Below are 144179 nucleotides of genomic sequence, written 5' to 3'. Positions count from 1 at the left end.
AGTCCCTAAGCTTACACACTACTTAACCTAAATTGTCCTAAGGGCAAACAAACACACCCATGCCCAAGGGAGGTCTCGAACCTCCGCTGGGCAATCTCCCCCTTCCCTCTCCAAGTTACCGTCACCCCCTCTCCAGTATTTCTCACCCTCACAGTATTTCTTTCCAAATGGTACGTAATGCATGTTTCAAATTTGACTAAAATCGATCCAGGGCTTTAGGACTAGCTCCTCATCTTAGACTTTGCCCCCGTATGCACATGTCACATATATTCCACATTTATTTAACATATTCATACATATTTGTACATATATCTCACCTGTATGTCTCGTGAACTTCACCCTACAGTCTCGTTTCCACGCAGCTCTATGTTTATGACGTCATATCTCCGGGACCACGTGTCGCACAGCGATATGATTCAGCAGGTACTTTCAGTGGTATATGTCTGCGAAGTGTGTTGCGAATAGAGTAAGTAATAAAGATGTAATAAAAGAAACGTCATGCACGATGTGGAAGTTCTTCATGCATTTCAGTGTTTATGACGTCATATCTCCTGGACTATGTGTCGTACAGAGATATTATTTCGCAAGTACATTCAGTGGGATATTTGAACACTGTTTGCAAAATGTGTCACTAATACACTTCGTAGTAAAGAAATAAACCAACAAAACGACATTTTTAATGCGGTAGTTTTGGTGCTTGAATACCGAAAACATAAAAGGTGTACAACTTTGCTTCTGCCATTTTTCCCCAAAATTTGAGGCTTTAATGAAAAAAATTGGTTACACATTTATCATTCGAAGTATTGTCCATCGGTGGCCACCACTTTCCCCCCATCTTTCGGGCCGAGTACGAATCCCGCGTCGAAGAAACTGATCATCTTTCGAAGCGATCCACGAATCGATCCAATTTGTGACTTCTTCATGAGATCGGAAGTGTTGGTCAGCCAGTTGGTCAGCACCTGTGATTGTTTCACTTGGTTTTAACAAGCCATAGTACACGACGCCGAGCTAGTCCCACCAAATGCAGAGCATGATCTTGGAGCCGTGAATATTCGGTTTGGCGGTCGACGTGGAAGCATGGCCGGGATATCCCCATTGCTATTTTGCGTTTACGGTTATCGTACTGAATCCATCTTTCTTCCCCGGTCACAATGCGATGCAGAAAACCCTTCCGTTTTTGCCTCTCAAGCAACTGTTCACAGACACGCAAAAGCCGTTTAACGTCTCTTAGTTTCAGGTCACACGGGACCCAAGGTCCTTCTTTCTGAGCCATGCCCATAGCGTTGAGACGTTTTGAAGTGGCTTGCTGTGTCACTCCCACTAACCGTGCCAATTATTGTTGAGTTTAACGCGAGTCTTCACTCAGCAATGTCTCCAATTCTGCATATTCGAAAACATTCTCTCTTTCATCACTATGCCGCTATACGCCATTAACATCACCGTTCTTGAAGAGCTGAAACCACTCGCGACACGTTCTTTCGCTAACAGCGTCCTTACCATACGAACTTGAGAGCATTCGATGAGACTCAGCCGCTGTTTTCTTCATACTGAAAGATAACAGTAACACCTCCCGCAAATGACGATAATTACGCTCGTGAACTGACATTTTCAATCAAAAACAACTTTATGATGCAGACACAAATCGACTAATGTTTGAATGAGGTTGTGTTGACCGAGGCCCAACTAACTGCCTGAAGTCTGTGATCTGTTTCTTTCGACCGCTACTTACCGCTGTCGCCACCTATCGACTAACTGCGGAAGCCAAGTTGTACACCTTTGCAGTACGGGTCAAAATTTTTCCTTTCATCCGTTTGCAGGGGTTGTCAGAGAGAAAAAGTTTAGTAAAGGTTTGAAATGATGTGTAAAGTTTGTTGCAAGTGACAAAGTGCTCTCATGGCCAAACAGTCTGGCTATGTGCGCGTCGTGAGCTACGTTACGTTTCCACCTCTACCTCCACTCCTTACCCTCAAGCGATTCTCTACGGCCTATAAGTAATTGTGTAGCAAGTTTGGTTCGGATCGGTGCTGTGTTTTAGGAGGATATGTGGAAAGGAAGTTATAAGTTGAAAACCGATAAAAAGAAAGCAAGGGTTCTGGAATGTAGGCGAATTAAATCAAGCGATTCTGAAGGAATTAGATTCGAAAATGAGACACTCAAAATTGTAGACGAGTTTTAGTATTTGGACCGTAAGATAACTAGCGATGGCCAGTATAGAGAGGATACAAAATGTAGACTGGCACTCGCAAGAACATCGTCTCTAAAGAAGAGAAATATGTTATCATCAGGTATAAATGTAAGTGTTGGATAATCGTTCCTGAAACTATTTGTCTGGAGTGTAGCCTTCTACGGAAATGAAACGTGAGGACAGGCAGCTGAGACAAGAACAGAATAGAAGCCTTTGAAATATCGTTATACAGAAGAATGGTGAAGATTAAATGAGTAGATTAAGTAACTAATGAGGAAGTGACAGAAAGGGAGAGACAAAAATTTTGTGGTATAATTTAAGCAAAATAAAGGATTCGTTGGTAGGACACTTCCTGAGACGTTATGGGATGTCAATTTGGTACTGTAGGGTAGTGTGGATTGTAAAAACTGTAGAAAGCGATCAAAAGATAAATACGGTATCCGGAGCCAAATGCATGTAGCTTGCAGTAGCTATTCGGAGATACAGAGGCTTGCACAGGTTGGGAAATGTGGAGAGCTGCATTAAACCAGGCTTTGTAATGAAGTGGACTTAACAACGACAAAAACAACAAAAAAACGGAAGAGTAAGGCTTTATGCCGCTTTCCACCGTAGTACAGGGTTATTACAAATGATTGAAGCGATTTCACAGCTCTACAATAACTTTATTATTTGAGATATTTTCACAATGCTTTGCACAGACATACAAAAACTCAAAAAGGTTTTTTAGGCATTCACAAATGTTTGATATGTACCCCTTTAGTGATTCAGCAGACATCAAGCCGATAATCAAGTTCCTCCCACACTCGGCGCAGCATGTCCCCATCAATGAGTTCGAAAGCATTGTTGATGCAAGCTCGCAGTTCTCGCACGTTTCTTGGTAGAGGAGGTTTAAACACTGAATCTTTCACATAACCCCACAGAAAGAAATCTTATGGGGTTAAGTCGGGAGAGCGTGGAGGTCATGACATGAATTGCTGATCATGATCTCCACCACGACCGATCCATTGGTTTTCCAATCTCCTGTTTAAGAAATGCCGAACATCATGATGGAAGTGCGGTGGAGCACCATCCTGTTGAAATATGAAAATAGCTCCCTGCTTGCTTTATTCGTCGACTTCCGCGGGCTACGCGTGAAACTTGCCCGCAAGCGTTCAACCATTTCTTCGCTCACTGCAGGCCGACCCGTTGATTTCCCCTTACAGAGGCATCCAGAAGCTTTAAACTGCGCATACCATCGCCGAATGGAGTTAGCAGTTGGTGGATCTTTGTTGAACTTCGTCCTGAAGTGTCGTTGCACTGTTATGACTGACTGATGTGAGTGCATTTCAAGCACGACATACGCTTTCTCGGCTCCTGTCGCCATTTTGTCTCACTGCGCTCTCGAGCGCTCTGGCGGCAGAAACCTGAAGTGCGGCTTCAGCCGAACAAAACTTTATGAGTTTTTCTACGTATCTGTAGTGTGTCGTGACCATATGTCAATGAATGGAGCTACAGTGAATTTATGAAATCGCTTCAATCATTTGTAATAGCCCTGTATATATTAACGGCTACTGTATACTGACAGAAAAAAAGAAAAGAAACAATATCACGTGAAAGCATTCTATTGTCACTGTTATTAGATCATGTGTGAGAGATACCGAATTAGTAATTTAAAATTTTGTTTATTACAATTTTCAGTTGGTGCGTAAAGATTCGCAATCAAAACAGTTAGCAGTGTTTCAAAAAAGATACATAAGCAGAATTTCTATAATAGGATAATGTTCATCTGCTCCACTCTCTCACCCCTTGTGTGAGTGCTTTTTTTAATTAATTTGTGTTCTTGTACATTTAGGTATCAAATTTTCAAAACACAATTATTGCTGAAACAGCAACAAAAAATGACTGATTAGCTTTAAGAGAAGACGTATTGAAGGAAGCAGAGATACAAGCAGGTAAAAAGTTATGGCCCAGCATAGTTCCTCGGATGCTACAGCAGATACTGAATTGATGAAAGAAGAAAATATAAAAATGCAGCACAGTAACTCTAAAAAAAATAAGATTTACAGAAAGTCAGACTGGCTAGACAGGAACGGCTAGAGGACAAATGGAAGAAGCACGTTTCACTAGGAGAAAGCTAGATACCGCCTGTAGGAAAATGAAAGAGGCAGAAGATTTATATGAATAAAAAAAGCACAAATGGGAAAGCATTGCTAAGCAAAGACGGGAAATCTGAAAGGTGGAAGAAGAGGGACTACACAGGGGAAAGGTACTTGAAGGTAGCATTATGGGAGAGTAAGAGGAGGGTGAAATGGGACATATGGTACTGCGAGAAAAATTTGACAGAGAATTGATAGATCTGAATCCACCTTATCTGCAAAATGTGTAGGGCAGGGGAAAAGCCATCAGACTTTACGAGAAACATAATAATTCTAATTCCAAAGAAGGCAGCTGCTGACAAGTGTGAATATTATCGAAATATATTTAATAAGTCAGGGTTGCATAATACAGACACGAATTCATTACAGAACAATTGAAAAATTGGTAGAAGTCGAGGTTGGGGAATATTGGTTTGGGTTTCGCAGAAATATCGGTGCCCCGAGACAGTACTAACCTTATTATCTATCTCTAAATATACATTAAAAAAAGGTACACATGTTTATAACAATTTACACTTGGAATTGGTGGTTGGAATATACTGTCAAATTATGAAGGCAGCAGCGGTACAGGGACATAAATGTTATATACAGCTTGTAAGGAAACCAGACGGTAGTTATAATAGTCGAAGGACACGTAAAGGGAAGCAGTGTTGAAAAGAGAGTGACAAATTGTTTGGGCTAATCTCAGATACTACTCAGTCTGTACACTGGGCAAGCAGTATAGGAAACTGAAGGAAGATCTGGACAGGGAACTGAAGTTCAAGGAGAAGAAATAATAAAAAAATGAGGTTTGCCGATATCATTATATTCTGTGGGATACAGAAAAAGGAATTCAAAGAGTGACTGAACGAAACAGATAGTTTCTTAAAAAGAGAATAGAAGATGAAAACAGGCAAAAGTAATATAAGGGTAATGAAATGTAGTCGAATTAAATCATTCTATTCTGATGGAATTAGATTAGAAAACGAGATACTAAAAGTACTAAAAACTTTTGCTATTTGGACAGTAAAATAATTGGCGATGGCGGACATAGTGAGTATATAAAATGTAGACTGGCATTGGCAACAACAGCGCTTCTGAAGGAGAGAAACTTATTAAAATCGAATATATACCTAAAGGTACTTGTCTGGAGTGTAGCCTTATACGGAAGCGAAACGTGGAAGAAATGTAGCTGAGCCAAAAGAGAAAAGAAGCCTTTGAAGTACCGTTCTATAGAAGCATGCTGAAGATTAGAGGGATAGATCACGTAACTAATGAGGAAGTAATAGAACTGGGGAGACAAAACGTTTGCGGCCTAATATGAATGAAATAAAGAATCCGTTGGTAGGACGCGTTCTGAGATATTATGTAATCGTCAGTTTTGTACTGTACGGTAGTATGAGAGGTAACACTTGTAGAGACAGACCAAGAGATGAATACAATAAGTAGGTTCAGATGGATGTCGGTTACAGCAATTTTTCGTAAATGGGGAGGTTTGCGTAGGGTAGGGAACTGTGGAGCGTTGCATTAAACCAGTCTTTGGATTGAATGCCACAGTAATACCAACTTCTTTCCTTTTGTTTTTTCACATCCAGAAACCAATCACAGTCTTTCAGTCCCTTGGACCACGTCCGGCGCTTTTTTCTTGTCCAGCTACAAACCTTCGAGGTTGTTTGTGAAAGGACTGTTTGGACAGGCCAGAAGGTGTTTCATGTCTTGCACCGCACACGAAATGCACTCGTCATCATCCACGTTACTATGACCTCACCTGATCATGTGTGCTTTTCACCGCGGCCACCTCTCTTCTTATGTCCTCATTTCTTCCAATTTGTTGTAGAGTCGCCATGCACTACCTGTGCCTATGGATAGTCAGGTGATAATTCTTCAGTGGCCGTGTTTAAGAACATTTTACGGGGTCTCAGTCGTCCAAGCTCGCATGCGACGCCAAAGAGAAGATAGCGATCACTGATGGTTTGTTTGAGCCTCTCTGTGAATTCATCAGGCGTTCTTCGTGAGCTGTAAATTACATTACCTGCAGCTCTGTAAAACTTTGGTAGAGACGTGGGTTTCATAAACCCAGTTGTTATTCGACATGTTTTATTAAGGATTATGTCCACCTTTTCCACGTGAGTTGATCAGTCCTAAACAGGCAGGCTTATTTTGCTGCAGAGAAGGATAGTGCTCAAGTGGTGGTTCTCAAGATAGTAGGTTTGCTCCTCATTTGCTGTTTACGAGTTTCCTTAAAATATTCCTTCTGACGGATCTTTTCCCTGTAGTGCCTATACGTCACAGATGAATCCAGAGTCACACATAGTTAGGTTGTGTGCTTAGTACGATTAGATTTTGGCGGGTCGTTAGTGTATAGGTGAAAAAGGGACGAAGCTAGAACGCTTCCCTGGACCACTCTATTTCTTTGGTTTGTGCATCGGCTCTTGTTTCCACCAACAAAGATGTAAAATTGTCTACTCCGCAAGAGAGGATCAATGACATTGACAAAATGGGAATCTCTCAGCTCGTCATAGGGCCTCTGGAAGAGCGATCTATGGTTGGCTGTATCGTATGCGGAGCCGATGTCGATAAATGCTAGCCCTGTAGTCACTTTATTTTCGTACACATAATCTAAACATTGTCTGGCACAGAATTAGGCTGGTGCATGATTGCGTCTAACACCAGCTTGTTGAGGGATACGTTTCAGATCGTTGGAGTTCGCCCAGCTTTTCCGAACGAGTCTCTCACACAATTTGTGTAGATGACGAAGAAATGATGTAGATCGGTAGTTCTTTGACACGACTCGTTCCTTCCCAGGCTTGAGTAGCGCAACTGTGGTTGCCTTTCTTGGGGATATTACAAGTTTTGCGGCAATGGCTAAAGAACCGCAAGATCCAAATTTTGGTTCATATCATCCACCGCAGCCGCCTTACCCTTTCTTATAGTACTGAGGCCCTGGATAAATATTATTATTGTGAAAGTAACTGAGTAAGTGTGGGTTTCCGATTGTAGTATCCTACTGATTTATGCTTTTTGATATTTTGCCTTGGATTTTCCATTCAAGAGGAGTTGGTGAACCACTTGGTTGAGTGTAGCCACAGCAGGCTGTCTGGAGCCTTTTGGATCACCACTGAGCTATTTGATAAGACTCCACACTATTTTGCTGCTATGTGTCATGCCCATACTCTGCAAAGTCTCGAACCATTTGTTTTGCCTCGCTTCATTTGGCATTTCCATCAGTGCTGTACCGCATATTACGATTCAGTAAAATGGTCTATCTCATATGGTTTCTCATATTTAGCAAGGAATTTCTTAGATCTATGTGAGAGCTCTGTAATGGTGTGCTGTCTGCAGCCTCGTGATAAGTGTTATCTCGAGATCCTTTTAATGTTTTTAAATATGCCTGGTTTCTAGCATTTGTAGACTTAGAGAAAGCTTTTGACAATGTTGACTGGAATACTCTCTTTCAAATTCTAAAGGTGGCAGAGGTAAAATACAGGGAGCGAAAGGATATTTACAATTTGTACAGAAAGCAGATGCCAGTTACAAGAGTCGAGGGGCATGAAAGGGAAGCAGTCGTTGGGAAGGGAGTGAGACAGGGTTGTAGCATATCCCCTATGTTATTCAATCTGTATATTGAGCAAGCAGTAAAGGAAACAAAAGAAAAATTCGGAGTAGGTATTAAAATCCATGGAGAAGAAATAAAAACTTTGAGATTCGCCGATGACATTGTAATTCTGTCAGAGACAGCAAAGGACTTTGAAGAGTAGTAGAACAGAATGGACAGTGTCTTGAATGGAGGGTGTAAGATGAACATCAACAAAAGCAAAACGAGGGTAATGGAATGTAGTCGAATTAAGTCGGGTGATGCTGAGGGAATTAGATTAGGAAATGAGACACTTAAAGTAGTAAAGGAGTTTTGTTTTTTTTAAAAAAAAAGATCGATAGAGCGTCCGCCATATAAACAGGAGATCCCGGGTTCGAGTCCTGGCTGGTTCAAATGGCTCTGAGCACTGTGGGACTTAACATCTGTGGTCATCAGTCCCCTAGAACTTAGAACTACTTAAACCTAACTAACCTAAGGACACCACACACATCCATGCCCGAGGCAGGATTCGAACCTGCGACCGTAGCAGTCGCGCGGCGAGTCCTGGTCGGGGCACACATTTTCATCTGTCCGCGTTGACGTATGTCAACGCCTGTAAGCAGCTAAGGGTGTTCATTTCATTGTAATTTCAGTTAATTAATTAAACTTACCATACATATTTAGCGAAACCAGATGTCCAAATACGAATGCGCTTTTCACTTGCGGGGTTCATTCCTTTCGACTGCTACCAGCACATGAGAGAACACTCAAAATTTCGTTTATTTTGTGACAAGTGAAAAATCATACGACAGCAGCGACGTAACTTTGTTCAAATGCCGCCTTAGTGATAGCACAAGGATCATAAACAGGAAATTGCCCGCATCTCGTGGTCGTGCGGTAGCGTTCTCGCTTCCCACGCCCGGGTTCCCGGGTTCGATTCCCGGCGGGGTCAGGGATTTTCTCTGCCTCGTGATGGCTGGGTGTTGTGTGCTGTCCTTAGGTTAGTTAGGTTTAAGTAGTTCTAAGTTCTAGGGGAATGATGACCATAGATGTTAAGTCCCATAGTGCTCAGAGCCATTTGAACCATTTTTGAACCAGGAAAACAATAAAGAAAACGCTACAGCCTACGGAGGTATGAGGCATTTACATAGGCTTTCTTATGAAAGTCATTTCTTGTGCTTCGACTAAGGCTTTGGAAAAGAAACTGCACACAAACTTCACTATAATGAAACACCGTAAAGTTCACAATGGGTTGTTATACGAGGGTATGTCGTAAAGTAAAGATACACCCTACGTCAGAGGAACAGAAGAGTTTTGGCGAGCAAGTTAGCAACACTGGTATTAACCTTGAACCGATAGCTTTCTCTTCGCGGTAGTTCGGCAGTTGAACGTTGCTTCTGGTTGGAGTATGTGGTGTTTAAAATGGCTGCGCCGATTCAGAATCCCGCCAAATGCGAAGTGCGTTCCGTCATACGTTTTCTTCATGCAAAAGGTCAGCGACCAGCGGATATTCACAAAGAAATTGTTTCTGTTTATGGGAACATTATGAATCGACAAAATGTAACGAAATGGTGTCGTCATTTCTCTGAAGGTAGGACCGATGTTCATGACGAACAAAGTAACAGGTCAGCCATCTCTTATCTCTGACGCCCTTCGTCGGAGAACGGAGGAAGCAATTCATGCAAACAGACGTCTCACATTGAAAGAATTGCATCAGATCATACCGGACATGTCAATGACAACTCTTTATGACGTTGTGACTGTCAGGTTAGGGTACAGTAAATTGTGTACGCGCTGGGATCCAAAACTGTTAACGGAAGAACACAAAAAGAAAAGGATGGGCTTTGCAACTCGACTTCCTCACAGGCTACGCTGAAGCAGGTGATGAGTTCCTTGATCACATTGTGACAGGTGACGAGACGTGGGTCTATCACCAAACACCTGAATCCAAGCAACAATCAATGCAATGGCATCATTCGAATTCACCAAAAGCCAAGAAATGCAAAACGTCGATTTCAGCGAAGAAAATCATTGCTTCTGTTCTTTGGGACACACAAGGCAGTGTTCTGTTGGACTTTATGCCTCCTGGAACGAAAATTAATGCTGCTGCATATTGACAGACTTTGAAACGTCTTCGAAGGGCAATTCAAAACAAACGCAGGGGTATGCTGAGAATAGGAGTCCGCTATCGGGCTCACACAGTGCTCGTAACCAAAGCACTACTCAAACAATTCAAATGGGACGTGTTGGACTATCCGCCATACAGTCCGGATCTTGCGCCCACCGACTTTCATGTCTTCTGTTACCTGAAGTCACATCTTGGTGGAAAATCATTCCACGACGATGAAGAGATCAGACATGAAGTTGAAATGTTGTTCCGACAACAGGCGGCAACCTTCTATGACTGTGGGATACAAAATCTTGTGCACCGACTTAACAAATGTTTGGATAACGGGGGTGATTACGTCGAAAAATAACAAATAATCCAGTTAATAAGATGTAACTGACGTTTTCTAAATAAATGTTGTATTTAAGGACTGCGAGCCATTGTATCTTTACTTTTCGAAATGCCCTCGTATATTTGAAATCAAGAACGTTCGTTACTGTGCATCTCATTGTGGTACCGGATAATGCTGTACACGACAACCGCTGAAGCTGACAGGAACTTGTTGTCCAACAGGTGGTCTCGGCTGTGCTGCTGACGCTGGCGCTGTGTTTCGCGATGCTGCAGGCGATCCCGGCAGCAGACCCGCATCATAACCATTGGTACTGGGATAATCCCCACCCGGACTATGGGTGGAACCACCCCTACGGGTGGTGACGGTCACTACGGAAACCGACACCGACACCACTGTGACTACTACTGAGACAAAGTTATTCTGCCTCCTATTTCTGAATAATACTGTTTCTGGGTAAAAAGTTTTGGTCATACGTAAAATCGGTAAGCGGATCTAAATCCCCTATTCAGTCACTCGTTGACCACGATGGCACCGAAATAGAGGACGACCGAAGAAAGGCAGAAATACTGAATTCAGTGTTCCGAAACTGTTTCACTGCGGAAAATCGTAACACGGTCCCTGACTTCAGCCGTCGCACGGACGCCAAAATGGAAAATATTGAAATAAACGATATCGGAATTGAAAAACAACTGCTATCACTTAGTAGCGGAAAAGCATCCGGACCAGACGAGATACCCTTAAGATTCTACAGTGATTATGCTAAAGAACTTGCCCCCTTTCTATCAGCAATTTATCGTAGATCGCTGGAAGAACGTAAAGTACCTAGCGACTGGAAGAAAGCGCAGGTCGTTCCCATTTTCAAGAAGGGTCATAAATCAGATGCGAATAATTATAGGCCTATTTCGCTTACGTCAATCTGTTGTAGAATAATGGAACATGTTTTGTGTTCTCGTATTATGACGTTCTTAGATAATACAAATCTCCTTCATCATAACCAACATGGATTCCGCAAACAGAGATCATGTGAAACTCAGCTCGCCCTATTTGCCCAAGAAATTCACAGTGCCGTAGACACTGGCGAGCAGACTGATGCCGTATTCCTGGACTTCAGGAAGGCATTTGATACGGTTCCGCACTTACGTTTAGTGAAAAAAATACGAGCTTACGGAATATCGGACCAGGTTTGTGATTGGATTCAGGATTTCCTAGAAGAAAGAACACAACATGTCATTCTTAACGGTTCAAAATCTGCAGATGTAGAGGTAATTTCGGGAGTACCGCAGGGAAGCGTGATAGGACCTTTATTGTTTACAATATACATAAATGACTTAGTTGACAACATCGGTAGCTCCGTGTGGCTATTTGCAGATGACACGGTTGTCTACAAGAAAGTAGCAACATCAGAAGACTCGTACGTACTCCAGGAGGACCTGCAGAGGATTAATGCATGGTGCGACAGCTGGCAGCTTTCCCTAAACGTAGATAAATGTAATATAATGCGCATACATAGGGGCAGAAATCCATTCCAGTACGATTATGCCATAGGTGGTAAATCATTGGAAGCGGTAACGACCGTAAAATACTTAGGAGTTACTATCCGGAGCGATCTGAAGTGGAATGATCACATAAAACAAATAGTGGGAAAAGCAGGCGCCAGGTTGAGATTCATAGGAAGAATTCTAAGAAAATGTGACTCATCGACGAAAGAAGTAGCTTACAAAACGCTTGTTCGTCCGATTCTTGAGTATTGCTCATCAGTATGGGACCCTTACCAGGTTGGATTAATAGAAGAGATACACATGATCCAGCGAAAAGCAGCGCGATTCGTCATGGGGACATTTAGTCAGCGCGAGAGCGTTACGGCGATGCTGAACAAGCTCCAGTGGCGGACACTTCAAGAAAGGCGTTACGCAATACGGAGAGGTTTATTATCGAAATTACGAGAGAGCACATTCCGGGAAGAGATGGGCAACATATTACTACCGCCCACATATATCTCGCGTAATGATCACAACGTAAAGATCCGAGAAATTAGAGCAAATACGGAGACTTACAAGCAGTCGTTCTTCCCACGCACAATTCGTGAATGGAACAGGGAAGGGGGGATCAGATAGTGGTACAATAAGTACCCTCCGCCACACACCGTAAGGTGGCTCGCGGAGTATAGATGTAGATGTAGACGATAACGACCATGCATGCATTTTCTTTGATTCTTTGCCCTGGTCGCCGCACGGGTATATTGTTCTACTTTCAATGTGTGTGTTCTTCGATGCGATATTAGTGTCACATTGCAAGAATTTCATAGAAACATTAGTGTGAAAAGAAATGAATTAATCTGAAACCACTGCTCACTTAGTTTTTGTTTCAGATCATGCACCCACTGATGAATCAATTGCTACATTTTACACAGATTAGCCAATGGAATTCATTTCTGTATGTTTATTCGGAAATCGATTGCCTTAAATTAACTAGTTTTTTTACGTTTATCAATTGAAGACATACTGTAAACGTCCAGTTTGGGTTAGACTATGTAAAAATATCTATGCAATAAATCTCATTTGCGAACTTGAACCTAACAGAAAAAAACATACTATCTTTTCTCTGTCAAAAATGCTTTACAATCAGTCTCGTTTATTATCATCTATGGTAACTTCTACACTCTACTGTGAAGTATGAACAGACAACAATTGCACCTGACTTTTCTCCTAGATCTCATTTAATTACATTTCAATTATTCCTGCAGCTTCAAGGATAACACCATAATGTAGCAATAATGAATGGTTGACTGATATAATTATCGCATATAGGAAAGAGTTATTTGTTCCAGTACAATTCCACAAAAATCATTTCCAGTTTTAAATTATTTTACATTCTGTTGTTATACCGGGTATCAAAAAGTCAGTATAAATTTTAAACCTTAATAAACCACGGAACAATGTAGATAGAGAGGAAAAAATTGACACACATGCTTTGAATGACACGGGGTTTTATTAGAACCAAAAAAAACAAAGTTCACAAAATGTCCGACAGATGGCGCTGGACAGCAAAACGTCAGTGACTGCGCATGACAATCGTGTATATAAGGAGCTGTAATGAGAGAGAATCAGATGCGCCTGCAGTCGCAGCATGTTGACGTTACCTGAAAAGGCGCTTTTAGTGAAGTTGTATTATCAGAATGGGAAATGTGCTAATTCAGCGTTACGATTCTATCGCCATAGGAAGGGGATTCGAACGGGTAAAGGTCCGTTGACAAATGCAGCTGCGGCGAGAATGATTTCGGAGTTCGAAGCCACGGGCTGTTTAGACGATAGACCCCGTAGTGGCCGACCGAGCACAAGGTGTAATGCTGCTGAGATAATTCAGGAAGAAACTGTAGCGGGTTCGTGTATGCACGGGGAAGTCAGCTCTCGTGCAGTCGCACGTCGCACCGGCATTCCATACACTACTGTTGGGTTGGCACTTAGGCGTACCCTCAGACGCTATCCGTACAAAATCCATCGGCATCAAGAACTGTTACCTGGCGATTTAGTGAAGCGGAGGGCATTTGCGGTATGGGCGTTTCAAAAGACGGCGGAAGATGACGATTGGTTGAGTAACGTGTTGTGGGCCGACGAAGCTCATTTCACGCTCATAGGGTCTGTAAACGCCCACAACTGCAGAGTTCGGGCTACCGAAAATCCTAAAACTGTCGTGGAAACTCCATTGCAAGACGAGAAAGTCACGGTATGGGTTGGATTTACCACATCTACCGTTATCGGGCCTTTTTTCTTCGAGGAAATGCGTGATTCTGGTTTTGTAACTGCCACCGTGACGGTTGAGAGGTACGCCGATATGTTACAGAATGCATCATCCCCAGCCTGGCTGATAAACACCTGCTGGAACATACGATGTTTGTGCAGGATGGCGCTGCACCCCATATTGCTAGACGCGTGAAAGATCTCTTGCGCCCATCGTTTGGTGATGATCGTGTGCTCAGCCGCCATTTTCGTCATGCTCGGCCTCCCAGGTCCCCAGACCTCAGTCCGTGCGATTATTGGCTTTGGGTTTACCTGAAGTCGCAAGTGTATCGTGATCGACCGACGTCTCTAGGGATGCTGAAAGACAACATCCGAGGCCAATGCCTCACCATAACTCCGGACATGCTTCACAGTGCTGTTTACAACATTATTCCTCGACTACAGCTAATGTTGAGGAATGATGGTGGATATGTTGAGCATTTCCTGCAAAGAACATCATCTTTGCTCTTACTTTGTTACGCTAATTTTTGCTATTCTGACCAGATGAAGCGCCATCTGTCGGACATTCTTTGAACTTTTGTATTTTTTTGGTTCTGATAAAACCCCATGTCATTCCAAGCATGTATGTCAATTTTTACCTCTCTATCTACATTATTCCGTGATTTATTTAGTTTTCAAATTTATGCCGACATTTTGGTCACCCGGTAATAATAATTTCCAGCTCCACTAAAATAATGCTTTTCATGGCCATGCTATGAAGATCAATGGTTTAAAGCCATTAATATTAAACAAAACGTGACAAATACTTGGAAATTCGTAATGTTTCTTGGAGTTGTCGTGTTTAGAAAGAACAATACTAAAACAGACACACAGATCAACAGTTTAAAAACGGCTGCGGAGGAGATCCACCTAATTGTAGTTGTCCAGTGACGTAAGTAAGAAATCTTTGATTTTTAGCGATTTGAATCAAGACCATTGTGCAAATTCATCATCAGGAAATATCATACATATCAATATGTTATAAATGTAGAGAGCTTCACATAATACGCGTAAATCAGAAAAATATGATATCATTTCTGTACCAGTACAGTGGCATTAAATCAATGTAACGAAAGTAAAATGCAGTGGAAAATGTGACCTACTGTGTTCTAAGGCAATCTAAAAAAACATTCACGTACCACAGTATTTCTTATATTTACAAGTAAGACAACAATTCTTCCTAATCTTGCACTGATGTTGTACTTACATTAAAGCACTGTGTACATCTGCACGCTACAGAGAAGACGGTAACAGTTGTAGGAATGACTGGAAATGGATAGCTTGTATTTCATGAGATACAACAATAAATTAGAGTTAAGTCACAACTCTTTACCTATACTAAGGCAATTGCACGTTTACTGCACTGCGCAATGAGTTGGAATAGAGGCAAAAACAATGACATACGACTGAACGCTCCTGCCATTTGTAGTCTTCTGGTCAGCGTTGTTGACTCTCGATCACGGAGACCCGGCTTCGGTTTCCTGCCTCGTCAGGGATCTTCACTGCTCGGGACTAGGTGTGTGTGTGTGTGTGTGTGTGTGTGTGTGTGTGTGTGTGTGTGTTGCACACCGAAGGAATCTGATTTTGGTTTCGATTTCCTGGCATTTTTTCTGCCGCCATTCCATCATGCATTTCCTGCACTTGCTATATAGCTCATTCCTAAGTAAGTTACATTGCTGTGTTCCTGTCCTTCCCTGAACATTTTGTAATTTACTTTGCGTTTTAGAAAACTTTGTTCTCTCTCCTACATCTACATCTACATGGATACTCTGCAAATCACATTTAAGTGAATGGCAGAGGGTTCATCGAACCACATTCACAATTCTCTATCATTCCAATCTCGTAAAGTGCGCTGAAAGAACGAACACCTATATTTTTCCGTACGAGCTCTGATTTCCCTTATTTTATAATAACAATCGTTTCTCCCTATGTAGGTTGGTGTCAACAAAATATTTTCACATTCGGTGAAAAAAGTTAGTGATTGGAATTTCATGAGAAAATTCCGCCGCAACGAAAAACGCCATTGTAATAATGAAGTCCACCCCAAATCCTGTATAATTTCAGTGACACTCTCTCCCCTATTTTGCAATAATAGAAAACATGCTGCCCTCTTTTGCACTTATTCGACGTTCTCCGTCAATCCTATCGGGTAAGGATCCCACACCGCGCAGCAGTATTCTAAAAGGGGGTGGACAAGCATAGTGCAGGCAGTCTCCTTAGCTGATCTGTTACATTTTCTAAGTGTCCTGCCAACAAAACGCAGTCTTTTGTTAGCCTTCACCGCAACATTTTCTGTGTGTACCTTCCAATTTAAGTTGTTCGTAATTGTAGTTCCTAGTTATTTAACTGAATTTGCCGCCTTTAGATTCGACTGATTTATCGTGTAACCGAAGTTTAACGAATTCCTTATAGGATTCATGTGGATAACGTCACACATATCGTTATTTAGGGTCAATTGCCAATTTTTGCACAATACGGATATCTTTACGGATGTCTTTTCTAAATCGTTTTGCAATTTGTTTTGATCTTCTGATGACTTTACTAGTCGATAAATGACAGTGTCGTCTGCAAACAACCTAAGACGGCTCCTCAGATTGTCTCCCAAATCATTTATATAGATGAGGAACTGCAAAGGGCATATAACACTACCTTGGGGAACGCCAGAAATCAGTCCTGTTTTACTCAATGACTTTCCATCAATTTGTACTAACTGTGAAATCTCTGACAGGAAATCATGAATCCAGCCGCATAACTTAGACGATATTCCATAATCATGAAATTTCATTACAAGCCGCTTGTGTGGTACAGTGTCAAAAGCCTTCTGGAAATCCAGAAATGCGGAATCAATTTGAAATCCCTTGTCAATAGCATTCAACACTTCATGTGAGTAAAGGGCTAGTTGTGTTTCACAAGAACGATGTTTTCTAACTCTATCTTGACTGAGTGTCAATAGACCATTTTCGTCGAGGTAATTCATAATGTTCGAACACAATGTATGTTACAAAATCCTGCTGCATATCGACGTTAATCATATGGGCCTGTAATCCAGTGGATTACTCCTACTACCTTTTTTGAATATAGACCTGTGGTGTCAGTCATTACAGCCAGTAAGTTTTGTTAATCTTTGTCCTGACGTAGATTACAAGATCCTTTACAGTGTCCCTTACTTTTCCAAGATTAGGCGACCGACTAATAATGCCTATGAACTGGTGTTTATCTAAGCTTGTTGTTCTGTGTGTGATTGCGTTATCGTTGTGCACAGTGGCCAAATTCAAAGACCATTTAAGAAATCGGAGAAAAGAATGAGTATTGCACCAGCTGGTCTTTACACTATTTGTTTTACAACGAGCGTTGCACTTACTCTCCTCGACTCCGATCCAGATAAGAACCCAAGTTTCACGTTAACGCTTTACCAGGATGTCGCTTTTGGTTTCTTTTGATATTCTGCAGTTAGGGCGGCACAGTAGCTGTCAAATTCGTGGTAACGATACTTTGTTCTGTAATAGATTCTGATTTCATTTGTTTTGTACATGGGTAGGGCTAGTCGAGCACGACCTAGAAAACCAAGCAATTCTTAGCCAGGGGAATTCAATGGAATTGGAGGAATTGACGTCTGCATTTTCTGTGACAGAGGTGTCAGCACAGGTGCATTACCTGGAACCAGGAAGATACATGGACAGACGAGAAGCGTGAAATTAACGAAGCTTGTGAAACAGTGTCGACCATTGCACAAAGCAACTCGAATCTCGGAAACGTGAGAGTTCCGTGCAAAACAAATGCTGGAAAATGCCGACTCAGATAGGAAAGAAACGCCAAAACGTAGATTGGGCAGTTTAAAGAAAGCCTGCCAAACTCTCGGCCATTTCAAAGGAACGTGTTGTTGATCAGCAGACGCCTGAACGGAGATGTAATTGAGAAAGAATTACCAGCCACAAGGCTCGGTACAACCTTCGCAAAGTTTGAATTGGAATCAAGAAATTATAATCGGCCTCTGCTGAGCATTATAAAAGCTCCGCTGCTGGCAGCAACTAGTTTTCAAATCTTCGTAGATCCATAGTTGAAATGGAGGACAGTGGGACGGCAGCTGGCATAAATTTGTACAGGGTGAAAAGTATTTTAACCGACAAACTGTGGGACATCAAAACAAATATTTTTCCCTAATGTCATTTTTTCCTGTGTGGAGTATTTAAACCGGTAGAGGAAGATTTCTCTGGCAACAAATTAATTGAACCAACAAACACATTTCCATTTTTTATGACCAAGGGACAATTCATTAACACAACCCAATTTCAGTTACAGTAGATTTTCAAAAATGCCTCCATTGACATGTAAACAAAGATTACACCGTCGAATCATGTTCTGTTTGACACGAGCAAAAACCCCAGGAGTATTCTGAATTGTTCCTGCTGCTGCTACTATCCGGGCAACCAGATCCTCTTCTGATGCAACAGGAGTTGCGTAAACAAGGCTCCGCATCTCTCTCTACACAAAAAAAAGTCCAGAAGGAACATATCTGGGGATTGAGCAGGCCATGGTACAGGACCACCTCTGCCAACCCATGTTCCTGGGAACCATCGGTCTAGGAGTCGACGCACACGACGACTGAAATGTGCTGGCGCCCCGTCGTGTTGGAACCGCATGTGTTGTCTTGTACGGAGCGGGACGTCTTCCAGCAATTCTGGCAATGTTCTTGCGAGAAAATTGTAATAGTGCCTGCCATTTAATGGTCTAGGTAGGAGATATGGTCCAATTAAACAGCCCCCAACAACACCGACCCACGCATTAACGAAGAACCGAACTTGACGAGCGCTAGTAACTGGCATGTGGGTTATCCTCACTCCAAACATGCGAATTGTGCATGTTGAAGACTCCATCACGCCCAAACGTTGCCTCATTGGTAAACAACACAGAGAAAGGGTGCAAAAAAGGGAAACTCGTTTGGTATTATCGCGTAATAGGGGAGAGAGTGTGGCAGATATGATACGCGAATTGGGGTGGAAGTCATTACAGCAAAGACCTTTTTCGTCGCGGCGAGATCTATTTACGAAATTTCAGTTACCAACTTTCTCTTCCGAATGCGAAAATATTTTTTTGAGCCCCACCTACATAGGTAGGAATGATCATCAAAATAAAATAAGATAAATCAGAGCTCGAACAGAAAGGTTTAGGTGTTCGTTTTTCCCGCGCGCTGTTCGGGAGTGGAATGGTAGAGAGATAGTATGATTGTGGTTCGATGAACCCTCTGCCAAGCACTTAAATGTGAATTGCAGAGTAGTCATGTAGATGTAGATGTAGATGTAGGATGGGAAGAACGATGCATTTCACACTGTTCCAGGTACCACTGCAAAAACTGCTCTGGGTGGATAATCGACTGGTTCCAGGTTGTGGACACGCTGTAAGTGAAATGGACGTAACAATTTCTCTTGAAGGACTGTTCTTACATTCGTCTGATTCATCCCCATGTTACGTACAATTGCACGAGTGCTGATTGAAGGATCCTGCTTCACATGCTGCAAGACAGCTTCCTCAAATTGCAGCGTTCTTACCGGGCGACGGCGTCCCTGTCCAAGTAATCCGCTAAATGACCCGGTCTCATGCAGACGTTGGTACACAGCAGCAAAGGTCGTATGATGCGGGATACGGCGATTAGGATATTGTTGTTGATAAACCCACTGTGCAGCTCGTTCGCTGTGATGCGCTACGTAGTATGCACCAACCATATCAGTGTTCTCACTCGGGGTGTACCGCTCCATTAGTAAGTAGAGACAATGCACTACTACATTGGTGGACGGCAGTTGCCTACAACTGAACAGTGTAATACGCCCTCTAACAACTGAAGATCTTAATACGGCCTCCACCGGTTTAAGTAATCCTCATAGGAAAAAATGACATTAGGGAAAAGTATTTGTTATGATGTCCCCTATACCCTCCCAGAGTTTATCGGTTTAAATACTTTTCACCCTGTATTAAATATGAAGAAATTCCTTCCAGCTGTATTTAAGGTGTCGATTTTATTTTGGCATCTAGTTTCAGGCCGATACACTTGTTGACGTCAACTGCGTGCGGCTGATACTAAACGTCAGTGGTGAGATACGGACGTGCACCGTGTGGAAGGTGGTTGAGTTACTAACCACCTTCCTCAGCTTTACTGTCTTGTGCCAGATGCTCTGCCCACTCGTGGTTGCAACTTCGTCTCCTTGCACAGTAGTCCATCACACGAGATAAATTCCTGTTGCTTGCAATACTGTTTCCACTGCTTGCTATACTGATCCACCCCTCATCGCAGTCTCGCGTCCGTCGGCCGTCGTAATTTAATGTATATATTATTATTGTTATTGTTATTTTTTGATTGTTGCCGACTTACGTGGCGGGCCTTCATGAAAATGATATTTAAGTTGAACAATGTAATAAACTTTTCATATAAATTTCCTCGGCTAGTCAGTTGACGTTAAAGCAAAAGATCTTTAGTTATTAATTACAATTGCGGCCCACACACGCGCGAGAGTATTTTCTTACCTCCGTTAACCATTGTATTGTAGTCAGAGTCCTGGCTCTGGGTCTCGGCTATGCTACTGAAAATAAGAATCTTAAAGCTAAGTATTTCTGCAACTTCGTGCGGCTGTGGAGAAAAATTAATATTATGCTAATAGCGGGCGAGTTTTCCGCTTCCGCTAATTTTTCATAAGTTAATATCGCCACGTAATGGCGTCGTTGGCTGCATCGGCCGCTGCGATTGTTGAGCTGTAAATTACTTGAATGCAGGTTAATTCAAGGAAGGCGGACATGAAATCGGGATCACCTCTTACAAATTAAAAGTGAACAATAATATTAAATCAGTATATTATATGCTTAACTCATACAAATATGCTTACATTCGTCAGCACACACAAGATGTCCCTCTAGACACATTCAAGACAAGCGAAGAAGTAAGGTCGACTAAAAAATTAACAAAAGAGTGTAACTGGGCGTCTCTTTAGATCATTCTGTCATAAATTATTTCTTTGCAATCTAAACCTACACAGAGAAATTATTATTTTAAGGCTACATGAGAAAAAAAAAATCTCTTACAAATTATGAATGTCTTCTTTATAAATATTGTCTTTTCGTAATATGGCACTGGGGACGCTATATTGCCCCCCGAAATGTTTATGTCATAAAAAATGTTCGTGTTTTTTGACATAAATATTTCCACTTTCATGTCCACAGTGTCCACACGCAGAGTTTTCTTTCATAGTCTATATATGTCACATCGTATGTTGTAATTACTGAGGTGCGTTGCACACAAAGTGTAGATGAGGTTCAAGGTATACAACCACGAGTTAGTCCGGAATATTTGAAGTCCCAGGGGTGTCAACTGTTCGCTCCCCATTTGGCGCGGCCGTAGGGAAACCTGGGGAAAACCTCGGCGGAGCGACAGACTAACTGCTTTGGTCACTTTCACTTAATTGTTTCTGGGATGTCATTGGAGTACAGGATGTGCAAATAATGTTTTGTTGCACTACGCAAATAAATGAGGTCATTAAAACAATTGATTGCGGTGTCGTTGATGATCTACGCCGCGACGTTTGGCTCGCGACGGCGTCGGTTGGTGTGTTCGGTGCTCGGCGTTCGCGGCGGCTGCGGAGAGGTCAACGCCCGCTCGACGCCAGCGTGTGTCTCGCCGTCGCGGAACGTCAGAATCAGCTGATCGGCTGCACAGTTGGCGATGCGCTTCTGTCTCGGCCAGGCGTGGCGGAGTGGGATGATATCCGCCCCCCGCTCTTGTTGGCAGGAGTCAGCTCTGCTACGCATCTCCGACGTAGTACATGAAACATACACACAACCAACGTAATATTTGTTTCCCGCCGCAGATGGTTACGCTAGTGGGAAAGAAGAATTTATTAGTGCGGCAGTTGTTGTTAAGTTTTCGCCAGTTTCCGAGTGTCAAGCTAGCACTGTCTTGCAGAATACATGACATGGATCTTCTCCCGTGAATGCAGTTTTGATGCAATACTGTTTCCATTACACGTCAGTTTTTGTCTTGATGAAATTATTTATGTTTTCGCCGCACTCGCAGGTACTGGTGAGTGTCCCAATACGAGCTTAGCACAAACATTCGCCGTTTCTGCGGTCGCTGTTTTGCAACAGTCCACGCATCGCATTCCAATCTCGCATTATTGTGCTCACTGAAACTTCAGTCTGTCCCAAAAATATTGACTGTGGGTTCACTTCACGTTAATAGTTCATATTTATAAGCAAATTCACAGTTTTTCGTGCGTAATATTGGCGTTTGGCGTTCTCACCGCTGTTGAACGTTCAATACTAGCACTTCACTGTCCATATCACAGTTTCACCTTCACAGTATTTCACACTGTTTAAAGTAACTGTTTCGATTAGTTCACAAACACTAATGTATTTCATTCAGTCTGAACTGGATTTTGGCTTGTGCTGGATTTTACCAGTCTCTCGCACTACTTGTCTCTTTTTCTTTTCCACTTAGAGTCGTACTTGCCTTCAGATTTTTTGACTATACAATTGTATTTCCGTCTCATCTGAGGTAAGTCCCCATGCCATGTCTGCCCACTCATTGCGTACTTGCCCTCCAGAGCCAGGCTCGACTTTACAAAACTTTGCCTCTCGCATTATTGTACACATTTTATAATCTAGGCCTAGCGTGCAAGTTCCTAGATTAGTGTTTGATTCGTGTAAATCTCTGCCTTAGCAGATGGCAATTTATTTTAACAGTGCTTAGCGGTAGTCGCGTTTACTGATTTGCTTTGTACCTTGTCCACAACACATGAGGTACCTTGGGTGATGTACACCCTGCACTCATGTTGCTTAGTAAATTATGATTGAGCATATTTCTAGATCGGTATAGACATAAATACATAGAACATATACACTATAATATTAAATTTCATAAGTTGCGTTACTACTACAGTTCAAAAATATTCATGACACACTAATGAAAAATTCTATCATCATTACATGCTATTGAATTTTCTCTTTTTTAAATATTTTTTTTTAGCATTTTTCAACATGCAATTTTTAACATATTCTTAAACCTACGTTCATTTTTTTTCTTCAAAATGCAATTGCTTATAAATACTATTATTCCTTAACAACTACAAAATTGAATCGCACTAATCTTGTGTGCCTCATTGTCTTTAAATATTACACTAAAATCGGAACATTTACACACAGAAAAAATACACTATAAACTTAACCTACTACACACAAATGTAAACGTTGCTCTACTGAGCGAACTTCTTTAAGTCTTTGTAAGTATTTTTTCTTATTTCCTTGGTAACTGCCTCCTTATTTGACCACGGAATGGTGTAGTTTGCGTGACAGAAAGTATCGTGAGGTACCACTTCGATGTTATAGGTGTAGCCCTCGATAACACCGGGTTTTTCCGAAAACACATTCTCATAATCTGTAAGTAGCTGAGTCAATTCGTTTTGTTGTGCTTCAGTCAAATGTTCTGACTCCCTAACTTTCATGGCTATCAGTTTCCTTTTTTCCTCTCTGTCTTCAGTAATAAACTCCTTATAACATGCTTGTCTTGTACTTAAGTCAGAACATAAATTCATTACCTGTATTCCTTCGAATCTCGACTGAAAGTTCCGGCAATATTTACCGTGCACTTCCCGTGTCCTCAACAATGGCAAAATTACACGTCTATCCTCATTCATAAGGCTTACTTCCCCGCACAAGAGGTCGATTTTTGCGTCCCTCTGGCGTAAAAATTCCATCCCCAGGATGCAAGCAACACCTAATCCCTTAACTACTAGGAACGAGCTTTTCATTGCTTCATTTCCTACCGTAAACTCGACTTGCACCTGGTGCTTTATGATATGAGATTGTGCATCTATTGCACCTGTAACACGACAATTCTTCACTGGCAATACTGGTATTCTATTATTTTGACTCAAGTACTTGTAAAAATTTGCGCTCATGACATTGGTTGACGCACCGGTATCGACTATTATGTGTATTGGTGCTCCATACATATCTGCTTGCAATATAGCCTGCACAACACTTTTGTCGGTTCGGTTACATGTCTGCGGTATGTCTACAAGTTCCTTTTCTATTTTTGTTCCTTCATTGTATCTCAGCATACAAAGTTTATGGCTGTCATCCGTGAATGTGCCCTCACTACACCATCCTGCAGCCAACAACGGAGAGCGTATTGTGGCTGTCTTTAGTTTAACGGATGAGCATTAGTGGGTTGACAGTTGTCTGTCACTTCCACTAACCTCACATTGTGGTTCTGGTTGTTGTTGTTGCTACTGTTGGGTTGGCCGCCCTGCCTCCCCGATGGTGTATTTTGATATTGTGTATGGCTCTGGTTTTGCGGTGGTCGGTTATAACTTCCTGACATGTTCTGTGATGGACCTGGGTTGGCGTTCCATTGTGGCGCTGTGTTTTGTTGCCACTGTGGTGTCGGTTCGTTACGACCACGCCACTGGTTTCGGTTGTTCCGCCATTGCGGATTGCCGTTACCATTATATCCATTGCTCATGCGTCCATCATGATGTCTCTTTCGATTTTCACGATTATAACCGTTGCCGTTATAACCATTGCCATTGTTTGTGCCTCGATTCTGTTGCCGGTGCTCTTGCCTATTCCCGTTACCATTTGGTACTAAGTTACTACCGTTACTGTGGCTGCTATTGTAATCGGCTTTTTGTTGATTACAGCCTGCATGGTTCCACTTGTTTTCGGTTTTCATATCTTCGATCAATAAGTCAACAGAATCCACTATTTCCATGAATTGTTCTATATCGTATTCCGGCACATTGATGAAATATCTTTTAATTTCACTGGGCAACTTCATTTTTATTAATCTGATTATGTCACGATCGGACATTGGCTCGTCCCAGTACCTGGTTTTGTTTCTATACTTTTCGAAATATTTGCGTAACGTTCCCATCTTAGGATTGTACATTTCTGGACTGTACAACTCCTTTCGTAGTCTTTCTTGGACGCTATCGGACCAGAATTTTTGCAAGAATGCACCTTCAAACTGTTGCATCGTTAGACATTTTTCGGACACGTCGGTGGCCCACAGTGCCGCGTCACCTTGAATAAAGGAGACCACGAACTGTATTCTTTGTCTTTCCGTCCATGTCCTGGGAAACACATTCCTGAAGCTCTTAATAAATACAACAGGGTGGACATTTCGTTTTTCGCTATTGAAGGGTTGGAATGTCCTGTGTTTTATTACATTGTCCTCTTTTTTGCACATCTGATTGCTACATTCTGGGACATTCATCACTTCGTGATGTGCGCTGCACGGTATCGCGTGTTGCTCGTGCTCATAATTCGCAATAGGTTGCGGTTGCGCACTCGCACCCTGGCTACCGTCAGCGTTATTATAATAATCAGTACGCGGAGTCTGATTCATGATCTGTCCGCCACTGTTTACAATTCTTTCCAACGCAGACAGTCTCCGCGCGACCTCCTGTTGCCAATTTGGCAACTCCGCAGTCACACGGGACTTAATCTGTGTTAATTCGGCATGTAGTGCGGCAGCGCTGGCGTCAATATTTACACTCGCGGCCGCAGTCGCTTGTTCTACAGCTGTTTTTACGTCGCTTTCAATCTTTGCAGATATCTCGCGATCCTTTACTTCTAGCCATTCATTCAATTCTTTTTCTACTTTTTGAGCTTGCACTTCCAAATATGCGTCAATACTTTTCCGTGCATCTATCTCCACATTATCCACGCGGTTGGTTAAAGTCTGGACATTGTCTTCAAGCCTAGCCTGCGATATCTGTAATTTTTGCATCTCTCCGGCTAAGCTTTGCTCAAGATCGGGGATCTCTTTGCACGCATCCCGCATCTCGGCTAGTTCGGTTTGGATCCTATCTAGTTTCGCTTCATTGCGCTGCTCTTGCTCACGTAGCATCTGAGCCAGTTTTTCGTCTCTTTGTTTTTCCCTCTTGTTCTGACATTCTTTCCTTTTCCCTTTCTTTCAGTTCTCTTTGTTGCTCTTGCTCATGGAGCAACTGAGCCAGTTTCTGATCTCTTTCCCTATCTCTTTCTTCTAACCTGCGCAGAAATTCTGCAAATGGGTCTGCAATCGGTGAGCATACTGGTGCCCCGCTTAATCTAGCACTCGATTGGCCCCCCTGCCCAGGCAGTGGAGTTGTTACTCTATTCCCATTCTGCTGTGGAGCGTCATTCACCGTCCACAGATCCTCGCCCCCCGCTCCGGAAATTATGTTATCCGAGGCGGTGGCTTGGGATTCGTTTACGTATTGCAAATGATCCTCACTTTCCATATTAACAGAATTTTGTTCTTCTGGTACGGATGCTTTAGGTTGTCCTATCTTACCCATACTAAATTCACTTTAAGCTACTGACAAATCTTTAACACTGATACACACACAAATAATTATCCCCTCCAAAAATAAACACACAAATACACGAAACGAATAATTATCCCCTCCAAAAATAAACACATAAACACACAAAACACCGAAGGTATCTCATGTGCACATGGGTTCGATATTCCGCACAGAGCTACACAGGATGCTTGCACAATAGGCCTTACCTTACTTATTTTTCTTTCTCGCAATCCTTTTTCTTTTCTACACTTTTTCCTCTCCAGATCTCCTCAGGGTGTGGTTTTGTTGTTGTACATGTAAAAGAATTCATACAAGCATTAATATTTTACAACAATTAGACACATACATAATTACATTCATTACAATAGAATCATATTAATCGGGCCCCAAAGTTGCGGCGCCAATCTCGCGTCCGTCGGCCGTCGTAATTTAATGTATATATTATTATTGTTATTGTTATTTTTTGATTGTTGCCGACTTACGTGGCGGGCCTTCATAAAAATGATATTTAAGTTGAACAATGTAATAAACTTTTCATATAAATTTCCTCGGCTAGTCAGTTGACGTTAAAGCAAAAGATCTTTAGTTATTAATTACAATTGCGGCCCACACACGCGCGAGAGTATTTTCTTACCTCCGTTAACCATTGTATTGTAGTCAGAGTCCTGGCTCTGGGTCTCGGCTATGCTACTGAAAATAAGAATCTTAAAGCTAAGTATTTCTGCAACTTCGTGCGGCTGTGGAGAAAAATTAATATTATGCTAATAGCGGGCGAGTTTTCCGCTTCCGCTAATTTTTCATAAGTTAATATCGCCACGTAATGGCGTCGTTGGCTGCATCGGCCGCTGCGATTGTTGAGCTGTAAATTACTTGAATGCAGGTTAATTCAAGGAAGGCGGACATGAAATCGAGATCACCTCTTACAAATTAAAAGTGAACAATAATATTAAATCAGTATATTATATGCTTAACTCATACAAATATGCTTACATTCGTCAGCACACACAAGATGTCCCTCTAGACACATTCAAGACAAGCGAAGAAGTAAGGTCGACTAAAAAATTAACAAAAGAGTGTAACTGGGCGTCTCTTTAGATCATTCTGTCATAAATTATTTCTTTGCAATCTAAACCTACACAGAGAAATTATTATTTTAAGGCTACATGAGAAAAAAAAATCTCTTACAAATTATGAATGTCTTCTTTATAAATATTGTCTTTTCGTAATATGGCACTGGGGACGCTATAGCAGTCTGTACTGTCTGCCACCCAGCTAGGTCTTCACCTATAGTTCGTTTAAAATTACTTGATAGTTGACGACTGTCACTTGGCGCTACATGCTTGCTGCATCGGTTACTGGTAGGTTAAAGGAGAGAAGGAAAGACGGCTGGTCACCTCACAAGTGCTGAAAGGCTGTTCGTGTACTGCGGGGCAGTGTTGGAAGCTGCTGGCTTTAGGTATGGCGAGGAAACGAGATGCTCTGTCCACAGCCGATTTTAAACGACCATTGACTAAACTGCAGCAGAAAATGCGTTTGGTAGCCCTGAATTCACATCGTGTTCTATCCTAACAACAATCTCTTGATGTGCAATGTAACCGAGAAAAGGGCGGTCAGCAACCTGCGGCAGGACTACCTGTTAATCACCCTCTCTTTGCTCACAGCGAATTGAAACAGACTTGTACGTGCAAACCCAAGGCAGAAAACGAATTCAGTTTCAGTGCAAAACGCGAACTGTAACTTGTCGCTTTTGCTACACGAGCTGACATGATACCGATCGATGAGCAGTCCTGTTTGGAACTCATTACAGGTTATAGGCGACACAAGGAGATTCCAAAAGAAAGAAGAATGATAGGAGGAAACGAGAAAAAAAAGTCAATACGATAATGAAAATGATGCAACAAAAGGTTAAAAATATAAAAGAAATTAGATTGACCCAAATTAATTGAAAATAGTAACTAGTTATTTGGTGAAGACTTCAATAAGAAAAAAAGTTGTTACCTGCCGATATTTGAACCCATCTCATATTACAGGGCAGATTGTGACGTTACTGCTGTGCTACCGAAATCATTCAGATTAGTTCATTATATTTATTGCGTCTTGTGTGCCTCAGCGATACAGATAGCCGTACCATAAGTGCAACCGCAACAGAGGGATATCTGTTGAGAGGCCAGACAAACGTGTGGTTCCTGAAGAGGGGTAGCAGCTTTTTCAGTAGTTGCAGGGGCTACAGTCTGGATGATTGACTGATCTGGCCTTGTAATATTAACAAAAACGGACTTGGTGTGCTGGTACTACGAACGCCTGAAACCAAGAGGAAACTACAGCCTTAATATTTCCCGAGGCCATGCAGCTTTACTGTATGGTTAAATGATGATGAGGTTCTCTAGGGTAAAATATTCCGGAGGTAAAATAGTCTCCCATTCGGATCTCCGGGCGGGCTCTACTCAGGAGGACGTCGTTATTAGGAGAAAGAAAACTGGCGTTCTACGGGTCGGAGCGTGGAATGTCAGATCCCTTAATCGGGTAGGTAGGTTAGAAAATTTAAAAAGAGAAATAGATAGCTTAAAGTTATGTATGGTGGGAATTAGTGAAGTCCGGTGGCAAGAGGAATAAGACTTTTGGTCAGATGAATACAGGGTGATAAATACAAAATCAAAATAGGGGTAATGCAGGAGTGGTTTAGTAATGAATAAAAAAATAGCAGCGCGGGTAAGCTACAACGAACGCATTATTGTAGCCAAAATAGAAACGAAGTCCACGGCTACCTCAGTGGTAGAAGTTCATATGACAACGAACTCCGCAGACGACGAAGAGATTGAAGATATGTATGATGAGATAAAATAAATTATTCAGACAGTAAGGGGGGACGAAAATTTGATAGTCATGGGGGACTGGAATTCGATAGTAGGAAAAGGGAGAGAAGGAAAAATTGTATGTGGATAAGGAATGGGGGTCAGGAATGAAAGAGAAAGCCGCCTGGTAGAATTTTCTGCAGAACATAACTGAATCATAGCTAACACTTGGTTTAAAAATCGTGAAAGAAAGTTGTATACATGGAAGAGGCCTAAAGACACTGGAAGATTTCAGATAGATTATATAATGATAAGACAGAGATTTAGGAACTAGGTTTTAGATTGTAAGACGTTTCCAAGGGCAAATGTGGACTCTGACCACAATCTATTGGTTACGAACTGTAGATTAAAACTGAAGAAACTGCGGAACTGTGGGAATTTAAGGAGATGGGGTCTGGATAAACTGAAAGAACCAGAGGCTGTAGAGAGTTTCAGAGAATTAAGTAACAATTGACAATAACTGGGGAAAGAAGTACAGTAGAAGAAGAATAGGTGGCTTTGAGAGATGAAATAGTAAAGGCAGCAGAGAATCAAGTAGATGAAAGACGAGGGCTATTAGAAATCCTTGGGTTACAGAAGATATATTTAACTTAATTGATGAAAGAATATGAAAATGCAGCAAATGAAGTAGGCAGAAAGGAATACAAATGTCTCAAAAATGTGAAACTTCCTGGCAGATTAAAACTGTGTGTCGGACCGAGACTCGAACTCGGAACCATTGCCTTTCGCGGGCAAGTGCTCTAGTTCTGCAAGGTTCGAAGAGAGTATCTGTAAAGTTTGGAAAGTAGGAGACGAGGTACTGGCAGAAGTAAAGCTGATAGGACGGGGCGTGAGTCGTGCTGGGGTAGCTCAGATGGTAGAGCACTTGCCCGCGAAAGGCCAAAGTCCCGAGTTCTAGTCTCGGTCCCACACACAGTTTTAATCTGCAGGAAGTTTCCTAACATCCCACACTCCGCTGAAGAGTGAAAATCTCATTCTGGTCTCAAACATGTGATCGACAGGAAGTGCGAAATGGCTAAGCAGGGATGGCTAGAGGACAAAAGTAAGGATGTAGAGGCATATATCACTAGGGATAAGAAGGATACTGCCTACAGGAAAATTAAAGAGATCTTTGGAGAAGAGAGAACCACTTGTATTAATATCAAGACCTCAGATGGAAAACCAGTTCTAAGCAAAGAAGGGAAAGCAGGAAGGTTGGTGGACTGTATAGATATTATGGAAATTGAAGAGAACGTAGATGAAGATGAAATGGGAGATATGATATTGCATGAAAAATTTGACAGAGCACTGTAAGACCTAAGTTGAAACAAAGCCCCGGGAGTAGACATCTCATTAGAACTAGTGATAGCCTTGGGAGAGCCAGCCCTGACAAAACTCTACCATCCGGTGGGAAAAATGTATGAGACAGGCGAAATACCCTCAGACTTCAAGAAGAATGTAATAACTAATAAATGAAAAGCACTAGTTTCCTTTCGTTCTGTAGTATTAGATTTATTGTTAACCGTTTTTCGGCTTACAAGGTCATCTTGAGACATTTACTGAGTATTGTCCCAAGAGAAGTTACAATGTTTGAAACCAACATTCGAAAAGAAATCACACGTCTGGATTGGAGCAGAAACATACAGCAAGTAACATCTTTGACGATTTGGTACTAATGCAACTAAAAAGTAAAAAACTGAACACTAAACAAAAAAAAACAGAGTAGACAGGAAAAACTTTAGCACAAAATAGGAACAGCATGCCTACATACGAGTAACAGTTTCTATCAATGAACAAAACTAATAAAATAAAATAAAATTAGTATCTCACAAAGCTACTTCAGGAGGTATAAAATATGAAGAGTGGTACACAAACAAATCAAAAGACGAAACAATTAACTGTGTAACCACAGAATATACGAGGAACTTAAGCAACATGAGTAAGACAAAGAGAAATGAATAAATGCAGGAAAGTGGAGGAGTGTGAGGGAACATACAGTAACGCATTCTTTGAGAGTGTGGTGGTGCTGCATTTTAAAAGGTATAAAGGCTGAACAATACACAAATACATAAGGAGCAAAAAGGAGAAACATTAACATTATACTCAAAACAGGACTATGTAACCTTTTGCATTAAATAAATGAGCCAAGCAAAATAAAAACAATATTTGATGAGTCAACTAGAAGAGGTATTCAACATGGAAAGTAGTACAAGTACCAGTTAAAAGAAGGCCTTAACAATTGAAACTACAGTCGTCCATATAGATTTTAGTTCAAAGCATCATGCACCTGTTGCTCGGCTGCCTGTAGCAACATCTTGTTCAAATTCTCCTTATGTCTTAACTCATACATGTGCTAATTAAATTTACTAAGCTTACCCTCAAAATCCTCTCTGGCTTCATTATGGCTTTTAGAAATTACGCTCAACTTCTGACGGAAAGCTATGCACTGTTCTGCTTCTTGTTCCGCTGTCCCAGTGCTTGCCGAAGTTGTCCAAAAGTCTCTGCCTTGTGCAGTGCCTCTGTGCAGTGTAGAAATGACTTTATCTCTCCTGACAGTTACAACCTCTTTTAACAACTGTTTATCTGACCAAATCCGAAAGCAGCCAATGATTAGAGATCCTGTATAAATGCTAACATATCCTCTGCCGATCTACCGGAAAATGGAGGACTCAGGTCACAACTGTTGGTTCTACTTCTAGTTGCTGGGACTTGAATAGTTCTGTCTTACCATTTTTCCCTGCTATCTTATTATTTGCAAACATATTCCCTGCTCTCAACTGAGATACCTAATTAACCAATGACTGCATAGCTTCGTCAGTGGGGCCACCTTGTGTCTCTAATTTTTCCACTGCAATACAATTCCTCACTTTTACGAAGCTAGTGCTAACAGGGTTTCGTCCTTGCTCTATTTGTCACTCCTGGCCATACCATTCATGTGCTCTATTCTCAATTCTTTCCACGACTGGTGGTTACATACCCATCTCCCAAATTTATTCGTTTCTTTTCCACTCTGTCCTGAATGTCCAGGCTGCTATCCATCTCTACTGCCTATACTCTGCTTCTCTGTCACTCCCCCCAAGTCCATCCTTCTGCATAGTACGTTAGTATACATTCCACTACTGTCTGAAGATCCTCTTCTTTATTTCTTTTGCTACTGCCTCCATCCCCAGAACTCCATTTAGAATTTTCATTACTCCTCTTGCCTGCTGGATCCTGCTTTTCACATCTGCTTCACAGTTTCCCGAGGAATGGATAGTCGATCCTAAGTACTTAAATTGCTTTACAACTCTAGTACTTCCTAGCGGCAGTACTATATTTCCTTTACATCTCCTGCCTCTACTAGATATTTTATTTTGCCATTTATTCTAAGCCCGCCTCGCTCAAATGCTTCCGTTAACTTCTTTATCATAAATTTCACATCCTTCCTTCTTTCAGTACCTGACAATTGACGAATAATAATGAATAGGTAGTAGCAAGTGTCAATGTAAACCAGCCATTACTGTGCTGCTGGCCCCGGCGGAGGTTCGAGTCCTCCCTCGGGCATGGGTGTGTGTGTTTGTCCTTAGGATAATTTAGGTTAAATAGTGTGTAAGCTTAGGGACTGATGACCTTAGCAGTGAAGTCCCATAAGATTTCACACATATTTGAACAAACCAGCCATTGGGGAGCTCTAAGCCACAGAGGTTGCCGTCCCTTTAGACGAGTAAATTTTTAAGAACGCTCTGTAAATGAAGCCCATGTGAAAACATTTCATTTTGTGGAAAATGAATCAATGTACAAACACAATAAATTAATTGTAAAAGGAAATCCCATATCTCTGCATGAATTATTCCACCATTCCAATACATACAGCATACACCGTGCCGGAAAGTAAATCCCATATCTCTGCATGACTGATTCCACCATTCCAATATACACTGTGTACATATTTTAAACGACATCAGTGATATACTGAAGCCCTGTCTAAGTACTATCAATGTTTGGAATGCCTCACTCAAATTCTTCCCTATTTTAACTGTTGCGTACGATTGCTAGTATATTCTTCGAATTAGGGATATCTGCTGTGCTTCTTCACCTATATGCTCCATCGCTTTCGACAGCCTTGTGATGGATACGGAGTCACACGCTTTCTCTAAATCCTGACACTTCAAATACACCTTCTCCTTTATTTGTGTAAAGTTGAAAAAGTGATCCATGCAGAATCGCCCAACTGTAAAACTTGCCTGTTCATTGCGCATCTTTCCCTCAATCTCATTCTCCAACCCCTTTTTCAGGAAATCCCTAAAAAGTGTGCTGATAGAAGCCATAATACTATTGCCCCTATAATAATTTGGGTGCTTCTTTATTTCTTTCTCGTACAGAGCAGAGATGTATGATACACACTACTCCCTTGGTATTTCCTCTCTCTCCACAATCTGACTCTAGGCGCTGTTTACACGGCACATATTACTCGCAAAAGCTCTCTCTAGCTTTACCCCCATGGTGCTTCTTTCCAGTTAGATATGTATACCAGGTTTGGGTGAAACCGACCAATTAGTTTAGGAAGAGATTTTGAATAGATATATATACAAACACACACAAACACATACATACATCCATTTTTATAAGATACAGCGATATATACTCATAATATAAATGTTTGCTATTATAGATCAATTAGAAAACACGTTTACTTTATGTACAGGTGACAGCCAACAGTTGTTTGGTATTTGTTCATGTTCTATAGTCCTGCCAGATCCAGTACCGTTGTTGGTGTCCTGTTGCTTGTACTTACACTAAGTGTGTTTCGTGCACCGACTTGATGGATTTTAAGTAGGGACTGGAGAACAGGATATTGTGTATTTATTGCTTTTAGAGCTCTCGATTATTTTACAGTTAGTAAAAAATACAGTTGTTCAGAGTGTATTCGAATGTCTTTTGGAATTTGACAGGGATCCGTTTTAGCTCAAAAAACAATGATGAAAGAGAATTCTAATATGTTGTTAACGACGTAAAGATATGGTTCTTCTTTTAGGTACCTTAATGACTGTGGACGTATGTTTTTTCAGTTTCCTCTTCATATCTTATTTTATGCTGATTTATGACAGTGGTGTAATATTAATATTGTGTGACTTGTCGCTTCTCAACCACTTTCTTGGCATTACTTGTTTCTATCATTTGATAAAATTTTTAGCTTTAACATCCGCTATTAGTCTGCCAACAGTATCTTTCACAAGGTAGGCACGTAAATTATATTTTAGACCTTTGCTGAGAAGTTTCATTTCTTTTTCAGTGAATTTTCCAGTACTGATTACGGGTACAAAAAATTGGCTAGGTGTGAGTAGCACTCGCGCGCTAAGGCTTTCGTACAAATTTAATTATGTACTTGGACAGTTCAGCGTCTCCGGAATCGAGAGCCTCGACCATTTTTGCGTGTTACTAATACTGGCAAGATGTCGCGGCCACGGCTTCCAAGATTTTTGAGAATATTTTAATTTCAATAATATAAAAGTGACAAAGTTATCAATGAGGCAGGCAATCATTCTATAATAATCAATATTTCTCTATTCAGGCTGACAGGGTCGCAATGGTAAAAGTCAAACATTAGGTAAACAATTACTTTATTTCTCATACGATTCGTTCCGGAATCTATCTCTTTCAGCCGACAAAAAGAGTAACAGTCAAATCTTTCTCATCCAACAGTTTCTCCGCTGCAGTAGATCGCTTTCGTTTTTATCTTATATATACCTCTTTGGAAACATCTAGCAAGTGCCCTTAGAGCTCCAATTTGTTGAGTCTGGTCTGTACGCTGAATAATAGCATCATGTAGCGTGTTTTGCGTGCTCAGAATTAATCAAGTGTAGTCGTTACTTTATATGCCAGAAGAAATTGATCACCTATGACGCGGCTACTGCGCTTCTTCGTTTACAATAGGGAAAATCGGGATTCAAATAACTGTCCAGCAGGCACCTAGCTTCAGGTCTTCTGTGGTTTAAACCAGATCACTCCTGGAAAATTCCCCTATTATGCTTTTGAAAATCCGTCGAAATCTGCAATGACGTCGTGTATTGGACACCGACCTGTACTCTCCCTTTTAGATGCGACGGAGGAAAGTCAAGAATCGTCTTCACTGTTGTCCGAACCAGGGGCTCTGCCACAGTGTTGACTAGCGAAGACAAGTTTACTTTACCTCAAGCTGATATAAACGCAGGTTACTATGACAGATCTATTCATAGTAATCTGTGTTTATACCAGCTTGAGGTTCATTCATACGTGGTTGAGTTACAGTACAGAGTGTCTGGAAACTATATCGTTCTCTTAAACAGTACAAAGTTTCTAGCAGTGAAAAAAATTAGGCAAATTCACTTAGCCCTCATACGGAGACATTAGGAATTGTGAAATAAATATTTCGTCAGTGTCTAAGCATGAAGGATACAGTACATTCGCAACGACCTGCTATCTCGCGAGACAGCGATCAGAAACCGCAGCTTCCGTGATAGCACTGCAGGATAACAAATGGTAAAAAGATCTTCTATAGCCCTATGCTGTCGTCAAATAATTGTCAAACTGCATCACAGATTTCACGAAGCGTTTTGTTTAGTAATAAAAAGTGATAGGGGAACAGACTTCCACTGAAACCATCTCGGCGACCGGTTTTTGGGCAGTGCGTCTGCAGTATTAAGGTCAGTTAATACGTACGTTTTGATCGGCGCGTGTGAATACCCGAGGTCGACACGTTCCGTGACCCGGCCCGATTTTGTATCGACTCAAAAGTGACATCGAAATGCGAGTGACCAAAACAAAACTTTGCTCCACATATAGGAGGCCCATTGACGTGAAAGCTACTTCCTTTTACTCGCTAAGCAAATCTGGTTTACCAGCAGTGCACAGATCGTATGAAATTAATCACACAGTCATCAGCAGCAAATCAGTAGACAATAAAACAACCAGGGTTCAATACCATTAGCGCCAAACTGTCAAATATATTTATTTGAAAACATTCATTTCCAAAACTAATCACATCTACATTCATACGATAAATATTATGCCAAGCCACCACAGAGCTTGATCACTTATATTGCGCTATGTAAATACAACATAACAGATTCTGCCATTATGTAAATTAAGTTTTGTACGGTTTTGTTTTCGACGTTACACACGATTTTGACATTAATACACTGAATTTGTCTATTTTTTACGTCATTTGTAGCTATGTAACATCTCAATATGTACTGAATAAGTACTGCATTTCAATTTCCATTGTATAGCAAAAGTGAGATATTACTGAAATTCCAATAAGGTAAGTTTTAGCGCCAAGAATACGCCTACGACTGTGAACGAAATAATACGCATGCTCATTTCAGCAGAAAGAATTCAGAAGAAAGTTTTAAGGCAATTTACTCTACGAAGTTTATGTAACCAGCTGCTGCATTTACGCTGCATCAATCTTGACGACATAAATTATTTCTTCAGTTCGACGTCTTGCATACTGAAGACTTTACACTACTGCTATTAATATATTTGTCCGCCGTTCAGGTTTGTATAAATTTTTTTCTATTTCCAGGAACTATGCTAGTTGCCATTTTCTTTTACAGATGTGCTTATTTATATTGCCAGGTTTTACAGCTTTGTATTGCTATTTACATATGTACATAATAATATGACGCAATACAGATCTTTTTACGTGATGTATTTCCCATACTCGTACAAATTCTGTTGGTACCTTGTTTTCACGTTTCCCTGATTATTCAGAATTTTATTAGGTGGCGACGTGCCCGGCAGGCAGAATCTTGCAGGTCGGTTCTTTTAAGTTTGGGCCTTGCACATTTTTCTGTTTTTATATGTACGTACAAGGAAACAACAACTGGAAGAGGCAACATTTACTTTGACATGTGTCCAGCTGATCACATCCCTTGGGTTGTCTGACCGCTGCAAACTGTAACTCAAACTTTTTTTCGTCATAAGAATTTATGTCTTTTGGAATATAGATTCTATGTATCTTATGTTCATTTATTTCTGATGCTATTTTGTCTTTACTGATACCAGGCAATGTGTTGTTTTTATGATACTATGCTGAAATATATGCCATTGTCTGATGAATTATTATTAGATTCCTTGTTAGACTGTCACTCTTTGCACTTCATATGTTGCCATGTTTCATCTATGCCCAGTCTTATACTCTAATTTGCTATATCTCTTGTACTTGCTGATGTCACTTGTTTACTTGATTTCATCTATGTTGCTTTAAGAAATCAATGTACCCTGTAACTCATGTCCATTACATATTCTCATCCATTTTGTATATTTTGCTGAACCAGTGTACCAAAGTCTCACTGAATTGAAACGAGACATTATGCTCATAAATAGAAGCACATGAAAGTGCAGGAAATGCAGTACACAGAAAGCATGACATAAGCAACTTATATGGAAACCTGAACACCATTGAAACACCGGTAACACTTCGCACACTGATTCCTGGCAGGCCTTTATGAACATTTTCCTATTGGTGTATTAGGTAAATTAGATTGTCTATACAGATTTACGATTTATGATGTTTTCTGTGCATTTTGTGTTACGTATAAGAGTACTGTTAGATTATTTACTGAGGGTTCATGCCATGTGCTGCACCAAATTTTATGAACTAATGATGGAATATTGACGTTTAATGAGTGATCATGCCATGAGCTGCACTTCAATGATGAGGATTATATTGATACAGTGATGATATTTCTTATTGGTATTCTATGGTGACATCATATTCGACTATTCCTTCTGGGTGTGTTGTAATTGCAATCCAGTTACACGATTTCGTATGGTTTGTGGCATGGATACCTTAGGTTCGTGTTTAGGGTACAGGAGTGAATCCAGCAACAACAAGCAAATTGAAAACATAAACGATATTTAATCACGGAAGTCAGCATCTACCCTAAATCCTGTACGTTCAGTGCTGGCCACAGAATTTGCAACACTATATAGGATGTGTCAAAGTGGCATGAAATGTGCGGTATGCTTGGAAACAAAAATGGTTATCAGTTAAGGGGAGTTGGAATGCCGGAAAATGGAAAAAATTCACATTTTCAGTTTTTAACCTTATAACTTAATTTGAAATTTTCTGCTTAAAATGGTGCAAAATTTGTTAAGAAATTCCAATTGGAAGTATTTTTATTTAATTTTTCAAAATTACATGTGCGCCCAGCAAAGTTACCCATCTTGTGATTTGTACACATTTAAATCTTCGCATTTCCGAAAACATTACATATAGAAGGCTGTGGATTTCACTCTTCAGTTGTAGAATCTTTGATCCTTCCATAGGTACCATTGTTTTTACGACTAGCTGTGTTTATTGTTCAGTTTTTGATCTGTGAGTGTTTGTTTTGAGCCTCGAGTTTAGTTTGTCGCTCATTTGGAGTTTGTTATCTGTCTTGTTTTGACTTTCAGTGGTGAGTGCGTAGTTTCTACGATGCCTAGGAGTGCATCATTATTTAAAAAGCGAAAGTTTCGCGGTAATAGATTTACAAATAACGTTTGTTCAAGTGATTCTGCTTCAGCACCTGTTGATGCTGGTGAAAGTTCTGACGTTTGTACAGCTGAGATGTGTGAAGGAGACACGCCCACCAGTGCATCAAAAAAGAAGTTATCAAACTGTGCAAGTGAAATTACAGATGAAGCTTCTAATGAACAATATGTTTTAGTCGACTTTCCTGTTTTTACTGAGTTTATGAAGAAATGTTTGTGTTGTAATCTTTGTGGAGGTTCTTTTGATATGAACATAACAAAATCTATAGGACTTTCCTGCAAAATTGCTATAGTTTGTGCCAGTTGTGAAAATGAGACCTGTTTTTGGAGCTCTAAAACATGCAGTAGCAATTTGTTTGAGAGTAATATCAGGCTAATGTATGCAATGAGAGCAATTGGTAAAGGACATACTGCTGCTCAAACATTTTGTGCCATAATGAATCTTCCACCTCCACCTGCTAAAATTGACAATTACACTGAAGTGATAGGAGATGCTGTTCAGTCTGTAGCAGATTTATCAATGAAAGCTGCTGCCAGTGAAGCAAAATATATAAATGAAGGAAACCCAGATATCCCTGTTGCTTTTGATGGAACCTGGCAGAAAAGGGGTCACACATCCAAAAATGCTGTTGCTACTGTTACTAGTGTGGACAGCGGTAAAGTTTTGGACTATGAAGTGCTCACTAAACATTGTTACCATTGTGCATCTGGTAAGATAGAAGCAGCTCACATATGTAGCAAGAATTATGAAGGTACGAGTGGAGGCATGGAGGCTGCCGCTGCTGTGAAAATGTTTAGCAGATCAGAAAAAGAAGGGGGAGTATTTTACACAAAATTCCTTGGAGATGGGGACTCCAAGGCATACAAAAGTGTTACAGAATCCATGCCATATGTCAATAAGACAATAACTAAACTAGAATGTGTCGGTCATGTTCAGAAACGAATGGGCACTCGTCTAAGGAAACTGAAACAGAATCTGAAGGACAAAATTTTGTCAGATGGTAAAACCATTAGAGGTCGCCTGTCAGATAAAATTATAAATGAATTACAACAATACTATGGTATGGCAATAAGAAATAATGCAAATAATTTGCAGGAAATGAGACAAGCTGTATGGGCCACATATTTACATCGATCATCAACTGATGATAATCCTCAACATTTTGCTTGTCCAGATGGTCCTCAGTCATGGTGCAATTATAGAAAATCTCAAGCTACTGGGGATCCTTATCACCATAAAAATTATATTCCATTGGCTGTTATGGAAGTAATTAAACCAATATATAGAGACTTGGGGCATCCTGATCTTCTGCGAAAATGTCTTCATGGTTGTACCCAGAATCAAAACGAGTCGTTCAACAACCTCATTTGGACTCGTGTACCTAAGAATGTATTTGTTGGGATAAAAACATTGAAATGGGGAGTCAGTGATGCTGTTATTTGATTCAATGATGGTCATATGGGTAGGCTAAAGGTCATGGCAAGGCTCGGCATTGCTCCTGGTATCAACACCATCAGAGGTCTTCAGCTTCTGGACAGCGTGCGAGTAAGGAAGGCTCAGTATGCAGCTGAATTTAATACAAAAAAAGCAAGGGCAGCAAGGAGAAGAAAGCTTCTAGGTGAAGAAGAAGAACTAGAAGATGACCCTGATTACTCTGCTGGACACTTTTGATAATAGAATAAAAGGTATTTGTGAATTTTCATAATAAATTACTTTAATCGCATTTTCTGGCATTTGACATTTTTAGTGTTACATGTACCTTTATCTCATAAACCACTCAACCAACAACATTCAAATTTTCAGAAATGCTGCAAAACAGTTCAAAGAGGCCACTGAACTAGAATCATGACAAGAACTGGCTTATTCTCTGAACTAGGGAAGTTTATGTTATACTTTTTCCAATAAAAAATGGCTTAATGGTAAAAAATTCATAAATACTATACCAACAAAAAGAAAACATTGGTTCTAGTTCAGTGGGCTCACAATATATGCTGAAAACCTCTGCCAGAATTTCAAAGTTCTGAAGATAATAGTTCCAAAGAAAAAGGTACACAAAGTTAGCAAATTTAACATTGGCGAGATAGGGCATTCCAACTCCCCTTAAGCGCAGCTACACTGAACATTAAAGAGTATCGCCGCCAGTATTCTGCATTCAAGGATATGCAGCACGTTTCGTTTTCAGAAATCATGGACTTCAGAACCTAAGGTGTATCGTTTCGCGACATCACTGCTTGCACCCTTACGCGAGCACGATTAACGGCCGATCGATGACTCCATTTAGAACTGTACAGCCTCATCGCCTATCTTGCGTCATGGCACGGGTTTGACTGCAGTAAGACAAATGACGCCAGGGAAAAAGTGACAACATCTGGAGCATCAACGTCAATTAGTACGGCGACCGTTGTTGTAGCATCCCTTGAAGCGGCAACAGAGTCGCACCGACGGGGGTGCTACCACCGACAATAATGTACACTGGAGTGACACGACGTTGTCTTTCCAGGTGAGGTCACGTATGTGCACAGGATCAGTTTGTGGATGCTCCGAGGAGCATGAACTATCATTGTCATACGGATCTGCCCCTATTACGATGGTGTGATGCCCCATTAGATACACAACACGAACATTTCTGTTTGACAGCAGATAACGTGGACATTCGACACTACTTTTCGGACGTGTAAACGCGGGTGAATGTATCCCGTCGCCGGGTGGAAACTCGTAACCTTTCGACAAGACATCGCAAGACAACGTGTTTCTCGTGCTTTCTTGTCCTTCCTCTTTACAGAAGGCTGACACGTTCTCTGGATCTCTCGCACAATGAAAAGATGTGTTCATAGGCTGCGAAGAGGCAAAGAAGCCACTGCTCCTCAGCTGCTACCATTTATGAATCTTGACATAGAGTTAAAGCAGCATGGCATGATGTATCCGTATCTGTCATCCAACTCGATGCTCAGCCATTTAGAGCCATTTTTGTTGCCATACGTTGCAGCTCTGCAGACTTAATTTCATACCTAGTATTCTCCCAAACCACCTGGAAATTCAATCACATTCTTTTCTACAATGCCGTACACACGCGTTTAGTAGAACTGCATAATTTGATAGCTTCACCGATCTTGCAATTCTGATGGCTAGCAGTGTATTACGAGGAACCTAACTACATCGTTAAAAATATGATAAAATTCATCATCAGACATTTTTGGTAGAAAAAACAGTGGTTTTATACTATAGTTCATGTAACATGAATATTGTGATTTGTTACTATTTTGCCAGAATAACGGTTATGACTTGGAATACAGTAGCTTCTGAGTTTACAAGAGATGAATATTGTGATTTGTTACTACATTCTAAGAGAAAAAGGAAGGAGCACCACGAACGAATTATCTGAATTGGACGGAATTCGGTAAATGTGATATTCCTGTGCATACAAACAAGTGATTACAACTACAAACAAATTGAATGATTTGTTCAATAAAAGAGCTTCACAAATTGAGCAAGTCATAATCGCTTTAGTCCACCTCTGGCCATTATGGAAGCGGTTATTCGGCTTAGAATCGATACATAGAGTACTTACACGTCCTCTTGATGGATATAGTCTCAAATTCTGCCAAACCAGCGGGTTAGGACGTAAAAATCCCGACATGGTTGGAGGACCCTGTCCATAATGCTGCAAATTTTCTCAATTGGGGACAGATCCGGTGACCTTGCTCAAAAGGGAACCTCCGCATCGCACGCCCCTCAGATTTAGTTATAAGTTGGCACAGTGGATAGGCCTTGAAAAACTGAACAGTCATCAATCGAGAAAACAGGAAGAAGTTGTGTGGAACTATGTAAAAATTAGCAAAATATATAAACTGAGTAGTCCATGGGGAAGATATGCAACATCAAGGATAGTACTAGCAACAGAGCGTCGTGGTCCCGTGGTTAGCGTGAGCAGCTGCGGAACGAGAGGTCTCTGGTTCAAGTCTTTCCTCGAGTGAAAAGTTTAGTTCTTTATTTTCAGTTTATGTGACAAACTATTATGTTTTCATCAGTTTTTTGGGAGTCATTATCACATTCACAAGAAAACCTAAATCGGGCAAGGTAGAAGAATCTTTTTACCCATTCGCCAAGTGTACAAGTTAGGTGGGTCGACAACAAATTCCTGTCATGTGACGCACATGCCGTCACCAGTGTCGTATAGAATATATTAGACGTGTCTTTCTGTGGAGGAATCGGTTGACCTATGACATTTCGATCAAATGTTTTCGGTTCCCATTGGAGAGGCACGTCCTTTCGTCTACTAATCGGACGATTTTGCGGTGCGGTCGCAAAATACAGACACTAAACTTATTACAGTGAATAGTAACGTCAATGAACGAACGGACAGATCATAACTTCGCGAAAATAAAGAAATTAAATTTTCACTCGAGGGAAGACTTGAACCAAGGACCTCTCACTCCGTAGCTGCTCACGCTAACCACGGGACCACGGCGATACTCAGCTTACGCTCTCCTTGATGTTACCCATTTTGCAAATGGACTACTCAGTTTCTATATTTTGCTTATTTTTTCGTAGTTCCACATAACTTCTTCCTGTTTTCTCGATTGATCTTTGTTCAGTTTTTCAAGGCCTATCCACTGTGCCAACTTATAACTAAATCTGAGGGGGGTGCGATGGGGAGGTTCCCTTGTCAGTACGAAGGAAAAGTGTATTATCGATTCTCATTGTTACCTATGGAACTCATCTCAGGGACAAAAGCACAAAATGTGAACACTGTTCGGGAGGATGAATGCTGTATTCTCTAATCGGCTACGCTGATTTTGGTTTTCTGTCGTTTTCTTGAACTGCTTCAGGCAAATACTGGGATGTCTCCTACCGTAAAATCACAATCAACAACTTTTCGCTTTCCTGACAAACTAGCTCTGTAAGTATGTGCATGCTTCCATATGTGAATTATCGTGTTCCTGGTCTTAAACTGTGAGACCATAACGCGTCCAGCATAGCTGAAAAAGTAATCCACAGACATATAAAACTACTGTTACTGCAGAATGAGCGAAGAAAGTAAGATAAGGGAGACACTGACGAGAAGAAGGAATAGGATTATAGAAGGTGTATTAAGGTGTAACTTCCGTGGTAATGGAGGGAGAGAGCTAAAAAAAAAGAGTGCTCGGAATTGTAGACAACGCTAGTCAGAGAAAAGTCAGTGTCGGAATGAATCTAAAAAGCATGAAAAGTCATATACCGAGCTAATGCTAGAGCTATGGCAGTGTCGAAACGGAAAGGAGACAACGGAGCAAAGCGATTACGTAGCTGGCCCATCGCGTATGCAGTGGCCAGCGAGAGTGTAAATTTATAATTTGTCTATTCTGTAACCATTACACTACACTGTGTACCATTGTATTGACGAGATCTGTAATTAAATTACAGATGAATACGAAACATTGTTCTGACTTTATCCTGACGTTTTCACGATAATCTACCGCTCGGATCCGAACTGCGAGCACAGAAAGTTCATGTTTTTCATTGATAAAGCATGCTTTTTTCCTTTGACTTCAATCCAGTGTATTATACATGTAGTTGACAAGGCTGTCACTGCAGCGGATTGTGCGCTGATAAGAAATTTCCTGGCAGATTAAAACTGTGTGCTGGACCGAGACTCGAAGTGGAAACCTTTGAAAAGGCAGAGGCGAACGTCCCGTGTTCGAGTCTCGGTCCGGCACACAGTTTTAATCTGTCAGGAAATTTCATCCGTTTCCTATTCCACTCGCAAATGGACCGAAGGGGAAACGACTGTCTGTATACCTCCACATGAGGCCTCATTTCTCTTGTCTTCGCGGTCCTTGCACAAAATGTAAGTTGGTGGCGGTAGAATAGTTTTGCATTGAGCCGCAAATGTCTGTTCTCCAAATTTTCTCAGAAGTATTCTGCTGAAAGAACTTTGTCTGCCTCCCAGATATTCGTATTTGAATTCTCGAAGCAAAGCAGTAATATTCGCGCGTTGATCGAACCTATTGTTAACAAATATAGCAGGATGCATCTGAATTTCTTCGATGGCTTCCTTTAATCCGACCTGTTGGGGTCCAAAAATCTCGAGCAATCCTCAATAATAGTCGCACTATCAAATTATACGTGACCTGTTTCCAACATTCTCACAATTCACTGAGGTCGACCATTTGGCTTCGCTGCTACCAAACTTACGTCCTTGTTTCATTACATATCACTTTACGACTTTATGCTTGGATATCGACGCCTCTGTCTCAAGCAGCACACTGCTATACTGTATTCGAATATTATAGGACTGTTTTCGATACTCATCTGCATTGACTTATATTTTTCTACTGCTAGAGCAAGCTGCAATTAATTATACCAAATACAAATTCTGTTCAAAGCATCCCATGTCCTCCTGTAATCACTCAACAACGACTCTTTCCTGTGCATGATAGCGTCATTGTCAACCATCGAAGATTGCTGCTCACTGTGTCCTTCAGTTCATTTGTGTACATCGAAAACAAGTCTGTCCTATCACACATCCCTGAGGCACTCCTGACTTGTCTCTGATGAACATTCCTCTTCCAGGACTACGTGCTGGGTTCTGTCACTTAAGAAGTCTTAGAGTCATTTCTCACGCTGGGAACATCGTCAACAGTCTGCAGTGGGGCCATGTAGCAAACGCTTTCAGGAAATCAAGGAACGTTGAACTTGCTCTTTACCCATGAGTCGCGTGTAAGAAAAGGGCAAGAGGTTTCGCACGAGAGACGCTTTCGCACAGGCGATGCTTTCTAAATGCACGCTGATTTGTTGATAAAAGCTTACCTGTCTAAAGCAAATTTATGATATTGGAATACGTCCAGCAAAATAATTGAGGACGTAGATTGCATGTGCTGTTCTCAGATAAAGACGTTGGCACAGGAGAAGAATTCATGGCGGGTCGCATCAAACCCGTCAGAAGACTGATGACTCAAAAAAAAAATTACATTCGCTGAGATACTGATACACCTTGTGCGATTATGCTTAGCAATCTGTAAACTACAGAAGCCTTCTATTTAGGAGATGAGCTACTTCCGCGTCCCAATGACGCCGTATCGTAAAAGGGCTAGGTGACCGGTTTTGGAAAACGTGACTGTGACTCTGAAGGTCGCCTGACACGCACGCTCTTGTCGTGGTCGCAGAGCCTTCGAGGCCAACGCAGCCCACGAACCGGTTAAGTTCCTACGTTTGTGAAATACTTACAAGAACATGTGACCTCGAGCACCAATAGTCGTGCGTGTGAGCAACTACCATTTATCATCTTCCCCCTCTTAACATTTTGCACGTAATTCTCACAGAATTCCTGGAATCGACTTCGAGCGTGACGTCTTATTTTGGCAGCTCCAAAATTATAAAAGCGTTCCTCCACCACACGACCACCAGATGGGGCGCAAATATTCCAGCCTCAGCTACATCCAGTCGAGATGAATGAAAGAAGAGTACTCTTTTGTCTGTCGTAGGCATTGAGGTCGTCGAAAACTGACTAATGGATCGCAACTGCATAAATGTGAGCAGAAAATTTTCAGGACTCTCGTTAAAAGTACGACGCTGTCCTTCAGCAGAGCAAATCTAGGTAAATAATGAAAAACGTAACAACTGCCAAAAGATTCCTTGAACTCTGCATCTCTGAGCTCCTGTACAGTGTTCTATCCACAGTCCTATACACACTGAAGCGCTTAAGAAGCTGGCACAGGCAAGAGTATCCGAATACTGAGATATGTAAATAGAAAGAATATGCTGCTGCTGTCGGTAACGTCTATGCAAGACAACAAGTGTCTGGCGCAGTTGTTATAGGGGTTACTGCTGCTACAACGGCAGGTTATTGAGATTTAAGTGAGTCTGAAAGTGGTGTTATAGTCGGCGCACGACCGATGGGACACAGCATCTCCGAGGTAACAATGAAATAGGGATTTTCTCGTATGATCATTTCACGAATGTACCGTGAATATCAGGAATTCGGCAGAACATCAAATCTCCGACATCACTGCGGCCGGAGAAAGATCCTGCAACAACGGGACTAATGACGACTGAAGAGAACGTTCAGCGTGACAGAAGTGCAACCCTTCCGCAAAAATCCGCAGCTCGTGGGCGTGCGGTAGCGTTCTCGCTTCCCGCGCCCGGGTTCCCGGGTTCGATTTCCGGCGGGGTCAGGGATTTTCTCTGCCTCGTGATGACTGGGTGTTGTGTGATGTCCTTAGGTTAGTTAGGTTTAAGTAGTTCTAAGTTCTAGGGGACTGATGACCACAGATGTTAAGTCCCATAGTGCTCAGAGCCATTTTGAACCTTCCGCAAAATTCTGCAGATTTCAGTGCGGGCCATCAACAAGTGTCAGCGTGCGAACCATTCAACTAAACATCATCGATATGTGCTTTCGGAGCCGAAGGCCCACTCGTGTAGCCTTGATGACTGCATGACAGAAATTTGATGCCTCGCCTGGGCTCGTCTTCACCGAAATTGGACTGTTGATGATTGGAAACATGCTGTCTTATAGGACGAGTCTTGTTTCAAATTGTATCGAAAAGATGGACGGGTACGGGTATGCAGATAACCTTATGAATCCATGGACCCTCCATATCAGTAAGGGACTGATCAAGCTGGTGGAGGCCCTGTGAAGGTAGGGACCGTGCGCAGTTGCAGTGATATGGAACCAATGATGCGTCTAGATACGTCTCTGACTGGTGACACATACGTAAGAATCCTATATGATCACCTGCACCGACTCATGTCTATTGTGCATTCCGCCAGAATTGGGCAATTCCAGCAAGACAATGCGACACCCTACATGTCCATAATTGCTACAGAATAGCTCCAGGAACACTTTTCCGAGTTAAAACACTTCCGCTGGCCACCAATCTCCCCACGCATGAACATTATTAAGCATATCTGGGATACCTTGCGACGTGCTGTTCAGAAGAGATCTCCACACCCTCACAATCTTACGGATTTATGGACAGCCCTGCACGATTCACGCTCTCAGTTCCCTCCAGCGCTACTTCAGACATTAGTCGAGTCCATGCCAGGTCGTGCTGCGTACTCATGGGGGGGGGGGGGGGGGGGGCTTCACGACATCAGGCAGGTGTACCGTTTCTTTGGCTCTTCAGTGTGGTATTAAGATAACAGCTCCGCGAACCACTGTCCCACCACCAGTACAAGAGGTTCTACAGACGTTTTCCCTGTTACACTAAATGTAAGCAAACACAGAACTCTGGCGTGAGTCTTGTGTTTGTGTTTGTGCCTGAAGCTCATGAGTCAGTAGTCCGCTGTTGTGGCAGTCAAATAACTTGCACGTAAAGCTATCGACACAATATATGCGACAGTCGAAACAGTGGTATAGTTCATGTCGAATGTCGCGAAACCATTAGAACAGATGTGATTATATGCTGAAGAGTATCCAGATCATGCTGGTTATCCACTGATGTCTTGGCCAGAAATTGTAAAAGGAGTTCTAGGAACAGGAAGCGTCGAGAATAAAATACGCCAAGGAGAAAAAAGAGCAACTGATGGAAGAAATGAAACTAATATTTAAGAGCGATAACATAATGCAAATGTCACTAAGAGGCATCTCGGAAGTACGAGAGGGATCAACGAAACGAATGTTCTGCGAACAATACATTCCACCGCATATCATCCCCTTCAAATTTAGTTGCATCTACATCTTCATGGCAATGACTTCCAAAATTGGTTGCATTTCTCCGAATGTTATTTACGAAGAGTGCGAGGTGATGCAGCATATGTATGTAGAATCTTGTTTCAGTAAGAAGCATTGTCAAATCAGTCTTCGCCATATGCACTAAACAGTCAATCGGAAATCCACTCTTATTCAAAGAAGTGGATAAAAACAACGCTCTGGGTCTATCAAAGTTTGATGCGTGTTTTCCAAGAGTCTCATCATTGTTCCCTGTTCTCTTGATGGGAATATAAATACACTCAAGGATATCGAGTTCCTTTAGGAATTACATTTTAATGTGCTGCTGCCGCAGCTATTGGAAGATGTCCCGCTATTAATGAGGCAATCAGTGTGGTATCATTACGGCGGATGTTCCTGCCATTCCGTACATATAATGACAGACCCCCTTAAGAGAACATATGGAGGCCGTTGGAAATGTCGTTCTGGAAATGCAAAATGCTCTGCACACTGTACTGAACTTTTCACTTGTACACTTTTGCCTGTGACGAAAATTAAAACAAGAGGTCTCTTAGGAAACACGACGACTCCCTTATAACACGTGTCTGTGCTGCCGTTAACTGGAATAATATTCAGAGTGCCACATGGTTTCTCCAGACTCACTTTATAGGGTGCAGTAATGCTCAAGGCCATCATTTTGAGCACTTGGTATATTTATTTAATCATCGCTTTTTTAGCTTGATCAGGTAAGTGCCTTAAGGCCCTTCTTACAGCTGACCATGACTAACGCAAGCCAAAGATATTGCACAAACAAGCACAGGAATAATAATAATAACAAAAACAATTATCGACGCTAATAATGACAATAACAGTAATAATAAGGAGCAATTGGAAAAGTACAGATGGCTTAGGTCATTTTAAGCCGTTTTCGGTGTTATATGAAGTGGAAAGAATCAAGAATGAGGGAAAGTTTGAAATGACAGTGACAAAGGCTGTCAGGAAATAACAGAATTTAAATAAATACGTGTGAACGTGGGGAAGGGAAAAGTCGTGTGGCAGGGGGACAGACGGGAATGAGCTGCCGACTAGTATATGGGAGAGATGACTATTTTGATAGAAGGTGAACAATTAACTGTCTTTTGAAGTTTTGAAGGAATTTAATTTCTCTAATTTTTGTAGGAACATTATCCCAAAGTCATGTTCCTGATACAGAAAATGATTTATAGGACATGATAGTGTTATGTGATGGCGCACAGAGATTTTACTGTGTTGAGAACATAGCAGTAAAGCTAAGACGGAATGCAGTTATTGAGAAGACGATAGAGCAGACATCGAGTATAATAACTCACACAATTACCGGCACGCAACAGTTATAATTGTTCGAATGGCAGAAACGGTGTACGTCACAAATGAATCTCACGCAAGCACTCATCTCCAGTTCTTGCCTGCGTGAACTTACGCACGGTAGTCCTTAGAGAATAGCATCACAATAGTCAAGTCTAGGGAGTATTAGTGACTCTACGAACTTCTTTTTATGCTCGAAAGGAAATACTTTTTTACATATTTGTGTAGTGAATCACGGACGCCAATGCCTTCTTACAGACTGTAGTTTTGTGTTCAGTCTAGTCTAAGTGATGGTCGAGAATTAACCGAAGTTCTGTTCAGACGAGGAAAAGGTTATATTGTGCCATTAAGTATTAGTGGTGGAAGAGATGCCCTGAACTGCGTCGTAATAAGTCTTTACTACCTTACGAGTAGTGGGCGACTAAGATTGGTTGCGTTTTAGATGCTTCAAGCTTCTGCACGCACTCACATAAGACAAGTAAATACGTGCTGGATGGCTGTGCACAAGTTTGTTGAACTGGCACGGAGATATATCTGAAGGCCGTCGGCGTATAGGTGATATTTTCAGTGGGAGCGAGTGGGTGACACATCATTAACATGTAAGGAGAAAAGTCACGTTCCCAATATTGATCCTCGTGGGAACCTTAAACTACATCCTTCATTTCGACCTTTTACTTGCAATAATTACACACAGTGGACAGTGGGCAGGTTGTAAAGTATGAGTGGAACCACTAGAAGAAAGACTTTGACCTGTGAGATTAGCAACTAGAATGTCAAACTCAACAATGTCGAAAGGTTTGTTGAATTCCAAGAATCACATAATAGTCGCTTGTTGTTCGTCAGTACCTCGTTTCAGCTGTCGGTCGCTTTTACAAGAGCGGTCATCGTGCTGCGATTTTGCCGGAAGCCGGAATAAAATGGTTCAAATGGCTCTGAACACTATGGGACTCAACTTCTGAGGTCATTAGTCCCCTAGAACTTAGAACTACTTAAACCTGACTAACCTAAGGACATCACACACACCCATGCTGGAGGCAGGATTCGAACCTGCGACCGTAGCGGTCTCGCTGTTCCAAACTGCGGCGCCTAGAACCGCACGGCCACTTCGACCGGCAGAAGCCGCATAGTATTCATCTAAAAGATTATTTGATGTTAAACAATCGGTAAGCTGTTGGTGGACTGTGTACTCTAGAGCCTTCGATACGTTGGAAGAATGCAAATCGACCTTGCAATAGAAAAAGAAAAGCAATCTCGATGTGGAAATTTGGCGACCATAAATGACGAAAATTACTTGTGAACTTCAGGAAATTCGATATTCTATACGCTACAACTTGGCGAAAACCACACCACGCTATACACTACCGCCAATTAAAATTGTTACACCACGAAGATGACGTGCTACAGACGCGAAATTTAACCGACTGGAAGAAGATGCTGTGATTTGCAAATTATTAGCTTTTCAGAGTATTCAAACAAGGTCGGCGCCGGTGGCGACACCTACACTTGAGGAAAGTTTCCAACCGATTTCTCATACATAAACAGCAGTTGACCATCACGTTTCCGACTTTGATAAAGGTCGGATTGTAGCATATCGCGATTGCGGTTTATCGTATCGCGACATTGCTTCTCGCGTTGGTCGAGATCCAATGACTAATAGCAGAATATGGAATCGGTGGGTCCAGGAGGATAATACGGAACGCCGTGCTGGATCCCAACGCCTGGTATCACTAGCAGTCGAGATGACAGGCATCCTATCCGCATGACTGTAACGGATCGTGCAGCCACGTCTCCATCACTAAGTCAACAGATGGGGACGTTTGCAAGACAACAACCATCTGCACGAACAGTTCGACGACGTTTGCAGCAGCATGGACTCTCTGATCGGTGACCATGGCTGCGGTTACTCTAGATGGTGCATCACAGACAGGAGCGCCTGCGATGGTGTATTCAACGACGAACCTGGGTGCACGAATGGCAAAACGTAATTTTTTCGGATGAGTCCACGTTCTGTTTACAGCATCATGATGGTCACATCCGTGTTTGGCGACATCGCGGTGAACGCACATTGGAAGCGTGTATTCGTCATCGTCATACTGGCGTATCACCCGGCGTGATGGTATGGGGTCTCTGTCACCCCTTGTTCGCATTGACGGCACTTTGAACAGTGGGCGTTACATTTCAGATGTGTTACGAACCGTGGCTCTACCTTTCATCCGATCCCTGCGAAACCCAACATTTCAGCAGAATAATGCACGCCCGCATGTTGCAGGTCCTGTACGGGCCTTTCTGGGTACAGAAGATGTTCGACTGCTGCCCTGGCCAGCACACTCTCCAGATCTCTCACCAATTGAAAATGTCTGCTCAATGGTGGCCGAGCAACTGGCTCGCCACAATACGTTAGTCTCTACTCTTGATGAACTCTTATATTGTGTTGAAGCTACATGGGTAGCTGTGCCTGTACACGCCATCCGAGCTCTGTTTGACTCAATGCTCAGGCGTATCAAGGCCGTTATTACGGCCAGATGTGGTTGTTCTGGGTACTGATTTCTCAGGATCTAGCACCCAAATTGCGTGAAAATGTAATCACATGTCAGTTCTAGTATAATATATTTGCCCAACGAATACCCGTTTATCATCTGCATTTCATCTTGATGTAGCAATTTTAATGGCCAGTAGTGTATATTTTCATTCTATGTGTATTTGGAGTGGCCTGTCTTTGGTGCCTCACCCACACAGTGCGTCACACACTTTCAGTGATGAAATGGGCTTCTTTGCAGCAAAGCACGGGCAGTGCAGCTTCGTCTGGGACACCATGGAATGTGAGGATGGCGGCCAACATTGCGGCCTCCATTGGGCGCTACGGCAGAGAGAAGCGCATCGACAACACTGGGCTCAGGAACGCCGTCTCTTCAGACGATTTATGGTTCTCCGTACTTCTCGGTGGAAAACGAACGTCGTCGGACAGCCCTTGTCATGTGGGGCAGCATCTGGCATAATGTTATGGAGTTCAAATGGTTCAAATGGCTCTGAGCACTATGGCACTTAACTTCTGAGGTCATCAGTCCCCTAGGGGACCGTAGCGGTCGCGCGGTTCCAGACTGTAGCACCTAGAACCGCTCGGTGACCCCGGCCGGCAGGTATGGAGTAACGTTGTGCTCACGACGTGATGACCTCTGATCCCTAATGCCGGTAATTAGCACAACATCCGTTAAATCATCATTATATTAAGACCGTGTCGTATCTTCGAGGTCTCCGTCGCGTCATCACTCAACAAGACAAAGAGGAGACTGCGTGTTGTCTCTGCTGTTCTGACCTACCTCGATAGAGAGAGAGAAAGAGTATTTGTTTGCTATCCAGTAAGGTGGCTCTCCATATCTGTCACCTTCTACAAACACCTGGCCATGGGTTGCTGGGAGACCAGCACTCCGCTACTTCCCAGGCACTGCGGTTGATGAATTCTGGGAAGGAGTTGAAGTGGCAAGGAATGACATACCTGTACCTCCCATCCAAGCTCTGTTGGACCGATGTTGGTCCGGGAGAGAGCCGTTGTCGTACTAAAGCTACTTCTAAATTTCGTACCCTGTTCACCCTAATAATCTACAAATTTAATCATGTATTGTTCGTACTGCACTGTATACATACAATAAGTAAAACTTCGTTATTTGCTATACTCCCTAGCGTCGCCATTGCAATGGCAAGAAAGGTAATATTTCTCAGAGCAGCTTCGTTGGCCATTAGTGATATACACTGAAGCGCCAAAGGAATTCGTAAAGGCATGCGTATTCAAATACAGAGATATGCAAACATGCAGAATACGGCGCTGTGGTCAGCAACGCCTCTATAAGACTAGTGTCTGGCGCAGCAGTTCGATCGGTTGCGGCTGCTACGATTGCAGATTATCAAGATTTAAGTGACTTTGAGCGTGGTGTTGTAGTCGGCGCACGAGCGATGGGACTCAGTATCTCCGAGATAGTTATGAAGTGCGGATTTTCCCGTGCGACCGTTTCACGATTGTACCGTGAATATCAGGAATCCGGCCAAACATCCAATCTTCGACATCTGCGCAGCGGGAGAAAGATCCTGCAAGAATGGGTCCAACGATGACTGAAGGGAATTGTTCAACGTGACAGACGAGCACTCCTACCACAAATTGTTGCAGATTATAATGTTGAGCCATCAATAAGTGTGAACCGTCCCCTCAGAAAAATTATGAATGACAGTTCTGGAAAAACTCTTACGTTATTTCATACAGAGTACTCTGAAAGTACTCAGACAGATCTCTCTTTACTTATTCTAATAATCACTAAACTGACACACAATATTTTTTAGTCCAACGCAGTCTGACTTTCAATACTCCCTATAAAAGAATGGCCCTGACTAACAATAACCTTTTCCTTTCATGAATCACTTACGTCACAAAAATCTTCATTACTCGAACTACTACAATACAGAGAGCCCGAGTACTGCCAGCTAAATAAAAGATTCTAACTACTGAAGGCATCTACTACTAATAGGCATAGTTAGCAAACGAAAGATTGTTATAGAGAACGAACAATGTATTTACCTTAATAGTGTTCAAAAGTCGTAATATATATACAGGGTTATTGCAAATGATTGAAGCGATTTCACAGATCTACAATAACTTTATTATTTGAGATATTTTCACAATGCTTTGCACACACATACAAAAACGCAAAAAGTTTTTTTAGGCATTCACAAATGTTCGATATGTGCCCCGTTAGTGATTCGGCAGACATCAAGCCGATAACCAAGTTCCTCCCACACTCGGCACAGCATGTCCCCATCAATGAGTTCGAAAGCATCGTTGATGTGAGCTCGCAGTTCTGGCACGTTTCTTGGTAAAGGAGGTTTAAACACTGAATCTTTCACATAACCCCACAGAAAGAAATCGCATGGGGTTAAGTCAGGAGAGTGTGGAGGCCATGACATGAATTGCTGATCATGATCTCCACCACGACCAATCCATCGGTTTTCCAATCTCCTGTTTAAGAAATGCCGAACATCATGATGGAAGTGCGGTGGAGCACCATCCTGTTGAAAGATGAAGTCGGCGCTGTCGGTCTCCAGTTGTGGCATGAGCCAATTTTCCAGCATGTCCAGATACACGTGTCCTGTACCGTTTTTTTTCGCAGAAGAAATAGGGGCCTTAAACTTTAAACCATGAGATTGCACAAAACACGTTAACTTTTGGTGAAATGCGAATTTGCTGCACGAATGCGTGAGGATTCTCTACCGCCCAGATTCGCACATTGTGTCTGTTCACTTCACCATTAAGAAAAAATGTTGCTTCATCACTGAAAACAAGTTTCGCACTGAACGCATCCTCTTCCATGAGCTGTTGCAACAGCGCCGAAAATTCAAAGCGTTTGACTTTGTCATTGGGTGTCAGGGCTTGTAGCAGTTGTAAATAGTAAGGCTTCTGCTTTAGCCTTTTCCGTAAGATTTTCCAAACCGTCGGCTGTGGTACGTTTAGCTCCCTGCTTGCTTTATTCGTCGACTTCCGCGGGCTACGCGTGAAATTTGCCCGCACGCGTTCAACCGTTTCTTCGCTCACTGCAGGCCGACCCGTTGATTTCCCCTTACAGAGGCATCCAGAAGCTTTAAACTGCGCATACCATCGCCGAATGGAGTTAGCAGTTGGTGGATCTTTGTTGAACTTCGTCCTGAAGTGTCGTTGCACTGTTATGACTGACTGATGTGAGTGCATTTCAAGCACGACATACGCTTTCTCGGCTCCTGTCGCCATTTTGTCTCACTGCGCTCTCGAGCGCTCTGGCGGCAGAAACCTGAAGTGCGGCTTCAGCCGAACAAAACTTTATGAGTTTTTCTACGTATCTGTAGTGTGTCGTGACCATATGTCAATGAATGGAGCTACAGTGAATTTATGAAATCGCTTCTATCATTTGTAATAGCCCTGTATATATAATTTTTGCAATGAAACAAATTTCCTTTTTCTGATGGACATACGTCCAGATCGTCCGCTCAAAACTGTGTCATCTCTCTCCCCACATCCACCACAGCTGGCGGCTCACCTCCAACTGCCCAACGCTATGCGCTGTTCACATCTCACTGACCAACACTACACAAGCGAATATTGCAACAATGAGCAACAGACTGCACACAGAGCAGTCAGCGATTTTCATACAGAGCACTACGTGGCGTTACCAACATAAAAAACCTAAACAGTCTACTTACAAGTGTTAGCGCGCGAATCATTCAACGAAATATCATCGGTACGGGCTTTCCGGGCTGAAGGCCTACTTGTGTACCCTTGATGACTGCGCAAGAGAAAGCTTTACGCTTGGCCTGGACCTGTCAACACCGACACTGGATTGTTGATGACTGGAAACATGTTGGCTGCTCGGACGAGTCTTGTTTCAAATTGCATCGACCGGATGGACATGTAAGGGTAAGGAGACGACCTCATGAATCCATGGACCCTGCATGTCAGCAGGGGACTGTTCAAGCCGGTGGAGGCTGTGTAATGGGTTGGGGCGTGTTCAGTTAGAGTGATATGGGACCCCTGATACGTCTAGATACGACGTTGACAGGTGACACGTACGTAAGAATTCTGTCTGATAACCTGCAGCCATTCATGTCCATTGTGCATTCCGCTGGGCTTGGGCAATTATAGCAGGAAAATGCGACACCCCACACGTCCAGAATTGCTACAGAGTGACTTCAGGAGCACTCTTCTGAGTTTAAACATTTCATCTGGCCACCAAACTCGCCAGACATGAACGTTATTGAGCATATCTGGGATGCCCTGCAACGCGCTGTGTTCCTTCGCCTTTTACTCTTACAGCCCTGCAGGAGTCATTATGTCAGTTCCTTCCAGGACTATTTCAGATAATAGTCGAGTCCATGCTACGTCGTGTTAAGGCACTTCTGCATGCTCGTGGGGGCCTACACTGTATTAGGGAGGTGTACCAGTTTCATTAACTCTTCAGTGTATTTATCAGGACAACCGGACCGTATGCAAAAAGCATCAGAGACAGCAAAGGACCTGAAACAGCAGTTTAACGGAATGGACACTGTCTTGAAAGGAGGATATAAGATAAACATCAACTAAATCGATACGAGAATAACGGTTCAAAAATGGTTCAAATGGCTCTGAGCACTATTGCACTTAACAAATATGGTCATCAGTCCCCTAGAACTTAGAACTACTTAAACCTAACTAACCTAAGGACAGCACACAACATCCAGTCATCACGAGGCAGAGAAAATCCCTGACCCCGCCGGGAATCGAACCCGGGAACCCGGGCGTGGGAAGCGAGAACGCTACCGCACGACCACGAGCTGCGGACGAGAATAACGGAATGTAGTCAAATTAAATCGGGTGATGCTGAGGGAATCAGATTAGGAAATGAACTGTTTGGGGAGCAAAACAACTGATAGTGGTCGAAGTAGAGAGACTGGCAATAGCAAGGAAAGCGTTTCTGAGGGAGAAAATTGTTAATATCGAGTATAGATTTAAGTGTCAGGAAGTCGTTTCTGAAAGTATTGGTATGGAAGGTAACCGTGCATGGAGGTGAGACATGGACGATAAATAGTTTAGACAAGAACAGAATAGAAGCTTTCGAAATGTGGTGCTACAGAAGAATGCTGAAGATTAGATAGGTAGATCACATAACTAATGAGGAGGTACTGAATATAACTGGGAAGAAGAGAAATTTGTGGTACAAATTGACTAGAAGAAGGGATCGGTTGGTAGGACATGTTCTGAGGCATCAAAGGATCACCAATTTAGTATTGGAGGGCAACGTGGAGGGTAAAAATCGTAGGGGGAAGGCAAGAGATGAATACACTGAACAGATTCAGAAGGATGAAGGTTGCGGTAGGTACTGGGAGATGAAGAAGCTTGCACAGGATAGAGTAGCATGGAGAGGTGCACCAAACCAGTCTCTAGACTGAAGACCACAACAATAACAAATTTGATGATGTTAAAACCATTTCCGTTTTCTCTTTATTTAGACACCGCATTTTTGTATCCTGATCTAAAGATGAGTGTCTAAAGGGGTGAAACAAGTAATTACTGTTTTCTGTATTGTGATATTGGCCAAATACAGAAATTAATAAAATCTACAACATTTCAAAATGGAAAAACTGTTGTAACGAGTTCACCCGCTGACAACACATGCTTTTCCATAGGAAGAAAAGCGGCAGGCAGCTCATTTAATTACCTACCACGATCACCGGACGGCCAACAAGTCGACGGTAGATGGTAATTTATGTCATCATTTCTGGCTACTTTTTACGTTTCTGTTATCGGAGAATAGGTGTAGCGTCCTCAACTTCCAAGACTGTTCTAAAGTTTAGGATACAGAACATGTATCCAGTACACAGATTGGTAGTACTTTCAAGGGAAGAAAGTCAGCTCGAACAGCTAACACCGAATAAAATGACTTTAAAACACTGAGACATGTCAGTTCTAAAAGTCATCAACGTGATTTATCGTTAAAACTGCTTTTGTACAAAATCGGTATGTGAGATTTGAAGAATCTGAAGACACAATATCTTATAACAGACAACTGTGACCAGTAGATAACTGAATCTTAATTGACGTTTTATTTGACGAAACGCTAAAGATTTGCCTCAAACAATTTATGTAGAATAGCTGCTTTGTCATAAATTAATCCCTTATTCGTTATCGATATTCAAATGTGGAGTTTCAATGAATTGATTAAAGGATAGCGAAATGAAATAGACGACAATTATCTGAAAAAAGGTATTACTGTGGCTTTAGATATTGTACTACTGCGGAGAGGATATATCGAAATTAATGAAACTTGTTCAGATATTGCCCTGATCAAGCATGTCTACTGCTCATTTCCGCCACATTTGCATCCCTGCGACGAATAAGGGAAGACACCATAGTATGAAAGAACAGTTCCTGCTACTGTAAGATGGGCATGTCACTTGGTTTTTGTAAGTTTTCGGTATTCACGTCAGTCTTGTTATGCAGTCTTTCCCTCTGCGCAGTCTGATAGATTCTTACTTGAAGTGTGGTACCTGATGGGCATATCCGGTGGTGCTGTGTTGACTTGTAATTGTATCTGTTAGAAGAAGAAAGATTTAGGTTAAAGGACAAAAAAGATGAATACGATGCACATACTGAAAGGCGAAAAGGATATAAACTTCGAATGCTGTTTCTTTTTGTGGATATTTGATGTAAGACTGTAGCACTGGGCAGCTACTTTGTCTCAGTGATTACTGTCAGCTAGTTAACTTCGTTCGCTTGCTCATGACTGAGAGGAAGACCACCCGATTTCCGTGAGTCATGAGTTAATGTATCAGCTGATTGTTTGGTTTTTATAGAAATTTTCTATTAATATTCTACTCTTTTTAAATCATTGTTCTCTTTATTAAGCATAGTATTGTTCAGTCCAGCGTTACGTGTGAAGATCATGCGAAGTTTTTCTCTGTCACGTTGAATACATACTTCATTCCAAAATCGTTTTGTTGGTATATCATATCATAGGAGTAGTTACCTTCCCCATCCCACTGTTTAAAGGATATTTATCATTGCTACTAGTAGTGATTCTCCAGCAGAAGGAGGTTCTTACTCATTAATCTGAGGATGACCACAGTAGTGGTCGAAACCGGTCACCGTAATAAATAAATTGTGATCAAGACTGTTTTTAATAGCAAATATTTGTAACACATTGATCACTGTCACTCCCATAATGTATTCATAAGTAATTAATTTATCATTATGCTTTACCACATCGCTGCCTGCTTGCTGTTTACCGTTGTGCTTTTGTGTAATCTGCGACAATGTTGTCAAGACGCGAACAATGTGGAAATTCTGATTTGGGCCAAATAGTTGTTTTACTTCAGTTGCGCATTTAATATAAAGGCAAGTTATATTGAGAACAGTTACAGTTCACCTCAGATTCGGTTCTGTTTAGTTAAAGGTTAGCATACGAGCTTAAGTTGGATAACAGTTTGTTCGTACATTGTTTTGGTCATACGCAGACATTTTATGGAGTGGGAGGTAAATTTAAGCTAAATTTCATACAGGAAAACATAGAGGGGAGCTTACACTATTTAGGAAAATATGATTTTCAAAGTATAGGAAGTATTAATACACACCACCTGACAAACGAAATGTTCAATTAACACATTTTGTGTTGGAGTGTATTTATGAGAAAAATGTAAATAGCGAACGAAAATGGTGGAAAATGAACTAATACACGACCACCAGGGTTCTTTACTGTTGTTCATGTTGAGTATTGTTACCAGATCTGACGAAAAGCTTCAGATGTTCAGCGATCACTGTGGAGAAGCAGATGTCGCGTACTCATGTGAAAAAACGTTATCAGCATTTGACATGTAGAAAGGGCTCCCTTCTGGGTCTCCATTTCACCAGCTGGTCGATTCGTGCAACATATATACTTGTGGTGCACTAGGAGGCGACAGTCGCCCGATGTTGGACTGCTCGGGAACGTTAGGGCTGGCATACTCGTCCTCAGTGTTCCGCTCGACCTCGTCTGCCCATCACAAAAGAGGAACGCTGCATTGCGCACCAATGCCATCGTAACCTCTTCACATCTTTCCTCTTCCCATATCCGAGATCATTGTATGTCAACAAGCACCATTGGGCGCAGCCTAGCAACAGCCGAACTAGGGAATTACCGTCCTAGGTCGCCGTTAACATCGTAGCACAAATGGGTCTGACTGGAGTGGTGCTGTTAGTGGGAAACACTGACTGCTAATGAGTGACGTCACTACTCTGGATGACCATCATTGGGGAGTATGGCGGCAACCTGGCGAGCTGCTCCACACCTCTAACGTTTTGGAGAGGCACAGCAGTGTTTCTCCTGGTGTCATCGACCATGGTTGGTAGTGACGGCACAACATTACGTCACTGATATCCTGAGTCACTGTGTGTTATCTCACATGCGACGGTATCATGATCTCATTTTTCAACACATGGCACGTGTCCCTCAAAACCAATAGTTCCCAACCTTTCTTAGACCATTACCCCTGCGTTCAGTCAGACATCAGCAAGTACCCCTGTCTATCCCCCCCCTCCCCCCGGCACCCTCCGTCTGGCTCCCCCTACCCCCTGCCCCACTTTACACCAACTTTAGCACTTAACTAAACTTTAGAATGAAAGACTTATTTTTAAAATGATAAAACGTGAATAATATTCGGTTTGTGAGTGTGTCTGCGGCCGGGGTTGCTGAGAGGTTCTAGGCGCTACAGTCTGGAACCGCGCGACCGCTACGGTCGGAGGTTCGAATCCTGCCTCGTACATGGATGTGTGTGATGTCCTTACGTTAGATAGGTTTAAGTAGTTCTAAGTTATAGGGGACTGATGACCTCAGAAGTTAAGTCGCATAGTGCTCAGAGCCATTTTGTGTGTGTGTGTGTGTTAGAATGAATGACGAAAGCATCCGTGATGTATCGCAAGTGCTACCTACAACTTCTCAGTAAAGAAGGCTAACTATGCACAGTGAGTGCTGTGTCGTTCGAATAAGACACAGCCAGGGTAAAAGCACCACAGGCGTAAAGATGCGAGCTGGTACCATTACCATAGAGACTCACCACTTGCACAAGCTCAACAAGTGCCACGGGCGGCACTGAGGGTGAAGATATCAACTTCGCCTCGGCCAACTGCCGGTCGAGAACAATCGTTCAATGACCGGACATCAAAGGACACAAGCCTACTCGGAAGACACAAGAGCAGGTCTCTTCAGCTAGGTAATAGATCATCTTCCAGGACTGACTTAGATAAGAAACGTCGTTTAGTGTACTCTTAGCAGGGAACAGACAGTTGTAAATTGCATTTGCTGTGTACCGTGAAGTTTACCTACGATTATTAGCACTTAGCTATTGAGGCCCGTTTTTGTGTTATATTATAAGCAGTGTTGCAGACTTAATAATTCAACGAGTCACCTACTTAACTAATTTGTGTGACTTTGTTACTAATTTGTTGTAGTGTTGTAGAACCTTTGTCCTCCTATCCTCTTATCAGACCATGGGGCGCAGCTGTGTAATAGTGGCAGAAAGAAATTATGTTAGTGGTGTACTATACAAGAAGCCGTTTCACGAACTCACAAACTCGGCCTACCATAACAACAGTGGAAACTCGGCCTTCACAGCAGTAGCGACGAGGACTTTACAAAAGTGGCGACTAGGGTTTACAAAAGTGGGGACACACATTTGTTTCAAAAAATGCTTCCCCTACATTATTCCTCTCCACTGCGGCACTTGCTTGAGTTTCACACTGCAACCCCATTTAAAATCAAACTGTATATTTGAAGACAGTAACTTGTTCTCGAAAGAACAGTTACTGCTGATGACCGTGCAGCTTTTCCCTGGAATAAATGATGACTAACTGACAACCTCAGCTGCCGACAGGTGTTGTTATTATACCTCGATGTGAACAGCTGAAAATGTGTGCCCTGACCGGGTTCGAGTCCCGGTCAGGGCATACATTTTCAGCTGTCCACATCGAGGTATAACAACAACACCTGTCGGCAGCTGAGGTTGTCAGTTAGTCATCATTTAAAATCAAACTAATTCCGACGTGTGCACCATACTTACAGTTCGTAAATCACTTCATTGCTGCGCTCCGTACTTCTGAACTCGCGGAAATTGGAGGACTTCAGGCTGTCTATGCTATGTCTCTAATCACTCTAATAATAACAGTCATAACAATAATAAAACTGTGTACAACACTATAGTAGTCCTTATGTAGTTACTGCTGTGTCGTGCTGTCAATTAATTCATTTATCTGTTTCCAAGCGAGTAATGAAGCAGTTCCTGTATTACTGCAGATACTGTCTACAACTTAGACATTTTCTTGAGATATTTAGCATTTGTTACGTATGTGTCTCACAAGACAAAGCGCGACGTATATTTGTAGTTGGTAAACTATGTGAGGAACCTGTAACCTCCACCTCATTAATGTTACTATTTGAGAAAAAGTAATTATTGATAACGTATACACTACTGGACATTAAAATTACTACACATCGAAGATGACGTGCTACAGAGGCGAAATATAACCGACAGTAAGAAGATACTGTGATATGCAAATGATTAGCTTTTCAGAGCATTCACACAAGGTTGGCGCCGGCGGCGACACCTACAACGTGCTGACATGAGGAAAGTTTCCAACCGATTTCTCATACACAAACAGCAGTTGACCGGCGTTGCCTGATGAAACGTTGTTGTGATGCCTCGTGTAAGGAGCAGAAGTGCGTACTACCACGTTTCCGACTTTGATAAAGGTCGGATTGCAGCCTATCGTGATTGCGGTTTATCGTATCGCGACATTGCTGCTCGCGTTGGTCGAGATCTACATCTACATCCATACTACGAAAGCCACCAAGGGCCCGGGTTCGATTCCCGGCTGGGTCGGAAGTTTTCTCCGCTCAGGGACTGGGTGTTGTGTTGTCCTAATCATCATCATTTCATCCCCATCGACGCGCAGGTCGCCGAAGTGGCGTCAAATCGAAAGACCTGCACCAGGCGAACGGTCTACCCGACGGGAGGCCCTAGCCACACGACATTTCCATTTATACCTGACGGTGTGTGGCGGAGGGTACCCTGGGTACCTCTATCGGTTCTCCCTTCTATTCCAGTCTCGTACTGTTCGTGGAAAGAAGGATTGTCGGTATGCCTCTGTGTGGGTTCTAATCTCTCTGATTTTACCCTTATGATCTCTTCGCGAGATATACGCAGGAGGGAGCAATATACTGCTTGACTCTTCGGTGAAGGTATGTTCTCGAAACTTTGACAAAAGCTCGTACCGAACTACTGAGCGTCTCTCCTGCAATGTCTTCCACTGGAGTTTATCTATCATCTGCGTAACGCTTTCGCGATTACTAAATGATCCTGTAACGAAGCGAGCTGCTCTCCGTTGGATCTTCTCTATCTCTTCTATCAACCCTATCTGCTACGGATCCCACACTGCTGAGCAGTATTCAAGCAGTGGGTGAACAAGCGTACTGTAACCTACTTCCTTTGTTTTCGGATTGCATTTCCTTAGGATTCTTCCAATGAATCTCAGTCTGGCATCTGCTTTACCGACGATCAACTTTATATGATCATTCCATTTTAAATCACTTCTAATGCGTACTCCCAGATAATTTATGGAATTAACTGCTTCCAGTTGCTGACCTGCTATTTTGTAGCTAAATGATAAGGGATCTATATTTCTATGTATTCGCAGTACATTACACTTGTCTACATTGAGATTCAATTACCATTCCCTGCACCATGCGTCAATTCGCTGCAGATCCTCCTGTATTTCAGTACAATTTTCCATTGTTACAACCTCTCGATACACCACAGCATCATCTGCAAAAAGCCTCAGTGAACTTCCGATGTCATCCACAAGGTCATTTATGTATATTGTGAATAGCAACGGTCCTATGACACTCCCCTGCGGCACACCTGAAATCACTCTCACTTCGGAAGACTTCTCTCCATTGAGAATGACATGCTGCGTTCTGTTATCCAGGAACTCTTCAATCCAATCACACAATTGGTCTGATAGTCCATATGCTCTTACTTTGTTCATTAAACGACTGTGGGGAACTGTATCCAACGCCTTGCGGAAGTCAAGAAACACGGCATCTACCTGTGAACCCGTGTCTATGGCCCTCTGAGTCTCCTGGACGAATAGCGCGAGCTGGGTTTCACACAACCGTCTTTTTCGAAACCCATGCTCATTCCAATGACTGTTAGCTTAATATGGAATCGGTGGGTTCAGGAGGGCAATACTGAACGCCGTGTTGGATCCCAACGGCCTCGTACTACCAGCAGTCGAGATGACAGGCATCTTATCCGCATGGCTGTAACGGATCGTGCAGCCACGTCTCAATCCCTGAGTCAACAGATGGGGACGTTTGCAAAGACAACAACCATCTGCACGAACAGTTCGACGACGTTTGCAGCAGCTCGGAGACCATGGTTGCTTTTCCCTTGACGGTGCATCACAGACAGGAGTGCCTGTGATGGTGTACTCAACGACGAACCTGGGTGCACGAATGGCAAAACGTAATTTTTTTGAATGAATCCAGGTTCTGTTTACAGCATCATGATGGTGGCATCCGTGTTTGGTAACATCGCGGTGAACGCACATTGGAAGCGTGTATTCGTCATCTCCATACTGGCGTATCACCCGGCGTGATGGAATGGGGTGCCATTGGTTACACGCCTCGGTCACCTCTTGTTCGCATTGACGGCACCTTCATTTGCATTGACCTCTTGTTCGCATTGACGGTATATTTCAGATGTGTTCCGAACCGTGGCTCTACCCTTCATTCGATCATTGCGAAACCCTACGTTTCAGCAGGATAATGCACGATCGCATGTTGCAGGTCCTGTACGGGCCTTTCTGGATACAGAAAATGTTCGACTGCTGCCCTGGCCAGCACATTCTCCATATCTCTCACCAATTGAAAATGTCTCATCAATGGTGGCCGAGCAACTGGCTCGTCACTATACGCCAGTCACTACTCTTGATGAACTGTGATATCGTGTTGAAGCTGTATGTGCAGCTGTACCTGTACACGCCATCCAAGCTCTGTTTGACTCAATGCCCAGGCGTATCAAGGCCGTTATTACGGCCAGAGGTGGTTGTTCTGGGTACTGATTTCTCCGGACTATGCACCCAAATTGAATGAAAATGTAATCACATGTCAGTTCTAGTATAATATATTTGTCCAATGAATACCCGTTTATCAACCACATTTCTTCTTGGTGTAGCAATTTTAATGGCCAGGAGTGTATAATAAGTATTAGAGTCTTACAAGATTGTGATAGTAGTAACGATCTTTTCAAAATAATTTAGTTTCATGACTAAAACAGAATCGAAACGTATAGTTCTTACCCCTCCGAAAACTTCACTTAACCCCTCAGGGGGTAATTACTCCCATGTTGGGAACAACTACTATAAACTGTATACGTGATGTTGAGGCACTTCCGTTGCAAGCAGGATACCGAAATCCGTCCTCATCAGAAGATGGTACTACTATCTTGGACGTCAACTCCATCTCAGTGTCAATATCCAAGATGTTGAGTACCAGTTACAACAGCTGTGCATCAGCCTGCCTCAGGAGAGCATACAAAAGCTCTAAGACACTCCTCCTAACCGAAACAGTGTGTGCATGCAGGCCAGAGAGAGTACAGGGTCATACTGATAGTGCGATTATGTTGTCAACTTCTTTGAAAATTTGACCAGATTTAATCACTGAAATAATATCATGTATCCACTCAACCCATAAAGTTTCATTTCGTATCCTCCGCCTCATCGGGGTGCTTCAGTTTCGTCGTCAGACACTGCATGTTGTTTCAACCAAAAGTTTACATTTTATGCCAAACAGTACCTCATTTATGACACTTGCGAATCTGTTGGGCATAACATTGTTCTTTACGCTGTGATGCTTCTTCGGCAACATGTGCTTCTGTATTCTTAACATTCATTAACCTTTAAAAGCCTGTTTTACAGGAATTCGGAGTTTCATTCGAGGTAAAACAGAAGCATCTACATATTGTAAAATTATTTTTATTCACTTGTGGTCCCATCAGATGGGTTTCTTTCCGTACTACTATGTCCTCAAACATCCGTTGCGATTGTTTCGATCGTCGGTTCGAAGGAGATGATGGCTCTTTGGGTGCAGTTATTTGGGGAACGTAGTGTTTTCTTAACAGCGGCCTGAGATATCGAAAGGTTGTAAGTATGGTGGATTGGGTTATTTTGGGTAACGCCACGTAGCGCACTGTATGAAAATCATTGGCTGTGCTGTGTGCAGTCTGTGGCTAGTTTGCAGTGTTGTCTGCCATTGTAGTGTTGGGCAGCTGAATGTTAACAGCGCGTAGCGTTGCTCAGATGGAGGTGAGCCGCCAGCAGTGGTGGATGTGGGGAGAGAAATGGAGGAGTTTTGAAGTTTGTAAAACTGGATGACATGAACTGCTGTGTATATTATGATTTTTCAACACTATTAAGGTAAATACATTGTTTGTTCTCTATTAAAATCTTTCATTTGCTAACTATGCCTATCAGTAGTTAGTGCCTTCCGTAGTTTGAATCTTTTATTTAGCTGGCAGTAGTAAGATGAACATCAACAAAAGCAAAACGAGGATAATGGAATGTAGTCGAATTATGTCGGGTGATGCTGAGGGAATTAGATTAGGAAATGAGACACTTAAAGTGGTAAAGGAGTTTTGCTATTTGGGGAGCAAAATAACTGATCATGGTCGAAGTAGAGACGATATAAAATGTAGACTGGAAATGGCAAGGAAAGCGTTTCCGAAGAAGAGAAATTTGTTAACATCGAGCATAGATTTAAGTGTCAGGAAGTCATTTCAGAAAGTATTTGTATGGAGTGTAGCCATGTATGGAAGTGAAACATGGACGATAAATAGTTTGGACAAGAAGAGAATAGAAGCTTTCGAAATGCGGTGCTACAGAAGAATGCTGAAGATTAGATGGGTAGATCACATAACTAATGAGGAAGTACTGAATAGGATTGGGGAGAATAGAAGTTTGTGGCACAACTTGAACAGAAAAAGGGATCGGTTGGTAGGACATGTTCTGAGGCATCAAGGGATCACCAATTTAGTATTGGGGGGCAGCGTGGAGGGTAAAAATCGTAGAGGGAGACCAAGAGATGAATACACTAAGCAGGTTCAGAAGGATGTAGGTTGCGGTAGGTACTGGGAGATAAGGAAGCTTGCACAGGGTAGAGTAGCATGGAGAGCTGCATCAAACCAGTCTCAGGACTGAAGACCACAACAACAACAACAAAAGTGGCGCTCGCTGTATTGCAGTAGTTCGAGTAACGAAGATTTTTGTGAGGTAAGTGATTTGTGAAAGGTATAGGTTAATGTTAGTCAGGGCCATTCTTTTGTAAGGATTTTTGAAAGTCAGATTGCGTTGCGTTAAAAATATTGTGTGTCAGTTTAAGCACAGTCATACACAATTTTTCTAAGGGGACGTTTCATATGTAGACCCTTAGCCGAGGATACCTCACTGGAATCTTCTGATTTTTTTCTTGTAGTTTGTGTAATTAGTGTAACTATTGTTTATTGCTAGCGCGTAATTGTAGAGAGAATCTCCTTTGTAGTTGCAGTCTTCCATTGTTGTACAGTAAAACAGTAGTGGCATGCATGTAGATTTGCACCAAGTATTTCGCAGCTGCGCTTGCAATTGACTAGATATTATTTTCAGTGCTATGTTAATGTGTTCTCTTATTTTTGCTCTTCAAATTGTGCTTTTCTGTGTTGTAGTGTGAAATATTGTGACAATAATGGCGTGTGAAAAACGTAATACTAGGCTTCAAAGTAAACTGAGAAATGACAGTGAAGACGAAAGCAGTGTGTTAGCGCCGCATAGTAATGAATTAACTAATGTTCAAAGTAGTAATTTGGTAATTGTGCATAGGGAAATGGAGCGGGCTGCAAATAATGGTGCAGGCAGTGAAACAATTAGTGAACAGGGAAGCATTATCGATCGATCGGTCGGCAACAGCTCGCCTCAGGAATCCGAAATGACAGAACACAATATTGCAAATACTGTAGACTCAGGTTTTGGGTCCTCACCGTTTTCTCAAATGAGTCAAGACACATTTTCTGCTTGTCAAAACGTGAATGTTGCCGGTGAAAATGCACTGCCAAAAACGATAGAGAAACACATTCTAGACACTAATACATTATTATTACAATTAATGCAACAAATGGAACAAAATCAGAGGCAAACACAGCAAAAGCTTCAAAAGTTAAACACAATGGAACAAAATCAGAGACAAACACAGCAACAGTTAGACACAATGGAACAAAATCAGAGACAAACACAGCAACAGTTAGACACAGTGGAACAAAATCAGAGACAACCACTGCAAAAGCTTCAAAAGTTAGACATCACACTTGAACAAACACGTAAGATTTAACTACTGCGTTACATAACATTGAATCGAAATGTCAAAAAGCCTGTAATGACGTAAAAACACAAATTTGTGAGCATTTTCAACCTATTTTTTCGCGGCATGAAAATGCATTACAGAATCACGAAGCAGCCATAAAAGAACTGCAAATTATTGTTCATGAAAATCATGAGACCTTGCAAGCTAAAACTGACTCAGTTGCATCTACCGATTCGGTTACGCAACTTGCAAAAACTCAGGAAAACTTAAAGGACACAGTAGAAACAATTTCAACGCAAATGGACACTCTGAAACTAGGTTCAGAAAAACACACAGAGGAAATAATTTCACTATCGGATAAAGTATTCGAGCTTTCAGATCAGTTCACTAACTTATCTACAAAGGCAGATGATGGTCTGAATGACACAAGACCTGTAGCCTTCACTGACACTGAAGAGTATGAACAAATTAGAAAATTCAAACAAAATCAAAATCAAATCAATACACAGTACAAAAGAGAAATCCGGGAAGTACAGGATCAGTTGGCACAAGTAATGCAAGAATTACATATTTCAGAGGACACTCGCGCTCCAGTACGGGAAGAGGGACATAGAAATACGGAACAACCACAAAATAATAACACAGGACACTTCGGAAATTATGAAAGAAATTGGCAAGGCGCATTGAATTTTGAGATGGAACCACCGAAATGAAGTAACAATGAGCGATGTGCGACTCGCCGACACGATGATTTTGACTATATGCTGTTCATTACTACACGTAAATTCAAAACATTTAAGAATTCTGGCAACGACATTCATCCACGAGCATGGCGTCATCAAACCGCTCATTGTTTTCCTCCCAACTGGTCATTGCAGCACAGATTAGAATTTATGTGTGGCTACTTTGAGAATGAACCAGCTGTAAGAATGCGATCGGTCATTCACGATTGTCACAGTGAAGGGGAATTTTATCATGCCTTCCTCTCAGCATATTGGTCTCAAGCTACACAAGACCGAGTAAAACATAGCATCATAATGATGAAACATTTCGAACAATCTGAATTCTCCAGTCTTGTGAAATATTTTGAAGACATGTTGCACCAGAATCAGTACCTGTCAAACCCATACAGCCCCTCAGAACTCATCCGCATTTGCTTAATCAAATTACCTGTACTTTTACGACATATTATTTTGGCAGGACGTTGCAAAGACGACATTGAAGTTTTTCAGGGACTCTTACAAGAACTGGAAATTGACACTGCCAATCGCGGAACGCGAAAACAGGAACACAACAATTACAGGTCACATCCGTCTCAATTCCGCGATGACAGAAATAATAACTGGACACGACAAGGCTATTCTCACAACTCAAATCGTAACCAAAACAGACACCACCCGTATGACAACCGTTGGCAGAGTAGTAATAATTACAGGGAAAGATCACCTCTCCGCGTTAATGACTATCGCAGAGACAATCAGAGAAACAGACAATATGGGAACCAAAATAAATATTATCAAGGGAGACAGAATAACTTTAGACGCAATGGACCAGTGCGCAGTTACGATTCAGGGAGAAATTCTCCACCACGTTGCGGACAAGGAAGAAACTACGGAATCTACCGACATGCCGACAGACGATATACTCGTAACGACAGACCTGAATTGCATCAGAACTGGCGGGATTTAAACAGGGCAGGGCCTTCTCGGAAAGGTGAATTTGTAGAAGTTAGGTCTCCTAATCCCAATAGTGACGCGCGCCAACAGAGAGACAGACAATGACTCGCACCGCAGGCAGCCGCGTGCGCCGGCTGGCTCAGAGAAAAATAACATAGACGCTAACCTTGAGAAAAATTCCAGTATTCTTTACCGACGTATACCGCATGATAATTGCGTTCAAGTTGAAACTCTGAGTACTATGAAGCGTAAAAGATTGCGCCACATTTCACATGTAAAACCGTTCATTGAGAGATAATTTGCTTTTTAACTTAGTCTTTGCTATAAAACTTTTCACTTTACATTACTAAAATATCCAGTCAAGAACCAAGAGAACTTATTTAAACAGAAATTACGAATGCATTGTTATTGTGAACAGACAACACAGTGTTATTGTGTGTGTATATTCTTGCTTGTTAGTTGCACGATTACGTAACGACTGTAAGGCTCACATACTTAGAACATTTACCAGTACTGCGAATGAGATTTTAATGCAACATTTTGGTTTACTTGAAAATACATTCTGGATTTAAAGTACTTTTGGTGAGATACCAGATGACACAGTGGTTAGTTTATGTGACAGCTACACGATTTTATCACAACACTACTAATGAGTGACAATTTAAAATGTTGCTTTTTCAGTGTTTCTGTTTTATATCTGCACAGTTTTTCTGTATTATTCTGGAAAGTAAAACATGTTTTAGTAGTAAATTTTGTGGTATAGCTACAATGAGACAGCCTTTTCCGTAGCACAACAATACGTTACATTACAGTACTTTCTTGATCACGGTAAGGTACGTAATTACTACGATATCTATACGCAAAGAATTTCACTTTCGTTTATGATGAGGTAAGTACATTGACTTCTGCAGAACTTAGCTTTCGGAGGACGATAACTACGACACTTCCAAAGAGATTATCTTACAACAAGACGCACAGTTTAGCGCTACAGTACACGTATTTGAGTGATTAATTTTGTACTTAAAACATTTATTTTTAAAGATATTTGAAGTACAATGATACAAAGTTTTTCCGTGATACATTTCATTCCATTGCAATAATCTGTAACACCTGAGGGTATAATTACATTAATCCTCAGATGGGTACACACTTACTTTGTGTACCATGTGTGTGGCAAGCACAAGGAGCCCTAGCTAATATGGTATTTGCTTATACAACTTTACACATCGGTACCATATTTCTCCAACACAAAATACACAGCTACCTGATTATTTAACTGAGAGACACAAATATTTATTTTACTACATCAGTGACAAATGTTTACGCAATTACGCAGTTGGATAACTTCATACTTATGGAATTGTATTTTGTCTGTACTTAGTGAACTGTTCATATTTTTTCGGAACCATTGTGATACTATGAGAGCTTTGAATGATGTATTTGATATGGGATCATGATTTTTAAAGTACATTTGAGGTAGATGACACTATTGAAATAAGCAGAGAACATTTTTTAGGTTTTGAAATTATTGCAGAAAGCTCTGACGTTTTTGAGATTGACTGAGGTGTTATGATGTTATTATTACGATGATGATGTGTATTATGCTGTTGAGGTATGTTTATGATCAAGAAGCTGATGTTATATGATGAATTTGATTATGCTACATATTTATTAAGATGAAATATTGAAGAATTGTCGACAAATATGTATATGTGTAATAAGGTAAGGAATAATGAGTAGTGGTTAGGGACCCTGACTTGTGAAAAAGGATGTTGGAAACCAAGATTCGTACTTTAAGAGTTATGAAATGTGTGTAACTGTGTGAACGTATCACAATGCAGGCGAAAATTTTTTGCACACTGTTATATTCATAGGATTTTGTTTCTACACATTTGCAACGCAAATTCTCGACCAGTGAAATTTTTTATACGAGACTGTCACTGTAATGCAAACTGGTGTCGTAAATATTTCAGTAAGAAAGTTAAGTGACCACCTTCACGTAATGAGTCGTGGGCACCCAGATGCGCGACAGTCACCTGGAAAAAAGCTATTAGTGTGTGCCTTTCAGAGGCACAAGTGGAGAAAAAAAAAGAGACCGTTATCCTCGCTATTGACATTCCTTTCTAGAAAGCATCGCAAATATGACACGCTCAAACTTGAAAACATATGATAACACTGTGGAGCTCTTAATTTATGATATTTACTGAAATGCCTAGTGAAATGACGAGAAATATTTTTATGTCTATACACCTGATTATGACAAGTGTCTTTCTACGACAATTGAGAGAATTTCTACTAACTTATGAAATGCCACATGACTATTGAATGATATTGTTATGCTTTGTAAATAGTTGCTTATTTCATTTGATATCTGGTTTCCAGCTGTGTTGCAGCATTGGTTTTATAAAATAAAATTAAATGCATTTGCTAATGTGAACACTTTCTGTCAACAGATATAGTAAATAATTTTTTTTTATCCACATTCTTCGAAAAAAGAGCACTTGGAAAGGAAAGAACAATAAGAAGGGACTAATAATAGTAACTGCATACATAATTTTGTTTTCAAATACTTGGTAAATTTTTTTAGATTAAGTTGTGGTGCACCACTTTAATTACGTAGACATTAAGATGTGAATATACATTTCCCTTATCTGCATTGTTGTCTTTAGAGTACTATTTTTTCTGCTTGTGGGTTTGTCATATTTAGATATAAGTTATTACATTTGCTGCTGCTGTTTGCCATGCATAGTGCTACTGAATTTCACTTTGTATTACTCTGTTAAGCCAGTTTTACTATGGATTTATTTATCTTGTTTGCTGCACATTGCCTTATATTGGTTGTAATATAGACATTGCTTTGCAAATTTATATTTTTATGCTGCTTGCATTGCCAATTTCCATTTTTTTGTCATTGCTGTTTGTGTTAATTTGTTATGAGCTGCTGCATTGCCTCTTCCCTTGGTATATATATCTGAGTTCAGTCGATTTAAGTTAGCTTAAGAGGGGGTAGACTATATAAGAAACTAACTATGATGAATTGCAAAAAATGCGTTGAGAAACTATAAGAAATGGTTTGGCCAAAAAAGTAGTGTGCAGTGGAGAAAAACTATTTTTGAAAGAGGATGTGAACAGAATACAGAAAGCATGCTTGGATGGGATTTTTTTGTGGAAACAGATGTTGAAATAAGAGGAAAGATCTACAGAATGAAGTTTTGGGTTGGACTGCAGTACCAAATGTCACACTGAAAACAAACCCTGTCCTGTATTTTTGTGTTATTGCACTGTGTGCATTTGTGTCTTTCCTGTCTTTATGTGTTTATCTAATAAGAGTTATGTTGTCGAATTTATCTGATAATATGTTATTTACTTTGTAAAGATGTTTAGACATTATTTATTCTGTTCTGTTTCAACGCTCATGTGTGAAGTTGACGTTTCAAAAGTTATTCTGATCTTTTACGTATTTACTTATATCATAATTCCTGTAACACTGATGTACATGTTTATTTCTATTGTTTTGTAAAGCCTGTTTTACTACAAATGTTATCTGTACTATTATGTTCTTTAATGATGTATTTTTTACCTTTGTAATCGTATTCATACGTTGTAAATTTATAATTGTATTGACACCAGTTCTTCAAATTAAGTTACATTTCACTGCACGCGTTTTTGTTGATCATAGCATATGCACAATATGTGAAAAAAATAGGACTGTTAGTGTTTGGACGTGTGTTAATAATTCAGCAAGCGACTGATTAACAGCAATGCTGGTTCTAAGGACAATTCCAAAAACTTTGTGCAAGCACAAGTGATTTATGGACGTGCTATATTGTCCGCAAGACTCTTCGATGGTGATTGTGAACCTGCACAGTCGCAACAGATGGCTGCTGGCCGTCTCTACAAGGACTACAGTGGGTCTGCATCTTTGATGGCCCACCAATACCATTATTTCTACAAGTATTGCAGTGGGTCTGCACCTCTGATGGCCCACCAATACCATAATCTCTACCAGGACTGCAGTGGGTCTGCTCTGTGATGACCTACCTACCAATATTCTTCAAAACTTCGACTGACTCTGCTGTGGGTTTGCTCTGCTGTGGCCCATTACCTGTCTGCATGTCAAGAGTCAGCACTGTCTTTCCGTTGGAAAGACAACACTACTTCTTCAAGACTGCATGGAAATCCACTACTTCCGTGTGCATTCCCTTTTGCTGCTCAGACTTTGAGAAAAACACTGCTATTTTACTGTGATGAATGATCAGGACTGTCTTTATGGACTGTGAGAAAATTTGAGCTTTTGACCAACATTGTATCAATAAGTGGATTTCTTTGTTATTGTAATTATGAAAAATTTTTTCAAATCTGTATTGGCCACTGCCCAAAACAATATGTAAAATTTTTTGTGGAGAGCATGGGGGCTATGTAATTAGGCTGTATAGGTTTTTTTATGGTAACGCCACGTGGCACTCTGTATGAAAATCACTGGCTGTGCTGTGTGCAGTCTGTGGCTAGTTTGCATTGTTGTCTGCCATTGTAGTGTTGGGCAGCTGGATGTTAACAGCGCGTAGCGTTGCTCAGTTGGAGGTGAGCCGCCAGCAGTGGTGGATGTGGGGAGAGAAATGGCGGAGTTTGGAAATTTGTAAGACTGTATGTCATGAACTGCTATGTATATTATGATTTTTCAACACTATTAAGGTAAATACATTCTTTGTTCTCTATTAAAATCTTTAATTTGCTAACTGTGCCTATCAGTAGTTAGTGCCTTCCGTAGTTTGAATCTTTTATTTAGCTTGCAGTAGTGGCGCTCGCTGTATTGCAGTAGTTCGAGTAACGAAGATTTTTGTGAGGTAAGTGGTTTGTGAAAGGTATAGGTTAATGTTAGTCAGGGCCATTCTTTTGTAAGGATTTTTGAAAGTCAGATTGCGTTGCGCTAAAAATATTGTGTGCAGTTTAAGCACAGTCATATATAATTTTTCTAAGGGGACGTTTCAAGTTGAGTTAACACTTTGGTTGAAGAGAAGAGCTGCAGTATGAAGAAAGCTTCCCCAGACATGTTAGGGCTTAAACTGTAAATAACAAAATGGCATTCAATAACAACACAGTGATCAAAGTAGGTGGTGGGGCTCACAGACGAATTAAGAGATCTGAGAGTCTCTTCGTGTGACATGTATATTTACAAATACGAGGTGCGGGGCAGCAATCTCCCACTTAAAAAACTTAGATGGGTTTTGTGAGTTATTAAGCATCCGCATGATCCTTACTCGAGGCATGCTGCTATGGGCACCATATTTTATGCTTAGTTACCACTAATAGCATGGGACAGTAGAATTTAATGGACGTGTATAATCTGAGCGTAGGCCAGACGTTGTAGAAGGTGTTATGTACGATTCTAGCAATTCTCAATTGACTTTTTAAATTGTTAAAATTCATGGCGAACCTTCATCTGCCTTTATTCTGCACAGCTCGCTGTAGTTTCAGTCAAATGACCATTATCAAGTGAAGCTGGCATAAATGGCAGCTTAGTTTGACAGTGATCATTTGACCAAAACTAGTAGCGAATTGTGCAAAATAAAGGACAGCTGCAGGTTCACCATGAATTTTAACAATTATTAGGTGGCTGAATATCCCCACCTGCAAACATAAATGAATTTTTAAATACCATTTCAAAGTGTCCTCATATTATCTCTTACTGTATATGTGTTTGTTAGAACCAGGAAGGGAAAAAATTCCCTACAGTTGATGAGTTTTTGACTGCCTCTCAGAGAAATAAACAGAGGCGTAGCAGAACACCTGGCTTGCTCACTTGCTTGCTGTTTCCAGAGATGGATAATGAGGGTTCTTCTTGGAGGTATTCAATTTGTTCGTTGCCAAGCTGTGAAAGAAACCAAGCAGAAAGTAGGAAAGGGAATATAAGTGAATGGTGTAGAAATATAAACTTTTGGCTCGCGATGTTATTGTGTTTGTGTCAAATACGACAAGGCGCTTGGAAAAGCTGTTGAATTGAATGGACAGTGTAGTAAAATGGAACACCTAGAGCCGTCTTTGTGATGTCATTTATTACATGGCTACCAATTTTGGTGCTTCATTGCACTATTCTCAGGCCTTAAGTGACGCTGAGGATGTTAACACCATCCGTATACACGATTCATCAGTGGCCTGAAGATGGTGCAATGAAGCATCACAAATGGTAGGCATATAATAAAAGACATCATAGGGATGACTTTGGGTGTTCCATTTTATTACATAAGTGAACGACCAAAGTCCCTAAGATGAATATTAACAAAAGTCAAAGAAGGGTGACTTAATGTAGTCAAAATAAATCAGGCAATGCTGAGGGATATAGGTTAGCAGTGAAAGTAGTAGATGAGTTTTGCTATTTGGACAGGAAAAAGTAGACTTCAACCGATCTTGTTATAATATAGAAAGTAGATGGGAAACAGTAATAAATTTGCTTTGTATAAAAGAAGTATTTGTTAACTTCAAATATAAATCTAAGTGTCAAGAAGTCTTTTCTTAGATATTTGGCTGGAGTGTAGGCTTGCATGGAAAGTAAAAAGTGGACGATAAACCGTTCAGATAAGAAGAGAGTAGAAGTTTTTGAAATGTAAAGCCGAAGAAGACTGCTGAAAATTAGATGGACATATAGAATAACAAATGAGGAGCTACTGAATCTAATTGGGGAGAAAAGAGTTAACTTATTGAAGGGATCGGTTGATGTGACACTTTCAAGGACTCAACGAATCGTCAGTTTGGTAATGGAGAGAAGTATGAGAGCAAAAATTGTGGAGGATGATCAAGGCTTGACTACATAAAGTAGATTAAGTGGGTCTAGGTTGCACGAGTGCTCCTAAGATCAAGAATTACAGAGAACGGACTATGAAGCATGGAGACCTATATCAAACTACTCTTCAGACTGAAGAACACAATGACAACAACGTGTCTGGCACCTAGAAGTCGCATTATCGATATACAGTAAAAGCAGATCATATTTGTGTACAGAACTGCACATTATTATTTCTGGTGTTGTCCTTTTACGATGTATTGTGCTAATATGGCCTTCCATTTTTCCGTCGTGAAACGCTGTGCAGACAGACCAAACACCAACATTCCGTCACAAGTGTATCACTGGTTCCATCTGCAACACTCCAATTGTTAAGATATATATTCACCTCTTGCTGGACTGTGTTATCGTCTGAGGACTGACAGCTCTTCTCTGTCCCATACTCTTCTACTCCATTAACAATGAGCAAACACAGAATTTTGTATAAGAAAGTGAATTCAGTTTATAGTTTATGAAGAAGGATTTGCTTCTGTCCATGAAAAACAGTTGCTGTGTTTCTGATCTGGATCTGTGACAATTATGCTTCCATCATTCGCAAGTCATAAAGTTTTACACGCATTTATTGTAATTAAAGGCACTTCATTAAAGTTATCTCGAACAGAAGCGGACATAGAATGCATCCGTGAGGAAGATATTATGCTGCGGAGGGATGGTTGCTCATCTGATATTTTTACAACAGTTGTAACCTCCCTAGGCAGTGAACCGTTCCAGTTACACAGTAATACTAAACAATGATAGCTGCTTTATTAATACTTTACAACGTTGTTTATGAGTTTTTGTTTGGGTATTTTTTTAACAAATCCGTATTGTTGCTCTGTGGCATTGGTGTAGTAGGTGGACTCATCTGTATGCTTTAGCGCTTTGCGACGTTTTAACATTGAGGAAACGCAGTTATCGTCCTTCACAAAAACAAGGAGGATTTATAACAGTTTCTGTTACTAGTTACAGTAGGACGGATCACTGCCGAAATGACATGTTCTGGTCTCTAGGTCTAATGCCAGCAGAGAGCAGATCCCGAAAGCGTGTTTACAGCCAAGAACAAATCAACGACAACGAGGTAACGAGGTAATTAATTTCCTCCCTTAGTCAGATTGCTTTCTCGTGAATTCTAACCCAGAGCTTCCAAAAAAGAGGAATGTGACACAACAAGAGAACTTTTCTATAATCCCCGCCCTAACCAAACAAATTTTCTGTCTTAAAAAAAGTTCTCGACAGCCACAGATTGTATTTTCAATACTTCAGAATACCTCGTGCATTGATTCATCAACTGAAGATCTCCGTTGAAACGTAATAGGGTTGGTCAACTTCATCGCTTCCTGCCCAGTGCTTATATATATATACAGGGTGATTCAAAAAGAATACCACAACTTTAAAAATGTGTATTTAATGAAAGAAACATAATACAACCTTCTGTTATACATCATTACAAAGAGTATTTAAAAAGGTTTTTTTCACTCAAAAACAAGTTCAGAGATGTTCAATATGGCCCCCTCCAGACACTCGAGCAATATCAACCCGATACTCCAACTCGTTCCACACTCTCTGTAGCATATCAGGCGTAACAGTTTGGATAGCTGCTGTTATTTCTCGTTTCAAATCATCAATGGTGGCTGGGAGAGGTGGCCGAAACACCATATCCTTAACATACCCCCATAAGAAAAAATCGCAGGGGGTAAGATCAGGGCTTCTTGGAGGCCAGTGATGAAGTGCTCTGTCACGGGCTGCCTGGCGGCCGATCCATCGCCTCGGGTAGTTGACGTTCAGGTAGTTACGGACAGATAAGTGCCAATGTGGTGGCGCTCCATCCTGCTGAAATATGAATTGTTGTGCTTCTTGTTCGAGCTGAGGGAACAGCCAATTCTTTAACATCTCCAGATACTGTAGTCCAGTTACAGTAGCACCTTCGAAGAAAATGGGACCAAAAACTTTATTGGCCTAGTCAACAGCGCCTCAAGCGAACAAATGTACAACTAAGTGAAACTTTATAGCTCCCTTAATTCGCCGACAGATAGTGCTTAGCTCTGCCTTTTGTCGCTGCAGGGTTTTAAATTCCTAAAGTTGTGGTATTCTTTTTGAATCACCCTGTATATTATTTTTGTTTTTTTATAATTTTTGTTGAACTAAATTGAGATGGATGTAAATATTTTTAAAAAATCAGGTGGCATCGGACATATACTTTGAGAACTTCGTCGCCGTAAGAAGGAGGTTCGTGGGCCACGTTATTTCTGAGCTAAAATGAGATAAATACTGAAAATACAGTTTACATATAATGTTGAAATTTTAGGATCATGGTTCAAATGGCTCTGAGCACTATGGGACTTAACATCTGAGGTCATCAGTCCCCTAGAACTTAGAACTACTTAAACCTAACCTACCTAAGGACATCACACACATCCATGCCCGAGGCAGGATTCGAACCTGCGACCGTAGCAGTCGCGCGGTTCCGGACTGCGCGTCTAGAACCGCTAGACCACCGCGGCCGGCTAGGATCATGGATTAAACAAATAATGAAATCACAATAGCGTTAATGATAACTATAATTACTGAAGTGCACTATGCTACTTACATTGGGAATACAATATTAATCACTAGTGATATGTTGATTATCCGCACATCGGTATCTCGTCCGTGCTCAGTGGAAATTTCCCTATATAACAACTAGTATGCGCGAGTATGCGCCCTGCAGTACGCAGTGACTTTTTATAAAATTAAAGAGTTTAAATTAGGGTGGCCAGTCTAACGCGCGATGCACTCCCTCGACTCCATTCCAGAACAGATAACAGAAGAAGTAATTAACAAACGACTAGACATCCTTTGTGTGTCTCACCAGTGATCAAATGTGATCGCGCACAAGATAACTTGCATTGGCTTTAATGCTTTATTAAACAGGGTTCTCTGATTTAAAAAAATAGATTTACATGCTATGTCTAACAATGTGCCTTTAAATGCTCCACAGTTGGTGTATATTTTCTTTGCATTTATCCGTTGAACACAGAAGTACACTTAGACCTTTAATCTTGATCGATCATTAAATAGTAATCTATTTCGACCTAACAGAGAAGTGAACTGTTTTATTACTACTGGTGTGACTATCGTAATCATGGATTTTCTAATCGTGAGCGGCTGCATTGAGCCTTTATACTGATCCTGCTCTCGTCTGCGGTAAGTAATTGTAATTGCTCTTGCGTTTTACAGAATTCTCTGGTAGAGAGAGTGTTTGTCACAAAAAATGAGGAAACTTAGTTTCATACATTCCACGAACGAAAATACATTTAGCATCATTTTAGTAATGAAATTTTACCAGTAGTTATAAAAAGAAAGAGAAGGGGCAGTATGATTTAGTATTTGATTACATCTCTGCGACGCTACTCAAGTTATTATCCATGTATCACTTTAATTTTTGCAGTTGTTGAAAAAATAGCCACACGTTTGTGTTCAATGAAAGACACGAGACTGTTGCATATTCGCTTCCGAAAAATCTCAAGAACCCAGGTTTTTGTGATAAGATCCTATAATTAATGAATTTTTGAAGTGTGAGATTCCTCTAAATAAAATGTTCAGCCGTTGTAAACAATCGACAAGTGTTAAAATTACTTGTCTCTTTCTGTAGCAAAATCAAAAATTGTTAAGTGAACACGAAGTGGATCAGAAGTTGAAACAGTGAACTTGTTCCTGCAACAGTAACCAATTTCGACGGGTCATCGAATTCGAAAGTTAAAACTTAAAGAGGACCCCACGTTAGTTTTACCGCGTTCGGGAAACGAACGATAAATATCTATAAACTAGAGCTTCAAGAAGAAAATTCTGTAGTTATAGATTTCCATTAGTACAGTAGGTGTTTTTGCTGTCTACACGTACTTCAGGGAGAAAGTTGTCTATATTTTCATGCTCTAGAAACTGATAAATATGTTCATCTTGCAGGTCTTTTTGCCATCGTGAGTTAAACTGGATTCAAGTGAGACATCAGATTCCCGGTGAAATCTGCAAGTCAGCCTGATCTACAGAGCCGAAAATTAACGGTCATTATTATGCATGTACTTACAGCTTGCACCGGAAGGTGCCATAACACGCAGAAGGTGCGACGTGAGTCAGCCTGTCCACACTTTAGCTCTAAAGGAGGGCGTTGTAGTCACTACTTCTGAGAAGGCAGAGTTTTACGAGACCGCAGTGGTTTTGCCGATATCTTGTTTGTCTATTAGCTTTTGGCAACAGCAAAGTATCTCGACAGGGACTTCTCTGTCGGCACGACATTTCTTCAGTTGACCTTAATACTCGTATCATAACGTTGACTTTTAGTTTTAACTGTTGCTAAACGGTCCTTCCACGAGAAAAACCTAATATTTGCTTGGATTATAGTAAATTTCGAGCAGTGAGTTGGCACGACCCCGTAACTCACGCCATTGGTCGTCCAGTAATTAACTCATACATTATCAGAATTTTTTCTCTTCTTTTCTTATTGAAAGTTGCATTTATATTACACCACCAATACGTTTCATTATGTACAGCATTATCCAGTTCAGCAATCATTGAATAACAATAACGGCAGATGGTTGATGTTGATTAGAACGACGAATTAGTCGCGTACTAAACTGACGAATACTTAGAATATGCGAGCGAGAGGAATATTGCAGAGCTTCCTGTGTAAAGTTCGAGTGATTGAAAAAAAAACGATAAGTGTGATGAGCATATCACGCGAACGCAAATGGACGATTAGGAAAATATTTTATAATGAATATGTGTATATATATTAGCAGAGTAGTTACATATTTCACATAGTGATTCCAGCGTAGAGGCCCGGCAGCTGATTTCCGTAGTTGTTTAAGTAATGTGGTTGAGTTTCACAAGTATGAAATACAGTGACAGTCAGTATAAACGTCGTCCACTCTTTTCGCTCTACACAGTTGTATCGTATCATAGTAAAAAACTCTCTCTTAGGCGGAAAAGAAGATGACTATTACGTTAAAATATTTTATCATTAGAAAAAATGACCAGTCCATGAATTACTGCGGTAGCAATTTTGTTTACAAAATTTTTGTGTTGCTGCTGAATCGCTCAGTACGAATGTCATAAAAATATTATTTAGATTTTTAGTATTACAGAGACGATGCGATACGTATGAAAGTTAGTGACTGCCACAACAACTTTTATGCAGGGTGTTTAAGAAACTGTGCCATATTATTACAGCATACATACAGTACTGTGATTTTATTCAGGGAGTAAGAGGGATTTACACAGGGTGGTGTTTTGTCAGGTGTAAATTCCCAAGCGATTATTTAAAGAAGGCAATGAGGGTCGTTTTAGGATCCATTGGTTCAAATGGTTCAAACGGCTCTATGCACTATGGGACATCTGAGGTCATGAGTCCCCTAGAACTTAGAACTACTTAAAGCTAACTAACCTAAGGACATCACACACATCCACGCCCGAGGCCATATTCGAAACTGCGACCGTAGCAGTCGCGCGGTTCCTGACTGAAGCGCCTAGAACCGCTCGGCCACACTGGCCGGCTGGAATAAAAGGATAAACTTCAAAGAGGTAAACAATTGTACTGAATACATATAACGATTTTCAATACTTGTTGAAGAGGTAAAATTTTTTGTTGAAATAATACTCTAACTATTTACAACACTTTTTTATAAACTAAATTTTTCATTTGGTTATCAGAGGTGTATATTTACATATGTTTCGAATTTCCTACTCGACAGCAAGCTTCGTATAGTTGACCGTGGGAGAAGCAAGAGTGTTTGCAGTCTTTTAAATTGGAATGGCACCTCAGTAGGGGATAAATAGTATGTCCTTTGTACTTTCCACTCTTTAAGTTCGGCTTCGATGACGTTATTCTATAGCTATTCGACGATCATCCTTGTTCCATTACATAGTTTTACTGAGTTGAGAATTCTGAGTAGTATGATCAGAGATACAATTTTAAGTCTAAGGCAGTATAATGGCATTCCTGGTACTTACAGAGAGTTTAGAAATTCTGCATTTAAGTCCATACTTTCTTCAGCTTCTACCATCGCGTCGATCAATTTGTATATTCTTTCTTCACCGGGATTTTCTTTTGAATATGAAAGTTGATATCGTCGACACTATTATATGCAGGTGCCAAAATTTCTCTTCCAAATAGCCAGTCCGGATTGGTACAGTCGTGAACAATATTTCTATTAATTTGGTCCATGGGTTTCTGTTCAGCAGTGGTTATGTTGCAGAAATCACTGCTGAGTTCAATGAGACCGGTCGTCAGGTTAGTTGGATATGTGCCTTCGCTACTTGTAAAAGGTATTGAGCAAAATGTGCTGTTGTTTCATCTTTCGATAGTTCAACTCTCATATTTTTGGTTAGTCGCAGCATTTGTATGTGCGGCCAGAGAAGTGATTTTTTTAAGCATTCATTGATTTCGTCTGCTGGTGTTGGCTTAGGGATAACGAAGCGTTTGTCGAAAATCTCCTGCGAATATAAATAGAGCTCCTCCCATTACTTCCGATTTTCTTCGTAAGCCTTGTAATGATCTGTCCATGGTTTCGAGTGATTTATGTGCCACTGTGCATTCGTCTCAGAAGATAATTTTAGCTTGCTTTAAAATTTCACCCCGTCCTAACGCCTTTGAGATTTTACATACCGGGAAGCAAGTGTGAGCGTTGCTTAGCACGTATTTCAGACATCAGCAGATTTCTTAGAAAAGTTTTCCCGGTGCCGCCTGGTAAGTCCAAGCAAATAATTCCACCAGTGTTGTCGGTCAGAGTCCATGACGAAGTTCGTTTTTTCGCTGTTCGTTTTTCTTCAGAACTGGCAAGATCTCCTCCTCTTTTGTGTTTGGGCATTGTCTAAAATATAAATCATATAAACTTTTCATTAACAAATACAGTAAATACACTTTACACACTTTATGTTCGATTTATATTCGGTTTTCGGTTCCTCCGTTACTGATAGAAGCCGACGTTCGAACCCACCGCGGGTCTTGCTTTATATACCCCTACCGATGGGTAGCCCCAACAGTGGTGAATTTCAGAAGATACCAAAAAGGCTTCGAATGGTTCACAACGTTCCAGAACATTCCACAGCATTAGAGAGAGTTCTGGAATGTTCCACAATGATTTGGGATTTTCCGGGATATTTCCAAATACACTGGAATCTTCTCGAATGTTCTAGACAATTCCCGAACATTCCCGAACGTCCGGGTCATTGTGGAACATTCCGAATCATTCTGGAATGTTGTTAAATGCTCTAGAATACTCTCGAATGTTATAGAATGCCCTCGAATACTCTCGAATGTTCTCGAATACTCTTGAATATTCTGGAGTATTATACAAATTTCTAAAAGGCGAAACTTCCCAGCCTTTATATCTTCAAAACCATGCCCTTCAGGTTAAAACAGGAACCTTCTTCATGGATGTGGGACAGAGAGGTACCACACCATATAACTCCCTTGATCGTACCGGGACTCATTTCTGAGTTTTAGCGGCATAAGTATTGACTTCCTATCAGTTTCAAACCATGCAGTTTGCATTTGCGACACAAATAATAGCAAATCTGATTCTATTATTTGCTCAAGAAATATATCTCGAATACTGAACCTGCAAAAGAAAATTGGCAGATACATGCGTACTACGTAGCAAACAGAGTCTTCTCACCCATTATTTCGTAAATTAAAAATCCTAACTGTTCCCTCCATATACATTTATGAAATTGCAATCTTCCTACACAGCAGACAAAAATTGTTTGAGGAGAATCATTTTAACCACACATGTGAAACAAAAATAAATTTATGCTACCCACACACAAGTCAAAATTACATGCGCCGACTCCACAGTATATGGGGATGACAATATACAAGTTAATATGCAAAAACATACATAATATGAAGTCACAAATTTTAAAAATGAGAATATTGCAGATACTGTGGCAGAAATGCTACTATTCTATAGAAGAATTCATAGAGGATGAAATGAGAGTCTGAGCTGTTCTGTATTTATGGTGAAATTTTACCAAAATTTTGACGTGTCTCCTGTACCTTAACGAAATGTACGTGTTGAGGCAAATAAACCACAATTCACAATTCGCTGCCCACTTGCGCTTAGATCGAAATACGGCGTGGTATGAGTTAGAAGGAAGTGCGTCTCTCACAAAAGACGTAAAAGAAATGTCACATACTTTATAGTTACATAAACGTTTTCCCTTATCTTATGCTTAGGAGTATCAACAACGAGTCTATACAAATGACATTTGAGGGTCAGAGCCACCTTGTTATCGACTTTATCAAGAGACATATCAGTCGTATTCTCCCTTATTTACACACATTTTTCGTACACTGAGATACCGTAGTAATGAATAAGAGAACGGGAAGAAAGCAAGTAAATGAGAATAGCACCAGTCGCTTTTAGACAAACGAAACATTTTCTGAAAGTATAGATGCTATTTCGTGGACAGAAAAAGTACAGAATGGATTAATCAGAACCACACAGTCTGAGAAAATTTGGATACATCAGTACAGACGGCTAAGAGCAAAGGCCAAACAAAGAAAGTCGTAGCGTGTTGGCAAGGTGTTGAACAAAGTCTACCAGAAACACCAGGTAAGGAGGGCGCCACGCTGGAAGGACATGTGCTACGAAGTATACATCACGGACTGGGAATGGCGTGAACGTTAGACGATTACATCTCTAGAGATGTATACTGATGTGATACACAAAACGGTGTATATTGAGGCCGATGGGTGTAAAAGGTATACTGTAAACAGTTTATGAGTATGTTGTTGTTGTTGTTTTTGTTGTTGTTGTCGCGGTTTTCTGTCCAAAGTCTGGTTTGGTGCAGCTTTTCAATCTGGTATATCCTGGGAAATCCTTTTCATCTCCGAATAGGTACTACAATCTACATCCGTTTGAATCTGTTTACTGTATTGATGCCTAGGTCTCTTCCAACAATTTTAATCGCTCCTTCACACTTGCCCTGTTACACAAATAAATAATCGTTGTTGGCTCCGGACGCGTCCTATCAACAGATGCCTTCTTTCAGTCAAGTTATTCCAATAACTTTTTTCCCAAATTTGATTCAGCACTTCCTCATTCGTTAGTCGTCCTACCCACTTAACATTCAGCGTTCTTCTGAAGCACTACATCTCAAAAGCTGCATTCTCTTTGTTTCAATTGCATATCGCTCACGTCCTAATTAGTTGAAAAAAAAGGCCAAAAAGGTATGGTATTGTTAGAAAGGGTAGGGGTCAATATCAAGTGTTTCGCAAGTGAGCGAAGCGAAAGTGAAAGTTTGAGCTTAGGGCACCCTAGAGAAACGTTCATCATATTAGAGAAACTGGCGCAATAGATCTTATAATTAAATTATCCCCAAGACATTGAAGTCTCATCTTTACCTGCGATAGTGATAACAATAATAGTTCGTGCAGCAGTGTTGATCATAGTGCTGCACTGGTCTAATGGTCAGCATTCCTGATTGGGGTTCAATCCCGGTTATGATACAAATGTTAATTCATTTGTTCAGCTTGACGAACTCTCAGGAGTACTAAATATTCGACACGATGCCGTAGTCCGACTGTGAAAAACTCGCTGTACTAGTCATTTGATCAACAACATACTTATTCCTTTAAAGAAACGTTACTCGTTGGTACCTCTTGAAATATACTTCAAGATCCAGTATCCCTTAGTAAAGCACGGCTAACTTTAAAATCACATAATAATCCTCCGGAAGATACGGCGAGAATTTTTTAGCGATGCGATGAAAAACGGTGAGAACAATAGAACTGCAGCCAGAAGAAAAAAAAAACACTAAGCAGCTCAGCAAGAGTTTACATCGATTTGAGCAATTTGTTTCCTGTGGCGTAAAGCTTCATCCTGAATGGTTGTTGTACATCCTATCTTTGGTAGACGAAGATGGGTTCGTAGCTCAGTCTACACCAACGCTATCCAAGATTTCATTCTGTTCCCTTACCCCACGTCGGTGTAGCTCAACTGAGTCACGGGAAACCCTGCTGCACAATATGTAACTGCGTAAATACGCCTTTGGGGCGTTGTATTGTATTGTGTTGCATGGAACTGGGGACCCAGAAACAACAGGCTACAACAGTCAACTCACCACACCGCCGCCCCACACCCAATCCAGGGTTATTGTGCGGTTCGGCACCCAGTGGAACCCCTCCCCCCCCCCCCCCTCCCCCCGGGAGCGTGTCACACCAGACGAACGAGTGTAACCCTAATGTTTGTGTTGTAAAGTAATTATAGTGTACACGCACATGTAGTATGTGTTTGTGCGGCAATCGATGACATAGTGTAACTGAGGCGGAATAAGGGTAACCATCCCGCATTCGCCGAGGCGGATGGAAAACCGCCTTAACAACCATACACAGCCTGGCCGGCACACCGGACCTCGACACTAATCCGCTGGGCGGATTCGTGCCGGGGACCGGCACGCTTTCCTGCCCGGAAAGCAGTCAGTTGGATCGCGCGGCTAATCGGGTGGGCTTTCGGGGCGTCACACCTACACAAATTCATTGGGGATAAACAATGATGCTCAACTTACGATTTGATTCTGCCATTTTCTTCTGATTGCTGTCAGAAACAGGGCATGCGACTATTATACGACAGGTGGAATCATAACCACGACAGAGTCTTATACTATTAATAAAGTTGTTAAGATCGAACAACTGCCACTTCTGTATGGTAAGTCATGTACAGACCAAATTTTTTTTTCCTTCGTTCTTCCTGACTTCATCCTGAGTTGGAGCTAAGAAGATCCGGACGAGTGCTACGGTCGCTCCCCGCTGATATTAGAAACCAGCACACGGCAGTGGCCAGTGCGTTGTCGTCGGTAAATTCCCGATAAATGTAAATGTCGTGTGTCTAGGGCCTCCTGTCGGGTAGACCGTTCGCCGGGTGCAAGTATTTCGATCTTGTGAGTCGATGGGGATGAAATAATGATGATTAGGACAACACAACACCCAGACCCTGAACGGAGAAAACCTCCGACCCAGCCGGGAATCGTACCCGGGCCCTTAGGATTGACATTCTGTAGCGCTGACCACACAGTTACCGGCGGCGGACAATTCCCGATGTTTGTCCAAGTTAATGGCTGGGCGCTGAGAACGAGCGCATGACGGAACCCTTGAGTGTGTGCGGGGACGGGCTTCACCGACTGCGTACTTCGCGACTCTCGGAATAATTCTGCAAAGCTAGCTGCTTGCTGACCTTCACGTTCCAAACTTGTCGCGCTGTAAACGACACACGCGTTACAGACGAGGCTCACAGTTGCGCCGACCGCTCTGCTTGCGACTACCTGCTGAAATATGGTTTCTGGTAAGTCTTCGCAGAGCCAACAGGCTGTAAGGAATTTCCAGTATTTATGAATTTCCGTCAGGATTTCTAAGTCCGCACACCGTCACGAAAATCGCTATCCTTCCAGTAGTAGATAGAAGTTAAGGTAACTCTGTTTCAAACAAATATTCCTTCCTCTATTAGTACCACCAAAGACTTTGAAGTTTTCACGTCGAACTTTCCGCGAGTGTGACTTGTCACATTCAGTAACCGCACATATATTCTTAGTCTTCATATTGTTCATCAATAACTAAGTCACTTTTCTTGCTTCCTCCGATAAAATAACAAACACGTAAGTTCAATGTCAACTGTCTTCTCTCCCCTTTTTAAAGCAGTATTACTAGATACGTAAATTTCATGCATCTCTGTAGATGCGTAAATCTAGCCACACTATTTATTTCTTTTCTGCACTGTATGTACAGTATGGCTTACCCATGTATGGCTCTTCAAAACCATGACACATTTATCAGACTTGATTCCTTCCTCGTACTTACAAAAGAAAACTTGTGTCTGCTCCGTAGTTCGAAGATTTTTCTTTTTCCGATAACGATTGGTATGGAGGTTATTTATTTCGTTGGCCAGGAGAAGTCTACTAGTACCAAACACAGGCTCAAATTTCGGGAAAAAATTTCTGAGAATGTACGTTTGGAGCACAGCATTGTATGGTAGTGAAATATGGACTGTGGAAGAACCGGTGCAGAAGACGAACGAAGCTTTTGTCACACCTCCTGTCACAAAAAAAGTTCCTGTTGCTCAAAAGTAATAGAGGGACAAGTCAGAGAACAGTAATGTAATTTAGTTATCGCTGGCGATTATATCTGCGCTGAAAAATAAACGACAAACATATATTCCTTATGCTTTAAAAGCATTCATTAACCTATTGTTTTAAGACGTGTGGTAAATGAAAATTACAGTTGGGACACTCTTACGAACGAGTGCTATATTTGTACTCATGTCTTACAATAGTTTCCATTTACATATTTTCTCAGTTTCTTAAAAGATACTGAATGCAAGTACTTCATTCGTTACTGGATTTTTCATTGCCGTATTTCAAAAATGGCTCTGAGCACTATGGGACTCAACTGCTGAGGTCATTAGTCCCCTAGAACTTAGAACTAGTTAAACCTAACTAACCTAAGGACATCACAAACATCCATGCCCGAGGCAGGATTCGAACCTGCGACCGTAGCGGCCTTGCTGTTCCAGACTGCAGCGCCTTTAACCGCACGGCCACTTCGGCCGGCTATTGCCGTATTTACTGAGTTTCTTGTATAAAAATATATTGTAATAATTTGATAAACGTCATTTTAAGGTCCACGTGCCCGACAATCAACCAGAAATAAAACTCGGATATTATTAGAGAGGGAGCTGGATCTCAGTGTGGTCGAGAATGCCGAAAAAAGTGGTTTGTGGTTTTACGAGGGAAGACTCAGCTTTCTCCTGAAATAACTATGATCGGTGGACGATAATGACTATATTTGGTTTGTGGGGCCATCAACTGCGCTGTCATCAGCATCCACGCAAATTCCCAGTCTCTTTACTGTCCAGTCTCACAACTTTCCGGAATAAGTAAAAAAAGGATGAGATGAACACAAACACCCATTCCCCGGGTGGAGAAAATCCACGACTAGGCTGGAAATCAACCAGATGACCCTGCGATCCAGAAGCAGCAACGTTAGGCACAAGACCACGAGTTACAGACGATCAGTGGCCGGATATTTGACTCAACCCCGGTAGAACACCAGTGTACTGTCTTAAAACCATTCGCATCCGTTGTCACCATTAGTGTCTGCCATACTGGAAGAGTTTTCCTTGGTAGTAGGCTTGGGAGGGGTTGCACTTAGCTTCGTGAGGACAGCTGCATAGCTACTCTACCGATTGGTAGAGGTTTGAGGGTCAAGAAACCGGACAAAGACTGGGAGAGCTGTGTTGTTTCTTCACACCCCTCCACCCTCCTTACCGCATCCAATAACGCCAGAGGATGACACGGCGCTCGGTAGTGACCGATTGACCTATATGGGACCAGAACACGGAACTTCACTTACTTTTACCTTTTACTATAGTAAGTGTGAGATTGCACCTAGACAGGTTAGCTAAAGCCAACACTGCAGGTATTTCATCTCTCGTGTTTAACGTGGGCGATAATGTTTGATGTGCAAACGATACCGAGAGGTTTGCTACTTGAGCGCACTGAAAGTACATTTTCTTCTGAGAAACTACACTTCCCCAGTCCTCTCGCTGTGAATGACAATATGGCATTTCTCTTGGTGCTATCAAACTCATAAAGTCGTTTCATCTTGTAATGCTGTCAAGTTTCAGGGCTAAATATTTCAAGAACGGCATTGAGTCTTTAACTAACAGCTGATATTATGAAACCAGAAAACTTAACATTCTTCCATACGACAGGAACTTCGATCTCGCTAAGGACGTGTGGCTAAATCTGCAGTGTACATTTGACCTCAGAGATCATTCAAAACTGTAACAAAATCAAAAAGGTTCTTGTCAAGTGATTGGTTGAGATAGGATGTTTTTGATTTTACAACTTTCTGCCAGGTGTTTTGCCAGAAGAAACTGCTAAGAGAAGCGTTCCATGGGGCCAGAAGTTACAGTTTAAAAACATTTTATCTATAATGCCAAGCTGTCTTTTGCATTATTGCCAGAGATTTCATTAATTCAGTGCTCCAGCATTCTTTCCGTGTGGTTCAATCAGGACGACCTGTGCCCAGTCCACCTTCCAGACTAACATATCCAACTGGATTTGTCCCACTGAAGTCCATCGAGTGCTATAAGGAAAGTATTTCCGTACATATCTGAATAATATAACGAATCTCATGGTGGACTTCCTGTAAGCTTACAGATTCAAACGAAACGACTGGTGTATTTCCACATATGGAAATGAAGTCCCATGCTTCTTGACAGAGCGTAGGGGAACGATGCGGTAGACACACAACACCATACTAGGCAAGGTGCTAATGGAGGTGCTTTCCCGTTGCCTTCCTCCGACCGTAATAGGGACGAATGATGATGAAGACGACACACCAACACTCAGTCATCCCGAGGCAGGTGAAAATTCCTGACCCCACCCGGAATAGAACCCGGGACCCCGTGCTCGGAAAGCGAGAATGCTACCGCGAGACAACTAGCGGGGACTTTATTTCCGCAGCTAGTGAACATAATTATAAATTTTATGTTCAGCAACTAGGACTTTGAAAGAGCGTGTAAATATAGGATGGTGTTCACGATAATGTTACACTACGCAGTCCGTATTTAACTGAAATTACTAACAATCCACTGTAAATTTGTGTGGTACACCACTCCTGGAACTCTGTGTTTTCTAATTGTTTTCTGGCCGAAATACAGGCAAAAATTTAAAGATGTCATAAAATATGTATCACGCAGTGAGTCCCCAGTCTGTGTCTTTCACCAACCGCAGTAAGCTATTTGAACATCAAGTAATGTTTGGAAATTATAATAAGTATGCTGCTGAGTGTAATACTAGAATGTTTTTTTTTTAAAAAAAGAAACTTAAGAGAAATTTTAGAAGATGTAACTGCTTTTCTTCTTTCTTTTTCCACTTTACTCGAAGTTGAGGCCTTCCCATTGTGGACTAGTTCACAAACCGGGTGATCAAAAAGCCAGTATAAATTTGAAAACTTAATAAACCACGGAATAATGTAGATAGAGAGGTAAAAATTGATACACATGCTTGGAGTGACATCGGGTTTTATTAGAACAAAAAAAATAGTTCACAAACGGTGCTGGACAGCAAAACGTCAGTGACTGCGCATAACAATCGTGTATAAAAGGAGCTGTAATGAGAGAGAGAATCAGATGTGCCAGCAGTCGCAGTATGTTGACGTTAACTGAAAAGGCGCTTTTAGTGGAGCTGTGTTATCAGAATGGGGAATGTGCTGGTTCAGCGTTACGATCCTATCGCCATAGGAAGGGGATTCGAACGGGTAAAGGTCCGTTGACAAATGCAGCTGTGGCGAGAATGATTTCGACGTTCCAAGCCACGGTTTCTTTAGACGATAGACCCCGTAGTGGCCGACCGAGCACAAGGCGTAATGCTGCTGAGACAGTTCAGGAAGAAATGGAGACTGTAGCGGGTTCGTCTATGCACGGGGAAGTCAGCGCTCGTGCTGTCGCACGTCGCACCGGCATCCCATACACTACTGTTTGGTTGGAACTTACGCGTATCCTCCGATGCTATCGGTACAAAATGCATCGTCATCATGAACTGTTACCTGGCGATTTAGTGAAGCGGAGGGCATTTGCGGTGTGGGCGTTTCAAAAGATGGCGGAAGATGACGATTGGTTGAGTAACGTGTTGTGGACCGGCGAAGCTCATTTCCCGCTCCGAGGGTCTGTCAACGCCCACAGCTGCAGAATTTGGGCTACCGAAAATCCTAGAACTGTCGTGGAAACTCCATTGCAAGACAAGAAAGTCACGGTATGGGTTGGATTTACCACATCTACCGTTATCGGGCCTTTTTTCTTCGAGGAAATGCGTGATTCTGGTTTTGTAACTGCTACCGTGAGGGGTGAGAGGTACGCCGATATGTTACAGAATCGCATCATCCTCAGCCTGGCTGATAAACACCTGCTGGAACGTACGATGTTTGTGCGGGATGGCGCTCCACCCCATATTGCTAGACGCGTGAAAGATCCCTTGCGCGCGTCGTTTGGTGATGATCGTGTGCTCAGTCGCCACTTTCGTCATGCTTGGCCTCCCAGGCCCCCAGACCTCAGTCCGTGGGATTATTGGCTTTGGGGTTACCTGAAGTCGCAAGTGTATCGTGATCAACCGATATCTCTAGGGATGCTGAAAGACAACATCCGACGCCAATGCCACACTATAACTCCGGACAAGTTTACAGTGCTGTTCACAATATTATTCCTCGACTACAGCTATTTTTGAGGAATGATGGTGGACATATTGAGCATTTCCTGTAAAGAACATCATCTCTGCTGTGTCTTACTTTGTTATGCTAATTATTGCTATTGTGATCAGATGAAGTGCTATCTGTCGGATATTTTTTGTACTTTTGTATTTTTTTGGTTCTAATAAAACCCTATTTCATTCCAAGCATGTGTGTCAATTTGTACCTCTCTATCTACATTATTCCGTGATTTATTCAGTTTTCAAATTTATGCTGACTTTTTGATCACCCGGTATTTTTATAAACGACATTAAATAACTGTACTCTCTCTCTTCCCACACACTTCAGGTAATCTGGTGCTAAAATGTCTTCAGACTACAGCGTCACGATCTCTTTCAGGTTTTTGTCGCCGCTGCGATGTTGCTGGTGGTAGCCATTTGCTTATCACCAGCGAAGGCTGTAGCTGTGGCAGCACCATTGGCCACCTCACCACCGAACACCACATCATCATGGGCCACCACACCAAGGACCACCACACCGTCATCGTTGAGAGACTAACAAATGGCTGCTGCAACAGTGTCATTCACCTGCGTTTCATCACTCTGGTGATCAGAACTAGCTTTCTGATGGCCACATAATTGTTGGCAAGGCAATACGATGTATTTGTACAAATTGGTTATTGTTTACAACAAATAATTACAAATCAAAGTTATCTATTATATGAAATTGGTCATGCAAAATGCATTAGACTGCTTCAGTGCTTTGTAGAATGTGAGTTTACAAGAGCGTTTCCACAGTAGAGGATTCAGTATGAAGTGCAAAACTACTGTACATTTCCATAAATTTGTATAGCTACACAATATCTTTGACGTTTGAATCGACATTAAAATCATAATTTTGTGTACTATTCTGACTGGCGTTTTCTGCCTGAGTTATTGATTCGTCAGTCATTGCTTGAGTTAGCTGGTTCAGTCAGGAGAAATTCAGACGATGATGTGCGCTTTATAAGTTGGACTATCAACTACTAATACATTCCACATAGTAATTATAAACAATTACTTCAAAATATCTTTGGCATGAGTGGTGTGGATTTCATATGTTTGACGAGACGTTTGAAGAGTTTTGGGGGACATTTTGGATGAAAAAGATATTCGCATTTTTAACATGCGCGTCGTTACAACACCTTATGTGTAGGGTCTACTCTCCAACCAGTTTGATACGAAGTACACTGAAGCGTCAAAGAAACTGGTATAGGTCTGGGTATTCAAATACAGAGATACTTAAACAGGCAGAATACGGCGCTGCGCTCGGCAAAGCCTATATAAGAGAACAAGTCTCTGGCGCAGTTGTTAGATCGGTTACTGCTGCTACAATGGCAGGCTACCAAGATTTAAGTGAGTTTCAACGTGATGTTACAGTCGTCACGCGAGCGACGGGACACAGCATCTCCGAGGTGGCGATGAAATATGGATTTTCCCGTACGACCATTTCACGAGTACACCGTGAATATCAGGAATCCGGTAAAACATCAAATCTCCGACATCGCTGCGATCCGAAAAAGATCCCGCAAGAAAGGTACCAACGGCGACTGAAGACAACGTTTAGCGTGTAGAAATGCAACCGTTCCCAAAATTGCGGCACATTTCAGTCCTCGGCCATCAACAAGTGTCAGTGGGAGAACCATTCAAGGAAACATCATCGATATGGGCTTTCGGAGCCTACTGCTCGACACAAACCTTTACGCCGCTCCTGGGCCCGTCAACACCGGCATTGGACTGTTGATGACTGGAAATATGTTGGGTGGTTCAAATTGAATCAAGCAGATAGACGTGTACGGGTATGGAGACAACGTAGTGAATCCATGGACCATGCATGTCAGCAGGGGACTGTTCAAGTTCGTGGAGGCTCTGTAACGGTGCGATTGTGTGGGACGTGTGCAGTTGGAATGATATTGAATCCCTGATACGTCTAGATACGACTCTGACAGGTGACACGTACGTAAGCATCCTGTCTGATCACCTGCATCCGTTCATGTTCATTGTGCATTCCGACGGACTTGGGATATTCCAGCAGGACAACGCGACACCCCACACGTCCGGAATTGCTACAGAATGGCTCCAGAAACACTCTTCTAAGTTTAAACACTTCCACTGGCCACCAGACTCTCCAGACGTGGACATTATTGAGCATATCTGGGATACTTTGTAACGTGCTCTTCAGAAGAGACCTCCACTGGCTCTTTCTGTTACGTATCTTTTGACAGCTCTGCAGGATTTATGGTGTCAGTTCCATCCAGCAGTACTTCAGACATTAGTCGAGTCCATGCCACGTCGTGCTGCGACACTTCCTCGTGCTCACGGGGGCCATACACAATATTGAGGAGGTGTACCAGTTTCTTTGACTCTTCAGTGTATTATGTAATTCATCAGTACCATGAAGAGGTGGTTAGCAAGGACTGTTGTAAGAAGGTATTTGTAAGAATCACTGCTAAGGATGAAGGCGTGTGGGGAGTCATATTTGAATGAGCAATAATGATAGCAAATTGCATTATAATTTCCCATGCCAGAAGATAGAGGACAGTCGATCTGGTGACAGATATGTTCCTTACATTATTGAAGAAACATTAGTGAAATCTTCAGAGCAGTGCCACTGCAAGTGCGTCACCGACAGAGAAGGAATATGAAAACAAAAGAAAAAAAAAGAAACACTCACAACCACACGCAATGCCAAAGTAATATTTCAACGCGTTCCGAGGGTGATTACCTTAATCGTTGGGCTTATCTTCACACAATAATCTCCATCGCGCAGAAAGCATTTACATACACTAACCCAAGCGAATTTCTCACAGTAGTGTCGTTGCACAAAGGTAAAAAAGGGAAAACTACGTAAAACTCAGTACGTATGTATAGGTTATTTCGGTTGTAGCCAGGTCCTAACGTTGACTTCAGTCCATCAGGACCTGTATGTCCTCAAAATTAATCAGATTACGCCTAGCATGAACATTGTTACCGACCCAGTGTTTGAAGTTGTGTGCTCCACCTGTCTTCCAGAAAGAAAACATGTTCGGATATCAACACATGCGTTGCATATTTCCTCTACATTCGATACCCCATGCGCAAAGGAAGTCTGTACTCGATTAAATGTCTTACGAGGCAGTATCAGAGATCTAGGAAGTCCCAATGTAAAGGTGCTTTTCAGACATTAATAGATACACCATCGCTTGAAACATCCTCTAGTTTGTCAGATAAAAATGTCGTGTGACTAGGGCCTTCGGTCGGGTAGACCGTTCGCCGGGTGCAAGTCTTTCGATTTGACGCCACTTCGGCGACTTGCGCGTCGAAGTTTGTCAGATGTCTGACCGGAATATCAAGGTAAGAAATCAAGGTTTCCCGCCGACAGCTACAGTATTTACGCAGCGAGATAAATCACACCACGGAAAATCAGTTATTCGTTCTTCCGCCGAGAAGAATGGAACCAATAAAGGATAGAACTGATTTTGATTTACCCCTCGCACTGCTATTAACGACAGCTGCTGGAAATAGTCTATGGGTCTGATGCTTTCGGTATTTAAGGGGACCCCAGGTCGAAAAAAATCGATTTTCATTTTTCATCATATTTCGATAGATTAAGGTTTTATTTAAGTACTTGGAAAAGGATTTTCTTTTCTGTCACCCACTTTTCTGCATATATTTTAGATTTTTATCTCCACTACATTTCACGTTAGGGATTTTTTTTTTACTGCCGAATATGTTGGCTATCCTTGGAATACAACGGTCGGTATTCTTTTGTTTCTGCTGTTTGACTGGACAGGGTCGGTTAACTAAAACTGGAATAGAAAACTTCAGATATACTATGGACAGGCAATCAGGAGAAATAAAGGAAATCTGGAGGCAATGAAGAGAGATGTTTGGGCCATATTCTTCCGTAAGTCCTCTACTGATGATAAGCCATGTCATGGATTGTGTCTATCAGGAGAAAATTCGTGGTGCAAATAAAATACGGCTCAGGCAACTGAAGAATCTTATTCTCACCAGCATCCTCTTCCTGCTGCTGTTATTACAGCAATTAAACCTATTTTCAGAGACTTGGCTCATCCTTACCTTCTAAGGAAATGTCTGCATGGGCAGACACAGAACCCAAATGAATGTTTCAACAGCATAATTTGGAACCGCCTTCCTAAAAACTGTATTTGTAGGCATGCATACAATGAAACTAGGAGTTCATGATGCTGTTATTACATTCAGTTATGGTAATATTGGAAAGTGTTGGGTACTGAAAAAGCTGGGAATTAATCCTGGTGAAAATATGATCAATGGGCTGCAACATTGCGATAAAATGATGATAGCTGATGCAGACAAGTCTGCACCTAATATGGCCAAGAAAGCAAGACAAACATCCAGGAAGGTGAAAAAGGAGCTGGAAGAACTGCTAGAGGCCAAAGAACGTCCATCAGATGCAGCAGCACAGTAAGTAACAAATTTCAAAAGTTCTTTCGTTAAAGTGAATTTCCCGCAAACTAAAATTTTCAGTACAAATGCCCCATTATATTAGAAACCATCATAGATAAATGAATGAAAGTTTCAGAGACTCTGCATAACATAAAAAGCCCCCTCTGTGACTACATTCATTAATATTCCCACATTAGGAAGTTCACAAAAAAATATTTTCTGCACAAAAAACTTAATATATTTTGTTAATAAATTTAAAAAAGTATTTCTTAAAAACTATAAAACGGATAAAGTAAATTTTAGTATAGTTGACTCTATTAGCAGCATGCAACTGTAAGTAGATTGTTTATGTTTTTTTATTGGTAACACCACGTAGCACTCTGTATGAAAATCGCTGGCTGTGCTGTGTGCAGTCTGTGGCTAGTTTGCATTGTTGTCCGCCATTGTAGTGTTGGGCAGCGGCAGCTGGATGTGAACAGCGCGTAGCGTTGCGCAGTTGGAGGTGAGCCGCCAGCAGTGGTGGATGTGGGGAGAGAAATGGCGGAGTTTTGAAATTTGGAAAACTGGATGTCATGAACTGCTATGTATATTATGAGTTTTCAACACTATTAAGGTAAATACATTGTTTGTTCTCTATCAAAATCTTTCATTTGCGAACTATGCCTATCAGTAGTTAGTGCCTTCCGTAGTTTGAATCATTTATTTAGCTGGCAGTAGTGGCGCTCCCTGTATTGCAGTAGTTCGAGTAACGAAGATTTTTGTGAGGTAAGTGATTTGTGAAAGGTATAGGTTAATGTTAGTCAGGGCCATTCTTTTGTAGGGATTTTTGAAAGTCAGATTGCGTTGCGCTAAAAATATTGTGTCAGTTCAAGGACAGTCGTGTATAATTGTTCAAAGGGGACGTTTCATATGTCAACCCTTAGCCGAGGATACCTCACTGGAATCTTCTGATTTTTTCTTGTAGTTTGTGTAATTAGTGTAGATTTTGTTTATTGCTAGCGCGTAATTGTAGAGAGAATCTCCTTTGTAGTTGCAGTCTTTCATTGTTGTACAGTAACACAGTTGTGGCATGCATGTAGTTTTTCAGCAAGTATTTCGCAGCTGCGCTTGCAATTAACAAGGTATTATTTTCAATGCTATGTTAATGTGTTTTGTTATTTTGCTCTTCAAATTGTGCTTTTCTGTGTTGTCATGTGAAATATTGTGACAATAATGGCGTGTGAAAAATGTAATACTAGGCTCCAAAGTAAACTGAGAAATGACCATGAAGACGAAAGCTGTGTGTTAGCGCCACCATATAATGAATTAACTAATGTTCAAAGTAGTAATTTGGTAACTGTGCATAGGGAAATGGAGCGGGCTGCAAATAATGGTGTAGGCAGTGAAATAATTAGTGAACAGGGAAGCATTATCGATCGATCGGTCGGCAATAGCTCGCCTCAGGAATCCGAAATGACAGGACACAATCTCGCAAATACTTTAGATTCAGCTTTTGAGTCCTCACCGTTTTCTCAAATAAGTCAAGACACATTTTCTGCTCGTCAAAATGTAAATGTTGCCGGTGCAAATGCACTGCCGAAAAGCATAGAGGAACAGATTCCAGACACTAATACATTATTATTGCAATTAATGCAGCAAATGAAACAAAATCAGAGACAAACACAGCAACAGTTAGACGCAATGGAACAAAATCTTCACACCACGCTTGAACAAACACGTGAAGATTTAACTACTGAGTTACATAAAATCGAATCGAAATGTCAAAAAGTCTGTAACGACGTAAAAACACAAATTTGTGAGCATTTCCAACCTATTTTTTCGCGGCATGAAAATGCATTACAGAATCACGAAGCTGCCATAAAAGAACTGCAAACTATTGTTCATGAAAATCATGAGACCTTGCAAGCTAAAATTGACTCAGTTGCATCTACCGATTCAGTTACGCAACTTGCAAAAACTCAGGAAAATCTAAATGACACAGTAAATACGATTTCAACACAAATGGACACTCTGAAACTTGGTTCAGAAAAACACACAGAGGAAATAATTTCACTAACGGATAAAGTAGCCGAACTTTCGGATCAGTTCACTAACTTATCTACAAAGGTAGATGATGATCTGAGTGACACAAGACCTGTAGCCTTCACTGACACTGAAGAGTATGAACAAATTAAGAAATTCAAACAAAATCAGAATCAAATTAATACGCAACACAAAAGAGAAATCCAGGGAGTACAAGATCAGTTGGCACAAGTAATACAAGAACTACATATTTTGGAGGACACTCACGCTCCAATACGGGAAGAGGGACATAGAAATACGGAACAGCCACAAAATAATAACACAGCGCATTTCGGAAATTATGAAAGAAATTGGCAAGGTGCACCGAATTTTGAAATGGAACCGCCGAAACGACGTAACAATGACCGACATGCGACTCGCCGACACGATGATTTTGACTATTAGGTGTTCATTACTACACGCAAATTCAAAACATTTCAGAATTCTGGCAACGAAATTCATCCACGAGCATGGCTTCATCAATTCTCTCATTGTTTTCCTCCCAACTGGTCGTTAGAACACAGATTAGAATTTATGTGTGGCTACTTAGATAATGAACCAGCTGTAAGAATGCGATCGGTCATTCACGATTGTCACAGTGAAGGAGATTTTTATCATGCCTTCCTCTCAGCATATTGGTCTCAAGCTACACAAGACCGAGTAAAACATAGCATCATAATGATGAAACATTTCGAACAATCTGAATTTTCTAGTCTTGTGAAATATTTTGAAGACATGTTGCACAAGAATCAGTACCTGTCAAACCCATACATCCACTCAGAACTCATCCGCATTTGCTTAATCAAACTGCCTGAACATTTACGACATATTATTTTAACAGGACGTTGCAAAGACGACATTGAAGCTCTTCAGGGACTGTTAAAAGAACTGCAAATTGACACTGACAATCGCGGAACGTGAAAACAGGAGCACAACAATTACAGATCAAATCCGTCACAATTCCGCGATGACAGAAATAATACAGGACAAGGCTATTCTTTCAACGTAAATCGTGACCAAAACAGACACCACCCATATGACAAACGTTGGCAGAGTAGTAATAATTACAGGGAAAGATCACCTCTCCGCGGTAATGACTATCACAGAGACAATCAGAGAAACAGACAATATGGGAACCAAAATAATTATTATCAAGGGAGACAGAATAACTTCAGCGCGCAGCTATTATTCAGGGAGAAACTCTCCACCACGTGTCCGACAAGAAAGAAACTATGGAATCTACCGACATGACAACAGACGATATGATCGTAACGACAGTCCTGAATTGCATCAGAACTGGCGGGATTCAAACAGAGCAGGGCACTCTGGGCAAGGTGAATTTGTAGAAGTTAGGTCTCCTAATCCCAGTAACGACACACGCCAACAAAGAAACAGACAATGACTCGCACCGCAGGCAGCCACGTGCGCCCGCAGGCTCAGAGAAAAATAACATGGACGCTAACCTTGAGAAAAATTCCAGTATTCTTTACCGACGTATACCGCATGACAGTTGCATTCAAGTTCAAACTCTGAGTACTATGAAGAGTAAAGGATTTCACCACACTTCACATATAAAACCGCTTATTGAGAGATAATCTGTTTTTTAACTTAGTCTTTGCCACAAAACTTTTCACTTCACATTTCTAGTATGCATTGTCAGACTTAGAAACTGTTACCATGCAACAATGTTTGAAGTTAAATATCCAATCAAGAACCAAGAGAACTTATTTAAACAGAAATTACGAACGCATTGTTATAGTGAACAGACGTCACAGTGTTATTGTGTGTGTACATTCTTGCTTGTTAGTTGCATGATTACGTAACGACCATAAGGCTCACCTACTTAGAACATTTACCAGTACTGCTAATGAGATTTTAATGCAACATTTTGGTTTAGTTGAAAATACATTCTGGATTTAAAGTACCTTCAGTGAGATACCAGATGACACAGTGGTTAGTTTATGTGACAGCTACACGATTTTATCACGACGCTACTAATGAGTGACAATTAACAATGTGTCTTTTTCAGTTTTTCTGTTTTATATCTGCACAGTTTTTCTGTATTATTCTGGAAAGTAAAACATGTGTTAGTAGTAACTTTTGTGGTATAGCAACAATGAGACAGCCTTTTTCGTGGCACAACAATACATTACTGTACAGTACTTTCTTCATCACACCAATAAGCATAACAACTACGATATCTATATGCAAAGCATTTCACTTTTGTTTATCATGAGGTAAGTACATTGACTTCTGCAGAACTTTGCCTTCGGAGGACGATAACTACGAGAGTTCCACAGAGATTATCTTACAACAAGACGCACAGTTTAGCGCTACAGTACACGTATTTGAGTGATTAATTTTGTGCTTAAAACATTTATTTTTAAAGATTTTTGACTTACAATGATTCAAAGGTTTCCCATGATACATTTCATTCCATTGCTGTAATGTGTAACACCTGAGGGTATAATTACATTAATCCTCAGGGGGGTACACGCTTACTTTGTGTACCATGTGTGTGGCAAGCACAAGGAGCCCTAGCTAATATGGTATTTGCTTATACAGCTTTACACATCGGTACCATATTTCTCCAACACAGAATTACACAGCTACCTGATTATTTAACAGAGAAACAAACATTTTTTTTTTACTATGTCAGTGACAGATGTTTACGTAATTACATAGTTGGATAACTTTGCACTTACGAAATTGTATTTTGTCTGTACTTTGTGAACTGTTCATATTTTTTCGGAACCATTGTGATTCTATGAGAGCTTTAAATGATGTATTTGGTATGGGATCATGATTTTTCTTGAGGTAGATGACACTACTGAAATGAGCAGAGAATTTTTTTTAGGTTTTGAAGTTATTGCAGAAAGCTACGACGATTTTGAGACTTGACTGAGGTGTTTTGATGTTATCATTACGACGACGATGTGTATTATGCTGCTGAGGTATGTTTATGATCAATAAGCTGATGCTATATGAGTTATTTGATTATGCTACGTATTTGTTATGATGAAATATTGAAGAAGTGTTGACGAATATGTATATGTGTAATAAGGTAAGGAATAATGAGTAGTGGTTAGGGACTCTGGTTTGTGAAAAAGGTTGTTGGAAACCAAGAATCGCACTTTAAGAGTTATGAAATCTGTGTAAATGCGTATCACAACATCGGCGAAAATTTTTGGACACTGTTATATTTATAGGATTTTGTTTCTACAGATTTGTAACGCATATTTTCGACCTGTAAAATTTTTTATATGAGACTGTCACTGTAGCGGAAACTGCTGTCGTAAATATTTCGGTAAGAAAGCTAAGTGACCTTGATGTAATGCGTTGTGGCGCCCAGCTGGGCCAGCCGCCTGGAGAAAAAGCCATTAGGTGGAGAAAAAAAGAGGCCATTAACCTCGCTTCTGACATTCCTTTGTAGAAAGCATCGCAAGTACGACACGCTCATTACTTGGAAACATACTGTACTTTCTGATATTTACTGAAATGTCTAAGGAAATGACAAGAAATAGTTTGTCTACACACCTGATTATGACTACTGTCTTTCTAGATGAGAGATTTTTTTACTACTTATGAAATGCCACGTGGCTATTGAACGATGTTCTTATGCTTTGCTTTGTACGTAGTTGCTTATTTCATTTGATATCTAGTTTCTAGCTGCACTGCAGCATTGGTTAAAATAAAATTTTATAGATGTACTAATATAAATATTTTCTGTCTACAGATCGAGTAAATAATAATTTTTTTTTAAAAAAACGAGGGAGCACAAAAAGACATTTACCTTCACAGGAACTGCATTCATAATTTTCTTTTCAAGTACTTGATAATTTCTTTTGTAGAATAAATTGTGATGCATCACTCTAGTGTTAAGATGTGACATAGGTATTAGACATGGCCATTTTTAGTGTAATATTTTTTCTGCTTGAAATTTGTCATGTTTAGGTATAAGTTATTTCATTTGCTGCTGCTGTTTGACAGGCATAGTGCTACTGAATTTTAAGTTGTGTTACTCTGCTAAGCCAGTTTACTACTGATTTATTTTTCTTGTTTGCTGCTCATTGCCTCATATTAGTTGTAATTTATGCTGCTTGCTTTGCCATTTGTATTTTTGATCATTGCTGTTTGTGTTAATTGTTTTGTGCTGCTGCATTGCCTCGTCTCAGTAGAGTTAAGTTAGCTTAAGAGGGGGTAGACTATATAAGAGAATGAGTTGCGATGAATTGGATGAAATGCATTGAGAAGCTATAAGAAAATGGTTTGGCCAAAAAAAGTATTTTGAAAGAGGATATGAACCAAAAAAGTAGGGTATAGGGACAACAGGTTTAGGTAGGATTTTCTTGGAAATAAATGATGAGGTAAGATAATGGAAAATAAATAATGAGGTAAGAAATATGTGAACATATAAATACAGAAAGCATGCTTGGATAGGATTTTTTTGGTGGAAACAAATGTTGAAATAAGACGAAAAATCTATGGAATGAAGTTCTGGGTTGGACTGCAGTACCAAATGTTACACTGAAAACAAACCCTGTCCTTTCCTTTTGTGTTATCCCACTATGTGTTTGTGTACCCTTGTGTATTTGTTTTCTTTCTGTCTCTGTGTACTGTTTCATAGAATTTTTTCTCTTCTAATACTAAGCTACATTCACTATGATGAGGAATACTGTTATCCTCAAATATAATTTGCATTAATAATATGTTATTTACTTCATAAAGATGTTTAGACATTATTTATTCCATTTTGTTTTAATGCTCATGTGTGAAGTTGATGTTACAAAAGTTATTCTGATGTTTTATGTATGAACTTATGTCATAATTCCTGTAACACTGATGTATATGTGATTTCGATTCTTATGTAAAGTCTGTACTACAAATGTTATCTGTATTGTTATGTTCTTGAATGATGTATTTTGTACCTTTGTAATTGTATTCTCATGTTATAAAATTGTAATTGACACCAGTTCATCAAATTAAGTAACTTGTAAGTTACATTTCACTGCACACGTTTCTGTTGGTCATAGTATATGGACAATATGTGAGAATTAGGGACTGATAGTGTTTGCACGTGTGTTAATAATTCAGCAAGGGACTGGATAACAGCATTGCTGGTTCTAAGGACATTTCAAACAAATTTTTTGTGAGTGGACGAGTGGTGGTTTACGGACGTGCTATATTGTCCGCAAGACTCTTCGATGGTGATTGTGCACCTGCACAGTCGCAACAGATGGCTGCTGGCCGTCTCTACAAGGACTACAGTGGGTCTGCATCTTTGATGACCCAGCAATACCATTATTTCTACAAGGACTACAGTGGGTCTGCATCTTTGATGACCCAGCAATACCATTATTTCTACAAGGACTACAGTGGGTTTGCATCTTTGATGACCCACCAATACCATTATTTCTACAAGGACTACAGTGGGTCTACACCTTTGATGACTCACCAGTACGATTATTTCCACAAGGACTGCAGTGGGTCTGTACCTCTGGTGCCCCACCAATACCGTAATCTCTACCAGGACTACAGTGGGTCTGCTCTGTGATGACCTGCCTACCAATATTCTTCAAAATTTCGACTGACTCTGCTGTGGGTTTGCTCTGTTGTGGCCCATTACCTGTCTGCATGTCAAGAGTCAGCACTGTCTTTCCGTTGGAAGGACACCACTACTTCTTCAAGTCTGTATGGAAATCCACTACTTCCGTGTGCATTTTCTTTTACTGCTCAGACTTTGAGAAAAAAAAATGCAATTTTACTGTGATGAACGATCAGGACTGTCTTTATCGACTGTGAGAAAATTTGAGCTTTTGACCAACATTGTATCAATAAGTGTGTGCATTTGATTTCTTTGTTATTGTAATTGTGAAAAAATTTTAACAACTAGGTAGTGGCCAGTGCCCAAAACAATTTTTAAAATTTTTTGTAGGAAGCATGGGGGCTATGTAAGTAGGCTGTTTATGTTTTTTTATTGGTAACACCACGTAGCGCTCTGTATGAAAATCACTAGCTGTGCTGTGTGCAGTCTGTGGCTAGTTTGCATTGTTGTCTGCCATTGTAGTGTTGGGCAGCGGCAGCTGGATGTGAACAGCGCGTAGCGTTGCGCAGTTGGAGGTGAGCCGCCAGCAGTGGTGGATGTGGGGAGAGAAATGGCGGAGTTTTGAAATTTGGAAAACTGGATGTCATGAACTGCTATGTATATTATGAGTTTTCAACACTATTAAGGTAAATACATTGTTTGTTCTCTATTAAAATCTTTCATTTGCTAACTATGCCTATCAGTAGTTAGTGCCTTCTGTAGTTTGAATCTTTTATTTAGCTGGCAGTAGTGACACTCCCTGTATTGCAGTAGTTCGAGTAACGAAGATTTTTGTGAGGTAAGTGATTTGTGAAAGGTATAGGTTAATGTTAGTCAGGGCCATTCTTTTGTAGGGATTTTTGAAAGTCAGATTGCGTTGCGCTAAAAATATTGTGTCAGTTCAAGGACAGTCATGTATAATTGTTCAAAGGGGACGTTTCACAACATACAGTAAAAATATTAAGGTCCTGCATCAAATAGTTTTTTTTCAGAAATGGGTCAAATATTTGCCTAAATTAACTTGGGGTAGATAGGGAGGGTGTGGTCCCCTTAAGAAATATTATTTTCAGTGACGGACGAGGTTGTAAGTTGGAGGAGTGTTCTCGGTGCTAAGCTTCCCTCCTGAAACCTTTAACATTATTTGGTCTATACCTACATCTACATCATTACTCTGCAGTTCACAATTAAGTGCCTGAAAAACGGTTCATCGAACCGCTTTTAAGCAACTTCTGTACCGTTCCACTCTCGAACAGCGCGCGAGAACACTTACATCTATCCGTGCAAGCTCTGATTTCTGTTATTTTATTATGACGATCATTTCTCCCTATGCAGGTGGACGCCAGCAAAATATTTTCACTCTCTGAGGAGAAAATTGGTGGTTGAAATTTCATGAGAAGTTCCTTCCATAACGAAAACCGCCCTTGTATTAATAACTGCCGCCCCAATCCGTGTATCATATCTGTGGCACTCTACATCTCCATCTACACCATACTCTGCAAGCCATCTAATCGTGAGTGGCGGAGGGTAATTTTTGTACTACTAACTGAGTTCTCCAACCCTGTTCCACTCGGGAATAGTGCGTGGGAATAATGATGGTCGGTAAGCCTCTGTATTGTTTCTAATTTCTCGAATTTTCTCCTGGTGGTCATTACGCGAGACGTATGTGGTGGGAAGTAACGTACTATCCGACTCTTCCCAGAAAGTGCTCTCTCAAAATTTCAGTAGTAAATCTCTCCGTGAAGCACAACACCCCTCTTGTAACATCTGTCAATGGCGTTTGTTGAGCATCTCCGTAACGCTCTTCTGCCGACTAAACGATCCCGTGACGAACCGCGCTGCTCTTCTTTGGAAGTTCTCTATCTCTTCTATCAGCCAAATTTGGTGGGGATACCAGACAGATGAACAGTACTCGAGAAATGGTCAAATAAGCGCCATATAAGCCACTTCCTTCGTGGATGATTTACATTTCCTTAGGATTCTTCCTGTGATCTGAGTCTTACATTTGTTTTTCCCGCTATTTGTTTTAGATGTTCACTCCACTTCAGACTGCTCAGTATAGTTACTCCTAGATATTTTACAGCAGATAAAGTTTCCAGTTGTCTGTAATCAATAATGTAGCTATTCAGTACTGGATTTCTTTTCCCATCCATACGCAAGGTGTTACACTTATTTACGTTCAGGGTCAACTGCCAGAGCCTGCACAGTTTGTCTGTTCTCTGGAGGTTATCTCTTACTATCTTCTGGCGTTGCTACTTTCTTACAGACAACCTCACCTTCTGCGAACAGCGATCATTTGTATATATTGTAAACAGTAACGCTCCTATTATACTTCCTTTGGGTACAGCGGAAATTACCTTTACCTCTGGCGATTTTGTTCCGTTAAGAGCGACGTTTTGAGTTATGTCTGCAAGGAAGTCTGGAATCCAGTCACAAATCTGATCCGATACTCGACAAACTTGTATTTCTTCGCTAAACGGCAGTGCGGGACGGTGTCAAGACCGACTTAAGTATTTCGGCCTTCTCTCTGTTATCTTCTGTTTCGGTGCCAGTATACTCACTGGCTGAATGAAAAGATGATTTTCAACCCCTTACCGATTTTACATACGACCAACACCTCTAATGGTTTTCACTCAGATCGGCTGACAAAGTTCTACTTTCAAATTCATTGAAAGCATCTCTCATTGCTCTCCTTGCTCTCATTTTCGCTTCATTCACTTCTTGTTTGTCAGCTAGTTTTTACTTCTCTTGACTCTGAGATGAAGCTCTCTTCGTTTATGTAAAAGTTTTCTAACACGGCTATTAAAGCGTGGTGGGTCTTTTCCATCCCTTATGACCTTACTCGAAACGTATTTGTAGCCATAGTACAAAACTAGATGCCCTTCATTCAACATTTTCTCGCTTCCCACGCCCGGGTTCTCGGGTTCGATTCAAGGCGGGGTCAGGGATTTTCTCCGCCTCGTGATGACTGGGTGTTGTGTGATGTCCTTAGGTTAGTTAGGTTTAAGTAGTTCTAAGTTCTAGGGGACTGATGATCATAGATGTTAAGTCCCATAGTGCTCAGAGCCTTTGAACCATTCAACATTATCGATACCCTACGTCAATACTATCTGATGCATACAGCGCACCACATAGCAATACTCTGGAGGACGGTGAACAAGCCTAGTGTATGGAAGCTCTTTAAAAACCTGTTACACTTTCTAGGTGTTCTGCCAGTAAATCACAGCCTAGGTCTGCTATCGGCACAACATTATCTATGAAATCGGCCCAGCTTAAGTTATTCGTAATTTTAATCCCAAAGTATTTAGCTGAGTTTACAGCCTTCGTGTGATTCATCGGGTAACGGAAATTTAGCAGATTCCTTTGAATACTCATGCGGATGACTTCTCAGTCTTCGTTACTTGAAGACAATTGCTACATTTTGCACCATACGAATATCTTGTCGAAATCATTTTGCAATTACTTTTGATCATCTGGTGACTTTATAACACGCTAAATGACAGTTTTATATCCAAACATCTAAGAAAGCTGCTCAGATTGTCTCCTAAATTGTTTCTTTAGATCAGGAGCAACAGATGGTCTTTTAACTCCCCCTGGGGGAACGCCAGATCTTCTTTCTATTTTGCTCGGTGACCTTCCGTCAATTATTGTGAACTGTGGCTTTTATAAAAGGAAATCACGCTATACCGACCAAAATAATTGTGGAAGATTACGTAGTTTGATGTACTTCACTTGTAGATAGCTTAGGAAACAAGAGATTAGGAACTTAACATTGATAATTCTAAAATTGAGTAACACTGATCAACATATTCTTAGAAACCTTTCGCGTTTGGAGTTAAGTAAGCTAAATAGGTAACTTCGCTAGAGTCATATGAAAACTAAATTTTCACCAATAATCAGAAATCTAGCTATTGTTTTCGAGTGTGAGTGGTGTGGTACATGCAAGTCGTTTCATCGAGACGAATGTAACAGGGGGCTGGGGTGAGGGTGGAGGATGGGAGGAAGGAAGTTTAAATGTCTCATTAACAACAAAATCATTTGAGACAGAACACAGCCGGCTGGAGTGGCCGAGTGGTTCTAGGCGCTACAGCCTGGAACCCGCGACCAGTACGGTCGCAGGTGCGCATCCTGCCTCGGGCATGGATGTGTGTGATATCCTTAGGTTGGTTAGGTTTAAGTAGTTCTAAGTTCTAGGGGCTTGATGACCTCAGAAGTTAAGTCCCATAGTGCTCAGAGCCATTTGAACCATTTTAGACGGAACACGATCTTGGATTATGAAAGAACGGTGGAGGAAATCGGCGGTGCCCTTTTAAAAGGAATCAGCCACGCATTTGCTTGGAGTCATTTAGTGAAGTTACGGAAATCCTAAATCTGGATAGATGAATGGGTTTCTGAAACGTCGTCTTCCCGTACGCGAGTCTAGTGTGTTAGCGACTGCGTTACCCCGTTCGGTACGTAGCAGGTAGCAGGGATGGTACTGAGGAATGTATCAAGGTCTCCCCCTGTAGCATAATTGACTGGCAGAGTCGCAGTGAGTGTGCAACCGTCCAACCGTCCACTTCAGGCAAAATTTACAGAAGATATGTAGGATATGTCCAATTTATGGCGGGGGAGGTTGGAGAAATACGGCCGGAAGTTGAGAGAAAGGTCCTTAGGAAAGTGCCCACTCCGGTAGTTTTCTTTCAAATGTTGACAGTACTTTTAGCTAGCTACTAGAGTGCACTGAAGAGAGTTACCAGAAGTTATGGAACCAACGAAGATGTTCGCACAGTCCTAACGCCGTTTAGAAGCCTATGTTAGATGGAAACGTTAGAAGAGAAAGCTTCTGCTCGAGTGATGTTTACGCTGTGGTATTATGTATTTCGTAAGCTCGCAAGATCAACGGAGTACGATCGGAGTCGATTCATTTAGCGAACGAATTACTGATTAGAATAACTTGGTAATAAAAGTAGACATTACGCTCTACAAGATAGCTGTGGCCAATCAACTTGTATCGGAAATCAACGAGCATCTCTGTCAACAGAATGCTGAAATAGAGATACAAAATCGGGCGCTTATTTGTTGAAACTGTGATCGCTTAATAGAAAAATAATTGCTCTTTCCACAAAACTTCATTTTATTCAAATTTCTTAAATGCGTGGTTCTGTTCTGTTTTGACAAGAAAATCCCAACACGCGCACTTTTTCCCCGCATTTGTGACAGAATCTTATATCACCACTGGCAGAAAGAAACGCAATTCCTGCAAATCTCGTAACCTTCAAACAGATGTACCCATATACGCGAAGTTTCGTACTCCGACGCATAATGAAATATAGTTGTTTGCTTCCATAGAATCAGCTCCAAATGAGTCTATCCGTAGAACAAAACTTCTTGTAGAAACAATAATTTTCATATTCAGTCTGTAAAAAAACACAATTTGAATCTTCACCAACATTACTTCCGGCCACGTTCACAAGAACACAGTACATAACCCCGAAAAATTAGTTTGTTAAACATGTATTTTGTATTAGTTAGGACGGAATAAAACAAATACGTGTAACAATATTACAATGCTTTGTAGAATAGAAATGTAATTAAAAATTATTCAGAACCATTTCTTCCTATATAATGCGAAAGTATGTAGACACTTTCCATGGAATCACAAATAATTCGGCCTTCAAAAATCAAGTTAGATAGTCCAGGTCTGCAGTAAGAGTTTCATTAAATCCCTCGCGTTCAGTAATTACGAAAACAAATAATATGTTACAAAATTTCTGAATTTTTGCGATACCAAAAACTGTTCCCCCGTTCCCTTACGCACCAATTTTTTAAAAAAGCAAATTAATTATACAGTAGCATCTCCATGTCTAACAAAGAAAGGGGCAATTTTAATGTATGCAGCTCTTACATTGATTCACCAAAGATGTATTTTCTTTATTAATTTACACATCTCTGACATCTCTAAACTTTGACTGGCGCTGAATATCCGGCAAGGCGCGTGTGTATTCTTTAGCTGCAGCTTAAGTTATTACAAAGCGTTCTGCCACCCACAACTAGATGAAACAAGTGTAGTATTTCTTGGCGGTGTGCCATTTTAAAAAGGAGTTTAAATGTAAAAAGGTGGACAAACAGAGCATTCGTTACCCTCCTTTAATATGCTTAGAAAATGAAACATTGTAGTCTTACTCAGCATATGTTGTCGTGTATGGAGATAGTATATGCATTTGCATACGTTAGTGTCAAAATATCTCTTGTGAATGCAGCTTCCAAATTGCCGTCAGAAACAGTTGTGAGCCTCCGTCAGAAGTCAGTCGTTGGATTTCACTACTGGAGGAATGTATTTGAATCACAATCAGTGCTTACTGAGCCAGGAGGCACAATGGTGAACACACCGGATTCACATGCTAGAGACCCGAGGTTCAAAACCCCAGTCATCCATCCAGATATAATTTTTCTGTCGTTTTAATAAATCGGATATCATGGATGTCAGAATGAGACCTTTTGATTGAAGATGACAGGTTACCTCCCCTGTATTTTCTCTGACTGCAGAATTCGTCGTAACTGGGAGTTTAGACGGTAACGTTCCTGCTTCGATCAATATTTCTAGTCTCATAAGGGCTTTGAGTTATATCCATTTGAGATACGGGCTGTTACAGAACACTGTAAGATGCAGGTCCTATGAAGTCCTGTAACTTACGTTGATGGAAGATCCACCTCAAAGAATTTGGACAGATAGTTCAGGATAAGCCCCTGCTTGGACGTCCGCAGAAATTTTTCCAAGAGCCGTCAAGATTCTTAAACTGCCATTTTTAATGTGGTTCGCATAGGTTGGAAAATGTGTCCTGCCCCAGAAACTAATACTGACAGCATGTGTGTCAAATTATTCTATTTCGATGTGTTGGTAGTTTTACGCTTACAAGTGGGACCACGACGTTGGGATCATAGATTTAGTTCAATCTTTGAACACCTTTAGTAGGCCATTAAAACAACATTATGTTCAAGTAGCAAGATGCACTACTCTGGCAATTCGGAGAAAATTGCAAGAAAAGTGTTACGCGTCTATTATCTATCTGATGTATCTGTCCTTAGGTGCCGGACGTTAGAATTCATGGTGGTCAAATGATTATCGTTCGAGATATGTGAGACGAATATCAGGCAACAATTCGACCCCTGCTCAGACTTAATCTTTAATCTATACTTTTTTCATCGCTAGTCATATAATTAAATTTATATGACATTTGAAAAGCAATATAATTAAAAAATCGCGTGTATTTGCATGACATTTTAGTGAATTTAATTAAATGTAATTATTAGAAAAAAACATATTTATAACTATCGACAAGTAAATGAAGAAACGCATGAAGTTTTCCTGAAAATGTATGCCTGTCGTGATTTGTGAAATCCGTTATACGTGTAATGTGGAGAGGTACCCAGAACTACTGAGAACCTCGATGCTTCGAGTTGCAGACATAGAGGCAGGTCCCGTTTGGCAATCAGCCTGCGTAGCGGTGAGACTTTGCTAACGTAGCAAGAACGAAAAGTGCAGTTGCAGATTTTTGGAGCATCACAGAATTCACACGTGTTCTAAAAAAATGAAGGTTTGAGAGGGAGTCGAACCGTCGCCTCATACATGTACGTCTTACGAAGCTCGAACGCTTATCATTTGACCGCCATTTTTTTTTCTTTTTAGACGCCTTCAACACTTCTTTTTCATTTTTTCGATAGCCATTATTTTCATAGATCTCTTCCACTTCAGGCGTTGGCCCCTACCACCCATACTACTCCTAAAAACAATAGGGGTTCTAGGCGCTTCAGTGTGGAACGGCGCGACCGCTACGGTCGTAGGTTCGAATCCTGCCTCGGGCATGGATGTGTGTGAGGTCCTTAGGTTAGTTATGTTTAAGTAGTTCCAAGTTGTAGGGACTGATGACCTCAGATGTTAAGTCCCATAGTGCCCAGAGCCATTCGAACCTAAACAAAAACAAAACCAGTGCCACCGCCAGTTTCACCCGAACCAACTTTTTTTTTTTCGGATGTCTTGTTTACTGGGCAGGTGCAGTAACCACTAGGCCGTCTTTTCTTTCATTATTTTTTTTTTCTTTACTGAAACGAATTAACATTCCTTTTCGTAACAAACTTTTGAATATACGAAAACAGAATAAATCAAATCAATCAAACACTTCTGAACTTTTATGTGTATTGTTATTTATTTTTCCCCATTATGGTTTCCGTGAAAATCTGTTTTCCTGGGGCATCTTGACTTGAATTACTAACAAAAAAATTTGTGCCAACTTAATTAAGAAGATGCAAACTTTTTATCGATTCGGTTTAGTGTTGTGCGCCAACCACTAATCACCTTTTCATTAACGCAAAGTCTGAAGTAAGAACTTTTGAAACCAAACTTTGTATTTCGGACTATTTTTAAGATTATGGTGCTCTTCCAATACTTACTGCATATACTCGTCTACACTCGCACGTTCAGTCGTAATTGCAAAATACGCGAACTGACCGATAAACCAAGTGGAGCTATTGTTCTTTGTTTCAGGAAGAAATGCCAGTCTGGTTGAAGTATTTATTTAAGTGTCATAGCAGGTTCTGTAGACATAGTAATTGTTCCAAGTTTTTTTCTAATCCAGTTCCATATGTGGAATTGATCTCCGCAAATTAGGATGTGTGCCAAGGTATCTGCAGTATGGTAATGATCACAGTATGGGCTCGGCTTCTATTTGATAATCTGCAGTTTTTCACCTGTGGGGACCATCTAGTTTGCGTCATACCATATGGACACTACTCTGGAATGGAGGATAGGATTGTTAATATTTTAACAGACATTACTCCAGTTGACCATTGCATATTTCACTTCCACGTAGTTTGGCCTGTGGTGTCTTGTGAGGTGGTAATACGTCCTTCTGGTGTTAAGCTGCAGTGGAGTATCTTGAATATAATTCCAGGTAGTACGTGTGCTGTCCTTTAAACCGTGTTGTGAATGCGTAAATTCATCAGTGTCCAACATAAATATTTAAATATGTCTGCATTTCTAAATTGTCATTCATTACTGCATTACTCGGCTAGAATATGACATGAGCATGAATGCAAACTAAATTGAAACACACCCGTTTTTCGTATGTTGTCTGTAAAGAAGTGTATCTGTTTAAAATTATTCAATTAGGCTCGTTGACTACTTTCACACAAACGTAGTTCACTCTTGAACATCACTTCACTTTTATAACACGGAGACACACAAAACTGGAATCGGCGAAGTTTACTGAATAGATATCTGAGCTATAGTTGACAAAGTATTATGCTCTGACACCAGCAAAGAAGGTAGAAGTTACAATAGTTTCTCATATCGTTACTTTTGATATATGGTCAAGTTACCTTTACGTGGATTCGTTTTACAATGGCAAATATATATGTCTGAATAATTCGGCAATTTAAAGACGCCTCATAAAGCTTTCACGATATAGCGGCAGATAAATGAACATTGGTGTATCACAGAATCGATCTTTTTGGATTACATGAAAATAAGTAACTAACTTCGATTTGAAAAAAAAATAACCAGCATTAAATAATTGTTCTCAGCATTTTCAATGTGGACTAAAACTATAACTCTTGCCAATAAAATCGTATAAATATATTGTCGCTAACGGCGGCGTTGCAGCTAGTCTGTAGCGGAGCAAAGACGGAATGCAGAGGATCAAGATTAGCAATATTCTTACAGAAAATATGAGACAAACTTGAATAACATTATTCTCTATTTTTCTCCAATAATTTACAATAGGTAGTTTAAATAATAGTAATAATACCAGACCTCATCATAGGCGGCAGACTAAAGTGCGTCTTGCTAGCATCATGGCCACTCGAACAAGAAGAAGAATGCAACCCAAAAATCAGTGATAATAATAGTTGTTCAAATAGTTTAATTGGCTCTGAGCACCATGGGACTTAACATCTGAGGTCATCACTCCCCTACAACTTAGAACTACTTAAACCTAACTAACCCAAGGACATCACACACATCCATGCCCGAGGCAGGATTCGAACCTGTGACCGTAGCGGTCGCGCGGTTCCAGACTGAAGCACCTAGAACCGCTCGACCACTCCAGCCGGCAAGAATTTGTCTTGTAATTAAAAGATATCATTGTTTTCAGACTATTTTCTGTGGTTTGTAAAGATACTGTTAGAACGTCTCTGCAGCCAGCCAGTGTGGCCGAGCGGTTCTAGGATCAGAAGTCTGGAACCGCGCGACCGCTACGGTCGCAGGTTCGAATCCTGCCTCGGGCATGGATGTGTGTGATGTCCTTAGGTTAGTTAGGTTTAAGTAGTTCTAAGTTCTAGGGGACTGATGACCTCAGATGTTAAGTCCCATAGGTCTCAGATCCATTTGAACCATTTTTGAACAACGTCTCTGCACTAGCAAAACCAAACTGCTTCTCTGATAACACACTTGTCTATCAGGCGTTGATGCTGTATACGTCCGGACGTAGTCGAGTTGAGCGCTGATGTGACCAACATCGACTGGAGCCTTTTCGCTCGTTGGGGCTAACCTGTTGAATAACGTTTTTGTAACTGTCGGATGGGATGTCTGCAGTATTTTGCGGACACGGTCCATATATACGGCAGTGCTTTCTTTCTGGATGTCTTCGACGCCCAGACCGCCATCAGGTTAATACCATGGATGGCATGGCGACGTTAAAGATATTTCCGCTCCAGATGAACCAATACGCTGCAGCTAAAACCTTGTGTGCTATGTCCTTGGGTAGTGGTAGCACTGCTCCGATATGCTATATTTTGCTTAATGCATAGCTGTTAATCAATAGAGCTCTCTATATTCGATTTAGCGTTCTAGTTTTGAGTTCACGGAGAGTAGCCCTGAATATATTGAGTTTATGGTCCCAGTTGGCAACTGTCATCTCTCGTGGATTGGACATTAAAATCATACCTAAGTGGTTAGTCTTCTATGTCCTTTGTAGCCATGTTATTTGACTGTTCTCCATATGGGGTCCGACCAGTAAAATTTTCGATTTCTGTTCATTGAGTTTGGATCCACAGGAAGTGACGTAAACATGGATTATTTGTTGGACGACTTCAATGTCTGACTGCGTGTTAACTATTACACTGATGTCATCGACCTAAGCATGACACGCGGTTTTTGTAGCCAACACTCAGACATTGCAACCTGTGGCGCAGGTTTAACAGTAATGGTTCTACGGCGATTGTGTACAGTATTATAGAAACGGGACAGCCTTGTCTCAGTGACTGCTTAATCGGGACTGGTGAACTTAGCTTGGCATTAATTTTGATTCTAGAGGAAGTTCCGACTACAAATTTGCGTATGATCTGAATAAAATGAGCACTGAACCCTATCCGTTGCATTATGGCTAATAGAAAGTGGTGGTTGACGCAGTCAAATGCCTTATCAGAGTCTAAAAACATAAGACCAACGCTGCATTTAGATAGCCACAACAAATTTATAATATCCCTATATTCGCATAATGCATTTCACATAGTTGTCCCTGGGACAGAACTTTTTTGATAAGGGCCAAGTATCTTCGGCAGTACCGTCTTCATTCACGATTTATGAGTCGGGTAAGATTTTATAGTCGGAATTGAGTTAGTGGTCGAATATAAGATGAACATCAACAAAAGCAAAACGAGGATAATGGAATGTAGTCGAATTAAGTCGGGTGATGCTGAGGGAATTAGATTAGGAAATGAGACACTTAAAGTAGTACATGAGTTTTGCTATTTGGGGAGAAAAATAACTGATGGTGGTCGAAGTAGAGATGATATAAAATGTAGACTGGCAATGGCAAGGAAAGCGTTTCTGAAGAAGAGAACTTTGTTAACATCGAGCATAGATTTAAGTGTCAGGAAGTCGTTTCGGAAAGTATTTGTATGGAGTGTAGCGATGTATGGAAGTGAAACATGGACGATACATAGTTTGGACAAGAAGAGAATAGAAGCTTTCGAAATGTGGTGCTACATAAGAATGCTGAAGATTAGATGGGTAGATCACATAACTAATGAGGAGGTATTGAATAGAATTGGGGAGAAGAGGAGTTTGTGGCACAAATTGACAAGAAGAAGGGACCGGTTGGTAGGACATATTCTGAGGCATCAGGGGATCACAAATTTAGCATTGGAGGGCAGCGTGGAGGGTAAAAATCGAAGAGGGAGGCCAAGAGATGAATACACTAAGCAGATTCAGAAGGCTGTAGGTTGCAGTAAGTACTGGGAGTTGAAGAAGCTTGCACAGGATAAAGTAGCATGGAGAGCAGCATCAAACCAATCTCAGGACTGAAGACCAAAACAACAACAGTGGTCGAAAATCCTTCACCATAGTGCTACGTGTTTTTTGTGGGATCAGGACAATCGGTCCTTCTGTAAAGTGAGATGCCATCTGCATGTCTCCCTATAATTCATTGAATATTTTGGTGAACTCTGGTCCTATGACGTTCCAAAACCAAGAAAAAAATTCTGTAGGTAGGCCATCTAAACCCAGCCGATTACGTTGTAGGCGAACCTTTGATTATGGTAAATACTTACTCATCTGTTATGTTAGCTACAAGTAGACGTTGTCATTCGTATTAGTGTGGGTCTATTGTAAGGTCTTGCCGTCGAATCAGTTGCCGACTTGGCGTAAAAATCTGCATAATCTTGCACCACGTAGTTGTTTATAGGGCTATGTTGATCGTATTCGTTCCCCAGTTCTTCACTAAGAGTAAGGAGTAACTTTTGTTTAGTTATCTTGGTTTCCCGGACCATGTGATATACGGACGTATTCTCCTGCGACAGTTCAATCGGGGAACGCGCTTTAACTTTTTCCCGTCTAGAGATTGTCGTACCCACTCTGATATTCTTGCTTTACTGCGTTTTATTCTAGAGCTGTTCGCTACCAATTTGCTGAGGCATAGGAAGTGGTACTCCAAGGGTTGTGTTTTTATCTGCGTTTTTTCAGACTGTAGCCCTCACATTATGCGTGTTGGATATTTGGACTGCCGTATCATGGATCTCGCGTTTTGGTTCTGCGTCCTCCAAAAGTCACACTTTTAGCTGCCATACGCCCCCTCCGAAAAATGTTTTTTTGTTTAGTGTGCTGCGCGGTTATATGAAATGCGCAGTGATCCGAGAAGTTAAGGGGCCAAATTTTGCAATCAGCTACTTTATGGATAAAGCCTTTCGTTACATACAGCGTTTCTAGTCTGCTTGCTGAATTACTGGTCACATACGTGTATCCTCGGGTGTGCGGGCGAAGATGGCACCTACCATTTATCATATCAAGTTCATTAGTTAACGACAACAGCTCCTAGCAAAATTTGAAGTTCGGAACTTGATCTTCTTGACGCAATACGCAGTTAAAATCTCCACCCAAAATTGTGTGGAGTCAATAATCAGTTATTAATGAGACAATTTCGTCCCAGAACAGGTTGCTCCTTGCTCGTTTTCCGCTTGCTTCGGAGGGAACACATACATTAACAAGAAGTAGATCATATATTTTTGTAATTATTCCTCGTCCAGGCTCAAATATAGCTCCCTGCCGCCGTTGGATAAGCAGCTGCAGCATCAAGTCGTATACCCCTAGCTTACTTATTTGCTACATAGTTTAATTCTTAATTTCTTTGCGTGTTTTTGGGTACTTGCACTGTTTAATTCATAAATTTCGGGCGTATTATAGTATTTGAGAGGTGTAGCATCGCGCTTCAGTGTTTACTTCGTAGATTCTTACTTAAATTGCGTGTGACTTTCGTATAGGAGGTGTAATTTCGAGTTTTAGTTACTGTAATCGTAAATTCAGGCAGATTGTAGCACAGTCGTTAGGCATTTGTGCAGGTTAGTTAATACATTCTTTGCGTGTTTCCCTTGCGTTATCTAGGCACTGACTCGTGTTTCAGTAACTGTTGTTCAACATCGATTAGAATGGACAGGAACTGTGATTGCTGTGTTCGGATGAGGGCATCCCTTCGCTCACAGCTGCAAGCGGCGCAGACTTCGGTCGCGCAGCTTGAGGCTGTTGCCAATGGGCACCACTGTGGGGAGCCGGACTTGGCTATCACGGGGATATCAACCTCGTCCCGTCTGTCCCCAGATCGGTCTGCCGCTGTGGTTGCCCCGGTTCCTGCCCGCAGTGGGGCTGAGCCCTCGTCTGTGGTTGATTGGGAGGTCGTTCCAAGGCGTAGCAGGCAGCGAAAGACGTCCCCGGAGGCTGATCAGAAGCCTCCCCGGTGCGTCTGACAAACAGGTTTCAGGCACTGTCTGGCTGAGCCAGATGCAGCTGCCTGCCCTGTTTCAGACGATGATTCTCAGTCTTCAAGGTCCGGGCAATCACAGAGGGTGGGCTTATTGGTAGTTCAAATGGTTCAAATGGTTCTGAGCACTATGCGACTTAACTGCTGAGGTCATCAGTCGCCTAGAACTTAGAACTAATTAAACCTAACTAACCTAAGGACATCACACACATCCATGCTCGAGGCAGGATTCGAACCTGCGACCGTAGCGGTCACGCGGTTCCAGACTGAAGTGCCTTTAGCCGCACGGCCACACCGGCCGGCTATTGGTAGTTGGGAGCTCCAATGTTAGGCGCGTAATGGGGCCCGTTGGGGATATGGCGGCTAAGGAGGGGAAGAAATCCAGTGTTCACTCCGTGTGCATTCCGGGTGGAGTCATTCCTGATGTGGAAAGGGTCCTTCCGGATGCCATGAAGAGCAGAGGGTGCAGTCAGCTACAGGTGTCGGCACTAATGACGTGTGTCGCTTTGGATCTGAGGAAATTCTCTCTGGATTCCAGCGGCTATCTGATTTGGTGAAGGCTGCCGGTCTTGCTTACGAGATGAAGGCAGAGCTCACCATCTGCAGCATCGTTGACAGAACCGACTGCGGACCTTCGGTGCAGAACCGGGTGGAGGGTCTGAATCAGAGGCTCAGACGGTTTTGCGACCGTGTTGGCTGCAGATTCCTTGACTTGCGCCATGGGGTGGTGGAGTTTCAGGAGTTCACTACACTCAGCTGGCGGCTACACGGGTAGCGGAGGCTGTGTGGCGTGGACTGGGCGGTTTTTTAGGTTAGAAGGGCTCGGGAAAGTAGGGGGTGGGCTGCAATCTCAAAGGGTGCATGGCAAATACAGGACGTGCTTGGATCAAGGAACAGTCGGAATTGTAGTTGTAAATTGTTGTAGTTGCGCTGAGAAAGTCCCTGAGCTTCAAGCGCTAATAGAAAGCACAGAAGCTGAAATTGTTATAGGTACAGAAAGCTGGCTAAAGCCTGAAATATGTTCTGCAGAAATTTTTACGAAGTCTCAGACGGTGTTCAGGAGAGATAGAGTAGGCAGAATTGGTGGTGGAGTGTTTGTGTCTGTCAGTAGTGGTTTATCTTGTAGTGAAGTCGAAGTAGACACTCCATGCGAATTGGTATGGGAGGAGGTTATACTTAACAGCCGAACTAAGTTAATAATTGGCTCCTTCTACCGACCCCCAGACTCCGATGATATAGTTGCGGAACAGTTCAGAGAAATTTGAGTCTCGTAACAAATAAATACCCCACTCATACGGTTATAGTTGGTGGGGACTTCAACCTTCCCTCGATATGTTGGCAAAACTACTTGTTCAAAACCGGTGGTAGGTAGAAAACATCTTCCGAGATTGTCCTAAATGCTTTCTCCGAAAATTATTTCGAGCAGTTAATCCACGAACCCACGCGAATTGTAAATGGTTGCGAAAACACACTTGACCTTTTAGCCACAAACAATCCAGAGCTGATAGAGAGCATCATGACTGATACAGGGATTAGTGATCACAAGGTCGTTGTAGCTAGGCTCAATACCGTTTCTTCCAAATCCACCAGAAACAAACGCAAAAAAATTTTATTTAAAAAAGCGGATAAAGTGTCACTAGAAGCCTTCCTAAGAGACAATCTCCATTCCTTCCGAACTGACTATGCAAATGTAGACGAGATGTGACTCAAATTCAAAGATATAGCAGCAATAGCAATTGAGAAATTCATACCTCATAAATTGGTAAAAGATGGAACTGATGCCCCGTGGTACACAAAACAGGTCCGAACGCTGTTGCAGAGGCAACGGAAAAAGAACAACGCGAAATCCCGAAGATTGGCTAAAATTTACAGACGTGCGAAATTTGGCACGGACTTCAATGCGAGATGATGCCTTTAATAGGTTCCACAACGAAACATCGTCTCGAAATTTGGTAGAAAATCAGAAGAAATTCTGGTCGTATGTAAAGTACACAAGCGGCAAGACGCAGTCAATACCTTCACTGCGCAGTGCCGATGGTACTGTTACCGACGACTGTGCCGCTAAAGCAGAGTTATTGAACGCAGTTTTCCGAAATTCCTTCACCAGGGAAGATGAATGGAATATTCCAGAATTTGAAACACGAACAGCTGCTAGCATGAGTTTCTTAGAAGTAGGTACCTTAGGGGTTGCGAATCAACTCAAATCGCTTGATACGGGCAAGTCTTCAGGTCCAGATTGTATACCGATTAGGTTCCTTTCAGATTACGCTGATACAATAGCTCCCTACTTAGCACTCATATACAACCGCTCGCTCACCGACAGATCTGTACCTACAGATTGGAAAATTGCGCAGGTCGCACCAGTGTTTAAGAAGGGTAGTAGGAGTAATCCATCTAACTACAGACCTATATCATTGACGTCGGTTTGCAGTAGGGTTTTGGAGCATATACTGTATTCAAACATTATGAATCACCTCGAAGGGAACGATCTATTGATACGTAATCAGCATGGTTTCAGAAAACATCGTTCTTGTGCAACGCAGCTAGCACTTTATTCGCACGAAGTAATGGCCGCTATCGACAGGGGATCTCAGGTTGATTCCGTGTTTCTGGATTTCCGGAAGGCTTTTGACACCGCTCCTCACAAGTGACTTCTAATCAAGCTGCGGGCCTATGGGATATCGTCTCAGTTGTGCGACTGGATTCGTGATTTCCTGTCAGGAAGGTCGCAGTTCGTAGTAATAGACGGCAAATCATCGAGTAAAACTGAAGTGATATCAGGTGTTCCCCAGGAAAGCGTCCTGGGACCTCTGCTGTTACTGATCTATATAAATGACCTGGGTGACAATCTGAGCAGTTCTCTTAGGTTGTTCGCAGGTGATGCTGTAATTTACCGTCTAGTAAGGTCATCCGAAGACCAGTATCAGTTGCAAAGCGATTTAGAAAAATTGCTGTATGGTGTGGCATGTGGCAGTTGACGCTAAATAAGAAAAATGTGAGGTGATCCACATGAGTTCCAAAAGAAATCCGTTGGAATTCGATTACTCGATAAATAGTACAATTCTCAAGGGTGTCAATTCAACTAAGTACCCGGGTGTTGAAATAACTAACAACTTCAGTTGGAAAGACCACATAGATAATATTGTGGGGAAGGCGAGCCGAAGGTTGCGTTTCATTGGCAGGACACTTAGAAGATGCAACAAGTCCACTAAAGAGACAGCTTACACTACACTCGTTCGTCCTCTGTTAGAATACTGCTGCGCGGTGTGGGATCCTTACCAGGTGGGATTGACGGAGGACATCGAAAGGGTGCAAAAAAGGGCAGCTCGTTTTGTATTATCACGTAATAGGGGAGAGAGTGTGGCAGATATGATACGCGATTTGGGATGGAAGTCATTACAGCAAAGACGTTTTTCGTCGCGGCGATATCTATTTACGAAATTTCAGTCACCAACTTTCTCTTCCGAATGCGAAAATATTTTGTTGAGCCCAACCTACATAGGTAGGAATGATCATCAAAATAAAATAAGAGAAATCAGAGCTCGAACAGAAAGGTTTAGGTGTTCGTTTTTCCCCGGCGCTGTTCGGGAGTGGAATGGTAGAGAGATAGTATGATTGTGGTTCGACGAACCCTCTGCCAAGCACTTAAATGTGAATTGCAGAGTAGTCATGTAGATGTAGATGTAGCTTGTGCTGTACATGGTATGCCCCGTCTGAACAATATTGCCGTTCCGCATTCATTACCTATGTTCACGATTGCCTCATATCCGTACACATCCGCTATTTTCGTCGTAACTACCTCTTGTATCGTCGCAATGCCAATGTCGGCGGCGTATAAGTAGTCCTTCAGAGATTGTAACTTCATGTCAGAAACTATTCTCTTTACATTGAGCGTGGCAATTTTATACGCCTGCGTCATTCAGTTGTACTACTAATCACATTCAGCGTCATCAGACCAGGCAGTCTCCTTATCAGGTCCATGGTGGTCAACCGTTTCCCTCAGTTCTTCTATTGGAGGGGCCTGCTTCGTATGTACGTCCTCACTCGTGTTTGCGATGTTTGTTTTTCTGACGTATATCACGTCGCCACGGATCTTCAGAATGGTAGCTCACATATACTGTTTCCCTACACTCCGAGTTCTCGTGTTACTTTCAATTACCGTTTACGTATCTTCTACTGGACGACAACACACAGCACCAAGCAGATGGATGTCTCGGTTGGTACTCTGTCGACAAACAACGTTTGGTACCGATCTGAGTGTCTGACGCCTGGAGATTTGGGTGTCAGTGCAGTTTCATTGGACATAGGGAAATATTTCTCTGGGCAACCAGAAGCTCACACCGCATGTCAAAAGCGTCAAATAAAATTAAGAATGATAACACTTTAATTGCACTGTGTGTTACATTTTCTCTTGATTTGGGCACCGCATGTTCGTATCCTGATCTGAAGATAACTGTCTAAGCGGATGAAACAAGTAATCACTGTTTTCTACATTGTGATATTGGCCAAATATAGAATTTAATAAAATCTACAGCATTTAAAAATTAAAAGAAATTGTAACAAGCGCGACCGCCGAAAGCAAGCGCTTTTCTGTAGGAAGGAGAGCGGCAGGGAGTTTATTTAATTGAAGTTGAAATCTTTTGGGTTATTAGGCCGCGTCATGTTTCTTCTAAAATGGTAGACGTTTCGACTCCTCTGCTTGGATCTTCCTCGAGATCTTCTGGTGTCCACTACTGCTAGAACACTGTCAGAGACGAGTGTCGTGTCCTCTCATAAAGGGGGAGTTTTCACGCGTTCGTACTGGAGAAGTGATAGTATTGGTTAAAATTCGTATGGCTACTAGTGGAGAAGGGTTATTCGTTGAAATTTCTGCTACCGCTATTGGTTGGTCGTCATCATTTGCTAGATTCGAAACGGACAGATCAAGAGGGGGGGAAAATTTACCAAAAATATTGTCCGCCGACGTGAATTGCAGCGCGTTGTTTATGCCGTTCACACACTGCGGCTGCGTATTTACTTCCTTGATGGCGGGGAGCCACGATGCCGGAAGCCTATAGCCGTCCTCTCTATTGACATTAGATGCATTCTTAGAAATTTCAACGGTTTCTCCGACCTTTCTTCTATAAATGTTTGTTTCCTTAGCCAGTACACGTACGTTATTAAAATCGATGTCAGAGCCACAGTTCTCATAATCTTCCGCTACTGCCGATTTTGCACTTTTTTTAACCGCAAGTGCCGTTCGTGTTCCTTAATGAGTTCTGTAACAGTTTTTCCCGTTTCGCCCATATAGACCTTGCCGCAGCCACATGTCACTTGACAGACGCCTGCATTGAGGAGGCAATCAGGTGCATCCGTTTTCCGTCGGAAAAATCTTTTATTCTGTTTTGACTAAAGAAAAATGTCTGAACACCATTTTTCTTAAAAATTCTGCTTATGCGGTCAGTGACCCCAGAAACGAACTGTAACCTGACAGAGTGAGAAGGCGGTTCCTCATCAATCTTATTAGCGGTGTAAATGTTCCGCCTAAAAGCGCTGTCGATTGAATAACTATCATACTCATTTGCCTTCAATGTCCTCCGATTCCATGTTGTCATCATGGCTGATCGGAAGACACGTGAAGACAGAGTTTGAGAACTGCTTGCTTCTGGGCTGGGTTGCGGTGCGAAGTGGCATCTAAATACCTGTTTATGTTAGTCGGCGTTCTGTTCACTTTGTGACCTAGAGTGTTATCAGATCTTCTGTATACCAACACATCTGTATACCATATAACAAATGCATCGTCCACATAGCGGAGCCAGCAAGAAGGCTTCAAAGGAGCACTACTTAATGCCTGTTGCTCAAAATGTTTCATAAAAACGTCATCTGGAACTGGCGAAATGGGTGTGCCCACAGCAAGGCCGTCAGCCTGTTCATAGATTTCACCATTGTATTTAAAGTAGCTCGAACGAAGACATAATTCAATTAAGTCACAAAAGTCACATCTAAGCTAACAAGAATGTCACCTGCAAATATCTTCAGTGTGCATATCATTTCTAAAAAATGTTTCGAATCTTTTATAAAAGTATTTGTTTTACCAACTGGATGTCTCAGTTTTTCAGATAAATGACGTGCTAAAAAATAAGTCGGCGAGTTAATCTCAGTGACTATAGGCCTCAAAGGAACCGATTATGTATTTTCGGTAGTCCATATATTCTGGGTGACACGGTAATCGATGTGTTAGATTCTTTGTAATAGAGCTGTCCAGTCTTGAGTCTGATGCCAAATTTTTCACTTTTCTAACGATTCTATTCGTCGGATCGCTTTTTCACTTGTGATACACAAGATCAGCTCGTAGTAGTTCCATCTTCCTGTGATAATCCACAGCGTCCAAAACAACAGTAGCATTCCCCTTATCCGATTTTGTTACAACGATGCTTTCGTTTCTCATGAGTTCAATAAGAGATTTCCTTTTCTGCGCCGATATGTTGCTTTTCGGAGGTTTCGATTTCCGTATAACCCTCGACACATCTTGTCTTACTTCTTCGGCCTGCACCTTCGGAAGACGAAACAAAGATGCTTCGACGGCACTTACGATTTCTTCAACAGGTATTCTCTTCGGTGTAGTTGCGAAATTCAGACCTTTTCCCAGAACTGAAATAGCTACTTCATCGAGTTCTTCTGACGAGAGATTCACCACTACTCGCTTCGGATCCACAGTACCGTCTTCTTTCTGAACTTTAACCGCTAGCTTCTCGAACTTGTCTTTTTGTTTCATAGCACTGAAATCTGAAAACCTTGTTAAATGATCAGACGTTATTCTGTCCACTTTATTCCAGTCCTGCGGTGAGAGAGTTGCCACCAGTGAAAAACGCGCATCAATTAAAACGGAGCTAACATAATTCAAGTCTCTGCGTATTTGCTGGATTCTTTCACGGAGAAGTGCTTGGTTGACCCTTTGGCAGACTCTCCTGGCTTTCACTGTTTGCACATGGTGGTTAATTCTGGCGAATCTACATCTACATCTACATTTATACTCCGCAAGCCACCCAACGGTGTGTGATGGAGGTAACTTTACGTGTCACTGTCATTACCTCCCTTTCTTGTTCCACTCGCGTATGGTTCGCGAGAAGAACGACTGCCGGAAAGCCTCCGTGCTGCTCGAATCTCTCTAATTTTACATTCGTGATCTCCTCGGGAGGTATAAGTAGGGGGAAGCAATATATTCGATACCTCATCTAGAAACGCACCCTCTCGAAACGTGGCCAGCAAGCTACACCGCGATGCAGAGCGCCTCTCTTGCAGAGTCTGCCACTTCAGTTTGCTAAACATCTCCGTAACGCTATCACGCTTACCAAATAACCTCGTGACGAAACGCGCCGCTCTTCTTTGGATCTTCTCTATCTCCTCCGTCAACCCGACCTGGTACGGATCCCACACTGATGAGCAATACTCAATTATAGGTCGAACGAGTGTTTTGTAAGCCACCTCCTTTGTTGATGGACAACATTTTCTAAGGACTCTCCCAATGAATCTCAACCTGGCATCCGCCTTACCAACAATTTACTTTTATCATTCCACTTCAAATCGTTCCGTACGCATACTCCCAGATAGTTTACAGAAGTAACTGCTACCAGTGTTTGTTCCGCTATCATATAATCATACAATAAGGGATCCTTCTTTCTATGTATTCGAAATACATTACATTTGCCTATGTTAAGGGTCAGTTGCAGCGTCACGTTTCGTCTAAAATAATTGACGTTTCGACCCCTCTGCTGGGATCTTCCTCAGGATCTTCTGGTGTCCACTACTACTACTAGAACACTGTCAGAGACGAGTGTCGCGTCCTCTTATAAAGTGGGAGTTTTCACGCGTTCGTGCTGGAGAAGTGATCGTATTGGTTAAATTCATATGGCTATTATTGGTGGGCCATAGTTTACAATGATCACTGGACGACCAGTGATTCGACAGTAGATGGTAGTTTATGTCATCATCTGTGGCTACGTATTACATTACGATTAACGGAGAATGGGTGTGGCGTCCTCCGCTTCCAAGATTGTTTTGAATTTTAGGATACAGAACATGTATCTAGCGTACAGATTGATAGTACTTACAAGAAAAGAACCTCAGTTCGAACAGCTAACACCTAGTAAGAAAGATTTTAAAATATTGGGACGTGTCCTCTCTACAACTCATCAAAGTTATTTTATTTGTGGAAACGCTCAAGATTCCCCTTAAACATTTTATGTAGAATTAGTGCTTTGTCATACATTAACCCCTTGTTTGTTATCGAAATTCAAATGTGGACTTTCAATGAAGCGATTAAAACATAGAGGAATGAAACAACTAGCAATTATCTGACTAGAGGTATCACTTTGGCTTTGGATATTGAACTACTGCGGAGAGAATATATCGAAATTGATGAAACGTGTTCACATGTTGCCCTTATCATGTCTACCGCTCCTTTCGCTACATTAGCAGCCCTATGACGAATAAGGGAAGATAGTATGACAGTACAGTTGCTGCTATTGTAAGATGGGCATGTCATTTTGATTTTCACAGGTTATAGGTGTGCGCGTCAGAAAGAGAGAGAGAGAGGACAAGTTATGTTATTGTTAGACAATCTTAGGTCTTGTTGTGGCGCAGAGTTTGCTTCGGTGCAGTCTGATACATTCTTAGTTGAAGCGTGGTCGGTGATGGACGTATCCAGTAGTGCTGTGTTGGCTTGTGATTGTATCTGTAAGATGAAGAAAGATTTATTGTACAGGTCAACAAAGATGGATATGATGTATGTATTGAAAGGTAAAAAGAATGTAAATTCTGATTTTTTTAGAAGTTTGAGGTAAAACTGCAGCATTGTGCGGCTAGTATATCTCAATGCTTATTGTCGGCTAATTAACTTTGTTCACTTGCTTAGAGCTGAGAGAAAGACCACCGACCACCTCACTTCCCTGAGTCATGCATTAAGATATCAACTGATTAAACTGTTTGGTTTTTATATAAATTCCCTGTTAATACTGTACTCTTTTTAAAACATTGTTAGCCTTGTTAACTACAGTATTGTTCAGACCAACGTTATATGTGAACATGACCCGAAGTTTTTGTCCATCATTTTGAGTACATACTTCATTCCAAAATCGTTGTCTTTATCATTTAATTCGAATAGTTACTCTCCCCATACCACTGTTTCAAAAAGATTTCTCATTACGCTTTACCACACTGCACCATGTGGCATGCAACAGACTGAATACGGTTTGGAAAACTTATTTAAAAAGTGAAAATCTAGGTTAGCCGCTGCCTTCTTGCTATTTGCTGTTATGCTTTAGAGTAATCGGCAACAATGTTTTCAAGACGCGAGGTAAGTGGAAATTCTGATTAGAGCCAAATAAGTGTTTTACTTCAGATGCGCATTTAATATAAAGGGAAGTTGTACTGAGACCAGTTACAGTTCAATTCAAATTAGGTTCTGTTTAGCTAAAGGTTAGCGTACGAGCTTAAGTTGGATAACAGGTTGTTGGTACATAGTTTTGTAATACGTAGACATTTCATAGAGTGGAAAGTAAATTTGGGTTAAATTTCATATAGGAGAACATAGAGGGGAACTTACACTATTTAGGAAAATATGATTTTCTAAGTATAGGAAGTACTAATACACACTACATTACAAACAAAATGTTCAGCAGCGCATTTTGTGTTAGTGTATTTCTGAAAAAAAAATTATAAATAACGAACGAAAACAGTGGAAAATCAACTGTTGTTCACTTTGAGTACTGTTACCAGACCTGGCGAAAAGCTTCATATGTTGAACAATCTGTGTGAAGACGCAGATGCCGCGTACTCATGTGAGAAAGCGTTATCAGCATTTGAGACACTGAAAGGGACCTCGTTCTGGGTCTCCATTTGGCCAGCTGGTCGAGTCGTGCAACATATATATTTGTGGTGCACTAAGATGCGACAGTCGTCCGATGTTGGACTGCTCGGGGACGTTAGGGCTGGCATACTCGTCCTCAGTGTTCCGGTCGCCCTCGTCTTACCACCACAAAGCAAAAACACCGTATTGTGCACCAGGCGCGAAGTAACCTCTTCACATCTCCCCTCTTCCCATATCCGAGGACATTCTTTGTCATCGAGCACCATTGGTGGTAGCCTAGCAACAGCCGAACTAGGGAATTACCATCATATGTTACCGTTAACATCGCAGCAAAAATGGCTACGACTGGAATGGTGCTGTTAGAGGGACACACGACTGCTACTGACTGACGTCACTACGCCGGATGACGAGTATGGCGGCGACCTGGCGAGACGTTCCATACTTCTAATGTTTTGGAGAGGCACAGCGTTGTTCCTCATGGCGTCATGGAATGGATGGAATGGCATCGAGTAAGACTTCAGGGCGTGGTTGGTAGTGACGGCACAACAGTGCGTCACTAACTTCATGCGTCTTCGTGTTACCTCCCACACGACAGTAACGTGATGCCACATTTCAAGACATGGTACGTGTCCCAATAAGCCAGTCGTTCCCAAACTTCCTTAGACCATTACCCCTGAGTTCAATCAGACATTAGATATTCAATAACAACACAGTGATCAATGTAGGCGGTGGCATGTATATTTACAAATACACGGTGCAGCAGTCTCCCACTTAAAAAACTTAGATTGATTTTGTCAGTTATGAAGCAACCGCATGATGCTTACTCGAGGCGTGCTGCCACGGGCACCATATTTTATGCCTATTTGCCGTGAAGCAGATAGGTGGAAGGAGTATATAGAGAATCTATACAGGGGCGATGTACTTGAGGGCAATATTATGGAAATGGAGGAGGACACAGATGAAGATGAAACGGGAGATATGATACTGTGTGAAGAATTTGACACAACACTGAAAGACCTAAGTCGAAACAAGACGTAGGAGTAGACAACATTCCATTAGAATTATTGATAGCCTTGCGAGAGCCAGCCATGACAAAACTCTTCCATCTGGTGAGCACGATGTATGAGACAGGTAAAATATCCTGTGCCTTCAAGAAGAATATAATAATTCCAATTCCAAAGAAATCAAGTGTTGACAGTTGTGAAAATTACCGAACTATCAGTTTAATAAGTCATGGTTACAAAATACTAACACGAATTCCTTAAAAACGAATGGAAAAACGTTGAAGCTAACCTCGGGGAAGATCAATTTGGCTTCCATAGAAATGTTGGAACACGTGAGGCAGTATTGATCCTACGACTTATCGTAGAAGATAGGTTAAGGAAAGCTAAACCTACATTTTTAGCATTTGCAGACTTAGAGAAAGCTTTTGATAATGTTGACTGGAATGCTTTCAAATTATGATGGTGGCAGGGATCAAATACAGGGAACGAAAGGCTATTTACAATTTGCACAGATACCAGACGGCATATCATCATTAGTTGATGAAGTATTGAATAGAATTGGGGAGAAGAGGAGTATGTGGCACAACTTGACAAAAAGAGGGACTGGTTAGTAGGACATGTTCTGAGGCATCAAAGGATCGCAAATTTAGCAGTGGAGGGCAGCGTGAGGGGTAAAAATCGTAGAGGGAGACCAAGAGATGAATACACTAAGCAGGTTCAGAAGGATGAAGGTTGCAGTAACTACTGGGAGATGAAGAAGCTTGCACAGGATAGGGTAGCATGGAGAGCTGCATCAAACCAGTCTCAGGACTGAAGACCACAACAACAACAATCAGACGGCAGTTATAAGAGTAGAGGGGCATGAAAGGGAAGCAGTGGTTGAGAAGGGAGGGAGACAGGGTTGTAGCCTATCCCTGATGATCTTCAACCTGTATATTGAGCAAGCAGTAAAGGAAACAAAAGAAAAATTTCGAGCAGAAATTAAAATACATGGAGAAGAATTAAAAGCTTTGACGTTTGCCGACGACATTGTAATTCTGTCAGAGACAGCAAACGACCTGAAAGAGCAACTGAACGGAATGGACAGTGTCTTGAAAGAAGGATATAAGATGAAGATCAACAAAAGCAAAGCGAGGAAAATGAAATGTAGTCAAATTAAATCAGGTGATGCTGAGGGAATTACATTAGGAAATGAGACACTTAAAGTGGTAAATGAGGTTTGCTGTTTGGAGAGCAAAATAACTGATGACGGTCGAAGCAGAGAGGATATAAAATGTAGACTGGCAATGGCAAAGAAAGCTTTTCTGAAGATGAGAACTTTGTTAACGTCGCCTATAAATTTAAGTGGCAGGAAGTCTTTTCTGAAGGTATTTGTACGGAGTGTAGCTGTGTATGGAAGTGAAGCATGGACGATTTACAGTGTAGACAAGAAGAGAACAGAAGCTCTCGAAATATGGTGCTACAGGAGAATTCTGAGGATTCAATGGGTAGATCACGTAACTAATGTAGAGGTACTGAATAGAATTGGGGAAAAGAGGAATTTGTGGCACAACTTGAGTAGAAGAAGGGATCGGTTGATATGACACATTCTAAGGCATCAAGGGATCATCAATTTAGTACTGGAGTGAAGGGAGTAGGGTAAAACTTGTAAAGGAAGACCAAGAGATGCGTACACTAAGCAGATTGAGGAGGATGTAGGTTTCAGTAGTTATTCGGAGATGAAGAGGCTTTCACAGAATAGAGTAACATGGAGAGCTGCATCAAACCAGTCTCTGGACTGAAGACCACAACAACAACACATCGTTAATAGCAAGGGGCAGCAGAATATTGTATTAATGAAATGGATATGGATGAAGAAAAAATGATCCAGTTCCCATTCACATGATGAATGGATTTCATTCCATTAGACTAGGAGGTCCGTTATAGTAGGAGCACACACCCATAAGTTTTGTTCCTTCTTATGCTACAGTAGTCCAACAGGCAATCTTTAGTGCAAATTAAAATAATGGAAGTGTACAATCTGAGTGTAGGTCAGACATTGTAGAAGGTTTTGTATAAGATTCTAGCAACTCTCACCTGAATTTTTAAATTGTTAATATTCATTGTGAACCTCCTGCTGTCCTTTATCCTGCACAATTCGCTACTAGTTTCAGTCAAATGACCATATCAAGCGAAGCTGGCATGAACGGCAGCTTACCTTGTAGCGAATTGTGCAAAATAAAGGACAGCATCAGGTTCAACATGAATTTTATCAATAATTTGGCGGCTGAATATCCCCATCCGCAAACATAAATGAATTTTTAAATCCCATTTCAAAGCATCCTCAAATTATGTCTTACTGTATATGCGTATGTTAGATCCAGGAAGGGAAAAAATTCCCTGCGGTTGACCAGTTTTTGACTGCCTCTCAGAGAAGTAAACGGAGGCGTAGCAGAGCACCTGGATTGCTCACTTGCTTGCTGTTTCCAGAGATGGATAATGAGGGCTCTTCTGGTGGTCTTCAGTTTGTTCGTTGAGCAAGCTGTGAAGGAAACCAAGGAGAACATAGGAAAAGGAATCTAAGTGAATGGTGTAGAAATATAAACTTTCAGGCTTGCGATGGTATTGTATTTCTGTCAAATACGACAAAGGGCTTCGAAGAGCAGTTGAAAGAAACCGACAGTGTAATTAATGGAACACCCACAGCCGTCCTTGTGATGTCATTTGTTATATGGCTACCACTTTCGGTGCTTCATTGCACCATATTTAGTCCTTAACTGACGCTGAAGGTGCTAACACCATCCGTATACACGATTCCCAGTGACCAAAATCTACAACTGGTTTTCGCCGAGTGGGTGTAAAAGCAATGTTATCTCTCCAACCACAACTATCAGCATCAATTGGAGAGACATCATCGCTGTTACAGGTAGTCTGTGAAAAACAGTTAAAGATATTGGCCATTGATGAATCGTGTATACGGATGATGTTATCTCCCTCTGCGTCTTTTAAGGCCTGAAGATGGTGCACTGAAGCACTGAAACTGGGAGCTATATAATAAAAGACATAATAAGGATGACTGTCGTCGGCTGATACTCGTATCCGAGTTTTCATTCCTCTCCTGAGATTTCCTTTGTCACGGTTCAGGCGTGGAAGTGTCGTTGATGGCTTAGCAATCCAATCCTAGCGTGGAACAGGCGGCCACAGACATTACAGCTGATGGAAGGTGGAGGACGTGGCTGAGCCTGGAGGAGTTTACGTCTCTGGCGTTTGTCATTCTCCATTCTTCGACGTTCCAGCTCAAAGTTTTGAAGAGCATTTGAGGTAACTGAGCGCCAGCGACTTCGGTCTTCTGCTATTGTGGACCAGTTACTCGGATCGATGTTCAAGTTTTTCAGATTTTTCTTGTACTGATCCTTATAACGTTTGAGAGGGGCACCTCGTGGCCTTTTACCTGTGCTCACTTCGCTGCACAGCATTTGGCGTGGAAGTCTGTCATTTTTCATCCGCTGGACATGTCCGACCCATCTGAGTTGATGACCAATGATAAGAGCTTCCATGCTATGCATTTTTGCTTTCTCTAGAACAGCCGTGTTGGATATGAAGTCATCCCGTTTCAGGTTCATGATATATCTTAGCTTCTGTTGGTTGAAGCGTTCTAGTTTCTTCAGATCGCAGCGATATAACGTCCAGGTTTCGCAACCATATAGCAGGGTGGAAATGACTTCAGCTTTGTACACCATCAGTTTGGTGTACAGTGTTAGGTCTTTATTCAGGAAGACACGCTTTGTAAGACGACCAAATGATACATGTGCAGCACGTAATCTATTCTCCACATCTTTTCCAGATGAGCAGTTAGATGACAGTATGCTTCCCAGGTAGAGGAAATGGTCCACTTGTTCCAAGGGTGTATCACAAATGGATATGCTGAAGTCAGGAACGGAGGAGCCAGGAGTTGGCTGCGCCATCACCTTTGTCTTTGGAATATTGATGGAAAGACCAAATCGTTCGTACGCCCTGCTGAAGGAATCAACTGACAGCTGCAACTCTGCAGGTGAATGAGCTGGAGAAGCATTGTCATCAGCATACTGCAGCTCTGTCCCACGAGTGGTACTGGTGGACCTTTTTGAATAGAGTCTGGACTGGTTGAATAATCCTCCATCAAAGCTGTACTTTGGTTCTATTCCTGCATTTTTTACGGTTGTCTCGTAAAGCATAGCTGCCAGATACAATGCAAATAATGTTGGTGCAAGAACGCATCCTTGTTTAAGCCCACTTGTTATTGGGAATTCACCAGTCGTTTCATTCTGGCATAGGACCTGTCCAGTCATATCATCGTGGAGAGCTTCAATCAGGTCAACAAAATGTTCAGGGCAGCCGAAGCGTTTTAAGACCATCCACATGGCTTCTCTGGGAACCGTATCAAAGGCCTTTTCTAGATCGTATAAAACAAGTAGTAAAGGCTTTTGCTGTTCTCTGCACTTCTCCTGTAGTTGTCGTGCACAGAAAATCATGTCAATTGTCCCTCTTGAAGGTCGAAACCCGTATTGAGACTCAGGTAGTATAGTCTCTGAAAGTGTCTGGAGGCGATTTAAAAGGATTCTTGCAAAAAATTTTCCAGTGACAGAGAGTAGAGATATTCCCCGGTAGTTACCACAGACGCTTCTGTCGCCCTTCTTGAAGATGGTGACAATTGTGGAGTTCTTCAAGTCAGCTGGTATCTTGCGGATTTCCCACATTAATATAATAAAAGAGAAGAGTCTAGTTTTTAGAGGCAAGCCGCCACCCTCAATAAGCTCCATCGGGATGCTGTCAGGTCCAGGAGCCTTCCCAGGTTTCACACTCTTGAGTGCCTTGCAAAATTCTTGAAAAGTTGGAGGATCAGCCAGCCAGGGTTTTGGAGGGTGCTGTGGGACACTTTTGCGAAAATCTCCAGCGGCAGTAGAAGGACGGTTTAACAGTGAGCTGAAGTGCTCTTTCCAACGATTTAAGATGTCCTGACTTTCAGTAAGAATGGTGGAGATGTCAGCAGCTTTCAGTGTTCCTGATGAGGAGCGGATAGGTCCATACAGCTCTTTAATACCAGCGTAAAAGCCAAGCAGGTGCCTTGCATTAGAAAGATTTTGGAGTTCTGTGGCTTTCTGTTGCCACTATTTGTTCTTGATTACTCGTATTTCACTTTGACATTTCTGCTTGAGTTCTTGAAAGTGTGGTTTCTTTTCTGCGCAGGACGGAACTTGAGCAAGGGATAGGTAAGCATCCCGCTTTGCATTGATGATGGCTTGGATTTCTCCGTGGTTGTCATCAAACCAGTCACTTCTTTTCCGTGCACAAAAACCAACAACATTCTCAGCAGTTTCTTTGATGATGTTCTTTAATGTGGTCCATTCTTGTTCGACGTCATCTGTGGTTGCTGGAGCTTTGTTAAGTTGTTCAGACAGTATGTCTTGGAAGTGTGAGCGAACGTTTTTGTTGTTCAGGTTGCTTATGTTGAATTTCCTGCGTGGTGGGTTTGAAAAGTGGGATCGTGGCTTGCGATACTTTGGTACGCTCAAACGGCTGACTAAAAGTCTATGGTCAGTCCAGCACTCATCGATGTTTAGTGCTGCTTTTATGATGAGAATGTCTTTCTTGTCACGCTGTCGCGTAATAACGTAGTCTATAAGATGCCAATGTTTGGAGCGTGGGTGCATCCATGTGGTCTTATAGCGGTTACGCAAACGGAATTGGGTATTGGAGATGAAAAGCTCGTGCTCGGCACATAGACCAAGAAGTAACAACCCATTTGCATTGAAGTTTCCCACCCCTTGTTTACCCATGACATCTCTCCAAAACCGGTTGTCCCTTCCCACTCTGGCATTGAAATCACCAAGTAAAATTAATTTATCTTGAATGGGTATTTTAGACAGAGTACTGTTCAGTTGGTAGTAGAACTGATTCTTTGTGTCTTCATCACTGTCCAAAGTAGGAGCATATGCAGAGACGAAGGTGATGAATCTGTCTGAACCAATGGGTACTCTAGGAGTCATCAGTCTTTCATTAATTGAGACAGGTGTAAGTCGAAGATCTTTCACTATTTTCGTTTTAACGGCAAATCCTGCACAATGGATGCGTGGTTCTCCTGCATCCTTTCCCTTCCAGAAGATGGTGTACCCTGAACGTACCTCACTAATGTGTCCCTCACCTGAGAGTCTTGTCTCACTCAAGGCAGCTATGTCTATATCTAGCCGGGCTAGTTCTTGGGTGATAAGAGCGGTTCTTCTCTCTGGTCTGTAATTGTTCACGTCCAGGAGGGTCCTGACATTCCATGTCCCTATTGTCATAATCATTTCATTCTTCTTTTGTTTACGTCCGCAGTATAAGGAGTGACCTATTGGGTGCGGATTCCCAGCCCGGTTCAGGTGTGACTTGTTTAGCCCACATTTTCTAGGGCCTTCCCCATTCAGGGTGGGCAGCGGTTATCCTAAATGGGCCTGCCCAGTCGCAGATGCAGGACCGGATTCCCGAGTTGTCACACGGGTTCTCAGGAAGGCGACCATCACACACCTGCCGCCAGTGTGCAGGTCCAGACTAGTAGCTTCCAGCCTCACTCGGACCCTGCTACCTTCGTCCTTATCCCATCGCCATTGGTCTTTAGAGAAAATGACAGGAGAAATTGCCATTTGCGTGAATTTCTTTAAGGTGGATAACAGCTTGCGAGGAAGTGACACACACACTATGATTCTGGAACAATTCATCACGACACATATGTATGTGACATGTGACTTCAGGTACCAGAACTGCAACGAACTGCCGCGAGCTCAATGATGGCTGAGCGGCGGCTTTACAGCCAGTTCGTCTGGCATGACCTCTTCCGCCTTCACGATCTTTGAGAACCTGGGATATAAGATTCTTCTTCCGCTCGCTTCGCCGTTGGGTCGAAGGGTAGATAATAGATACTAGAGAGGAAAGTGAAAGACACCCTTGGGCTTCGGAAACCTAATACCGTTGGGGTCGAAGAAACCAAGAGTTGGCCGAGGGGGGCCGGATAGGAAAGGAAACAGGAGAAGCCTGACACAAGTAAGTGGAAGTAATGCCAGGCTTAGCTAAGGGCCCGTGTGGTTGCCACCCACATATTCCCAAGACGGGAGCCCCCTGCGGGCAGGATGACTGTAGGTGTTCCATTTTACGCATTATACAAGTGAACGGTCGAAGCCCCTCAGACCTCCAATCACAGACATAATAACCGAATGGACAGTGTCTTAAAAGGAGGGTATAAGATGAACATCAACAACAGTGAAGTAAAGACAACTGAATGTTGTCGAAATAAATCAGACAACGCTGAGGGAAAAAAATTAGTAGTAAAAGCAGTAGATGCGCTTTGATATTCGGACAAAAAAATGGTTCAAATGGCTCTGAGCACTATGGGACTTAACATCTATCGTCATCAGTCCCCTAGAACTTAGAACTACTTAAACCTAGCTAACCTAAGGACAGCACACAACACCCAGTCATCACGAGGCAGAGAAAATCCCTGACCCCGCCGGGAATCGAACCCGGGAACCCGGGCGCAATACTCAGACAGGAAAAAGTTGACTTCGGTTGTTGTAGAAGGTAGGAGACGAGGTACTGGCAGAAGTGAAGCTGTGAGGAGGGAGCGTGAGTCGTGCTTGGGTAGCTCAGATGGTAGAGCACTTTTCCGCGAAAGGCCAAGGCCCCGAGTTCGAGTCTCGGTCCGGCACACTGTTTAAATCTGCCAGGAAGTTTCGGGTGTTCTACTTAGAACACAAAAGGCAGATGGGCAATAGCAACAAATTTATTTCTGTAAAAGAAGTATTTGTTAACTTCAAATATAAATCTAAGTGTCAGGAAGTCTTTACTGAGATATTAGGCTGGAATGTACCATTGTATGGAAGCAAGGAGTGAACGATAAACCGTTTACATAAGAAGAGCGTAGAAGTTTTTGAAATGTAACGCTGAAGAAGAATGCTGGAAATTAGTTGGACATGTAGAATAACGAATGAGGAGGTACTGAAGCTAACGAAACTTATAGAAGGGATCGGCTGATACGACACTTTCAAGGCATCAACGAATTGTCAATTTGGTAATGGAGAGAAGTATAAGAGTAAAAATTGTGGAGGATGATCAAGGCTTGACTACATATAGTGGATTAAGTGGGTGTAGGTTGCAGCAGTCATGCGGGGATCAAGAATTAAAGAGAACAGACTATGATATTTGACTGTAAAAATACAGCAACCAGCCACTTTTTAAAGCGTTTTATTTATGCCAATATGCATTTCGGGTTTGCACCCATCTTCAGCTGGCAAATTACATGGATCTTCAGTTACTACAGTAGTACAATCTCGACAGCAGTTTGGATGCTGCAGCAGGCCTGTGCAAAAGCAACGATTCCAATGGGTGCAAGCCCGAAATGCATGTTGGCATAAATAAAACGCATTAAAAAGTGGCTGGTTGCTGTATTTTTACAGTGAAATATCGTTATCCACGGCCACGGAGCTGAACAGTCCAAATATAATGGACAAATTGTTATTAACAGACTATAAAGTATGGAGACATGCATCGCACTACTGTTTAAGCTGAAGAACACAACAACAACAACAACGTGTTGGGCACGTAGAAGTCGCATTATCGATACACAGTAAGGGCAGATCATATTTGTGTACGGAACTGCACATTATTATTTATGGTGTTACCCTATTACGGCCTATTGTGCTAATATGACCTTCCATTTTTCCGTCGTGAAACGCTGGACAGATAGAACAACCACCGACATTCCGTCACAAGTGTATCACTGGTTCCGTCTGTAACACTCCAATCGTTAAAATTTATATTCATCTGTTGCTGGAGTAAGTGATCATCTGAGAACTGACAGCTCTTCTCTATCACATACACTCCTTGCCTTCTACTTCATTAACAGTCTCTCCGTTATATGAGAGTTTATGAACAAAAAGTATAATATAGTGTACGAAGCTGAATTATTATTATTTATTGCAGTTAACAGACAGTTTATTGTTTGTGAAGAAGGATTAGCTTCGGTCCATGAAAAGCAACTGCTGTGTTTCTGATATGGATCTGTTACAATTGTGCTTCTATCATTTGCAAGGAAATAAGTATTACAGCAACTTAATGCAGTTAAAGGCATTTCATTAAAGTTATGTCGAACAGAAGCAGCCGCACAGTGGATATGTGAGGAAGATATTCCGCTTTGGATGGACGGTTGTTCAAATGGTTGAAATGCCTCTAAGCACTATGGGACTTAACATCTGAGGTCATCAGTCCCCTAGAACTTAGAACTACTTAAACCTAAATAACCTAGAGACATCAGACACATTCATGTCCGAGGCAGGATTCGAACCTGCGACCGTAGCAGTCGCGTGGTTCCGGACTGTAGCGCCGAAAACCGCTCGGCCACCGCGGCCGGCGACGGTTGTTAATCTGATAATTTACAAAAGTTGTAACGTCCCTAGGCGGTGATCCTTTTCTATTACACAGTGATGCTGAACAAAGATAACTGCATTATTAATATTTTACAACATTGTATAGGAATATTGTGTTTGGGTATTTTTTAAACAAATCCGTATTGCTGCACTTTGGCATTGATTTAGTAGATGGACTCATCTGTATGCTTTAGCACTATGCGACATTTTATCACTGAGGTAACGCAGTTACCGTCCCTCACGAAAACAAGGACCATTTATAACAGTTTGTGTTTACTAATTACACTAGGACGGATCACCACCGGAATGACTTGTTCTGGTCTCTAGGTCTTAGTGCCAACGGAGAGCAGATCCCGAACGCGTGTTTACTGCCAAGAATAAATCAACGACAACGAGGTAACGAAGTAATTAATTTCCTCCCTTAGTCCGACTGCTTTCTCGTAAAGTGCACCCCAAGCTTCCGACAAAGAGGAATGTGACACAGCAAGAGAGGTTTTCTATACTTCACACCCTAACCAATCAAATTTTCTGTGTTAAAAAAAATGGTCGACAGCCACAGATTGTTTTTTCAGTACTTCAGAATACCTCGTGCAAAGAGGAATGTTATTGATTCATCAGCTGAAGATCCCTGTTGAAACATAGAAGGGTTGGCCAGCTTCAAGCATTTCCTCCCTTCCTGCCCAATGCTCCAGAGTTTGTGTAAATTTTCTTTGCATTTACCTGTTGAACACAGAAGTACACTTGGACTTTTAATCTTGGACGGTCATTAGGAATCTATTTCGGCGTGACACAGAAGATGAGCTGTTTTATTGCTACTGTGTGACTGCCGTAATCATGGATTTTCTAATCGTGAGCGGATGCATTGAGCCTTTATACTAATTCTGCACTTGTCTGCAGTAAGTAATTGTAATTGCTCTTGCGTTTTACAAAATACTCTGTTCGCGAGAGCGTTTGTGACAAGAAAGGAGTGAAACTTCGTTTCAAACATTCCACAGACGAAAAGTACATTTACCATCATTTTAATACTGAAACATTACCAGTAGTTATAAAAGGAAAGAAAAGGGGCAATATGGATTAATCGTGTGTTAATAAAGATCCAGTAATTGATTACATCTCTGCCGTGCTATTCAAGTCATTATCCAAGTATCATTTTAATTTTTGCAATACTTGAAAAAATAGCAACACTTTTGTGTTCAAAGAAAAACACTAGACTGTTGCTTATTCGCTTCCGAACCATTTCAAGAACCCAGGTGATAAGATACTAAAATTAATGAATTTTTGAAGTCTGTCATTATCGTCTAAATAAAATGTTCAGCCATTTCAAACAACTGACAGAATGGAAGTGTTAAAATTACTGGTTTCTTTCTGTTACAAAATCCCAAATTCTAAAGTGGACACGAAGTGAATATGAAGCTGCAACAGTAAATACTTTCGACGGTTCATCGAATTCGAAAGTTAAAAGTTAAGAGGTCCCCAAGTTAGTTCTATCCGCGTTTGGGAAATGAACATTAAATATTTCTAAATTAGAGTTTCAAGAAGAAAATTCTGTAGCTATAGTTTTCGATTAGTACAGAACGTGTTTTTTTGTTGTCTACGCATACTTGTGGGATAAAGTTGTCTATCTTTTCTTGCTCTAGAAACCGATAAATGTTGTCATCTTAGAAGTCTTCTTGCCATCGAGAGTTAAACTGGATTGAAGTGAGGCGTAAGATTCCCGGTGACGTTTGCAAATCATCCTGATTTACAGAGGCGGAAATTAACGCTCGCTGTTACACATGTACTTACAGCTTGCACTGGAAGACGCCGTAGTAGGCAGAACGTGTGACGTGCGTCAGCCTGTTCACACTTCAGCTCTAAAGGAGGGCGCTGTTGTTACCACTTCTCAGAAGGTGTAGCTTTACCAGACCGCACAGGTTTTCCAATGTCTTGTTTGTATATTAGCTTTAGGCAACAGCAAAGTATCTCGACTGGGACTTTTTTGCGGGCACGATATTTCTTTGACCTTAATACTCGTACCACAACATTGACTTTTTAGTTTTGATTGTTTCTGAACGGTGCTTCCACGATAAAATCCAAATGTCTGTGTGAACTATAGTAAATTTCGTGCAGTAAGTTGGCATGACTCCTGAACTGGTAGTACAGTAATTAACTGATACATCATCAGAATATTTTCTCCTGCCAGCCGAAGTGGCCGTGCGGTTAAAGGCGCTGCAGTCTGGAACCGCAAGACCGCTACGGTCACAGGTTCGAATCCTGCCTCGGGCATGGATGTTTGTGATGTCCTTAGGTTAGTTAGGTTTAACTAGTTCTAAGTTCTAGGGGACTAATGATCTCGGCAGTTGAGTCCCATAGTGCTCAGAGCCATTTTATTTTCTCCTCTTTTGTAAATCAGAGTTACATTTATAACATACCATCAGTACGCGTCACGATGTACATTATTATCCATTTCAGCAATTATCGAATAACAATAACGGCAGATGGTTGATGTTGATCAGAACGACGGATTAGTTCCGTACTAAACTGACGAATACTTAGAATATGCGAGCGAAAGGAATATTGCAGAGCTTCCTGGTGTAAAGTTCGAGTGATTGGAAAAAAAAGCGATAAGTGTGATGAGCATATCACGCGAACGCAAATGGACGATTAGGAGAATTTTTTATAATGAATATATATATATATATATATATATATATATATATATATATATATATATTCACAAATATAAAATAAAGCGGACAGCCAGTAAAACGTCGTGTGGCTGTATGATCCACCCTTTTCGCCTTGCATAACTGTATCGTATCTTAGTAAGAAACGCTCTCTCAGTCGGAAAAGACATTTTATCATTAGAAAATAATGACCAGTCCATGAATTACTGCCGTAGCAATTTTGCTCTACTAAATTTTTTTGTTGGTGCTGAATCACTCAGTATAAATGTCATAGAAAGGTTATTTAGATTTTTAGTATTACGGAAATGATGCGCTACATATGGAAGTTAGTAGCTGACTCAACACGTTTTATGCAGAGTGTTTAAAAAAGGAGTTGTATTATTACAGCGTACCTACGGTACTGGGATTTTATTTATGGATTGAGAGGGATTTAGAGTGGTGTGTGGTCAGATGTAAATCCTCCAGCGGTTATTTAAAGAAAGCAGTCGGGGTCGTTTTAGTATCCATTGGTGACAGAGTCATTGTGTGTACCCTTGACGTCTAACAATAAGAGATACTATTTAGTAATAATCTCTACGCTTCAATTACTACGCTATTGGGAAATGATGGCCTTTCAAGTGCATAAAACGTATCCCTTCCGCAACCGATCGATGCGTCACCCTCGCCATCGTACGACGTTACCTAGCAAAATTGCTTGCTTAGTGACGGATAGATCAAGAACGTCTGCTAATATGGCCTCCCCGTTCAACCGACCACAATCCTCGAAATTCTGAACACGGAAACATTCCAAACCATTGGTGTATACCTCACTTACAGACTACACAAGCACATTACAGGAGCTTACGACCCGTGCACGTGCGCAAGTCTGTGGGTAATCGTGTGAGTGGTGGTCTGTTACGAGTTTGTGACTCGTTAGAGTCGGTTGAAAAATGTGTATAACTACACCGAGCATCACTTGTAGCTTCTGAGTATCATGGTACTGTGGTACTAGTTCCTCTAATGATGCGAGACACTATTTTTTTTTAAAAAAAATGGCTCTGAGCACTATGGGACTTAACTGCTGAGGTCATCAGTCCCCTAGTACTTAGAACTACTTAAACCTAACTAACCTAAGGACATCACACACATCCATGCCCGAGGCAGGATTCGAACCTGCGAGCGTAGCGGTCGCGCGGCTTCAGACTGAAACGCCTAGAACCGCTCGGCCACCCCGGCCGGCGGTCGGTAGTATTTCAGCTCTAAGCAAAGAACAAAGTTAATTAGCTGACAATAAGCATTGAGATATACTAGCCGCACAGTGCTGCAGTCTTACCTAAAACTTCTAAAAAATTTTAAAAAAAAATCAGTATTTATATTCTTTTCAGCTTTCAATATATACATCATATCCATCTATGTTGACCTTTACAATAAATCTCTCTTCATCTTACAGATACAATCACAGAGCACAGCACTACTGGATAGGTCCATTACTTACCACGCTTTAACTAAGAATGTATCAGACTGCACCGAAGCAAACTCTGCGCCACAACAAGACCTAAGATTGTTTAACAATAACATAACTTGTTCTCT

Source organism: Schistocerca americana, chromosome 4 (assembly GCF_021461395.2).
Source record: "Schistocerca americana isolate TAMUIC-IGC-003095 chromosome 4, iqSchAmer2.1, whole genome shotgun sequence".
Taxonomy (NCBI): domain Eukaryota; kingdom Metazoa; phylum Arthropoda; class Insecta; order Orthoptera; family Acrididae; genus Schistocerca; species Schistocerca americana.
This window is presented reverse-complemented; position numbering follows the sequence as displayed.